Raw genomic sequence first — 114,366 nt, 5'->3', positions numbered from 1 at the left:
TCTACCGAACGGCGGCGCAGAGAAGAATTCTAAAGAGAGGGGAAGAATAGCCTTTCTTAAGGCTATTCCTACATGGGCTTACTTAAAAATGGGATTCTAATGATAGAATCCTTTTAAAGTGTTGCTTTACATTTTACAGGGATTCAAATTGCCAAATGTTAAATGTTCTTCAAAAGCAATGGGTTTACCTTTAAAGCATTGTGAAAACTCTACAATAGCATTATAAACTGTAGGAGTCAAGCAGGCATTGGGCAAAAAGTATTTCCTTTCGTTTTCTTCTGTTTTGAATTAGTTTCCAGATTTTTGAGAAATCTACTGTGTAAGGGCATTTACACCCAGTGTATAAACACTTTGTTAGGATACCCCTTAACATTACGACTGAAACCTCTAAGGCCGTAATAACATGACAGTAAAAAGAAGCCATGGAACAGATGTTTTTGTAAAGGCCATTTTGACAACACATTGATTTCAAAGTGTCTTTTCACTTGACTGTTTTTACAGCCATCAATAAAAGTGACATGTTCTATCTTTCTTGTTTTGGCACATTGACTCAATAGAAATCAATGGATCCTTTTATAATGGATATAAAACTGATTCATGTCCATGTTACATCATTAAAAAATCTTTACATCAGTGGGTTGAATCAGAAAAGAAAGACCAATGGAATTCATCGTTTTTTTTCACTGACACTAAAAACTGATGCAAAACAGATGAGGGAGGGTTCACACCAGTGCTCGATCTTTGTTTTGCAGGTTTCCGTTTTCTGTTGGCAAAAGACGGAAACCCAGCATTCATTGTCCGCCTGTGAGCACTTGTGAGTGTCTTCTGCTCTGTTTCCTGTCCAGTTTCTTGGGCAGGAAACGGAAACCTGCAAAACGGAGATCGGGCGCAGGTGTGAACCCGCCCTGACACTTGGCCATCAAAAATGGATAAGCAGAATTGAAAACATTTAAGGCTTTACTGTAGATTAATTCCTCAAATCACGACAACCCTTTTATATAGCCCAATGCCGTTGGACACCTTCATACAAAAAGTCACAGTTTCTATTTATGTTCATTTCTTACTTTTTGACTTATTGCCTTTAAGGCAACTTTTGGATGATTAATGTACATTATCTTCAATAACTGAGGAGATAATTTTCATTTAAATCCTTTGGTTCAAAGGCTGTCTTAAAAATAGACTTTGGATAAATTGCAGAGGTTACCAGCAATGTATTGTCTAGACTTTTTTATTATTATTATTATTGCTATGTACCTGTATTTTATTATCTTTTTTGTGCATGTCACTAAAATTTGTTTTTATGCGTTATGGATTATTTTTAATTTGTCTTGAAATCGAAAAATAACAGATTAGCTTTTTGTTGTCCGCAAATTATAGGCATTTTATTAAGTGCAAATGAAAAGTAACCAGTTTAGGGAAATAATTCCTGATTATCAAAGTAATTGATCTTTTGATGTAGCACTGGGTGCAGATGCTTTCTGTAAGTGACTTTGCACTGTTCCTTAGACAGGCAAATACATCTATAATTAAAGAACGTTAAAAAAATATAAAGGTGTGTTTTCATTCTTTTTCTACACTACAAAAAAATAAAGGGAACACTTAGAGGACCTTGGTTTGGGGCACAGGCAGTTCTATATACTGCTGGAATTCAGCACACTGTCGGCTTTCCCGATCTGTGCCCCGGGTAAAGAGCTTTCGGTCCCGGTACCGTAGCTCTTTACAGTCAGAAGGGCGTTTCTGACAGTCAGTCAGTTGTAACTTTTTTCAAAGCAGCGCCTATTGTGCTGTATAGTGTGAGCGGGGAGGAACGCCTCCTCCCCTCCTGATAATACTCGTCTATGGATGAGCACTGTGAGAAGAGGGAGGAGGCGTTCCTCCCCGCTCACACTGTACAGCGCGATAGGCGCTGCTTTGAAGAAGGACGTACCTGACTGACTGTCAGGAACGCCCTTCTGACTGTAAAGCGCTACGTTTTCTTCCAGGATTTTCCTGTATTTAGCTCCATCCATCTTCCCATCAACTCTGGCTAGCTTCCCTGTCCCTGTTCAAGAGCAGCATGATGCTGCCACCATTATGTTTCATAGTGGGGATGGTGTGCTCAGGGTGATGAGCAGTGTTACTTTTCTATCAAACAGTGTTTTGCATTTAGGCATATAACTCAAACACAAAAAAGAGTTAGTACCATACAAAATCAGAAAGATTTGTGGATCATGCAAATAAACCAAAAAATCATGACACCAAATCATAAAATAATAGAAAATAAATAAGATCAGACATATAAAGACAAAAAGGAAAAACAAGGGGGATATGGAGATACTACATAGAAGAATGGCCAGGTAGGAAATATGGATAAATATAGAGATGTATATATAACAATACAAACGGCAACTAAAGATGATGACTTAAACGTTATTATCTAAGCACAGTCCAGTTATACTTAGATGAAAACAACCCAAGGTACACATTAACACATAGAAAGAATAAGTGATACAACTCAGATAAAGATTAATCAATATATTCAAGCATAAAATTACAAAATATCCCAATATGCCTCAAGGCTTCATTTGGGGGAGTGTGGCATGGTTTGACTGTCAAAGTGAAATATCCCAAAAGAACCTATTCCAATATAATCCTATAACGCAATTGATCAAGTATGGCCGTGCTTATTAGGAGACCTTGAAACCTCATGAAATTCCAATTTAAGTCGAGCTCTTGTTGAGCCTGGCAGGGCGCAAAATAAGAATATTGACCGAGTATAATAGGCAGCGTCCACCGGCGACGACTCTTGGGTCGGAATACATAATTGAAAAATATAATGGGGAAAGAATTCCTCAATGTATAAACCAGCCACGCGCTCCCTCGGTGTAGACAAATATCGATACACGGATATGTAGACAAGAGAAGATTTATTTTAAAAAAACGCCTTTCGGGGTATTTTTGGTACTCTATGGGTGCCAGCCCTTCATCAGATCTTTTATTGAAGCTATATCAGCATGTACTACCCATGCTGATATAGCTTCAATAAGAGATCTGTTGAAGGGGTGGCACTCATAGACTACCAAAAATACTTCGAAACTATTCCAATATAACAATACCATCATATTTTCAAGAACGCACCTATAATGCATATAAAGACAGCTATAAAGAAAAAAACAACGGCACCACTCCCTATGAATTCATCGGGATCCAGAAACAGCAAAGCCAACAGTTGGTAGTACGACGCTCCTCTTCCCCCCATTAAGTATTATAGAGGGTAAAGGATAGGCATCAATTTAGCCCACAACAAACTGGTGTAATATGGTGCTCACTGTTAAAAATATACTGAAAGTCCAGAAATGCAAAGAAAATGTAGAAAAAATCAGGGCACTCACCGACCAGTAGTTGTAAAAAAACTTGCCAAACTTTATTTCATCCTTTTAAAACCAAGACAGCACTTATATACGGGAGTCGGGTCAGATGGAACAAGTTAATTATGAAGCGACGACCGTTTCTTGCATCAGGCACTTCATCAGGCTTCTCAGTAATCTCTGTGTGAACGAGCCCATGGATTGAAGGTTGGAGAATGTGGGTAAATGGGGTTCCGAATGTATGAACTCATATATGCCTCTCTCTGTCTCTACTGTCGCTTCTCCTCTGCCAGATTATATCTCAGACTATGCAGATGTTTTTGCTGAATCTGGAGCAGAGTTGATACCCCCTCACACATGTATGATTGTGCTATTGAGTTAATACCTGACTAAACTACCTAAAGGTCGCTTGTTTAACTTGTCTGAGCTGGAGAGATTGGCCATGATAGAGTACTGTATGTGAGAGATAGCGTATAGCGTCCTTCCACCTCTCCTGCAGAGGCATGGATTTGAGAGGGGCCTATAATCTTATCCAGGTTAAGGAGGGGGATGAGTGGAAGACAGCCTTTTACATACTTGAAGGGCATTATGAGTACTTGGTAATGCCCTTCGGGTTGAGTAATGCACCCACAGTATTTCAGTGTTTTATAAACAACGTTTTCTGGAGTTTTGCAGGCCATTTTGTCATTGTTTATTTAAACGATATTTAGCTTTTTTTCTCTTGAATGGGAGATGCATGAAAAACATGTTAGCTCTGTTCTGCAGGTCCTTAGGGAAAACAAGTTGTTTCCTAAGTGGGAAAAATGCTTTTTGGATTTAAGCAATTGTCCTTCCTAGGTTATATTCTGTCTTCCTCCACCATCAGCTTGAACCCAGCTAAGGTTCAGGCTGTGCTCAACTAGGCTCGACCAACTTCACTAAAGGCTTTGCAAAGATTTCTTGGCTTTGCAAATTATTATAGGAAGTTTATTGCTAATTTATCCACTATAGCTAAACCACTGACTGACCTGACTCGGAAAGGAGCAGATTTGATAAACTGGAACCGGGAGGCTATGGATGCATTTGATTTCTTAAAACAAGCTTTTACTAAAGCTTGTCCCTACGCTCCACCTCATTCACCAAACTTAGACCCTATGCCTTCTTTTCCAGGAAATTCTACTCTTCCGAGATGAATTATGACTTTGGCAACTGAGAATTCTTGGCCATAAAATGGGCTTTTGAAGAGTGGCACCATTTCCTGAAGGGGGCTAGGCACAAAATAAGGGTCTTAACTGACCATAAGAATTTGGTGTTTTTGGAATTTGCCAGGTGGGCATTGTTTATTACAAGGTTTGGCTACATTGTTACTTTTAGGCCAGGGTCCAAAAATGTTAGAGTAGATGCTTTATCTAGAAGTTTTTGTCCTTCTCAGCTTGATTGTTCCCAGCCTGAATTTATTCTCCTTGAGGGAATTGTAGTCTCTGTCTTCTCTGTGGGTTTAGCATCTGAGATCAGAGAGAATCAGCAGTAGACGTCTCCTGAGACACCTGAAGGGAAGCTGTTTGTTCCACCTCAGTTGAGACTTAAAGGTCTTGAGGGAACTCCATGACTCAGTTTTGTGTCCTCATCCAGGCATCTGGGGTCTAAGAAATTAGAATCTCAGTATTACTGGTGGCCTTTTAAGTTCTCGGGATATTATGGCTTATGTGTCTGCATGCTAGAGACAAGGTTCTGAGAACTAAACCCTCATGGAAATTACTCCCTTTACCGATGCCCGAGAGACCATGGTCTCATATATTTATGGACTTTATTACAGATTTACTTTTATCTGGGGGGGGGGGGACTGTTTTGTAGACTGTGGTAGACAATTTCAGCAAGATGTGTCATTTTGTTCCTCTTGCACAACTGCCCAATGTCAATATGTTGTCCCGTTTGTTTTTAGACCACGTGGTCAGGCTCCATGGTATTCCAGATAACATAACTGACAGGGGCAGTGGCGTAACTAGGAATGGCGGGGCCCCGTGGCGAACTTTTGACATGGCCCCCCCCCCATCCCAACTGACGCCGAAGACCTCGACCGACCCCCTCCTCCGCACTCTATTATGTCCCTTACTTGCCCCTGCACACACTATTAACCCCAATAGTGTCCCCTGCACATAGTATTAACCCCAATAGTGTCCCCTGCACACAGTATTAACCCCAATAGTGTCCCCTGCACACAGTATTAACCCCAATAGTGTCCCCTGCACACAGTATTAACCCCAATAGTGTCCCCTGCACACAGTATTAACCCCAATAGTGTCCCCTGCACACAGTATTAACCCCCAATAGTGTCCCCTGCACACAGTATTAACCCCAATAGTGGCCCCTGCACACAGTATTGACCCCAATAGTGTCCCCTGCACACAGTATTAACCCCAATAGTGGCCCCTGCACACGGTATTAACCCCAATAGTGTCCCTTGCACACAGTATTAACCCCAATAGTGGCCCTTGCACACAGTATTAACCCCAATAGTGGCCCCTGCACACACTATTAACCCCAATAGTGTCCCCTGCACACAGTATTAACCCCAATAGTGTCCCCTGCACACAGTATTAACCCCAATAGTGTCCCCTGCACACACTATTAACCCCAATAGTGTCCCCTGCACACAGTATTGACCCCAATAGTGGCCCCTGCACACACTATTAACCCCAATAGTGTCCCCTGCACACAGTATTAACCCCAATAGTGTCCCCTGCACACAGTATTAACCCCAATAGTGTCCCCTGCACACAGTATTAACCCCAATAGTGGCCCTTGCACACAGTATTAACCCCAATAGTGGCCCCTGCACACAGTATTATGTCTCTCTGTGGACACCCATAAACAATTATTATACTCTTTTCAGACCCCAGAGTATAATAATCGGAGACCCGGGGAATAAAAACATTAAAAAAAAAAAAACCACTGTTGCTTCTTACCTGTTCCCCGGCTCCTGTGCTGTGCTGTCCTCCTGTGCTGACCATCGCTCGCGTCCTTCGTTAATGACGTCGGACGTCACATGACCCGGGAAGCATGCCGGGTTCATGTGACGTCAGAGACGTCAGACAACAGTAGGACGGAGGCCTGGCAGGATCGCGGAGAGGTAAGTAACAGTGTTTGTTATGTTCCCTTACCTCTCCCGATCCGCCGGTCATTATACTCGGGGGTCTGCAAAGACCCCTGAGTATAATGATAGTCTTTGTGGGGCCCTCAGTGTCACTTGCCAATCCCGGCCCAGCCAGGATCGGCAAGTGAATAGGGCTCGTAACTGCCTATTGAAAAAAACCGCAGCGGTAGCGGCTGTCACCGGGCCCCCTAATGGCCCGGGCCCTGCGGAAGCTGCTACTGCTGCTACCACGGTGGTTACGCCACTGGACAGGGGCATTCAGTTTGTGTCTAGGTTTTGGAGAGCCTTTTGCAGCCTTCTGGGGATTAATTTTCCTTTGCTTACCACCGTGAAAGCAACGGACAAACTGAAATCTTCAACCAGGCTTTTGAGCAGTATTTGAGCTCCTATGTCTCTGCTAACCAGTCAGTTTGGGTTAGCAATTTGTCTATGGTAGAATTTGCCATGAACAATCACCACCGTGCTGCGTTAAACTTTTCTAATTTCTTCTGTAACTATAGTTTTCATCCTTGCTTTTCTTCTCTTTCTTCTACTACCGCCAGTCCAGATGTAAATGTGGAGGCTGGGAGGTTACGTACTGTCTGGTGTCAGGTCCAGCATAATTTAAGGTGTTAGGATCACATCCTCCATCTTGTATTTTGTCAGCCATCTTGTAATCTTTTATATATAAACTTTATAAGAATCTCTGTTTAGAGTCTAAGAGACCCCTTTAGGGGATAAGGCGTGTGGAATGTTAATGGATGGGTTATAACTCCTTATCTGTTTGTGGTAAGGGTCTCATCTTTGAAGGTGTGTGTAGAAACAGGTTCTATAACCTATTGATCGTTAGCTCCAGGCTGGAGTGGTCTGAGCAACATGTGATCATTATCTCTCTGGCTCTGATATATACATCTAGAATTAGTGTAAGATGTTGGTTTACACATAAATATTTTAAATTCTTCTTTATTTCATGAGAAAGGTCATCCCAGTTTGGAAAGTAATAATGAGATGCAGATTACATTAGGCCTTATCCAATAGTCATGTGCCACATCTTATGTTATAACTCTACAACCAATCATGTCATTAGAATAGTCCAACCTTCTTTTGTCTGTATTGTATTTAAACTACCTTTTTGCACCATTAAAATCAGAATCCATTTTGATACACCACCATCTGTGTCTTTGTGATTCTCCAGGCTTAAAGGATGGGTGTAGTCTATCCAGGCCTGTTATTTAATTTGAAACTACAGACTACATAAGCTCTGGGGGTCTTGTGCCCCCAACAAAGGAATGCTCATGTAGCTGCTAAGAGCACAGCCCTTTGTGCACCTGTTTAGCAGGTCCTACATTTTCCCTTGGAGAGAAGTTCTGGCTCTCTTCCAGAAACATGAGGTTAAAGGTTCCTTCATGCAAGTTGGGGCCTAAGTTTGTTGGTCCCTATAAGATCAAAGAAAATATTAGCCAGGCGTCTTTTCGTCTGGCTCTCCCTCCTTTTTTCAAAATTCACAATGTTTTCCATAAATCTCTGTTGAAGAAGTATCTTCCTCCTGTCCTCCCATCTGACAATCCTCCTCCACTTGTCTTAGTTTAGGGGAATCAGGAATTTGAGGTAGCCAGGAATTTGCACTCTCAAAGAATCAAGGGTGGCGTACAATATTTAATGTACTGTGAGCATTATGGTCCGGAGGATCGTTCCAGGGAGTCAGCCAGGTTGGTTCATGCGCAGACTTTAGTTAAAAATGTCTGCCGAAAATTTCCTTTCAAGCCTGATCCAGCTTTTCTTGGCTCAGAAGGCCCTCATAGAAGGGGGGTACTGTTAAAACAGAGCCTCTGCGACGGCGTGCAGAGGTTGCCGGTCCTATCGTCTTTACTGCTCCTGGCCCTCTTCTTCTGGATCTAAGGGGTCAGACCAGAACCTCTGAGGCAGTATGCAGGTAAGTTGCCGGTCCCCTCTTAAGCCGGACCACGGACTTCTGGGGCTTGGAGTCAGATTGCGAGCCGTAGACTATTTAAGATGAGCTCTGACTCTGGCTCGCTGCTGACTATTCAGTTTACCCTTAAGTTAGTTCTCTCTCTGCCAGGTGTGCCTCTGATTTAATCTCCTGCTTTGCCTTCTGACTCTACCTTTGCCTCCTGATTTTGTACTGTGTCTTCTCCCATTGAAGATCTGGCTCGCCTTTACATCTCTAACTCTGTGAGCCTGTTATTGCATCGCTCTGCTCACCTGTTACCAACCCGGCCTACTTGACCTCTTTTCTGGCTTATCCTCTGTACTGAGATAACCTGACATTGATGGCGCGGATTGGACAACTTTGGTGCTATGCTGCCATCTACTGGCTACCACCAACCACTGCCTTCTGGTTTTTCAGGGATCGAGTCCCGGCTTGTTTGCTTCCAAACAAAAAGAAGAATTCAAATACTGGAAAATTTTTCGAAAAGATATAGGTTACCTAAGGGTTTTCGTATGTGACAGTCATTAATGTTGATAGAAGAACTTATGATTCTCGGCCTCTGAAGGGGTATTGTATATGTTCAAGTTTCTGGTGCACTTATTGAAGTGAGTGTGGAATTATTAAAAGGGAAGATAAAGTATTTATTCATTTCAAAAGTATAATTCACAAACATTACTTTAGCTAAAGATATATTGTGGAGTAATGAGAAAGGTCAATAGCAGAAGTTATTGTCCTTGGTCTCAATATGAAAATGAGCTCGATGGAACACTGATGGTATTGCCAATTACCTCTTTGGACCAAAGACAATGCCTTCATTAATCCATAGGTAATGTCAATTAGAGAAGTTAATGTTTTGGTCTCAATATGGAAATGAGCTTTTGGAACAATGATGGCTTTTCCACTTACCTTTTTGGAACAATTGACAATGCCTTCATTTCTCTATAGGGTAATGTCAAAAGCAGAAGTCACTGTTCTTGGTCTCAATATGATAATAAGTTACTTGAAGCAATGTGGAGGGCATTGCCACTTACCTCTCTGGACCAACGTCAATGCCTTTGTCACTCCATAGAGCTCAATTTCAATTTGACAAACACAGTGATATCATGGCGACATGACTAGCTATTGAGGGGAGCACAGTTCCTTAGTGCCTGTGTGAATTTTTTTTGACAATAAAACCGTGTTTACTAACTATTGAGGGGAGCGCAGCTCCTTAGTGCCAAGTGTGAGGTTTTTTTTGCCAATAAAACCGTGTTTACTGACTATTGAGGGGAGCGCAGTTCCTTAGTGCCAGATTCATCACCGAATCTGAGTTGCTGGTCCTTCTACTTCACGTTCTATCTGTCAGACGGGATTCAGATGACATACTCTACAATGTAGATTAATGGACAATGTCTAATGGGTAATTTTTCATTCTGGCTCTCTCTAGGGTGTGTTTACTGTTTTTGTTTTGTTTTTTAGTAAGAAACTGGATTGTATTAATAAAAATGTGAAAAATTTTATCTGTCCTATTACTATTCTCTCTCTGTTTAATAGACAACTGTATGTATTTGGCTTGGAAAAATAAATCAGAGAGAGTGAACTTTTGGACACACTGTCACATTGTGTCTTGGAACAATCCAGAGATTTCCAAAAATCATACCAAAAGCACTAGTAGTGTAGGGGTATCATGCAAGATTCCCATTCCCCCTATTCCCAACAGCAGCACAAGATGGGGTATTCCTGCCCCTGTATGCTGTTAGGACAGGTGAAACTCTTAATTAAATAACTAACAAGACCCCTATAAGAGGCCGGAGAGACCACCCCCACCCTGTGGGGGGGAGGTATCTCTGCCTCCCTCCATGATTCCGTTTACAGAGCTTGTTTTTTACTTACTTTTCCTGGTTCTCTCCCTCTTTGGATCGGGGGGACTCTCCTGAGTCTTGCTGTCTTCTCCAGGTGCTGGCTGTGGTGTTTCTGCCGTGTGATCGGCTCTTGGTGGGGGGAACCATTCTTTCAGGTTCCTATGGGTAGGAACCTTTGTGGCCAGCAGTGTTTCCGGCCGGCGCGCTTTGCTGGTGCTGCACTTCTAAGTGCTGTTTGCCATCTTTAGAAGCAGTTTTTACTGTTTCTATGTGTTTAGAAGGCCAGGGTGGGCTCCTGGCCTTCTATAGTGTGTATAAATGGGCTGTGTTGTCTTTGCTTCTGCTGGCCTTTGCCGTGACCAGTGGAGGAGGCGGGGCAAGGATAAGCTCCACCCCTCCTTTTGTCTAGTCTCCTATTTAAACCTGGGCTGTGCCTAGGTAAGGTTGCTGGTGCATAGCTTGCTGTGGCTGGTCTCGCTCTCTCTGAGAGATCTCAATTTGCTCCTTGTTGCATAAGTTGTATTTTCTGTATCATGTTGCAAAGGTCAGAACTGCTTTATTCCCTTTCCTGGTTTGGCTTCTAGGTTTTAACCCTTTGTTTTTTTCTTATCACTAGATGTCGTCTTTATGTCCCTCCCAGGATAATCCCAGGAGAAAGACGCCTTCCAAACACAGGCATCTGGCCTGTAGGAAATATGACATCCCGCTACCAGATGGGTATGGCTACCAGATGGGTATGACTACCAGTGCTGCCGCAGGTGCTGTGGCCCCCCTACCGAGGATACCTCTGTCCGTGACGTAGTTGGATGGGTGAAGGACTTTGTAGAGGAACCATGAGAGAAGTGAAGCAGTCTATTTCTTAACTTTCTAAGAGACCTCATCTAGAGTCTCATCACCAATCCCTTCTTCCTCTGGAAGACCTCCGGATCATTGATGAAATGTCATCTGAGGAAGATACCGGAGAAATCGAAAGACCCATCTTCCCTGTAGAGAAAATGCCTAAGCTGTTAAAGACTATTCGGACCTCAGACCATGATGAAGATTTTGCTGAAGCTGGGCCTTCTAGAGGCCCTTTTACCTTCAGGGTCAGCACTAATTTAGCCTCTAAGATGGAGGCGGAGTGGAGGTGTCCGGAGAAGGCGTTTAATGTCTCTAGACGTTTTAGAGCATTGTTCCCCATACCAGAGTCCCAGCTGGGATCTTGGGGTGTTCGTGTGGATATGGCTGTATCCAATTTATCCAAACACACTGTGGTCCCTGCCGAGGACGGATCTAACCTCCAGGACGCTATGGACTGCCGCACGGAGATTTCTCTCAGGCGTATTTACTCCGCCTCATCTGCCCAAGCCTCTTTGGGCATTGCCTCCTCTGAAGTGGTGAAAAAGCTTCCGGCAGATCTTTCCTCTCTTGAGAGGGATATCGATTCTGGGATCCCTAGGCACGACCTATTGTCGGCCATGTCAAAGATCTCACTGGCGGTGGATTTCTTATCAGAAGCATCTTCCTATCAATTGAAACTAGCTTCCAGATCCATGGCCCTGTCTACAGTGGCCAGGCATCCCCTTTGGCTCAAGCCTTGGCGAGCGGATAATGCCTCCAAGTTTAACCATTGTTCCCTTTCATTTGAGCCAGATAGGTTGTTTGGCTCAGAATTAGACCGTATTATGGAGGGTCTGTCTGATTCCAAGGGGAAGAGTCTTCCCCAGTCCTCTAGAGGGAGACAGCATTCTTCCTTTCGTGGCCAAGGGTTTTCTAGAGCACCTAGAGGCCAATACCAACGGAGACCTGGGGGCCAGTCCAGAGGTGGTGGTCACGGATCCTCCCGCGACGCTGACAAGAAAAGACCCTTCTGACTCCTTCGCCCCTCCCCTTCGCGAATTTGCGGCAGTAGGAGATCAGCTTTCTATCCATTTTCCTGCCTGCCTCTGTCTAATTCAAGACCCTTGGGTTCTTCAACTGGTGCAAAACAGCTACAAAATTAGCTTTTTGTCTCCTCCTCCAGCAAGATATGTGGAAATCCGCCCTCTTCAGGGCATCAAGCAAATTCATCTGGAAAGATCAATACAGGAATACTTGGACAAAGACACACTGAAACCTGTTCTCCTGTCAGAACAGGGTCAAGGGGTATACTCTCCAGTGTTTCTCGTACCGAAGTCAACTGGAGGATGGCGCATGATCATCGATCTCCGGTATTTGAATCGATTCATCCACAAGGTACGGTTAGCATGGACACCTTCAGGTCAGTTCTTCCCTTCCTTCAACCAGGAGAGTTTTTTTGTCACTCTAGATCTAAGGGACGCGTATCTGCATGTGCCTATATTCCCTCCTCACAGGAGGTTCCAGAGAATCATTGTCTATCTCAATGGAAGTCTCTCTCACTTCCAGTTTACAGCTCTCCCATTCGGTATTTCCTTGACCCCCCACATCTCCACAAAGGTAGTGGCTACGGTCGTAGCCGCCCTGTGCCTTCAAGGGATTTTTGTAGTCACATACCTAGACGACTGGCTCTTGAAAGCTCAGTCAAAGGAGGTCCTTGCCACACATCTGAGAACTATGGTGGCTTTTCTGAAAGAGCTGGGCTGGCTAGTGAACTGGCAGGTCAGTAGTGGTTCCATATACCCGGATTCAATTCCTGGGGTTCATATTGGATTCTCTTAGCATGAAGATCTCCCTGCCCTCTCCTCGGAAGGAGAAGAACGGTCAAGCGGTTCACCACCTAGCCATAGCCCGTAAGGTCACAATCAAGAGTGCCATGAAGGTCCAAGGTCTGATGTCCACAGCTGTAGAGGCAGTTCCCTCAGCTTTATGGCATATGTGCCCACTACAGAGCGAGATTCTGAGAGAATGGAAGCACAGCCCCCTGGGGCTAAGGAAGTCTATCGAGCTGACCATCAGTACCCGTCGATCACTAGATTGGTGGTCTCAACTATAGGACGGGAGGTCCACGGTCCAGACATCCTGGACTCTGTTGATCACAGATGCCTCCCTCACACGCATCTGGGGGAGACCCCGGCAAGAGGGACTTGGAACCATCTGGAGAAAGTTCACTCTTCCAATTGGTGAGAGTTAACCACAGTACTTCGAGCACCCCGATTCTTTGCCCATCAGATACAGGGAAAGGATGTAAGAGTAAGAACAGACAACCTGACGGTGGTACGATACATCAACAAGCAGGGAGAAACTCAGTCTCGCTCCCTCCTTCAAGTTTCAGACCACATATTTTCCTGGACGGAGAAAAATTTATCCCAGCTATCGGCAGTGCATATAAGAGGTCGAATGAACATCTTAGCGGACTGGCCTATGTCTTCTCTCCCGTTCCAATGATCCCAAGGGTATTGGCGAAACTCGGGCAGGACCAGACTTCAGCAATCGATGATGGCTTTTCCACTTACCTTTTGGAACATCGACAATGCATTCATTTCTCTATAGGGTAATATCAATAGCAGATGTTATTGTTCTTGGTCTCAATATGATAATAAGCTATTTGAAGCAATAGCTTCAAATAGCTTACCTCTCAGGACCAACATCAATGCCTGTGTCACTCCATAGAGCTCAATTTCAATTTGACAAACACAGTGACATCATTGCAACGGAGGCCCCGATTCACATTCTCACGCAGCTTAGATTAAGGTGACCATAACCGTTCTATCTGACAGGCGGACTTCAGACGACATACTCTACGATGTAGATTAATGGGCAATGTCTAATGGGTAACTTTTCATTCTGGCTCTCCCTAGGGGGTGTTCACTGTTTTTGTTTTATTTATTAGTAAGAAACTGGAGTGTATTAATAAAAATGTGAAAACTTTTATCTGTCTTATTACTATTCTCTCTCTGTTTAATAGACAACTGTATGTATTTGGCTTGCAAAACTGAATCAGAGAGAGTGAACTTTCAGACACACTGTCTCATTGCTTCTTGGAACAATCCAGAGCGCTAGTACCCAAAGTGCTAGTGGTGTAGGGGTATCATGTGCGATTCCCATTCTTGTGACCTGGGTTTGAGTCCTGGCTAGTGCAATTTCAAGTAATTTTAAAGCAATTAATTCTTTGCTTCCAAACAAAAAGAAGAATTCAAATACTAGAGAAATATTCTAAAAGATATAGGGTACCTAAGGGTTCTCGTGTGGGACAGTGGTTAATGTTGATAGAAGGACTTATGATTCTTGGACACTGAAGGCGTATTGTATATGTTCAAGTTTCTGGTGCGCTTATTGAAGCAAGAGTGGAATTATTAAAGGGGCTCTATTAGCAAAATTATGCTGTATGAGCCCCACATATGCGTGAATAGCCTTTAAAAAGGCCATACAGGCACCGCTAATGTTTTTTTAACCCCCCATTTTAAAATAAAACCATAAAAACATATATGTAAATTATACTTATCGTGCACGCTGGGCAGTGATGCACGGTCCGACGCCATCTTCTGGCACGCCTTCCTCTTCTTTCTTCTTCTTTCAGCGACATCCTGCAGTCCTGGCTCTTCCCCAACTTTATTGTCCTCTTCTTCCGGCGGTTCAAATCTGACTGTTTCAAGTTTGGCGCGTGCGTGCTGCCATTGAGAAAAATTGCACCGTAGCGTGCCCAGTAGCTCTGGAAGGAGCGCTGCTGCGCACTCACCGGATTTAAACCAATCTCGTCGGAAGAAGAAGACGGTGAAGCCAGGGAAGAGCCAGGACCAGAGGGGGTCGCCAAAAGAAGAAGAATGAAGAGGAAGGCGTGCCAGAAGATGACGCTGGACCGTGCATCACCTCCCAGTGTGCACGATAAGTATAATTTACATATATGTTTTTATGGTTTTATTGTAAAACGGGGGGGTTAAAATAACATCAGCAGTGCCTTAAAAGCCTTTTTAAAGGCGTATATATCACGCATATGTGGGGCCTATACAGCATATTTTTGATGATAGAGCCCCGTTAAAAGAGGAGCTAAAGTATTTATGCCTTATTCCAAAATTGTAGTTCAAAAACATTACTTTAACTAGGGATATAGTGTGGAGCAATGAGTAAGGTGAATAGTAGAAGTCATTGTCCTTTGTCTCAATATGGAAATGAGCTTTTTGGAACACTGATGGTATTGCCACTTTCCTCTTTGGACCAAGGTCAATGCCTTCATTAATCCATAGGGTAAAGTCAATATTAGACGTTATTGTTCTTGGTTTCATAGGTAAATGAGCTTTTTGGAACGATGATGGCTTTTTCACTTACCTTTGTGGAACATCGACAATGCGTTCGTTTCTCTATAGGGTAATTTCAATAGCAGAAGTCATTGTTCTTGTTCTCAATATGATAATAAGCTACTAGAAACAATGTGGAGGGCATTGCCACATTGTAGCCGCACTGTGATGGAAAAACTCATCTGCAGAGGTCCTAACTGTCAGACTTCTGCAGATGTAATATTGATGGCCTATCCTAAGGACAGGCCATAAATATTAGAGACATAGATAAATCCTTTAAAGATGTTGTCCAAGAATTGGAGCAAACCGGAGGTTTAAAATAAAAAAGCATATTCGCCTGTTCTCGGCACCCGTTGTCCGCCGCTAGTATCCATTCAGTCTCATGCTGTCACCTTCTTGCTGAGATATAAAAAACAAAAAATCTTTGCAAGTCTTCAGTAGGTGATACCTTTTTTAATGGCTAACTCATAATGATGACAGAATATGACGTTTCGAAGCTTCCTCTGAGCTTCTTCTTCAGATATAACTAAAAAACACTGTGTAGAGGCTGCATATTTATGACTGGGCACAGGGGTAGGATTACAGGAGGGAGGGGGGAAGAGGCTTATTACTATATACTTATAACAACAAACAATCAATTGCCAGATCCCTGGTTCTTATCTTAATGGCTGTCTTAATGATTTGTATAAAAAGACATAAACCCACGTGAGATGTTTATCCCATTGTCCAACGTCTGGAATAGGGTCATGGCCTTGTACTCATAAATCAGTCGCTGTTTCCTTGATTTAAAGTTCCCTTTTAAGATCAAGATTTTCATGTCATTGATGATGTTGTGGTCTTCCTGGCAAAAATGATTTGGCACGGGAAGATCAGTTCTCTGTTGTTTGATTGTATGGCGATGTGAATTAATTCTCATTCGGAGTTTCTGACCAGTCTCTCCAACATACAGATTTTCAGTGGAACATTTGGTGCAAATGATCAAATACACCACATTAGGTGTGTTACAGGTGAACACACCTGGGATTTTATATTCCCTGTTAGAGTTTGGGATCTCTATCTTGTCAGTGGTCAGTATGTGCGGGCAGGTCTTGCACCTCTTCTGTCCACATGGAAATGTTCCTTTGTTAGTTGGAGGTGACAGTGAGCTGCTAATAATCATATTCCTGAGGTTTGGTGGCTGTCTGTAGCATAGGAGAGGGGGGTCAGAAAATATGGATTTTAGACGGTTGTCTTTTTGCAGTAGTGGATGTAATTTGCGTGTGACTCCTCTCAGCGTCTCCAGGTGGGGGTTATATGTGACGACCAGGGGCACGCGATTGTTCTCCTGTTTGGTATTGTATTTTAATAACTCCGATCTTGGTATCCTGGTGGCTCTGGTGATTGGATGGTAACCCTGCCTCAAGAATGTGTTTTTGAGGCCCCCAAGGTGTTCGTCCCTATCTGCAGGGTTTGAACATATGGTATCATACCAGCAAGCCCAAGGACAGGGACTTTTTATATGCTTCCAAAACTGCACAAACCTGGGAACCCAGGGAGACCGATCATCTCATGTGTTGGGACTCTCACTGAACAAATCTCTGGATGGGTGGAGGGTATCCTCAAACCTTTAGTGAAGGATACAGCCAGCTACCTACAGGATACTACAGACCTATTAAACAAACTATCCACTATAGGTCCCCTTCCAGATGGAACCATCCTGGCCACCATGGATGTAGAATCCCTGTACTCCAACATCCCACACCAGGACGGTATAAATGCCTGCCAGTTTTTCATGGAAAAGCGAGGTATGAATGCTGAATCGGTGGTGAAACTGACAAAATTCATCCTCCCTCACAATTATGTCTCCTTTGGTGACTGCATCTATTTACAACGGACCGGCACCGCAATGGGGAGCAAAATGGCGCCACAGTACGCTAATCTCTTCATGGCCAAGCTTGAGAGTGACTTCCTATCCACCTGCACCATTAGGCCTCGGGCCTACTATCGCTTCATTGATGATATCCTAATCATTTGGACCGGGTCTGAAGAACAGCTGAAAACCTTCCATGAACAGTTCAACCAGTTCCATCCCACCATCAACCTGACGCTCAATCACTCCTTCTCCGAAATAAACTTCCTGGATGCAGTCATCAAGATACAGGACAACAAAATTGAGACATCACTGTATCAGAAGCCGATTGACCGCCCTACCTACCTAAGATGGGATAGTTTTCATCCTAAACACATAAAGAACTCCATTGTATACAGCCAGGCCATCAGATACCATCGCATATGTTCAAACCCTGCAGATAGGGACGAACACCTTGGGGGCCTCAAAAACACATTCTTGAGGCAGGGTTACCATCCAAGAACAGTTGATAACCAAATCACCAGAGCCACCAGGATACCAAGACCGGAGTTATTAAAATACAATACCAAACAGGAGAACAATCGCGTGCCCCTGGTCGTCACATATAACCCCCACCTGGAGACGCTGAGAGGAATCACACGCGAATTACATCCACTACTGCAAAAAGACAACCGTCTAAAATCCATATTTTCTGACCCCCCTCTCCTATGCTACAGACAGCCACCAAACCTCAGGAATATGATTATTAGCAGCTCACTGTCACCTCCAACTAACAAAGGAACATTTCCATGTGGACAGAAGAGGTGCAAGAACTGTCCGCACATACTGACCACTGACAAGATAGAGATCCCAAACTCTAACAGGGAATATAAAATCCCAGGTGTGTTCACCTGTAACACACCTAATGTGGTGTATTTGATCATTTGCACCAAATGTTCCACTGAAAATCTGTATGTTGGAGAGACTGGTCAGAAACTCCGAATGAGAATTAATTCACATCGCCATACAATCAAACAACAGAGAACTGATCTTCCCGTGCCAAATCATTTTTGCCAGGAAGACCACAACATCATCAATGACATGAAAATCTTGATCTTAAAAGGGAACTTTAAATCAAGGAAACAGCGACTGATTTATGAGTACAAGGCCATGACCCTATTCCAGACGTTGGACAATGGGATGAACATCTCACGTGGGTTTATGTCTTTTTATACAAATCATTAAGACAGCCATTAAGATAAGAACTGGGGATCTGGCAATTGATTGTTTGTTGTTATAAGTATATAGTAATAAGCCTCTTCCCCCCTCCCTCCTGTAATCCTACCCCTGTGCCCAGTCATAAATATGCAGCCTCTACAGAGTGTTTTTTAGTTATATCTGAAGAAGAAGCTCAGAGGAAGCTTCGAAACGTCATATTCTGTCATCATTATGAGTTAGCCATTAAAAAAGGTATCACCTACTGAAGACTTGCAAAGTTTTTTTGTTTTTTATATTTTATAACCACTGGCTAACACGGTACCAAAACAAACATTTTCCTTTTACCTTCTTCAGAGTCCTGCATCTCATGTGACCACTAAGATGAATTGAGTACAGGATTTCCAGAAATGAGGTCTCGCCATGAGACCGAACAGACAAAGGCAGTGGACAATAGGGTGCTGGGGACAGCTGAGTATGTTGCAGCCATGGCAGGCACAGGGTTCTGCACTAATTGTTTTCAATGAGAGTCAGAATGAGGAAAGAATCAGCTGTTTGAGTGAACTGTGGTACGTGTGTAAGTGCCGTGACCCCTTCTCTGTTTACATATATTATACATCTCATAGCAGCCATGTCATGTAACTACAGGCTCGTCCTATACATGTCTGTGTGACAAGACTGTAATTACATTATACGATCATTATAAACAGACAACATGTGATATAAACAGGCGCCATGGCCCCTTCATACAACTGATCAGTGGGTCACTTATCTCTTATTGATGTTTTATTCTAAGGATAGATCATGAATATAAATGAGCTGGAAAACTCCTTAAGCTTAAGGCCCCACATGGCATCCTGCAGCAAAAAAGCGCTGCGGGAAAAACCGTGGCCATGACACATCACATTTCTTCCTGCAGTCCTTTGCACAGATAGGTTGGAGAACTTTCCTTTGCCTATTTTCTGTTTCAATTATATCTAAACCGCCAGAATTTCCGTAGGTATGCTGCAATTTCTAAAACCGAATTACACCGTGTATCTTATTTTACAGCAAAGTGGCGATAGGGCCTGATGTGACGAAAGCACCACGGGAAAACCCAACATTTTACAGGTCCTACAAAGTGAATGGTATTTTAGCAAATCCCATCCACACATTGTGGAAAAATATGTGCAGTGAACATGCTGCGATTTCTAAAACTGTTGGGGTTTTGGAAATTGCAGCATATCAATTATACCTACAAAAATACTGGTGGTTTCCCTATAGGTGTAATGGAAGCAGAAAGTGTTGCGGCTGCGGTTTTTCCTGCAGCGCTATTTTGTTGCAGTTTGCAACGTGAGGCTTTAGTCTTGATAAAGCCCAAGTGCCACTTTCGTTAAATTAATTGGCCCCTCATAGTATGCCCCTGATTCCCCCTGACAAATACTGCACTCTTAATGACCCCTTTTATCAATGAGACCCCCTTGTTCATAATGCCTCCTAATAAAAATAACTTCCCCCTTGTATTCATAATGTCCCCTAATAACCCTTATATAAATGACCCCCCTTATGTTCATAATGCGCCCTCCATTAAAGTTATAATTTTCCTCTCCAAACAACCCCTTGTACTATTAAAAAGTTAAAGTTAAAAAAAAAAAAGTTATACTCACCTAACCTGTGATCCTGATGAAAGGAACCGCCGCCTCCTTTACGTCCAAACGCAGGACATCTTTGTATCAGCGCAGGCGATCTAATTAAAAGTAAGATATATTAATAGCGGCGCCTGGGCCCAGGGCAGCCGCCATTGGCATAACTAAATTTTTGTGGGTCGGGTTGCAAACTGTTGTCCTAGGCCCCCTATCCTTTTTCTAGAGTGAATTCTTGATAGTGGTGGTCATGGGCGCTAAAGCAATATCTCACATACTTGAAAGAGATAAAGCTTTAGTACCCACAACTGCAGTTATCAAGAATGCGGTGAGTGAGCAGCGCAGCGCCTCATATGTAAGCAATACTGCGACAGTATAACGTGCTCCATAGTGGCCCTCAAACAGTATTACATGCTCCATAGTGACCCCCAAACAGTATTATGTGTTCCATAGTGACCTCCAAGCAGTATTACGTGCACCACAGTGGCCCCCAAACAGTATTAAGTGCACCACAGTGGCCCCCAAAAGTGTTACGTGCTCACCAGTGACACCCTACACAGTATTATATATTCACAGTGCCCATCCCCCAGAGCCTGAACCCCCCCATTCCCCCCTCTTGCTCACACAGCATGCACCCCCATGTCCCCCTCTTGCTCACACATGCTGTCTCTTCTCTTCTCCTACCAACATCACTCTGTTCTGTATGATCCCGTGTAACTCCGTCCACACATGATATCATCACAGGTGCTTAAAGGGGTATTCCCATGTACATAATCATATCTATATTTGTAGATAATTAAAAGGTAAACATTTTTGCAAATATAAGTAATTAAAAATTCTGCAAAGTTTTAAAGATTTTTTCTCACTCTCTTATTGGTGGCAGTCTGTTATCTTGATCGGTTGCCAATGGATAAGACCAATAATGCAGAAACTTTCTATGGTCTGGGACTTGTCAGGAGCCCAGCTATGATTTTCTTATTGTAGCTGAATTATCAGACAGGGACACTACATGTATCAGAAGATATCCCGGCCACAATAAGGAAATCATGGCTGATTTTCTGACCTTGGAAAGTTCCTGCATTCATGGTCATATCCACTGGCAACCGATCAAGACAACAGACTGTGACCACAAGATATTTAGAGAAAATCTTTAAAACTCTGCAAAATGTTTAATTACTTATATTTGCAAAAATGTTTCACTTTTAATTATCTACAAATTTAAAAATAATTATGTACATAACCCCAAGAGCATCTTCCTGCAGCATGGAGCCTTTCTCCCTTAGTAACTCACAGAGTCAGCACCTGGCGACCCAGTGAGCCCCCTAGGGAGGTTGGGGCCCCATCACTTGCCGGGTGCTGACACCAGCCCTGGGTAGAGGCCTTACCGAACCTCCACTGCCTATTAAAAAAAGGCAGTGGAGGTCCGGTAGGGCCCCATAAAGGCCCCCATAATGATGACTAATAGTCAAGGCCCGGGGCCCACCGGGGGATTCGACAGTTCCCCTCGTGGGCCAGTCCGACCCTGACCCTAACCGTTCTATCTGCCAGGCAGGGTTCAGACAACATACTCTATGATGTAGATTAATGGACAATGTCTAATGGGTAACTTTTCATTCTGGCTCTCTCTAGGGTGTGTTTACTGGTTCAGGTTTTTTTTTTTTTTTAGTAAGAAACTGGAGTGTATTAATAAAAATGTGAAAAATTTTATCTGTCCTATTACTATTCTCTCTCTGTTTAATAGACAACTGTATGAATTTGGCTTTGAAAATTAAATCAGAGAGAGTGAACTTTCAGACATGCTGTCACGGTATGTCTTGGAATAACCCAGAGTTTTCCAAAAACATACCAAAAGCGCTAGTAGTGTAGGGGTATCATGCAAGATTCCCATTCTTGCGACCTGGGTTCGAATCCCGGCTAGTGCAATTTTAAAGCAATCAATTCTTTGCTTTGAAACAAAAAGAAGAATTTAAATACTGGAGAATAATTCTAAAAGATATAGATTAATATTAAAAGAAGAACTTATGATTCTTGGCCTCTGAAGGGGTGTTGTATATGTTCAAGTTTCTAGTGCGCTTATTGAAGCAAGAGTGGTATTATTTAAAGGGGAGATAAAGTATTTATGCCTTATTCCAAAATTATAGTTCAAATACATTACTTTAACTAGAGATATAGGGTGGAGCAATGAGTAAGGTCAATAGTAGAAGTTATTGTCCTTGGTCTCAATATGGAAATGAGCTTTTTGGAACACTCATGGTATTGTCACTTGGACCAAAGAAAATGCTTTCATTAATCCATAGGGTAATGTCAATATCAGAAGTTAATGTTCTTGGTCTCAATAGGTAAATGAGCTTTTTGGAAAGATGATGGCTTTTCCAATTACCTTTTTGGAACCACGACAATGCCTTCATTTCTCTATAGGGTAATGTCAATAGCAGAAGTCATTGTTCTTGGTCTCAATATGATAATAAACTACTTGGAGCAATGTGGAGGGCATTGCCACTTACCGCTCTGGACCAACGTTAATGCCTGTGTCATTCCATAGAGCTCAATTTCAATTTGACAAACACATGACAACGGAGACTCCGATTCACAATCTCATGCAGCTTGGGTTCAGGTGACCATAACCGTTCTATCTGTCAGAATGGGTTCAGAGGACATACTCTATGATGTAGATTAATGGATAATGTCTAATGGATAACTTTCCATTCTGGCTCTCCTTAGGGTGTGTTTACTGTTATTGTTTTATTTTTTAGTAAGAAACTGGAGTGTATTAATAAAAATGTGAAAATTTTTATCTGTCCTATTACTATTTTCTCTCTGTTTAATAGACAACAGTATGTATTTGGCTTTGAAAAATAAATCAGAGAGAGTGAGTTTTCGGACACGTTTTCACATTGTATATTGGAATAATCCAAAGATTTTCAAAAATGTACCAAAAGCGCTAGTGGTGTAGGGGTATCATGCAAGATTCCCAATTACAAGTAATTTTAAAACAATCAATTCTTTGTTTCTAAAAAAAATTCAAATTATGGAGAAATATTCTAAGAGACATAGGTTACCTAACGGTTCTCGTGTGGGACAGTGGTTAATGTTGATAGAAGAACTTATGATTCTCGGCCTCTGAAGGGGTATTGTATATGTTCAAGTTTATGGTGCGCTTATTGAAGTAAGTGTGGAATTATAAAAAAGGGAGATAAAGTATTTATTCCTTATTCCAAAAGTATAATTCACAAAAATTACTTTAACTAGAGATATAGTGTGGAGCAATGAGTAAGGTCAATAGTAGAAGTTATTGTCCTTGGTCTCAATATGGAAATAAGCTTTTTGGAACACTGATGGCTTTGCCACTTACCTCTTTAGACCAAAGACAATACTTTCATTAATCCATAGGGTAATTTCAATATCAGAAGTTAATGTCCTTGGTCTCAATAGGTAAATGAGCTTTTTGGAACGGTGATGGCTTTTCCACTTACCTTTTCGGAACCACAACAATGCCTACATTTCTCTATAGGGTAATGTCAATATCAGAATTGAATGTTCTTGGCCTTAATATGGAAATGAGCTTTTTGGAACGATGATGGCTTCTCCATTTACCCTTCTGGAACATCAACAATGCCTTCATTTCTCCATAGGGTAATGTCAACAGCAGAAATCATTGTTCTTGGTCTGAATATGATAATAAGCTACTTGAAGCAATGTGGAGGCCACTTACCTCTCTGGACCAATGTCAATGCCTGTGTCACCCCATAGAGCTCAAATTCAATTTGACAAACACAGTGATATCACGGCAACGGAGGCCCCGATTCACAATTTCACGCAGTTTGGATTCAGGTGACCATAACCGTTCTATCTGTCAGGTGAAATTCAGACAACATACTCTATGATGTAGAATAAAGGTCAATGTCTAATGGATAACTTTCCATTCTGGCTCTCTCTAGGGTGTGTTTACTGTTTTTGTATTTTTTTTAGTAACAAACTGGAGTGTATTAATAAAAATGTGAAAATTTTTATCTGTCCTATTACTATTCTCTCTCTCTCTGTTTAATAGACAACAGTATGTATTTGGCCTTGAAAAATAAATCAGAGAGAGTGAACTTTCGGACACACTTTCAAATTGTATCTTGGAATAATCCAAAGATTTTCAAAACTGTACCAAAAGCGCAAGTGGTGTAGGGGTATCATGTAAGATTCCCATTCTTGTGCCCTGGGTTCGAGTCCTGGCTAGCGCAACGTCAAGAGATTTTGAAACAATCAATTCTTTTCTTCCAAACAAAAAGAAGAATTCAATTACTATTCTAAAAGATATAGGGTACCTAAGGGTTCTCGTGTGGGACAGTGATTAATGTTAATAGAATAACTTATGATTCTTGGCCTCTGAAGGGGTATAGAAAGCCCCACGTAGCGGACCCAAAGGGGTAGTGAAGGGGGGCACATGACATAAAAGGGAATGCAGAGCAGACAGGTCATATGGAGGGCAAGAGGAGGTCAGGCAAAGGACAATTGGTGGGGTTAGCATACTGTTTATAAAACATAAGATGCAGGCTGAGGTTCACTTACCTACAGGAGACTGTTCGAGCAAGTTGTTTTTTCACCATGTCACTGTCTTCTGACATCGAGGCCCTTCTGCATCAGGTCCGGCAGGCTGCGATGGTCCGGGGGTCCGAATGGCTGCAGGAGTGTCTGGGGACGGCATCATCTGATGTTCCTCCTGCGTCGGATGGTGCATTGAGGCCGCGCAGGAGACGCGCACAGCTTCCTGAAAGACTGAGGCCGGAGCTCTCCATGCTGCCCAGGAGACGCAGATGGAGCCCTGCAAGGGACCCTCTAGCGCTGGCTCCTGCCCGGCACCCTTCCGCGGCTGTGAGCAGCACTGAGAGGAATCCAGCACCCCGGCCTGGGCGATTTTTGGTCTCAATATGGAAATAAGCTACTTGAAGCAATGTGGAGGGCATTGCCACTTACCTCTCTGGACCAACGTCAATGCCTTTGTCACCCCATAGAGCTCAATTTCAATTTGACAAGCACAGTGATGTCATGGCAACCTAGTAACCGATTCACAATCTCACACAGCTTTGACTCAGGTGACCCTAACCGTTCTGTCAGGTGGGGTTCAGAGGACATACTCCATGATGTAGATTAATGGTCAATGTCTAATGGGTAACTTTTCATTCTGGCTCTCCCTTGGGTGTGTTTACTGTTTTTGTTTTATTTTTTAGTAAGAAACTGCAGTGTATTAATAAAAATGTGAAAAATTTTATCTGTCCTATTACTATTCTCTCTCTCTTTAATAGACAACTATATGTATTTGGCTTTGAAAATTAAATCAGAGAGAGTGAACTTTCAGACACGCTGTCACGGTATGTCTTGGAACAATCCAGAGTTTTCCAAAACCCTACCAAAAGCGCTAGTAGTGTAGGGGTATCATGCAAGATTCCCATTCTTGCAACCTGGGTTTGAATCCCGGCTAGTGTAATTTCAATGAATTTTAAAGCAATCAATTCTTTGCTTTGAAACAAAAAGAAGAATTTAAATACTAGAGAATAATTCTGAAAGATATAGGGTGGAGCAATGAGTAAGGTCAATAGTAGAAGTTATTGTCCTTGGTCTCAATATGGAAATGAGCTTTTTGGAACGATGATGGCTTTGCCACTTTCCTCTTTGGACCAAGGACAATGCTTTCATTAATCCATAGGGTAATTTCAATATCAGAAGTAAATGTTCTTGGTCTCAATAGGTAAATGAGCTTCCAAACAATCCAGAGTTTTCCAAAAACCTACTAAAGCGCTAGTAGTGTAGGGGTATCATGCAAGATTCCCATTCTTGTGACCCGGGTTCGAGTCCCGGCTAGCGCAACTTCAAGAGACTTTGAAACAATCAATTCTTTTCTTCCAAACAAAAAGAAGAATTCAATTACTGGAGAATTATTGTCACTCCTTAGGGAGAGACCACCATATAGGTGTGTGGAGACTTGTTAAGCCTTTAGCACTCCACTTTGCAAGGAACTATGGGAAGAATATGCAAATCCACCTTCCATGATGTAATTAGGAAGACAGTTGCTGCCTCATTGTTGCAAACCAATAGAGGGCGCTCACTGGAATGTGCAAGCCTGTCTTAAGACAGGATTCCAGTGAAATAACCCAATAATGGCTGCTCCCTTTAGCCTCATGCCAGACCTTCCAAGAGGCCTTTGTTTAGCAATGACGCTGGGATTAATACCAGGTATAGTCTCTCAATCGAGGACAGCTGTTTCGATCTGGTTGGATCTCATCAGCCCGATGTAGAGAGGACTATAACCTGGTAGAGGTGAGAGGCTTAGACAGGGTTCGGGGGATATTGTCACTCCTTAGGGAGAGACCACCATATAGGTGTGTGGAGACTTGTTAAGCCTTTAGCACTCCACTTTACAAGGAACTATGGGAAGAATATGCAAATCCGCCTTCCATGATGTAATTAGGAAGACAGTTGCTGCCTCATTGTTGCAAACCAATAGAGGGCGCTCACTGGAATGTGCAAGCCTGTCTTAAGACAGGATTCCAGTGAAATAACCCAATAACCCAACATCGGGCTGATGAGATCCAACCAGATCGAAACAGCTGTCCTCGATTGAGAGACTATACCTGGTATTAATCTCAGCGTCATTGCTAAACAAAGGCCTCTTGGAAGGTCGGGCATGAGGCTAAAGGGAGCAGCCATTATTGGGTTATTTCACTGGAATCCTGTCTTAAGACAGGCTTGCACATTCCAGTGAGCGCCCTCTATTGGTTTGCAACAATGAGGCAGCAACTGTCTTCCTAATTACATCATGGAAGGCGGATTTGCATATTCTTCCCATAGTTCCTTGCAAAGTGGAGCGCTAAAGGCTTAACAAGTCTCCACACACCTATATGGTGGTCTCTCCCTAAGGAGTGACAATATCCCCCGAACCCTGTCTAAGCCTCTCACCTCTACCAGGTTATAGTCCTCTCTACATTGGGCTGATGAGAGCCAACCAGATTGAAACAGCTGTCCTCGATTGAGAGACTATACCTGGTATTAATCCCAGCGTCATTGCTAAACAAAGGCCTCTTGGAAGGTCGGGCATGAGGCTAAAGGGAGCAGCCATTATTGGGTTATTTCACTGGAATCCTGTCTTAAGACAGGCTTGCACATTCCAGTGAGCGCCCTCTATTAGTTTGCAACAATGAGACAGCAACTGTCTTCCTAATTACATCATGGAAGGCGGATTTGCATATTCTTCCCTGGAGAATTATTCTAAAAGATATAGGGTACCTAAAGGTTCTCGTGTGGGACAGTGATTAATTTTAATAGAATAACTTATGATTCTTGGCCTCTGAAGGGGTATAGAAAGCCCCACTTAGCGGACCCAAAGGGGTAGTGAAGGGGGGCACATGACATAAAAGGGAATGCAGAGCAGACAGGTCATATGGAGGGCAAGAGGGGTTCAGGCAAAGGACAATTGGTGGGGTTAGCATACTGTTTACAAAACATAAGATGCAGGCTGAGGATCACTTACCTACAGGAGACTGTTCGAGCAAGTTGTTTTTTTTCACCATGTCATTGTCTTCTGACATCGAGGCCCTTCTGCGTCAGGTCCGGCAGGCTGCGATGGTCCGGGGGCCTGAATGACTGCAGGAGTACCTGGGGACGGCATCATCTGCTGTTCCTCCTGCGTCGGATGGTGCATTGAGGCCGCGCAGGAGACGCGCACAGCTTCCTGAAAGACTGAGCACAGAGCTCTCCACGCCGCCCAGGAGACGCAGATGGAGCCCCGCAAGGGACCCTCTAGCGCTGGCTACTGCCCGGCGCTCTTCCGCGGTTGTGGGCAGCGCTGAGAGGAATCCAGCACCCCGGCCTGGGCGATTCTTGGTCTTAATATGAAAATAAGCTACTTGAAACAATGTGGAGGGCATTGCCACTTACCTCTCTGGACCAACGTCAATGCCTTTGTCACCCCATAGAGCTCAATTTCAATTTGACAAACACAGTGATGTCATGGCAACCTTGTCACCGATTCACAATCTCACGCAGCTTTGATTCAGGTGACCCTAACCGTTCTGTCAGGCGGGGTTCAGAGGACATACTCCATGATGTAGATTAATGGTCAATGTCTAATGGGTAACTTTTCATTTTGGCTCTCCCTAGGGTGTGTTTACTGTTTTTGTTTTATTTTTTAGTAAGAAATGTTATGCTATGTTATGTTATCTATCTTATCCTCTCTGTATTTGGCTTTGAAAATTAAATCAGAGAAAATTAACTATCAGACACGCTGCCACGGTATGTCTTGGAACAATCCAGAGTTTTCCAAAATCCTACCAAAAGCACTAGTAGTGTAGGGGTATCATGCAAGATTCCCATTCTTGCAACCCGGGTTCGAATCCCGGCTAGTGCAATTTCAAAGAATTTTAAAGCAATCAATTCTTTGCTTTCAAACAAAAAGAATTTAAATACTGGAGAATAATTCTAAAAGATATAGTGTGGAGCAATGAGTAAGGTCAATAGTAGAAGTTATTTTCCTTGGTCTCAATATGGAAATGAGCTTTTTGGAACACTGATGGTATTGCCACTTTCTTCTTTGGACCAAGGTCAATCCCTTCATTAATCCATAGGGTAAAGTCAATATCAGACGTTATTGTTCTTGGTCTCAATATGGAAATAAGGTACTTGAAGCAATGTGGAGGGCATTGCCACTTACCTCTCTGGACTAACGCCTATGCCTTCGCCACTCCTTAGAGCTATTTTTCAAATTTACAAACACAGTGATATCTCGGCAATCGAGGTCCGGATTCACAAGGGCAAATCACACACAGTTTGGATTATGGTGACCCTATTAGTTCTATATGTTTGGTGGGATTCAGACAACATACTCTTTTCGACATACTGAGTAAGGTCAATAGCAGAAGTTATTGTCCTTGGTCTCAATATATAAATTAGCTTTTTTGAACATTGAGGGTATTGCCATTTATCCCTTTGCACCAATAATAATGCCTTTATTACTCCATAGAGTAATGTCAATAGCTGAAGTTATTGTTCTTGGTCTCAATATGGAAATGATCTTATTGGAACAATGATGGTATTTCCACTTACCTTTTTGGACCAATGATAATGCCTTCATTTCTTCATATGGTAATGTCAGTAGCAGAAGTTACTGTTCTTGGTCTCAATATGGAAATGAGCTTTTTGGAACACTCATGGTATTGCCACTTTCCTCTTTGAACCAAGGTCAATGGCTTCAATAGGCCATATGGTAATTTCAGTAGCAGATGTTATTGTTCTTGGTCTCAATATGGAAATAAGCATTATAAAGATATGAGAGCATTGCCATTTACTTCTTTGGACCAAGGACAATGCCTTCATTACTCCATGGAGCTCATTTTCAGCAAGGGAGTCTAACATTGAGAAGAGTAAAACACACACAGTTTGGATTCTGGTGACCCTAACCTGTGGAGTTCAGAAGACACTCTTTTTAAAAGGAGCTATGATTTACATTTATCTTCAGTACTAGCTGGTACCCGCGACTTCGTCTGCGGTGATTGTAGAAGTGGGTATATACAGGTGTGGGTAAGGTTTTTGTAGTGTGTATAAGGTATGGGATATGAAATGTAACTTTGTATCTTGTTTTTGCTATAATTCAGAGAATACGTGAGACTTTTGTGTTGCAGTTACTTTGTATTTGAGCTGCTATATATACGGTGTTGTGAAAAACTTTACATAGTGACTTTGGGACAGAAGTATTTGAAGTTAACCCTTTCCCGCCGATGGCATTTTTTGTTTTTCGTTTTTGACTCCCCTCCTTCTAAACCCCATAACTTTTTTATTTCTCCACTCCCAGAGCCATATGAGGTCTTAATTTTTGCGGGACAAATTTTTCTTCATGATGCCACCATTATTTATTCTATATAATGTACTGGGAAGCAGGGAAAAAATTCAGAATGGGGTGGTTTCGCAGAAAAAATGCATTTCTGCGACTTTCTTACGGGCTTTGGTTTTACTGCGTTCACTGTGCAACCAAAATGACATGTCCCCTGTATTTTGTGTTTTCTTACGATTCCAGGGATACCAAATTTATATGGTTTTATTTACATTTTGACCCCTTAAAAAAAATCCAAAACTGTGTTAAAAAATTATCTTTTGAAAAGTCGCCATATTCCGACAGCCGTAACTTTTTTATACGTGCGTGTACGGGGATGTATAGGGAGTCTTTTTTTTTTTGCGGGATCGGGTGTACTTTGTAGTTCTACCATTTTCGGGAAATGTTATTGCTTTGATCACTTTTTATTCAAATTTTTATCAGAATCAAAACAGTGAAAAAATGGCGGTTTGGCACTTTTGACCATTTTTCCCACTATGGCGTTTACCAAACAGGAAAATTTTTGTATAGCTTTGTAGAGCGGGCGATTTCGGACGCAGCGATACCTAACATGTATGGGTTTCACAGTTTTTAACTACTTTTATATGTGTTCTAGGGAAAGGGGTGAGATTTGAATTTTTAATCCTTTTTATTTATTTTTTTATATTTTTTTTTACTTTTTGTAAACTTTTTTTTTTGCATTTATTAGACTGCCTAGGGGTATTGACATGGGTGGGCGGTGTCGCGGATTGTCAGAGCGGTGGGGGTCAGCAAACATGGCTGCTCCGGAGCGTTAAAGAGAGCCTCCTGGAGTATCGTTGAGGTGAGGGGCAAAGTGGTAAAGTATATGTATATGTGATTGTGTGGGGTTAGGGGCGAGGCTGTAGAGGGCAATATGAATTTTGTGGCTTGCTATGGTCCAAAGTGTGTGAGATTGCAGAGATGGTGGTGTGAGTTTGGGTTTTGTGGGGGTCCTGGCACAAACGTATGTGCGCTATTGTGACGAAAAGTAGCCTATTGTTTAATCGGGTGTATTATCTATGTTTGTGGAAAATTTCAGCCAAATCGGTGGAGCGGTTTTTCCGTGATTGAGGAACAAACATCCGAACATGCAAACATCCAAACACACAAACCCACAAACTCACAAACTTTCACATTTATAATATTAATAGGATTACATGGATAACTGTTACTTTTGGCTCTTTCTAGGATTTGTGTGCTGTATTTTTTATGCTTTATTGGCACTTTTTGGTTGTTACTTTGATATTCTTTCTTTATAGCACTGTTTACCAGGATTAAACCCACCTGGTTAGACTGTAGTGGCATTGGTTCCCATGTCTCCCCACACTTCATGCATCGTGTGGTTCATCGTATTATCACTCTGGCATGTGCAGTAATAGTTCCTGACCTACTCCTGTATCAGAGGGTAGACCCCACCACCCCATCCCCTTGTCCTATATCATGCTTTTTTGCAGCATAAAGCATTACTCCCATGTGTAAGATCATCTGCATATAATGATAAAGGCTTTAACTCCCGGCAACAATGACATAAGGCCTTCTTACACTTCGACAAATTGCAACTAGACATAATTTGTATCCAGGAACCATATTTGTCTGCTACCTTCATCCCTAAATTCTTTCACTCTCACTACACTCTTCTAGGTCATGTAAGTCCGGGCCAGCAGGTAACAAGGATCCACGACTAGGAGACAAACGCACACTGGCAGGTATATAATACAATTTACTTATGGAAAATGGGAAGGAATCAACAAAATAAAACTAAGTTACATATAACAGTATGAGGATAACGCACGCTATAAACTGGCCCTAGCTGTCCCTGAGATACTTGTACGGTACCGGGTTTATACAGTCTCTCTCAGCTCTCTTTGGTGCTCCCTCGATGCAGGCCTGTCCAGGAACTCAGCAGACTCTGTCTTGCTTCTGTCTTGGGTGAAGGTCTGAACAAAGTCCAAGGCACAGTCCGGCTTTAGTCTCCAGAACAATCTCCACAACACTGCCGCTTTCTCCAGTCAGTCTCTGCAGTGTTTCAGGCCTTCTACTATGGCCTACAGCAGCAATGGCCTCTCACAGGTCCTCACAGCACACACTCTGGATCCACACCACGCTGCTCTGTGCTTCCTGCTCACGTCACTTCCTCTGGACCGCACCATTTACCAAACAGAACAGGGTGATTATTGTCTCACAGTAGTACAGTCCCAGGCTATATTTCTTCACACCAGTAGATGGCAGCAAAACACCACTGTTAAGACAATAGGGGCTACTACTGACTGCTACATACCCCCCCAGTCGAATGTTGGCAGTCCCTGACAACAATAGCCCCATCAACACATTTCTGTAATCGCAATGTTGTGATGTAACGATGGACCGCTGGCCAAACAAACTCATTCTGGGCATAGCGCACTGGCGGTACACCCGCTGTGGAGCGACTAGTCCGCCGCAAGCTTGTCATATCATCAGCAAGTGTAGAGGTCGGTCTCTCATTAGGACGGTCAGATATGGCAGTCGGGGGTGTCACTACTGTTGCAGGCCCAGTTACTGTCGGGGTGGTCACAGCTTCCACAACACCCCCGTTATCATCATCGTCATCCCACAACCAGGGCTCACTTGTGGAGGGGTGTGTCATAGTCACTTCCTCTCTGTCGTTCTGAACTGGTCCCTGAGACTGACATGGGCGTAACATGTCACGGTGTAGCGTCCGCGTCTGCTTGGTCAGGGTATTTTGGACTTGGTAAACGGGACTATCAACATGAGGGTGGGCCACAATGCAGTAAGGGTCAGGTTCCCACCTACTGTCCAATTTCCCTAGTGGCTTCTTTACTCGTACCAAGACTAAATCGCCCACTTTAAGAGGGGTGTCCTGCACCGGCCGATGATTAGGGTGAACTTGTTCTTGTAGTCTCTCACGTACTATCCGGTGGACAGTCTCTAATCTCTGACGGTGAGCCTGAATCCAAGTGGGCAGGCCTCGATAAGGAAATTCATCGGTGTCTTCGAGGTTGAGGTCTCCCACACCTTTTCCGGGTCGCCCAAAGAAGAGAACATATGGGGCGTACCCTGTGACAGAGTGGATTTGATTATTATAGGCCCATAGCAATTCAGGCAGGTACTGCGGCCATTGTCGCTTCTTGTCGGCTTCCAAGGTACGGATCATCTGAAGTAATGTGCGGTTAAATCGTTCACATGCCCCGTTCCCCTGTGGATGGTATGGGGTGGTGCGTGACTTTTTCATTCCATAAATACGTTGCACTTCTTGCATGACTCGCCCCTCAAAGCAGGCGCCTTGGTCAGAGTGAATGCGTTGAGGGCAGCCGTACACTCGTATGAAGTGGTGACACAGGGCCTCAGCAGCCGACTCAGCAGTCTGGTCCTTTGTTGCAACGGCTACAGCAAATTTGGTAAAGTGATCTACCATAACTAAGCAATACTGATGCCCACTTGCAGAATATCCCACGGCGAGATAGTCAGTCATCAATACTTCAAGTGGCTCTTTCGTCACTATGGTCTGTGTTGGAGCCCTCTGTTCAACTGCTTTGTTGATTTCGCATGCTCTGCAATCACGACATACTTCTTCAACAATGAAGCGGAGACTCGGACAGAAGATCAATCGTTGGAGCCACCTAAAGGTCTTCTCAGCTCCAAAGTGACCATTCCTACGATGTACCTCGGCGGCTAGTGGACGGGCCAGATCAGTAGTCACTACAATTTGATAACAGGCGTCAATTTCAGTTGGCAAGTATACACGCCGTCGTAGGATCCCGTCCCTCATCTCCAATCGGTTCCACTGCCCCAGTACCGCTAATACTTCGGGTGACAGCTGGTCTCTTTCATCAGTAGTAGGCTTGCACCCCTTTTTAACACAACGGCATAGCAGTGCCAGGCTTGGATCACGTTGCTGGAGCCCAATCCATTCTTGGTGGGATGGGCCCAGGAAGGGAGCTACTTGAGTTCCCAGTATTTCGCTCTGTCGAGCAGTCACCACCTTCTGGGAAAACTGGGTGAAATCAGGTACCTCTGTTGATTCTAATTCTTGATCTATGTCCCCGACCGGTGGTTGGGTGGTGACTCGGGACAATGCATCGGCATTCTGATTCTCATTTTTGGAGCGATATTTCACACTGTAGCGGTACTTAGAAAGTCGGGCCATCCACCGTTGCTCCAGGGCACCTAGCTTTGCATTATCCAAATGTGCCAGTGGATTGTTGTCTGTCAACACTTGTACTTCTGCCCCGGTGAGGTACCCCGCAAACTTCTCAGTCATTGCCCACACAAGGGCTAATAACTCCAAGCGGAAGGAGCTGTAATTAGCAGGGTTTCTTTCAGAGTCTCGTAATGACCGGCTGCCATATGCGATCACTCTTTCTTCTCCATTCTGGATTTGGGAGAGTACTGCCCCAAGACCATATTGGCTGGCGTCTGTATAAAGCTGAAAGGGTAGATGATAATCAGCATATGCCAGAATTGGAGGGTTGGTCAAAGCATCTTTCAGAGTTTGAAATGCTCTCTCTTGTTCGATACCCCAAGGCACGCATTGAGCCTTCGGACCCCTAGCGGTATTCCTCAATAGCGCATTCAGTGGTTCAGCTTTGTGTGCAAAGTCTTTCACAAACCGCCTGTAATATCCAGCAAGCCCTAAGAAGGCACGGACCTCTCGTAGGGTGGTAGGAGTGGGCCAGTCTCGCACAGCCGCAATCTTCTCACTGGATGGCTGCACTCCACGTCCTGATATTCGATGTCCCAAATATTCAATTTCTTCCTGTAACAGGCGACACTTACTGGGCTTCAACTTCAAACCGTGCTCTCTTAGTCTCCTAAAAACCTGCCCCAGCTTCTGAAGATGATCTTCGAATGTAGCGGAATAGACAATGATGTCATCAAGGTAAATCAGAGTGAATTCAAAATTGAAATCGCCCAGACATTTCTCCATGAGCCGTTGGAATGTACCCGGGGCATTGGTCAGACCAAAAGGCATACGGTTGAACTCATATAGACCCATTGGGAGGATGAAAGCCGTCTTCCCTTTGTCTTTCTCACTCATGGGGACCTGCCAGTAGCCACTTGCTAAATCCAGGGACGAGAAGTAACGGGCCTTGCCTAAGGCCGTAAGCGATTCTTCAATACGGGGGAGCGGGTAAGAGTCACGTACCGTGCAGGAGTTCAGTCTACGATAATCCACGCAGAACCTTAAAGATCCGTCCTTCTTTTTGACTAACACCACTGGTGCAGCCCAAGGGCTTTGACTCTCTCTAACAACTCCATTCTCCAGCATTGAATTCAGCAGATCTTTCACTTCTTGGTACTGTTGGGGTGGTATCTGCCGATATCTCTCTCGGATGGGAGCCGCATCTCCAGTGGGTATTTCGTGATAGATTCCCTGTGCACAGCCAAAGTCATTCTCATGTCGTGCAAATGAGGCCTTGTGTTCTCCTAGCAACTGGTCTATCTTTCTGACTTGATCAGTGGTGAATCGGGAAACATTTAACTTCATCCGTTCCCGCAGCAACCGCCCTTCTTCATGGGAGACAATGAGCCCTTCTGCTTCTGTGGACACGGTCACTGACCATTCCCCCTTCCCGGACGGGGTCAGTTCTAAAGGTGTCGCCTTTCGTATTTCAGCTGGGACAGCATAGACCTTGGCAAGGAGGCTACCTGGAGTCAGATCTAAACTCTGGTTATGGGTATTGACACACCGCACCAACACTCTCCCCTGGGTTACCACAGACAAGGAGTGAGCCACAAGCACATTAGTGCACCCGCTCTGGTTAGATAATGGGTCAATCATGACAGAGAGGCCTTCTAATTTCCGGGTGGTGCCCAGTGGGAGCGATATAATAGTCTCTCTTTCAGCTGGTAGTGTTATCTTGGTGTGATGAGGAACAGTAATACAGCCCACGGGCTGTTCTCCACCGGTGGCTCTCTGTAGTCCACACATCCTTATTAATCGCTGTAAGGCAGCCCGAGTGGGTTGGTGAGCAGTAGCTTCTCTCCAATAATTATGCCCATCTCTAGCAAACAGCAGGTGGTCCATGTCCTTCAGAATATTCATCCCTAAAATTACGGGGATCTGTTTATCATAGCCCTCCTGGACTACGATAATACCTCTTCTGCCTAAGTCTCGGCCGCATATGTTCACGTCCATCCAGACTACTCCGCATACCGGGACAGGTAGGTTATTGGCTGCCACCACACTCACAAACATCTCAGGGTCATACTGGGCAGACTGTTGGAAGTACCGTTCATAACATTCTCTTCCCATAGTGGTAACCTGTGATCCCATATCTATCATTCCAGTAACAAGAACATCATTCATCTTGACCTGCAATACTGGGCTTGCTGCAATCAGTGTATCATCAGGGCTCTTAACTTCCTTCACTCTTTTATTCCCTTCCAACGCATGCCCCGCTGCGCTGGAACCTTCTAGTTTAAAGGCGGCTGTCTTGGGAACTTGTCTGGGCATTTTGCAGCGACATGTCCCAGTCTTCCACACACCCAGCACTGGATCTCTCGCCGAGGTGGTCGTCTCTCTGGGCCCCCTCGGTAGACCCAACGTTCTCGGTCCTGTTCTGGGCCCCCTCGGTAGGCCCCTGACACTCCACTCTCAGGTACTTTATTCACTCTTCCTCCTTCATAGCCTCTCTTGGCCTGCTGTGCATAATCTTCGCAGCGTTTTGTTAGGTATTCTACTTGTACCTGTAGTTTCTGAATAATGGACTCCAGGTCTCTGGCTTTTCCTATAGCTGCTGCTTCAGCCCCTTGACTTAGTGTGACACTCTGTCTCACCTGTGGCTCTGTCACTTTACTATTCGCACGGTAAATTGCCTCCACCCATATGTCACTGAAGGTAGATTGTGGCCGTCTCCTTATCTCATCTTGCATTGCCTCTGCTATGATCTTGTCACGTATTCCTATGACAAACTGGTCTCGGAGAGTACGGTCATAGTCGGCTATAGCGTTGGTTCCCCCTTTTTCCCTAACGTCATTGAGTAGTTCTTGTAGGGCATTGGCATACTGAGGGAGAGTTTCAGTTTCTGACTGGGTTCGCTGAAAGAACCTGACCTTTAGGGAACCTAATGATGCTGTCTCTCCATAAATGGTCTCTAACAAAGTCACTACTTCATCAAATGTCTTTTTCTCATTAGCTGGTTGTAGCCTGACAGTCGTCTTGGCGTCCCCTGTCAGCGTCAGTGTGGCTAACTGTACTATCACATCTGGTGCAATGTCATATATCTGCTGTAAGCCTCGTTTCTGATCTGCCCATTCAGCTACCGTCATATTACATCCATTAAATTTTGTCACTTGGCTCATCACTGAGCCCGGCGGCACCATTCTCCTTCCTGGTAAAACAGCTACATTGGGACTATCAGCTGGGGCGCCTGAGCTTGACCCGGCAGAGGTTCCCTCTTCCCTGTCCGACATGTCTCCTGAGCTACGGATCCTGCCGACTACGCCAAAATGTAAGTCCGGGCCAGCAGGTAACGAGGATCCGCGACTAGGAGACAGACGCACACTGGCAGGTATATAACACAATTTACTTATGGAAAATGGGAAGGAATCAACAAAATAAAACTAAGTTACATATAACAGTATGAGGATAACGCACGCTATAAACTGGCCCTAGCTGTCCCTGAGATACTTGTACGGTACCGGGTTTATACAGTCTCTCTCAGCTCTCTGTGGTGCTCCCTCGATGCAGACCTGTCCAGGAACTCAGCAGACTCTGTCTTGCTTCTGTCTTGGGTGAAGGTCTGAACAAAGTCCAAGGCACAGTCCGGCTTTAGTCTCCAGAACAATCTCCACAACACTGCCGCTTTCTCCAGTCAGTCTCTGCAGTGTTTCAGGCCTTCTACTATGGCCTACAGCAGCAATGGCCTCTCACAGGTCCTCACAGCACACACTCTGTACCCACACCACGCTGCTCTGTGCTTCCTGCTCACGTCACTTCCTCTGGACCGCACCATTTACCAAACAGAACAGGGTGATTATTGTCTCACAGTAGTACAGTCCCAGGCTATATTTCTTCACACCAGTAGATGGCAGCAAAACACCACTGTTAAGACAATAGGGGCTACTACTGACTGCTACAGTCATATCCTATTAATATTATAAATGTGAAAGTTTGTGAGTTTGTGGGTTTGTGGGTTTGTGTGTTTGGATGTTTGCATGTTTGCATGTTTGCATGTTCGGATGTTTGTTCCTCAATCACGGAAAAACCGCTCCACCGATTTGGCTGAAATTTTCCACAAACATAGTTAATACACCCAATTAAACAATAGGCTACTTTTCGTCACAATAGTGCACATACGTTTGTGCCAGGACCCCCACAAAACCCAAACTCACGGCTTGCAGCGGCTTCTCACAGTTCTCTTCCTAGGTTCCGCTGAAGTTACTGGTCACATGACCACTGAGACCATTCAGCGGCCTCAGGAAAAGACCTGTCACAGGTAGTGACAGTACATGCCCTTTGCTTATTGGCCTCAGTGGTTACGTGACCTATGAAGCCAATCAGTTGCTTCAGTGGAACCCCAGAACCCGTTGAGCAGAAGGACTGGAATGTGCTGGAAGGACACCGGAGCATAGGGGACAGGTGAGAATGATTTTTTATATATATACTTTTCATTCCCCCTGACTGATTTAAAAGTTAAAGGCGTTGTCCATTTTGTCCATAATCCCTTACATTAATCCCATCTGTAGTATAAACTATAGTAACCCCTTACAGGACCATAAAAAATTGTTAATTTAGACATAGCCTAATTCTCTATTACTACAACAGCTGGATTTAAGACCCGCACTGGACCACTCATAAGTCAGAAATCTGGGGCTGATATAGTGGGACTTCAGCACTCTGCCTGTCACCTTCTCACAATCTATAGAGCTGGTAGAGCCCCATTTAGGGTTGAGCGATCGGGATCGGAAAAGATCAGATCCCAATCGGCGATTGAGTAAATTTCACGATCGCGATCAGCTTCCGATCTCACCTAAAACGACTTACTTGCACAGAACCACTGCCGCTCCCCAGAGCTCCAGGCCGTTGTTCTCTCCTGTCCTCTCTCTCTTTGTACGTTGGAAGAGCGCTGTGCACACCCCCGCCTCCCTAGGCTACTGTTACTGCTGGGAGTAGGCAGGGCTTTTTGTGGCTTAGGAGAGTGTGGGCAGGTGCAGGGAGGGGAGACATGAGTACCCGCCCACACTCTCCTAAGCCACAACAAGACCCACCTTCTCCCAGCATCAGTCACACAAGCCTGGGAGGCGGGGGCGCGGACAGCGCTCTGCCGGCGTGCGAAGAGAGAGAGGAGAGAACAATGACCCGGAGCTCCAGGGAGCGGCGTACACATCGGGAGAGGAGGCAGCAGCAGTTCTGTGCAGGTAAGTGGGGAAGACTAAGTGGCCGGCGGATTTTTTAATCACTACACAATGTGGAGGCTTCAATTTTTGGACTCCATGCTGTGTAGTGAACACGATCGTTTTTAAAATACGATTTTCAATCATTAAAAAATCTCATTGACTTACATTAGGATCGGAAATGGGATCGGGATTGGGTTTGAATGGAAAATGATTGGAAATCAGATTTTAAAATTGATCCTGAAATCTCAAGATCGCTCAACCTTTGCCCCATTATAAGTCACTGGTGGCATATTGCTCCGCTGGTTCTGTCATGTTATAGCTTCAGCATAGCGTTGCTTTTCCCATTATAAATGGAAACCTTAATGCACGGGTGAAAAGAGTCTCTTTAGTTACCCATTGATGCTGAAACTCCAAAACCACCTGAAAACTAACTGCTTTGGCTGTATATAAACAATATAGGGCTTTGTCAAGGGCAGACAACCCTGTAAGGAAGGATCTGTCCATAGCACAGTCCAGGGCATACCACACAACAGAACCACAGGCACCAACCAGACCCAACTGATTTACAATGGCTTCAGTCAGGTTCTGAGAACTTTAGCTTATAGAGATGAGCGAACAGTGTTCTATCCAACGTATTCGAATCGAACACCGCATGGTAAAGTGACTGAAAACTCGATTCCCCTCCCACCTTGACACCCACCTGGGACAAGAACTACGACAACAGGGACCTTGAAAAAAAATAGGAAAATGCCATTGGCTGCCGAAAACATGTGACCTCTGATTGATAAGAACAGCTCCGCCCAGCGTCGCGTCATTCTCAGCTTTCACTTGGTCACAGATGGAGGTCTGTGTCTATAGAGTTAGGAATTAGATTCGGCTAGGCAGGGATAGGATAGGATAGGAAGGAGAAGAAAACCAACAGCTCTTTTAAGAGCTAAATTCCAGGGAGAAGCTTGTCAGTGTCTATCTCACCAACGTGGCATTGACAGGCTGTATCTGCGCAACCCATCTTTCCGCAGTGTGGATGATCCTGAGTGGGATACACTGAAAGTGTATTCCCATATACCCTATATACCCCCAATCCACATTCCAACAGTGTGCACCCCCACCCCCACCCCTGAAACTAACTTGAATACACTGTGTGTAATCCCCCAAGAATAAAATTGGGGCTACATACACCCTTCATTTGTTGCTATTGGCATATAGTGCCAGTTTCTGAGTGTGAATTCCCCTAAGAAATTGGGGCCTTCATACCACCCTCATTTGTTGCTATTGGCATATAGTGCCAGTTTCTGAGTGTAAATTCCCCTGAAAAATTGGGGCCTTCATACCACCCTTCATTTGTTGCTATTGGCATATAGTGCCAGTTTCTGAGTGTAAATTCCCCTAAGAAATTGGGGCCTTCATACCACCCTTCATTCAGTCCGGGCTAGCGCAATTTCAGGTAATTTTAAAGCAATCAATTCTTTGTTTCTAAAAAAAAGAATTCAAATTATGGAGAAATATTCTAAAAGATATAGGTTACTTAGGTGCGGGACAGTGGTTAATGTTGATAGAAGAACTTATGATTCTTGGCCTCTGAAGAGGTATTGTATATGTTCAAGTTTCTGGTGCGATTATTGATTTAAGTGTGGAATTATAAAAAGGGAAGCTAAAGTATTTATGCCTTATTCCAAAAGTATAATTCACAAACATTACTTTAACTAGAGATATAGTGTGGAGCAATGAGTAAGGTCAATAGCAGAAGTCATTGTTCTTGGTCTCAATATGATAATAAGCTACTTGAAGCAATGTGGAGGGCATTGCCACTTACCTCTCTGGACCAACATCAATGCCTTTGTCACCCCATAGAGCTCAATTTCAATTTGACAAACACAGTGATATCACGGCAATGGAGGAATCAATTCACAATCTCACGCAGCTTGGATTCAGGTGACCCTAACCGTTCTATCTGTCAGATGGAGCTCAGACGACATACTCTATGATGTAGCATAATGGTCAATGGTTAATAGGTATATTTTCATTCTGGCTCTCCCTTGGGTGTGTTTACTGTTTTTTGTTTTGTTTTTTTTTAATAAGAAACTGGAGATTATTAATAAAAATGTGAAAAATTTTATCTGTCCTATTACTATTCTCTCTCTGTATTTGGCTTGGAAAACTAAATCAGAGAGAGTGAACTTTCAGACACGCTGTCTCATTGCTTCTTGGAACAATCCAGAGATTTCCAAAAATTCACCAAAAGTTCTAGTAGTGTAGCGGAATCATGCAAGTTTCCCATTCACGTGACCCTGGCTTTTGCAATTCAAAGTGTTTTTAAAACAATCAATCTTTGTTTCCAAACAAAAAGAATTCAAATTCTGGAGAAATATTCTAAAAGATATAGGGCACCTAGGGGTTCTCGTGTGTGACAGTCATTAATGTTAATAGAATAACTTATGATTCTTGGCCTCTGAAGGGGTATTGTATATGTTCAAGTTTCTGATGAGATTATTGAAGTGAGTGTGGAATTACTAAGAGGAGAGATAAAATATTTATGCCTCATTCCAAAAGTATAATTCAAGAACGCAATGAGTAAGGTCAATAGTAGAAGTTATTGTCCTTGGTCTCAATATGGAAATGAGCTTTTTGGAACGATGATGGTATTGCCACTCACCTCTTTGAACCAAGGACAATGCCTTCATTAATCTATAGGGTAATTTCAATATCAGAAGTAAATGTTCTTGGTCTCAATAAGTAAATGAGCTTTTTGGAACGATAATAGCTTTTCCACTTACCTTTGTGGAACATAGACAATGCCTTCATTTCTCCATAGGGTAATGTCAATAGCAGAAGTCATTGTTCTTGGTCTCAATATGGAAATAAGCTACTTGAAGCAATATGGAAGGTATCGCCACTTACCCTTCTGGACCAACATCAATGTCTTTGTCATTCCATAGAGCTCAATTTAAAATTTACAAACACAGTGATATCACGGCAACGGAGGCACCGATTTACAATTTCATGCAGCTTGGATTCAGGTTACCCTAACCGTTCTATCTGTCAGGCGGGGTTCAGACAGCATACTCTATGATTTACATTAATAGACAATGTCTAATGGGTAACTATATGTATTTGGCTTTGAAATTTAAATCAGAGAGAGTTAACCTTCAGACACTTGTCACGTATGTCACAGTATGTCTTGGAATAATTCAGAGTTTTCCAAAAGCCTACTAAAAGCGCTAGTAGTGTAGGGGTATCATGCAAGATTCCCATTCTTGTGACCCGGGTTCGAGTCCCGGCTAGCGCAATTACAAGTGATTTCGAAATAATCAATTCTTTTCTTCCAAACAAAAAGAAGAATTCTATTACAGGAGAATTATTCTAAAAGATATAGGGTACCTAAGGGTTCTCGTGTGAGACAGTGATTAATGTTAATAGAATAACTTATGATTCTTGGCCTCTGAAGGGGTATAGAAAGCCCCACGTAGCGGACCCAAAGGGGGGCACATGACATAAAAGGGAATGCAGACCAGACAGGTCATATGGAGGGCAGGAGGGGGTCAGGCAAAGGACAATCGGTGGGGTTAGCATACTGTTTACAAAACATAAGATGCAGGCTGAGGATCACTTACCCACAAGAGGCTGTACAAGCAAGTTTTTTTTTTTCATCATGTCACTGTCTTCTGAAATCGAGGCCCTCCTCCGTCAGGTCCAGCAGGCTGCGATGGTCCAAGGGTCCGAATGGCTGCAGGAGTGCCTGGGGACGGCATCATCTGATGTTCCTCCTGCGTCGGAATGTGCATTGAGGCCGTGCAGGAGACGTAAGACTGAGCCCGGAGCTCTCCATGCCACCCAGGAGACGCAGATGGAGCCCCACAAAGGACCCTCCAGCGCTGGCTCCTGCCCGGCGCCCTTCCGCGGCTGTGGGCAGCGCTGAAAGGGAACCGGCGCCGCGGCCTGGGTGATTCTTGGTCTCAATATGGAAATAAGCTATTTGAAGCAATGTGGAGGGCATTGCCACTTACCTCTCTGGACCAACATCAATGCCTTTGTCACCCCATAGAGCTCAATTTCAATTTGACAAGCACAGTGAAATCATGGCAACCTAGTCACCGATTCACAATTTCATGCAGCTTTGATTCAGGTGACCCTAACCGTTCTGTCAGGCGGGGTTCAGAGGACATACTCCATGATGTAGATTAATGGTCAATGTCTAATGGGTAACTTTCCATTCTGGCTCTCCCTTGGGTGTGTTCACTGTTTTTGTTTTATTTTTTAGTAAGAAACTGGAGTGTATTAATAAAAATGTGAAAAATTTTATCTATCCTATTACTATTCTCTCTCTGTTTAATAGACAACTGTATGTATTTGGCCTTGAAAACTAAATCAGAGAGAATGAACTTTCAGACACACTGTCACGGTATGTCTTGGAACAATCCAGAGTTTTCCAAACTCCTACCAAAAGCACTAGTAGTGTAGGGGTATCATGCAAGATTCCCATTCTTGCGACCTGGGTTCGAGTCCTGGCTAGTGCAATGTCAAAGAATTTTAAAGCAATCAATTCTTTGCTTTGAAACAAAAAGAAGAATTTAAATACTGGAGAATAATTCTAAAAAAATATAGGGTGGAGCAATGAGTAAGGTCAATAGTAGAAGCAGTGGCGTAACTAGGAATGGCGGGGCCCCGTGGCGAACTTTTGACATGGGGCCCCCCCGACACCAAAGATCTCGACCGAGTCCCTCCTACGCATTCCTGCACGCTCTATTATGACCAATAGTGGCCCCTGCACACAGTATTATACCCTATAGTGGCCCCTGTACACAGTATTATGTCCCATAGTGGCCCCTACACACAGTATTATGTCCCATAGTGGCCCCTAAAGGACTAAATACTGTCATGTCACCGCTATACCAGGACAATTGTGGATAAAAATTCTGGTCATGTGCATTACAATTTAGTAACTCCATGTGCCTCATATTAATAGCAGTTAACCCCATCATGTCCCTCACATTAACCCTTGTGTACCTCACATAAGAGTTACTGATATGTGAGAGACATGGAGGTAATAATAAAGTATCTTCATTATTATTACCCCCATATGTCTCACATATCAGTAACTCTTATGGTGAGGCACACAGGGGTTAATGTGAGGGATATGATAGGGTTAACTGCTATTAATGTAATGCACATTGAGTTACTAAAACAAAAGTAATCACCCCAAATGCCTGTTATTAATAACTATAGTAACCCCGGTATGTCCTGTGTACCTGATATTAATAAGTAACCCCAGCATGTACCTGTGTACCTGTTTTCTTTCTTTAGTTTCATTTTCCTTCTTCCTTTCTTCCTCTTCTCCTCTTGAGTGCAGGACGGCAGGAACTCGGGCAGGGATAAGCCCCGCTTCCTGGGCTCTCCTCAGCCCTCTCATTGGTGGGCAGAGGACAGGCAGAGAAAGGGAGGGGGAAGAGAGGGGGAACGTCCTGAAGCGCTGAGAGGAGCCAGACCTGCATCTCCTGTGTGTCAGCCGTTGCTGCAGCTTCGGGGCCCCCTGTTGGTGGAAAGTATTCCACCAACAGGGGGCCCCGATCATTATACTCGGGGGTTCGAAAAGACCTCTGAGAATAATGATAGCAGTGGTAGCAGCTGTCACCGGGCCCTTAATGTCCCGGTCCCTGTGGTAGCTGCCTCTGTTGCCTCCGTGGTAGTTACCCCACTGAGTAGAAGTTATTGTCCTTGGTCTCAATATGGAAATGAGCTTTTTGGAACACTCATGGTATTGCCACTTACCTCTTTGGACCAAGGTCAATCCCTTCATTAATCCTTAGGGTAAAGTCAATATCAGACGTTGTTGTTCTTGGTCTCAATATGGAAATAAGCTACTTGAAGCAATGTGGAGGGCATTGCCACTTACCTCTCTGGACCAACGCCTATGCCTTCACCACTCCTTAGAGCTATTTTTCAAATTGACAAGCACAGTGATATCTCGGCAATCGAGGTTCCGATTCACAAGGGCAAATCACACACAGTTTGGATTATGGTGACCCTATTAGTTCTATATGTTCGGTGGGATTCAGACAACATACTCTTTTTGACATACTGAGCAAGGTCAATAGCAGAAGTTATTGTTCTTGGTCTCAATATGCAAATGAGCTTTTTGTAACACTGATTTTGTTAACACTCACCTCCTTAGACCAATGACAATGGCTTCAATAGGCCATATGGTAATTTCAGTAGCAGATGTTATTGTTCTTGGTCTCAATATGGAAATAAGCATTATAAAGATATGAGAGCATTGCCGTTTACTTCTTTGGACCAAGGACAATGCCTTCATTACTCCATGGAGCTCATTTTCAGCAAGGGAGTCAAACATTCAGAAGGGTAAAACACACACAGTTTGGATTGTGGTGACCCTAACCTTTTTATCTGTCGAGTGGAGTTCAGACGACACACTCCTTTTAAAAGGAGCTATGATTTAGATTTATCTTCAACTAGCTGGTACCCGCGACTTCGTCTGCGGTGATTGTAGAAGTGGGTATATACAGGCGCGGGTAAGGTTTTCGTACTGTGTATAAGGTATGGGATATAAAATGTAACTGTGTATCTTGTTGTTGCTGTAATTCTGAGAGCACATGAGACTTTTGTGTTGAATGTAATTTGTATTTCAGCCGCTATACGGTGTTGGTATAAACTGTACATAGTGTCTTTGGGACAGAGGTATTTCAGGTTAATATACTTCGATATACGACATTGTATGATTTGTTATTTTCCGCCAGTACATGTAAGTTTTGGGCACAGGATACTCTTGAGTAAGCAACATAAAGTCTGGCCCTGTGCATGACAGTTTAGTAACTCCATGTGCCTCTTATTAATAGCAATTAACCCCATCATGTCCCTCACATTAACCCCAGTGTAAGAGTTACTGATAGAGATGAGCGAGTACTGTTGGGATCAGCCGATCCGAACAGCACGCTCGCATAGAAATGAATGGACGTAGCCGGCACGCGGGGGGTTAAGCGCGCTGGCTACGTCCAAGCGGAAGTACCAGGTGCATCCATTCATTTCTATAGAGCGTGCTGTTCAGATCGGCTGATCCCAACAGTACTCGCTCATCTGTAGTTACTGATATGTGAGAGACTTGGAGGTAATAATTAAATATCTTCATTACTGAGGTCTTTTATTAGTACCTCCATATGTCTCACATATTAGTAACCTTTATATGGGGCACACAGGGGTTAATATGAGGGACATGATGGGGGTTATTCCTATTAATGTGAGGTACATGGAGTTACTAACACTAAACTAATAACCCCATGCCTGACATTAATGAGAATAGGAAGTAAAGGAAGGGAGCTGTGTGTTTCTTACTTTCAGTTTGCTAGCAGCTTCCTCTTCTCCTCGGGGAACGTTTGCAGGGTGCAGATGGCAGGATCTATCACTATAGCAGGCAGGCAGAGACCTGAGCGATTAAGCTCCACCCCCTGGGTTTCCTGCACCCCCTCTCAAAGGGGAGTGTCCTTATGCCTCAGCTCTAGCAGAGACTTTATTTAACTCTTGCAGGTCCTGTGTTGCTGGCATGCCAGTGAAATATGGCAGGAGTGCCACTCTTGGCATGTGTGCCAGGGGTTGTTGACCTCTGCTGTAGGGGGTAATATGAATTTTGTGGCTTGCTATGGTCCAAAGTGTGTGAGATTGCAGAGATAGTGATGTGAGTTTGGGTTTTGTGGGGGTCCTGGGAAAAGCGTATGTGCGCTATTGTGATGAAAAGTAGCCTATTGCGCAATCGAGTGTAGGAACTATGTTTGTGGAAAATTTAAGCCAAATCGGTGGAGCGGTTTTTGCGTGATTGACCGCCAAAGATCCGAACATCCAAAGGGTCCTGGGAAAAACGTATGTGCGCTATTGTGACGAAAAGTAGCCTATTGCACAATCGAGTGTAGGGACTATGTTTGTGGAAAATTTCAGCCAAATCGGTGGAGCGGTTTTTGCGTGATTGACCGCCAAACATCCGAACATCCCAAGGGTCCTGGGAAAAACGTATGTGCGCTATTGTGACGAAAAGTAGCCTATTGTGCAATCGAGTGTAGGGACTATGTTTGTGGAAAATTTCAGCCAAATCGGGGTCCAAAGTGTGTGAGATTGCAGTGATAGTGATGTGAGTTTGGGGTTTGTGGGGGTCCTGGGAAAAACGTATGTGTGCTATTGTGACGAAAAGTAGCCTATTGCGCAATGGGGTGTATTAACTATGTTTGTGGAAAATTTCAGCCAAATCGGTCAAGCGGGTTTTGCGTGATTGACTAACAAACATCCGAACACACAAACGCACAAACATCCAAACTCACAAACTTTCACATTTATAATATTAATAGGATATTACATGGATAACTGTTACTTTTGGCTCTTTCTAGGATTTGTGTGCTGTACTTTTTATGCTTTATTGGCACTTTTTGGTTGTTACTTTGATATTCTTTCTTTATAGAGCTGTTTACTAGGATTAAACCCACCTGGTTAGACTGTAGTGGCATTGGTTCCCATGTCTCCCCACACTCCATGCATCTTGGGGTTCACTGCATTATCACTCTGGCATGTGCAGTAATAGTTCCTGACCTACTCCTGTATCAGCGGGTAGACCCCACCACCCCATCCCCTTGTCCTATATCATGCTTTTTTGCAGCACAAACCATTACTCCCATGTGTAAGATCATCTGCATATAATGATAGAGGCTTTAACTCCCCGCAATAATGATGTAAGTAGAGATGAGCGAGTAGTGTTTGATCGAGTAGGTGTTCGATCGAATACTACAGTATGTAGTATCCATTGATGCTGAAACTCCAAAACCACCTGAAAACTAACTGCTTTTGGCTGTATGTAAACAATATAGGGCTTTGTCAAGGGCAGACAACCTTGTAAAGAAGGATCTGTCCATAGCACAGTCCAGGGCATACCACACAACAGAACCACAGGCACCAACCAGACCCAACTGATTTACAATGGCTTCAGCCAGGTTCTGAGACCTTTAGCTTATAGAGATGAGCGAACAGTGTTCTATTGAACACATGGTTGATCAGATATCACGCTGTTCGCGGTGTTCGATTCGAATCGAACACCACATGGTAAAGTGACTGAAAACTCGATTCCCCTCCCAACTTTCCTGGTGCTTTTTTGGCTCCAATAACAGCGCAGGGAAGGTGGGACAGGAATTACGACAACAGGGACCTTGAAAAAAATAGGAAAATGCCACTGGCTGCCGAAAACATGTGGCCTCTGATTGATAAGAACAGTTCCGCCCAGCGTCGCGTCATTCTGAGCTTTCACTTGGTCACAGACGGAGGTCTGCGGCCGTAGAGTTAGGAATTAGATTCGGCTAGGCAGGGATAGGATAGGAAGGAGAAGAAAACCAACAGCTCTTTTAAGAGCTACATTCCAGGGAGAAGCTTGTCAGTGTCTATCTCACCAACGTGGCATTGACAGGCTGTATCTGCGCAACCCATCTTTCCACAGTGTGGATGATCCTGAGTGGGATACACTGAAAGTGTATTCCCATATACCCTATATACCCCCAATCCACGTTCCAACAGTGTGCACCCCCACCCCCACCCCTGAAACTAACTTGAATACACTGTGTGTAATCCCCCAAGAATAAAATTGGGGCTACATACACCCTTCATTTGTTGCTATTGGCATATAGTGCCAGTTTCTGAGTGTAAATTCCCCTAAGAAATTGGGGCCTTCATACCACCCTTCATTCAGTCCCGGCTAGCGCACTTTCAAGTAATTTTAAAGCAATCAATTCTTTGTTTCTAAAATAAAATTCAAATTATTTGAGAAATATTCTAAAAGATATACCGTAGGTTACCTAAGGGTTCTCATGTGAGACAGTGGTTAATGTTGATAGAAGAACTTATGATTCTCTGCCTCTAAAGGGGTATTGTATATGTTCAAGTTTCTGGTGCGCTTATTGATGTAAGTGTGGAATTATAAAAAGGGGAGATAAAGTATTTATTCCTTATTCCAAAAGTATAATTCACAAACATTACTTTAACTAGAGATATAGTGTGGAGCAATGAGTAAGGTCAATAGTAGAAGTTATTGTCCTTGGTCTCATTATGGAAATGAGCTTTTTGGAACACTGATGGTATTGCCACTCACCTCTTTGGACCAAGGACAATGCTTTCATTAATCTATAGGGTAAATTCAATATCAGAAGCTAATGTCCTTGGTCTCAATATGGAAATGAGCTTTTTGGAACGATGATGGCTTTTCCACTTACCTTTTTGGAACCACGACAATGACTACATTTCTCTATAGGGTAATATCAACAGCAGAAATCATTGTTCTTGGTCTCAATATGATAATAAGCTACTTGAAGCAATGTGGAGGGCATTGCCACTTACCTCTTTGGACGAATGTCAATGCCTGTGTCACTCCATAGAACTCAATTCCAATTTGACAAACACAGTGATATCATGGCAACGGAGGCCCCGATTCACAATTTCACGCAGCTTGGATTCAGGTGACCATAAACGTTCTACTGTATCTGTCAATTGAAATTCAGACAACATACTATATGATGTAGATTAATGGTCAATGTCTAATGGATAACTTTCCGTTCTGGCTCTCCTTAGGGTGTGTTTACTGTTTTTGTATTTTTTTTTAGTAACAAACTGGAGTGTATTAATAAAAATGTGAAAAATTGCATCTGTCCTATTACTATTCTCTCTGTTTAATAGACAACAGTATGTATTTGGCCTTGAAAAAATAAATCAGAGAGAGTGAACTTTCGGACACGCTTTCACATTGTATCTTGAAATAATCCAAAGATTTTCAAAACTGTACCAAAAGCGCTAGTGGTGTAGGGGTATCATGCAAGATTCCCATTCTTGCGACCCGGGTTCGAGTCCCGGCTAGTGCAATTTTATGTAATTTTAAAGCTATCAATTCTTTGTTTCTAAAAAAAATTCAAATTATGGAGAAATATTCTAAAAGATATAGGTTACCTAAGGGTTCTCGTCTGGGACAGTGGTTAATGTTGATAGAAGAACTTATGATTCTTGGCCTCTGAAGGGGTATTGTATATGTTCAAGTTTCTGGTGCGCTTATTGATGTAAGTGTGGAATTATTAAAAGTGGAGATAAAGTATTTATGCCTTATTCCAAAAGTATAATTCACAAACATTACTTTAACTAGAGATATAGTGTGGAGCAATGAGTAAGGTCAATAGTAGAAGTCATTGTTCTTGGTCTCAATATGGAAATGAGCTCGATGGAACACTGATGGTATTGCCACTTACCTCTTTGGACCAAGGTCAAAGCTTTCATTAATCCATAGGGTAATTTCAATATCAGAAGTTAATTTCCTTGGTCTCAATAGGTAAATGAGCATTTTGGAACGGTGATGGCTTTTCCACTTACCTTTTTGGGACCACGACAATGACTACATTTCTCTATAGGGTAATGTCAATATCAGAATTGAATGTTCTTGGCCTTAATATGGAAATGAGCTTTTTGGAACGATGATGGCTTCTCCATTTACCCTTCTGGAACATCAACAATGCCTTCATTTCTCCATAGGGTAATGTCAACAGCAGAAATCATTGTTCTTTGTCTCAATATGATAATAAGCTACTTGAAGCAATGTGGAGGACATTGCTACTTACCTCTCTGGACCAATTTCAATGCCTGTGTCACTCCATAGAGCTCAATTTCAATTTGACAAACACAGTGATATCACAGCTACGGAGGCCCCGATTCACAATTTCACGCATCTAGGGGGGCCACACGGTGGCTCAGTGGTTAGCACTGCAGCCTCACAGTGCGGGAGTCCTGGTGCTCAAATCCTGCCAAGGGCAAAAAACCATCTGCAAGGAGTTTGTATGCTCTCCCCGTGCCTGCATGGATTTCCATCCCATATTTCAAAGACATACTGATAGGGAAAAATGTACATTGTGAGCTCTATGTGGGGCTCACAATCTACTTAAAAAAAAAAAAAAAAAAAAAACAATTTCACACAGCTTGGATTCAGGTGACCATAACCGTTCTATCTGTCAGGTGAAATTCAGACAACATACTCTATGATGTAGATTAATGGTCAATGTCTAATGTATAACTTTCCATTCTGGCTCTCCCTAGCGTGTGTTTACTGTTTTTGTATTTTTTTTTTTTAGTAAGAAACTGGAGTGTATTAATAAAAATGTGAAAAATGTTATCTGTCCTATTACTATTTTGTCTCTGTTTAATAGACAACAGTATGTATTTGGCCTTGAAAAATAAATCAGAGCGAGTGAACTGTCGGACACGCTTTCACATTGTATATTGGAATAATTCAAAGATTTTTAAAACTGTGCTAGTGGTGTGGGAGTATCATGCAAGATTCCCATTCTTGCGACCCAAGTTCAAGTCCCGGCTAGCGCAATTTTAAGTAATTTTAAAACAATCAATTCTTTGTTTCTAAAAAAAATTCAAATTATGGAGAAATATTCTAAAAGATATAGGTTACCTAATGTTGATAGAAGAACTTATGATTCTTGGCCTCTGAAGGGGTATTGTATATGTTCAAGTTTATGGTGCGCTCATTGATGTAAGTGTAGGGGAGATAAAGTATTTATTCCTTATTCCAAAAGTATAATTCACAAACATTACTTTAACTAGAGATATAGTGTGGAGCAATGAGTAAGCTCAATAGCAGAAGTCATTGTTCTTGGTCTCAATATGATAATAAGCTACTTGAAGCAATGTGGAGGGCATTGCCACTTACCTCTCTGGACCAACATCAATGCCTTTGTCACCCCCATAGAGCTCAATTTCAATTTGACTCCTGACGAAGCCGAGTGTAGGCGAAACGCGCGTCAGGCATTTCTTATGGTCCTACCAGTCTCTGACTGAGTCCCCCCGTTGCTTTCTTCATAACTATATTCGTATTCACAGAAAATATGTCGGCACCTACGGGTATGTATTAAGGTGACCCCATTTGGGGCACTTCTTTACTTTATATCAAAAACTTCGGTCACAAAAACAGCTCACCTGTCCAAACTTTCTAGTGAGGTGCACGATCTGCTGCCTCCGGGACTCCAAGGCCACGATAATGTAAATCCCAATTCAAATGAAAGATGGATCCGCAACACTCCTCTTCATTAATAAAACTTCATCTTTAATTCCATTTCACAGGACAATACAAAAAACTCCATACAAAAGATAGAAAAAACACATACAAAAAAGACGCAATAAAAACCGCTGTCAGTATACCATAGCTGACGCGTTTCAAGACCGTCTTGGTCTCTTACTCATAGCTGTTTGTGGTCTGCTCCAATCACTGTGAGACAGTGATTAATATTAATAGAATAACTTATGATTCTTGGCCTCTGAAGGGGTATAGAAAGCCCCACGTAGCGGACCCAATGGGGTAGTGAAGGAGGCACATGACATAAAAGGGAATGCAGAGCAGACAGGTCATATGGAGGGCAAGAGGAGGTCAGGCAAAGGACGATTGGTGGGGTTAGCATACTGTTTACAAAACATAAGATGCAGGCTGAGGTTCACTTACCTACAGGAGACTGTTCGAGCAAGTTGTTTTTTTTCACCATGTCACTGTCTTCTGACATCGAGGCTCTTCTGCGTCAGGTCTGGCAGGCTGCGATGGTCCGGGGGTCCGAATGAATGCAGGAGTACCTGGGGACGGCATCATCTGATGTTCCTCCTGCGTCGGATGGTGCATTGAGGCCGCGCAGGAGACGCGCACAGCTTCCTGAAAGACTGAGGCCGGAGCTCTCCATGCTGCCCAGGAGACGCAGATGGAGCCCCGCAAGGGACCCTCTAGCGCTGGCTCCTTCCGCGGCTGTGAGCAGCACTGAGAGGAATCCAGCACCCCGGCCTGGGCGATTTTTGGTCTCAATATGGAAATAAGCTACTTGAAACAATGTGGAGGGCATTGCCACTTACCTCTCTCATTACCAACGTCAATGCCTTTGTCACCCCATAGAGCTCAATTTCAATTTGACAAGCACAGTGATGTCATGGCAACCTTGTCACCGATTCACAATCTCACGCAGCTTTGATTCAGGTGACCCTAACCGTTCTGTCAGGCGGGGTTCAGAGGACATACTCCATGATGTAGATTAATGGTCAATGTCTAATGGGTAACTTTTCTTTCTGGCTCTCCCTAGGGTGTGTTTACTGTTTTTGTTTTATTTTTTAGTAAGAAACTGGAGTGTATTAATAAAAATGTGAAAAATTTTATCTATCCTATTACTATTCTCTCTCTGTTTAATAGACAACTATATGTATTTGGCTTTGAAAACTAAATCAGAGAGAGTGAACTTTCAGACACGCTGTCACGGTATGTCTTGGAACAATCCAGAGTTTTCCAAAATCCTACCAAAAGCACTAGTAGTGTAGGGGTATCATGCAAGATTCCCATTCTTGCGACCTGGGTTCGAATCCCGGCTAGTGCAATTTCAAATAATTTTAAAGCAATCAATTCTTTGCTTTGAAACAAAAAGAATTTAAATACTGGAGAATAATTCTAAAAGATATAGTGTGGAGCAATGAGTAAGGTCAATAGTAGAAGTTATTGTCCTTGGTCTCAATATGGAAAGGAGCTTTTTGGAACACTGATGGTATTGCCACTTACCTCTTTGGACCAAGGTCAATGCCTTCATTAATCCTTAGGGTAAAGTCAATATCAGACATTATTGTTCTTGGTCTCAATATGGAAATAAGGTACTTGAAGCAATGTGGAGGGCATTGCCACTTACCTCTCTGGACTAACGCCTATGCTTTCGCCACTCCTTAGAGCTATTTTTCAAATTGACAAACACAGTGATATCTCGGCAATCGAGGTCCCAATTCACAAGACAATCACACACAGTTTGGATTATGGTGACCCTATTAGTTCTATATGTTTGGTGGGATTCAGACAACATACTCTTTTTGACGTACAGAGTAAGGTCAATAGCAGAAGTTATTGTCCTTGGTCTCAATATGCAAATGAGCTTTTTGTAACACTGATTTTATTAACACTCACCTCCTTAGACCAATGACAATGGCTTCAATAGGCCATATGGTAATTTCAGTAGCAGATGTTATTGTTCTTGGTCTCAATATGGAAATAAGCATTGTAAAGATATGAGAGAATTGACGTTTACTTCTTTGGACCAAGGACAATGCCTTCATTACTCCATGGAGCTCATTTTCAGCAAGGGAGTCAAACATTCAGAGGGGTAAAACACACACAGATTGGATTCTGGTGACCCTAACCTTTTTATCTGTTGAATGGAGTTCAGACAACACTCTTTTTTTTTTTTAATACTTTATTTTTGAACAAGGTTTTTCAATTCTCCATTTAAAGATGCTAATAACAGAGTACAAATATTACAGAATCACAAAATTGTGAAACAATGTAGGTGAAAAGCAAAGTAGGAAGTGGAGAAGAAAATCTAGCAAGTATTTACGGGTAATAATGTAAAGGAGTAAAGTGAAGAATACATCATAATACAGTCTGTAAATTATGAATTGTTATTCAGAGCAAGTAGAGTAGAGAAAAGAGGGGGGGGGGAGGGGAAAAGGAAGAGAAACAAAAAAGAAAAAACAAAGAGAAGAGAAGAAAAAGGAGGGGTAGAAGAGATGAAGTGGGTAAAGGGAGAGGAGAAAAGGTCAGTCAGCCAGTATCAGTTGTTGTAGGTAGTGGCGACTGTCAACAAAGGAGACCACATGGAGACCACAGTTCGAGGTAACGATCATGGGTTCTATTGGTCCTACTCACAATTTCTTCGAACTTAGAAATTTGGAACACTTTCTAGCCAGAGTTTGATCGAGGGGGCATGTTGTTGCATCCAGAAGAGAGGAATAAGTGTTTTTGCTGCTTCCAAGAGAATAGTTGGCAAGTCTCTCGAGGAGAGATAAAACTCGTTCTGCGGTAGGGACAGAAGCACCAGCTCTGGAGTCAGGGGAGGGCAGGACCCAACAATATGGGAAATATGTGATTCTACTTATTTCCAGAATGGCTGTATCTTTTCACAGGACCACCATATATGTAGATGAGAGCCAGGGAGCAGTTTACAACGCCAACATAAGTCCGAGTCTGTAAAATTGTGTCTGTGTAACCATAAAGGCGTTCTATGCCATCTCGTTAGGAGCTTATAATGGTTTCCTGGAGTCTGACGCACGTAGAGAAACCATGGGAATTGGAGAGGATAGACACAACCTCGGGTTCTTCGAAGGAATGGCCCAGTTCAGTCTCCCATGCCACCAGCCCTACTTCCGCTGCTTGAAGAAATCGTCGACAAGTAGAGATGGAGACAGGTACGGTGTCAGCTTTTTTAAGTGAAATTTCAAAAGGCGTAAGCCTCCTACAGGGAGATCATATCTTTAGAAGACCCAGAAGGGACGAACGTATTCTGGCGTGATGAAGAAAGTTCAGAGGTGTTTCGGGTATCAAAGCTTGAAAATCTTTGAGAGGAAGAGGTTTGCCGTCTAAAAATAAGTCAGAGACTCGAAAATCGTTGAGTTTATCCCAAATATCTAGTTCAATTCCTTCCTGCAACGGGGATCTGGACAATGTAAAGGGAATGAGGGGGGCAGGAAGTAGAGGAGACACTTGGGGAGAGAGGAGATCACGAGCTTTTTTCCAGGTATCGATGATTCCATCTAGGAGGAGGTCACGTTTAAGTATAGATATACTGTAGATGAGGGAGGAGAAGACAATACTCTTTTTAAAAGGAGCTATGATTTAGATTTATCTTCTATATTATATGGATACTGTTACTTTTGGCTCTTTCTAGGATTTGTGTGCTGTATTTTTTATGCTTTATTGGCACTTTTTGGTTGTTACTTTGATATTCTTTCTTTATAGTACTGTTTACTAGGATTAAACCCACCTGGTTAGACTGTAGTGGCATTGGTTCCCATGTCTCCCCACACTTCATGCATCTTGGGGTTCATCGTATTATCACTCTGGCATGTGCAGTAATAGTTCCTGACCTACTCCTGTATCAGAGGGTAGACCCCACCACCCCATCCCCTTGTCCTATATCATGCTTTTTTGCAGCACAAAGCATTACTCCCATGTGTAAGATCATCTGCATATAATGATAGAGGCTTTCACTCCCCGCAACAATGACGTAAGGCCTTCTTACACTTCGACAAATTGCAACTAGACATAATTTGTATCCAGGAACCATATTTGTCTGCTACCTTCATCCCTAAATTCTTTCACTCTCACTACACTCTTCTAGGTCATATACCTAATAAGACTAAAAGCAACTGGTAACTACGCAAGCTCATTCCTATACATGTTGTGGACCCCCAGGGACGATGCCCCCTATCACCTATGATACCTATGATAACCTGGATTTGTGTGCAGATTGTAATTTTTCATTTAACGCTCTGCTAGAATGCTCATCACAGACAGCGAACAAGGTTTCCTCTAAAGCCAAAAGTGAGGCCCGTGAGGCATTTCATTCCCTTCCTTTAGTAGACTGTTAGTGTGAATTTAATGGAAATAAACAATGTTACATCTATTTCTCCCCTGCTCACCAGCACTACACCAGGATTGATACTCACGTCCACATCGCTACTTCCATTTCTAGTTTATACTCGCCATGTTTCCTGAGTTTGGTCAGATTATGAACTCGTGCTGGTTGATATTAATTTTCAGAAGCCTGCTAAAATCCCTTATTCCTGGTGCCTAAACAAGTCCAGATTCCCAGCGAATCTCAGAGATACTAGCTGAATTTTTCCAATACAGCAAAGGCTCAATATTACTCAGGCCATTAACAGGGCTGCCCATAGGCCTCTATGCTTAAAGGGGTATTCCCATGTACATGATTATTTTTAAATTTGTAGATAATTGAAAGTTAAACATTTTTGCAAATATAAGTAATTAAACATTTTGCAGAGTTTTAAAGATTTTCTCTAAATATCTTGTGGTCACAGTCTGTTATCTTGATCGGTTGCCAGTGGATACGACCATGAATGCAGGAACTTTCTAAGCTCAGAAAATCAGCCATGATGTCCTTAATGTAGCTGAGATATCTTCTGATATATGTAGTGTCCCTGTCTGATAATTCAGCTACAATAAGAAAATCATAGCTGGGTTCCTGACAAGTCCCAGACCATAGAAAGTTTCTGCATTAGTGGTCGTAACCATTGGCAACCGATCAAGACAACAGACTGTCAGCACTAAGAAAGTTAGAGAAAATCTTTAAAACTTTGCAGAATTTTTAAGTACTTATATTTGCAAAAATGTTTAACTGTTAATTATCTACAAATATAGATATGATTATGTACATGGGAATACCCCATTAAGCCCCTATCAGGGGAACAATTGAAGCTGCCACACTGAAAATGCTGGCCGATATCTTGAACGCTTGCCAGTGGTTAAATGCTGTAGAACAATTATGCGAACCAGTGGGTGGGATGCAGGCCCCAGTCATGTGACGTCAGGGACCTTACAGTAGTAGGCTGAAGCCTGCCAGGAGCGTGGAAAGGTAAGTAACACAATTTTTTATGTTCGCTTACCTCTCTCGGGCCTCTGATCTGAAAAGACCCCCCGAGTATAATATTTTTTTTTTTTAAAAAATGCATATTCAGCTGTCCTCGATGCTCCCATGTCCCCCGATGCGTCTCATTTCTACTGCTGCAGCGGCTTCTCACAGGTCTCTTCCTAGGTTCCGCTGAAGTTACTGGTCACATGACCACTGAGACCATTCAGCGGCCTCAGGAAAAGACCTGTCACAGGTAGTGACAGTACATGCCCTTTACTTATTGGCCTCAGTGGTTACGTGACCAATGAAGCCAATCAGTTGCTTCAGTGGAACCCCAGAACCCGTTGAGCAGAAGGACTGGAACGTGCTGGGAGGACACCGGAGCATAGGGGACAGGTGAGTATGATTTTTTATATATATATTTTTCACTCCCCCTGGCTGATTTAAAAGTTAAAGGCGTTGTCCATTTTGTCCATAACCCCTTACATTAATCCCATCTATAGTATAAACTATAGTAACCCCTTACAGGACCATAAAAAATTGTTAATTTAGACATAGCCTAATTCTCTATTACTACAACAGCTGGAGCTGAGGTCTATTTCAGACCCGCCCTGGACCACTCATAAGTCAGAAATCTGGGGCTGATATAGTTGGACTTCAGCACTCTGCCTGTCACCTTCTCACAATCTATAGGGCTGGTAGAGTCCCATTTAGGGTTGAGCAATCGGGATCGGAAAAGATCGGATCCCGATCAAGTAAATTTCACGATCACAATCGGCTTCCGATCCCACCTAAAAAGATCGGGAATGGAATTCCGATCCCGATCGCTCAAACTACTTACTTGCACAGAACCGCTGCCACGCCCCAGAGCTCCAGGCCGTTGTTCTCTCCTGTCCTCTCTCTCTTTGTACATTGGCAGAGCGCTGTGCACACCTCCGCCTCCCTATGCTACTGTTACTGCTGGGAGTAGGCGGGGCTTTTTGTGGCTTAGGAGAGTGTGGGCGGGTACAGGGAGGGAAGACATGAGTACCCACCCACCCTCTCCTATGCCACAACAAGACCCGCCTTCTCCCAGCATCAGTCACACTAGCCTGGGAGGCGGGGGCGCGGACAGCGCTCTGCTGGCGTGCGAAGAGAGAGAGGAGAGAACAACGGCCCAGAGCTCCGGGGAGCGGCATACACATCAGGAGAGGAGACAGTAGCAGTTCTGTGCAGGTAAGTGGGGAAGACTAAGTGGCCGGCGTATTTTTTTAATCACTACACAGCGTGGAGGCTTCAATTTTTGGACTCCATGCTGTGTAGTGAACACGATCGTTTTTAAAATACGATTTTCAATCATTAAAAAAATCTCATTGACTTACATTAGGATCAGAAATGTGATAGGGATTGGGTTTGAATGGAAAATGATCAGAAATCAGATTTTAAAATCGATCCTGAAATCTCAAGATCGCTCAACCCTAGCCCCATTATAAGTCACTGGTGGCATATTGCTCCGCTGGTTCTGTCATGTTATAGCTTCAGCATAGCGTTGCTTTTCCCATTATAAATGGAAGCCTTAATGCACGGGTGAAAAGAGTCTTTTTAGTTATCCATTGATGCTGAAACTCCAAAACCACCTGAAAACTAACTGCCTTTGGCTGTATGTAAACAATATAGGGCTTTGTCAAGGGCAGACAACCCTGTAAGGAAGGATCTGTCCATAGCACAGTCCAGGGCATACCACACAACAGAACCACAGGCACCAACCAGACCCTACTGATTTACAATGGCTTCAGTCAGGTTCTGAGACCTTTAGCTTATAGAGACGAGCGAACAGTGTTCTATCCAACACATGTTCAATCGGATATCACGCTGTTCGCGGTGTTCGATTCGAATCGAACACCGCATGGTAAAGTGAGTGAAAACTCAATTCCCCTCCCACCTTCATTTGCGCAGATTTGGCTCCAATAACAGCGCAGGGGAGGTGGGACAGAACCTACGACAACAGTGACCTTGAAAAAAAAAATAGGAAAATGCCATTGGCTGCCGAAAACATGTGACCTCTGATTGATAAGAACTGCGCCACCCAGCTTCGCGTCATTCTGAGCTTTCACTTGGTCACGGACGGAGGTCTGTGGCCATAGAGTTAGGAATTAGATTCGGCTAGGCAGGGATAGGATAGGAGAGGAGAAGAAGAAAACCAACAGCTCTTTTAAGAGCTACAATCCAGGGAGAAGCTTGTCAGTGTCGATCACACCAACGTGGCATTGACAGGCTGTATCTGCGCAACCCATCTTTCCGCAGTGTGGATGATCCTGAGTGAAATACACTGAAAGTGTATTCCCATATACCCTATATACCCCCAATCCATGTTCCAACAGTGTGCACCACCACCCCTGAAACTAACTTGAATACACTGTGTGTAATCCCCCAAGAATAAAATTGGAGCTACATACACCCTTCATTTGTTGCTATTGGCATATAGTGCCAGTTTCTGAGTGTAAATTCCCCTAAGAAATTGGGGCCTTCATACCACCCTTCATTTGTTGTTATTGGCATATAGTGCCAGTTTCTGAGTGTGAATTCCCCTAAGAAATTGGGGCCTTCATACCACCCTTCATTCAGTCCCGGCTAGCGCAATTTCAAGTAATTCTAAAGCAATCAATTCTTTGTTTCTAAAAAAAAATTCAAATTATGGAGAAATATTCTAAAAGATATAGGTTACCTAAGGGTTCTCGTGCGGGACAGTGGTTAATGTTGATAGAAGAACTTATGATTCTCGGCCTCTGAAGGGGTATTGTATATGTTCAAGTTTCTGGTGCGCTTATTGAAGTAAGTGTGGAATTATTAAAAGGGGAGATAAAGTATTTATTCCTTATTCCAAAAGTATAATTCACAAACATTACTTTAACTAGAGATATAGTGAGGAGCAATGGGTAAGGTCAATAGCAGAAGTAATTGTCCTTGGCCTCAATATGGAAATGAGCTTTATGGAATACTGATGGTATTGCCACTTACCTCTTTGGACCAAGGTCAAAGCTTTCATTAATCCATAGGGTAATGTCAATATCAGAAGTGAATGTCCTTGGTCTCAATAGGTAAATGAGCTTTTTGGAACGGTGATGGCTTTTCCACTTACCTTTTTGGGACCACGACAATGACTACATTTCTCTATAGGGTAATGTCAACAGCAGAAATCATTGTTCTTGGTCTCAATATGATAATAAGCTACTTGAAGCAATGTGGAGGGCATTGCCACTTACCTCTCTGGACTAATGTCAATGCCTGTGTCACTCCATAGAGCTCAATTTCAATTTGACAAACACAGTGATATCACGGCAACAGAGGCCCCGATTCACAATTTCACGCAGCTTGGATTCAGGTGACCATAACCGTTCTATCTGTCAGGTGAAATTCAGACAACATACTCTATGATGTAGATTAATGGTCAATGTCTAATGGATAACTTTCCATTCTGGCTCTCCTTAGGGTGTGTTTACTGTTTTTGTATATTTTTTTTTTAGTAAGAAACTGTAATGTATTAATAAAAATGTGAAAAATGTTATCTGTCCTATTACTATTCTGTCTCTGTTTAATAGACAACAGTATGTATTTGGCCTTGAAAAATTAATCAGAGAGAATGAACTTTCGGACACGCTTTCATGTTGTATCTTGGAATAATCCAAAGATTTTCAAAACTGTACCAAAAGCGCTAGTGGTGTAGGGGTATCATGCAAGATTCCCATTCTTGCGACCCGGGTTCGAGTCCCGGCTAGCGCAATTACAAATAACTGTTCTATCTGTCAGGTGGAGTTCAGACGACATACTCTATGATGTAGAATAATGGTTAATAGGTATCTTTTCATTCTGGCTCTCCCTTGGGTGTGTTTACTGTTTTTGTTTTGTTTTGTTTTTAATAAGAAACTGGAGATTATTAAGAAAAATGTGAAAAATTTTATCTGTCCTATTACTATTCTCTCTCTGTATTTGGCTTGGAAAACTAAATCAGAGAGAGTGAACTTTCAGACACGCTGTCTCATTGCTTCTTGGAACAATCCAGAGATTTCCAAAAACGTACAAAAAGTGCTAGTAGTGTAGGGGTATCATGCAAGTTTTCCATACACGTGACCCTGGTTCGCATCCTGGCTTGTGCAATTGTGCGAATATTTTTAAAACAATCAATTCTTTGTTTCCAAACAAAAAGAATTCAAATTCTGGAGAAATATTCTAAAAGATATAGGGCACCTAAGGGTTCTCGTCTGGGACAGTCATTAATGTTAATAGAATAACTTATGATTCTCGGCCTCTGAAGGGGTATTGTATATGTTCAAGTTTCTGATGCGATTATTGAAGTGAGTGTGGAATTACTAAGAGGAGAGATAAAATATTTATGCCTCATTCCAAAAGTATAATTCAAGAACGCAATGAGTAAGGTCAATAGTAGAAGTTATTGTCCTTGGTCTCAATATGGAAATAAGCTTTTTGGAACGATAATGGCTTTGCCACATACCTCTTTGGACCAAGGACAATCCTTTATTAATCCATAGGGTAATTTCAATATCAGAAGTAAATGTTCTTGGTCTCAATAGGTAAATGAGTTTCCAAACAATCCAGAGTTTTCCAAAAACCAACTAAAGCGCTAGTAGTGTGGGGGTATCATGCAAGATTCCCACTCTTGTGACCCGGGTTCGAGTCCCGGCTAGCGCAACTTCAAGAGATTTTGAAACAATCAATTCTTTTCTACCAAACAAAAAGAAGAATTCAATTACTGGAGAATTATTCTAAAAGATATAGGGTACCTAAGGGTTCTCGTGTGGGACAGTGATTAATGTTAATAGAATAACTTATGATTCTTGGCCTCTGAAGGGGTATAGAAAGCCCCACGTAGCGGACCCAAAGGGGTAGTGAAGGGGGGCACATGACATAAAAGGGAATGCAGAGCAGACAGGTCATATGGAGGGCAAGAGGGGTTCAGGCAAAGGACAATTGGTGGGGTTAGCATACTGTTTACAAAACATAAGATGCAGGCTGAGGATCACTTACCTACAGGAGACTGTTCGAGCAAGTTGTTTTTTTTCACCATGTCACTGTCTTCTGACATCGAGGCTCTTCTGCGTCAGGTCCGGCAGGCTGCAATGGTCCGGGGGTCCGAATGAATGCAGGAGTACCTGGGGACGGCATCATCTGCTGTTCCTCCTGCGTCGGATGGTGCATTGAGGCCGCGCAGGAGACGCGCACAGCTTCCTTAAAGACTGAGCCCGGAGCTCTCCATGCCGCCCAGGAGACGCAGATGGAGCCCCGCAAGGGACCCTCTAGCGCTGGCTCCTGCCCGGCACCCTTCCGCGGCTGTGAGCAGCACTGAGAGGAATCCAGCACCGAGGCCTAGGCGATTTTTGGTCTCAATATGGAAATAAGCTCCTTGAAACAATGTGGAGGGCATTGCCACTTACCTCTCTCATTACCAACGTCAATGCCTTTGTCACCCCATAGAGCTCAATTTCAATTTGACAAGCACAGTGATATCATGGCAACGTAGTCACCGATTCACAATCTCACGCAGCTTTGATTCAGGTGACCCTAACCGTTCTGTCAGGCGGGGTTCAGAGGACATACTCCATGATGTAGATTAATGGTCAATGTCTAATGGGTAACTTTTCTTTCTGGCTCTCCCTAGGGTGTGTTTACTGTTTTTGTTTTATTTTTTAGTAAGAAACTGGGGTGTATTAATAAAAATGTGAATTTTTTTTTATCTATTCTATTACTATTCTCTCTCTGTTTAATTGACAACTGTATGTATTTGGCTTTGAAAATTAAATCAGAGAGAGTGAAATTTCAGACACGGTGCCATGGTATGTCTTGGAACAATCCAGAGTTTTCCAAAATCCTACCAAAAGCACTAGTAGTGTAGGGGTATCATGCAAGATTCCCATTCTTGCGACCTGGCTTCGAATCCCGGCTAGTGCAATTTCAAACAATTTTAAAGCAATCAATTCTTTGCTTTGAAACAAAAAGAAGAATTTAAATACTGGAGAATAATTCTAAAAGATATAGGGTGGAGCAATGAGTAAGGTCAATAGTAGAAGTTATTGTCCTTGGTCTCAATATGGAAATGAGCTTTTTGGAACACTCATGGTATTGCCACTTACCTCTTTAGACCAAGGTCAATGCCTTCATTAATCCTTAGGGTAAAGTCAATATCAGACGTTATTATTCTTGGTCTCAATATGGAAATAAGGTACTTGAAGCAATGTGGAGGGCATTGCCACTTACCTCTCTGGACCAACGCCTATGCTTTCGCCACTCCTTAGAGCTATTTTTCAAATTGACAAAAACAGTGATATCTCGGCAATCGAGGTCCCAATTCACAAGACAATCACACACAGTTTGGATTATGGTGACCCTATTAGTTCTATATGTTTGGTGGGATTCAGACAACATACTCTTTTTGACATACTGAGTAATGTCAGTAGCAGAAGTTATTGTTCTTGGTCTCAATATGCAAATGAGCTTTTTTGTAACACTGATTTTATTAACACTCACCTCCTTAGACCAATGACAATGGCTTCAATAGGCCATATGGTAATTTCAGTAGCAGATGTTATTGTTCTTGGTCTCAATATGGAAATAAGCATTATAAAGATATTAGAGCATTGACGTTTACTTCTTTGGACCAAGGACAATGCCTTCATTACTCCATGGAGCTCATTTTCAGCAAGGGAGTCGAACATTCAGAAGGGCAAAAAACGAGTGATTATGAAGATAATCTTGTTTCCCTTAGTCCTAACAGCGGCACAATGTGGGGTATTTCTGCCCCTGTGTGCTGGTAGGACAGGCGGATATTTAATTAGCCAATCAAATGCGTGGCAGGCCCTATAAGAGGGCACAAGAACCTCCCCTCTGCGTGTAAATACAAAAGTACCTCCATTACATTTATATACAGTTTTATACATAAGATATGATTCCCAGGGTGGGAAATCTTGTGCCGCTGTTAGGACTAAGGGAAACAAGATTATCTTCATAATCACTCGTTCCCTGTCGTCCTCAACAGCGGCACAATGTGGGGATATAGCAAGCAGGTCCCCAAGATGGGTGGGACAAACCCATGACCGAACTTAAACTGGTCTGGGCAAAGGCAGTGGAATCTGCCACTTGGTCCTTCAGGTGGTAATGCCGAATGAAGGTGGATTCAGATGCCCAAGAGGCAGCTGCATATATTTGGTCCACAGACAAAGCACTTCTTTCTGCCCGTGAAGTGGACACTGCCCTGGTTGAATGGGCATGAAGGAAAGATGGAGCCGACAGCCCTTGGGCGGTATAGGCGACTCTAATAGTCCCGGTAACCCACCGGGATATTGTAGCTTTGGCGGCTTTGGCGCCCTTGTTTTTCCCCGTGTAGCTGACCAACAGGTTTTCAGTCCACCTAAAGGGGCGAGTGCGCTGCAAGTAGATCTGCAGGCATCTAACCACATCCAGCTTGTGCCATCTTTCTTCTTCAGCAGAAGAAGGGAACGGAAAAAATACTGGAAGGGAAATCAGTTGGTTCCTGTTTACAGCAGATGGCACCTTGGGACGAAACCCAGGGAGGAACCTAAGCTGTACATGGTCAGAGAAAAAGGTGGTATATGGCTCCTCAGCGGACAAAGCTTGTAGTTCACTAACGCGTTTGGCAGGTGTGACTGCCAATAGCAGCGCCATTTTGCCGGTTAGCGACTTGAGGGAGACCTCTTCCAGAGGTTCAAATGGCTGGCCACATAGGGCGTTCAGGACCGGAATAAGGTCCCATTGGTGGACAGGGGTGTTTACCACCGTTCTCAGCCTAGTTGCCCCTTTAATAAAGGTGCTCACTAAAGGATCCTGAGACAAACGCCTCCCCAGATAGGCGGACAGGGCCGCTACGTGTACCTTGAGTGTGGCCGCAGCAAGACCTCTGTCTAGTCCGTCTTGAAGGAAGTCCAGGATCGCCTCCGTAGGGGGATCGGCAGAGTCCACTTGATGCTGCAGACACCAGGCATTAAATATGTTACCTATTCGACGGTAGTTCCTGTTAGTCGAATCTGCTCTGGCGCTGGATAGGGTCTTCAAGACGGCTTGTGACAGTCCTCTATTTCTCAATAGGGACTGGTCAACCTCCAGGCTGTCAGGTTGAGTCTCCTCAGATCCTGGCATCTCAGCTCTCCTTGGGTTACCAGGTCTGGGAGTGGGGGAAACCTCCAATATATGCCCTGACTCATTTGTATGAGCTGAGCAAACCAAGCCCTTTTTGGCCAGAACGGGATTATGGCTATTCCCGAGGCTTGGTCCTGTCTTATTTTTATCAATACCTTCGGTATGATTGGAATTGGAGGGAATATGTAAAACAGCCTGAACCTCCATGGGATGGACAGGGCATCCACCGCCAAGGGATTGTCCTCCTGGTACAGAGAGCAGAAGGTCCCCACCTTGGCGTTGAGTCGGGTAGCCATAAGATCGACCTCCGGGAGACCCCATCTCTGGACGATCTGTTGAAATACGTCTGGATTGAGAGACCATTCTCCTGATACGGTAATACCCTGACTCAGCTGATCCGCTACTATGTTCAGGGAGCCCTTTATGTGAACAGCGGATAACTGGACCAGATTCTTCTCCGCCTAGGCAAATATGAGATTCGTCTCTCTCAGCAAGGTTGGTGACCTGGTGCCCCTTTTTTTTTTCCTTGTTTGTTTATATAGACTACCACCGTCATATTGTCTGACCGGTTTTTGACAGACTTGCCTTTCAATTCTGGGGCAAAGTGTACTAGGGCCAGGTACACTGCTCTGAGTTCCTTGAGATTGGATGACCCCAGCTCCGGACATCTCCATCGTCCTTGTACAGTTTTGTCTTGACAATGGGCTCCCCATCCCCACTGGGATGCATCTGTTGTCAACAGGGTCCACACTGTCGGGACCGTGGACCTTCCGTCTTTCAGGTGTATCCACCATCTGAGGGAAAGACGGGTAGCGGGAGAAAGGCAGATCTTCTTGTGCAATCCCTGTGGAGAAATGTTCCAGGTTCTCAACACTTCCATCTGCAGGGGACGCAAATGCCATAAAGCCCAAGGCACCGCCCTGGCCGAGGATGACATCAGGCCCAGGACTCTCATGGCGGTCCGGATGGTCACCTGCCGAGTGCGCAATAGGAATCGTGCACTGGCTTGGATTCTTTCCTTCCTTGGACTGGAGAGGAAGATCTGCATCGCTTCTGAATCCACTATAAATCCGAGGAATTTTCTTCAGGTGGATGGAACGATTTCGGACTTCTCCCAATTGATAATCCTAACTCCTGTAGGAAGTTGATGGCAAGGTTGAGCTGCTGGAGGAGGGCAGCAGGAGACTGAGCTTTCAGTAGCCAGTCGTCTAGATAAGGGACGATGAAAAGACCCTGAAGTCTGAGGGCCGCGGCGACCGGAGAAATCACCTTGGTGAATACCAGTGGGGCGGATGTGATGCCGAATGGCAGAGCTGTGAATTGATAGTGCTCCCTGTGGCCGGCCATAGCGACGGCAATCCTGAGGAACTTCCTGTGGAAATGAGCAATGGGGACATGTAGATAGGCGTCCTTCAAATCGAGGGTAACCATCACCTCTCCTGGCTGAAGAAACACAGCCACGGAATCCACGGTTTCCATTCGAAATGACCTCTTCCTGATAAACCGATTGAGGTACCTCAGATCTATTATCATCCTCCAGCCCCCGGTGAACTTGGGGACCAGAAAGACGGGGGAGTAGACTCCCAGACCGAGGTCTGAGGCTGGTACCTTCTCCAGGGCACCCTTGGTAACATATTCGGCAACCAAGGCTTCTAGACTGGCCTGCTGAGAAGGTGGAAGAGTTTGGGTGGAAACGAACCGATCTGGAGGTGGAAGATGAAAGTCGATGTGATACCCGTGTTGTATGATCTTCAACACCCATGGGTCTTGGATATGGGTGAACCATGCTCTGGAAAAGGAGGAAAGACGTCCTCCCACAGGAAGGGGGGCCACAGGGAGCTGCCCCACGTCAAAACTCAGGCTTCCTCTTGGTGTCCTCCTTGGAAGCGCCACGACCAGCTCCCCTAGGGCGATATCTAAAACGCCGTTGTTGGGAAGGGCGTCTATAATTAGAGGAAGAACCTCTGCCTCTAGAGGGAGCACGTCTGCCCCTGGATGCTTGAGGTAGGGACCTTCCCCTACCTTCAGCTAATCCCTCCATAATGGCGTCTAAGCTTTGGCCAGACACCCTTCCCGGCTCAAAGGGGAGAGCACAGAGTGCTGCTTTAGATGCAAAATCTGCCCGCCAAGGCTTTAGCCAAAGGGGTCTACGGGCCGCAGTAGACAACGCCATAGATTTGGCGGAGATTTTTAATTGATGGCAGGAGGATTCCGCCAAATAATCTGCAGCCCTATGAACTCTTTTCATAGAGGCCAGAATCTCATCTCTGTCTACGCCCAAGTCTATATCCCGCTCCAAGGCGGCTAAGCGGTTGCGCAAAAAGTCACCAACCATAGAGGAGGCTATGGCCACAGAGGCTTGCACGGAGGAAGCTGAGTAGACCTTCTTCAGAACGGAGTCCACCCTACGATCCAGAGGGTCCTGAAGATTTGAACCATCTTCCAAGGGCACCAGGGTTCTGCGGGACAGCTTTGCTACGGCCAAATCCACCTTCGGGGGAGGCCCCCAGGAATCCCACTGGGTAGTGTTAACAGGAAACAAACTCTTGAAGATCCTGGAAAGCGAATGTCCTTTCTCTGGCTGTTTCCACTGCTGCGCCATAAGGTCGGTCAGCGTGGCGTCCGCATGGAAGGCAATATGTCCCCCAGAGGCAGACGTGGAGGCTTCCCCGTCAACATCTCGGCCCACTGTAGACCGGATGGACTTCAGCAGCCTGCCCGTTTGTTCATAATGGAACGCAGTTCTGCTGGAATAACTGAGTCGTCCTCGGAGGAATCATCCTCTGCCACCCGCAGGTGTTACAAGGGGGGGGGGAGAGACGAGGAACGGAGCTCAGAGCATGGTCTCCTGGTGAGCTGAGACAAGGTGCAATGGATCCCATTGAGGGAATCATACTGCAAAACAAAAAGGAGAGTACAAGCAAGGGAAAAACTATTTACCCAAGCGATGCCCAAACTCACCATCTCCTTGACCCATGCCATCATATCTCTGGGAGAGGGCTCCAAAGGTGGAGGACCTCTGCACCCGCGACAACGGCCCACTCATAGCCTGAAAATAGGCAAGTTATAGGACCAGTAGTACCCCGCAGGGCACAACCTTTCAAGCCGCTACCTACCATCAGGGAGCGGTGTGTCGCAATCGAAGCAGGAAAGATGTTTCCTCTTGGAAGAGGTTTTCCTCCTACCATCCCCAGGAGGGGTAGTAGAGGATGACATATCCTACAGAGAGAGATAATAGACGATGCAACACTGTCACCATGACATCATACCAGCTTTTAAAAAAAGGGTAAATCTTACCAGGTCCTGTAGACCGGACAGCGAGGTGACGGATCCCAATAAAGTTTGCAAACTGGAAAAGAGTTCAAGATCAATGAACACCACAATCGCACGCCTTCAGCAGATACTGCAGGAAGGTCTCTGACACCAGGCCAGCCAGCCTCTTAATTCTGGCCGGCTGGAAGTGGGCGGAGCCACAATCAAAGCAGGTGAGGCAACCTGCCCAGACAACTACCCCTGTAATCAGGGGTCTGCAAAGATATACATTCCCCCCCACCAAGAGGCCCTTAACACGGGCACTTACCCCCACATCTCCCCGTCTTTTCCGGCCTTTAATAAGGCCTGAATCTTCCCTGAGTGAGCGGCCGCCAGCGCCAGGCCGTTGCCATGGCGCTATGATACTTCCGGCGAAACCGGAAGTGCGCGCTTACAGCGGCCGGCGGGGAACAGGATACACAACAGTGTGGTTCCACCCGCCGGCAGTCCGCGCGGCCACCAGAGGCGGCATGCGGAGTCCCCGGACTCTCACCAAAATGTCAGGTAAGTCACAAGGAGCAGGGGAAGCGGAGGAGAGGGGGGGCAGGGGGGATAGAGGGGGGTAGCCACACATGGCTAACAAGCACCTTCTCCCCGCAGGGCACAGAAGGTGACAAGAAGAAAACAACCGCTCAGGAGGTGAGTGATCCTGCTGAGCTTCTCTAAGAGGACACAAGTCCTCCCACCTGTCCTCTGTCCACACAGGACAGAAAAAAACACGCAGAGGGGAGGTTCTTGTGCCCTCTTATAGGGCCTGCCACGCATTTGATTGGCTAATTAAATATCCGCCTGTCCTACCAGCACACAGGGGCAGAAATACCCCACATTGTGCCGCTGTTGAGGATGACAGGGAACACACAGTTTGGATTCTGGTGACCCTAACCTCTTTATCTGTCGAGTGGAGTTCAGATGACACTCTTTTTAAAAGGAGCTATGATTTAGATTTATCTTCAATATTACATGGATAACTGTTACTTTTGGCTCTTTCTAGGATTTGTGTGCTGTATTTTTTATGCTTTATTGGCACTTTTTGTTTGTTACTTTGATATTCTTTCTTTATAGCACTGTTTACCAGGATTAAACCCACCTGGTTAGACTGTAGTGGCATTGGTTCCCATGTCTCCCCACACTTCATGCATCTTGGGGTTCATCGTATTATCACTCTGGCATGTGCAGTAATAGTTCCTGACCTACTCCTGTATCAGAGGGTAGACCCCACCACCCCATCCCCTTGTCCTATATCATGCTTTTTTGCAGCACAAAGCATTACTCCCATGTGTAAGATCATCTGCATATAATGATAAAGGCTTTAACTCCCCGTAACAATGATGTAAGGCCTTCTTACACTTCGAAAAATTGCAACTAGACATAATTTGTATCCAGGAACCATATTTGTCGGCTACATTCATCCCTAAATTCTTTCACTCTCACTACACTCTTCTAGGTCATACACCTAATAAGACTAAAAGCAGAGTAGTAACTATTTTCTACGCAAGCTCATTCCTATACATGTTGTGGACCCCCAGGGACGATGCCCCCTATCACCTATGATAACCTGGATTTCTGTGCAGATTGTAATTTTTCATTTAACGCTCTATTAGAATGCTCATCACAGTCAGCGAACAAGGTTTCCTCTAAAGCCAAAAGTGAGGCCCATGAGGCATTTCATTCCCTTCCTTTAGTAGACTGTTAGCGTGAATTTAATGGAAATAAACAGTGTTACATCTATTTCTCCCCTGCTCACCAGCACTACATCTGGATTGATACTCACGTCCACATCACTACTTCCATTTCTAGTTTATGCTCGCCATGTTCCCTGAGTTTGGTCAGATTATGAACTCGTGCTGGTTGATATTAACTTTCAGAAGCCTGCTAAAATCCCTTATTCCTGGTGCCTAAACAAGTCCAGATTCCCAGCGAATCTCAGAGATACTAGCTGAATTTTTTCAATACAGCAAAGGCTCAATATTACTCAGGCCATTAACAGGGCTGCCCATAGGCCTCTATGCTTAAGCCCCTATCAGGGGAACAATTGAAGCTGCCACACTGAAAATGCTGGCCGATATCTTGAACGCTTGCCAGTGGTTAAATGCTGTAGAACAATTATGTGAACCAGTGGGTGGGATGCAGGCCCCAGTCATGTGACGTCAGGGACCTCTCAGTAGTAGGCCGAAGCCTGCCAGGAGCGTGGAAAGGTAAGTAACACAATTTTTTATGTTCACTTACCTCTCTCGGGCCTCTGATCTGAAAAGACCCCCCGAGTATAATAATTTTTTTTAAAAATGCATATTCAGCTGTCCTCGATGCTCCCGTGTCCCCCGGTGTTTCCCGATTCTACTGCTGCAGCGGCTTCTCACGGTTCTCTTCCTAGGTTCCGCTGAAGTTACTGGTCACATGACCACTGAGACCATTCAGCGGCCTCAGGAAAAGACCTGTCACAGGTAGTGACAGTGCATGCCCTTTGCTTATTGGCCTCAGTGGTTACGTGACCTATGAAGCCAATCAGTTGCTTCAGTGGAACCCCAGAAGCCGTTGAGCAGAAGGACTGGAACATGCTGGGAGGACACCGGAGCATAGGGGACAGGTGAGTATGATTTTTTATATATATATTTTTCATTCCCCCTGGCTGATTTAAAAGTTAAAGGCGGTGTCCATTTTGTCCATAACCCCTTACATTAATCCCAACTATAGTATAAACTATAGTAACCCCTTACAGGACCATAAAAAAAATTGTTAATTTAGACATAGCCTAATTCTATTACTACAACAGCTGGGGCTGAGGCCTATTTCAGACCCACTCTGGACCACTGATAAGTCAGAAACCTGGGTCTGATATAGTGGGACTTCAGCATTCTGCCTGCCACCTTCTGAGAATCTATAGGGCTGGTAGAGCCCCATTTAGGGTTGCGCGATCGGGTTCTGATCCCGCCTAAAAAAGATCGGGAATGGAATTCCGATCCTGATCGCTCAACTGACTTACTTGCACAGAACCGCTGCCGCTCCCCAGAGCTCTGGGCCGTTGTTTTCTCCTCTCCTCTCTCTCTTCGCACGTCGGCAGAGCACTCCCTAGGCTACTGTTACTGCTGGGAGTAGGCGGGGCTTTTTGTGGCTTAGGAGAGTGTGGGGAGGTACAGGGAGGGGAGACATGAGTACCCGCCCACACTCTTTTAAGCCACAACAAGACCCGCCTTCTCCCAGGATCAGTCACACTAGCCTGGGAGGCGGGGGCGCGGACAGCGCTCTGCCGGCGTGCGAAGAGAAAGAGGAGAGAACAATGGCCCAGAGCTCCGGGGAGCGGTGTACACATTGGGAGAGAAGGCAGCAGCAGTTCTGTGCAGGTAAGTGGGGAAGACTAAGTGGCTGGTGGATTTTTTAATCACTACACAGCGTGGAGGCTTCAATTTTTGGACTCCATACTGTGTAGTGAACACGATCGTTTTTAAAATACGATTTTCAATCATTAAAAAATCTCATTGACTTACATTAGGATTGGAAATGGGATCGGGATTGGGTTTGAATGGAAAATGATCGGAAATCGGATTTTAAAATTGATCCTGAAATCTCAAGATCGCTCAACCCTAGCCCCATTATAAGTCACTGGTGGCATATTGCTCCACTGGTTCTGTCATGTTATAGCTTCAGCATAGCGTTTCTTTTCCCATTATAAATGGAAGCCTTAATGCACGGGTGAAAAGAGTCTTTTTAGTTATCCATTGATGCTGAAACTCCAAAACCACCTGAAAACTAACTGCCTTTGGCTGTATGTAAACAATATAGGGCTTTGTCAAGGGCAGACAACCCTGTAAGGAAGGATCTGTCCATAGCACAGTCCAGGGCATACCACACAACAGAACCACAGGCACCAACCAGACCCAACTGATTTACAATGGCTTCAGTCAGGTTCTGAGACCTTTAGCTTATAGAGATGAGCGAACAGTGTTCTATCGAACATATGTTCGATCAGATATTACGCTGTTCGCGGTGTTCGATTCGAATCGAACACCGCGTAATAAAGTGACTGAAAACTCAATTCCCCTCCCACCTTCCCTGGCGCTTTTTAGACTCCAATAACAGCGCAGGGAAGGTGGGACAGGAACTACGACAACAGGGACCTTGAAAAAAAAATAGGAAAATGCCATTGGCTGCCGAAAACATGTGACCTCTGAATGATAAGAACAGCGCCGCCCAGCTTCGCGTAATTCTGAGCTTTCACTTGGTCACAGATGGAGGTCTGCGGCCGTAGAGTTAGGAATTAGATTCTGGTAGGCAGGGATAGAATAGGATAGGAAGGAGAAGAAAACCAACAGGTCTTTTAAGAGCTACATTCCAGGGAGAAGCTTGTCAGTGTCGATCACACCAACGTGGCATTGACAGGCTGTATCTGCGCAACCCATCTTTCCGCAGTGTGGATGATCCTGAATGTTATACACTGAAAGTATATTCCCATATACCCTATATACCCCCAATCCATGTTCCAACAGTGTGCACCCCCACCCCTGAAACTAACTTGTAAACACATTGTGTCTAATCCCCCAAGAATAAAATTGAGGCTACATACACCCTTCATTTGTTGCTATTGGCATATAGTGCCAGGTTCTGAGTGTAAATTCCCCTAAGAAATTGGGGCCTTCATACCACCCTTCATTCAGTCCCGGCTAGCGCAATTTCAAGTAATTTTAAAGCAATCAATTCTTTGTTTCTAAAAAAAAATTCAAATTATGGTGAAATATTCTAAAAGATATAGGTTACCTAAGGGTTCTCGTGTGGGACAGTGGTTAATGTTGATAGAAGAACTTATGATTCTCGGCCTCTGAAGGGGTATTGTATATGTTCAAGTTTCTGGTGCGCTTATTGATGTAAGTGTGGAATTATTAAAAGGGGAGATAAAGTATTTATTCCTTTTTCCAAAAGTATAATTCACAAACATCACTTTAACTAGAGATATAGTGTGGAGCAATGAGTAAGGTCAATAGTAGAAGTTATTGTCCTTGGCCTCAATATGGAAATGAGCTTTTTGGAACACTGATGGCATTGCCACTGACCTCTTTGGACCAAGGTCAATGCTTTCATTAATCCATAGGGTAAAGTCAAAATCAGAAGTTAATGTCCTTGGTCTCAATAGGTAAATGAGCTTTTTGGAACGGTGATGGCTTTTCAACTTACCTTTTTGGGACCACGACAATGACTACATTTCTCTATACGGTAATGTCAATATCAGAATTAAATGTTCTTGGCCTTAATATGGAAATGAGCTTTTTGGAACGATGATGGCTTCTCCATTTACCCTTCTGGAACATCAACAATGCCTTCATTTCTCCATAGGGTAATGTCAACAGCAGAAATCATTGTTCTTGGTCTCAATATGATAATAAGGTACTTAAAGCAATGCAGAGGGCATTGCCACTTACCTCTCTGGACCAATGTCAATGCCTGTGTCACTCCATAGAGCTCAATTTCAATTTGACAAACACAGTGATATCACGGCAACGAAGGCCCCGATTCACAATCTCACGCAGCTTGGATTCAGGTGACCATAACCGTTCTATCTGTCAGGTGAAATTCAGACAACACACTCTATGATGTAGATTAATGGTCAATGTCTAATGGATAACTTTCCGTTCTGGCTCTCCTTAGGGTGTGTTTACTGTTTTTGTATTTTTTTTTTAGTAAGAAACTGGAGTGTATTAATAAAAATGTGAAAAATGGTATCTGTCCTATTACTATTCTCTCTCAATTTAATAGACAACTGTATGTATTTGGCCTTGAAAAATAAATCAGAGACAGTGAACTTTCGGACACACTTTCACATTGTATCTTGGGATAATCCAAAGATTTTCAAAAATGTACCAAAAGTGCTAGTGGTGTAGGGGTATCATGCAAGATTCCCATTCTTGCGACCCGGGTTCAAGTCCCGGCTAGTACAATTTCAAGTAATTTTAAAGCAATCAATTCTTTGTTTCTAAAAAATATTCAAATTATGGAGAAATATTCTAAAAGATATAGGTTACCTAAGGGTTCTCGTGTGGGACAGTGGTTAATGTTGATAGAAGAACTTATGATTCTCTGCCTCTAAAGGGGTATTGTATATGTTCAAGTTTATGGTGCGCTCATTGATGTAAGTGTAGGGGAGATAAAGTATTTATTCCTTATTCCAAAAGTATAATTCACAAACATTACTTTAACTAGAGATATAGTGTGGAGCAATGAGTAAGCTCAATAGCAGAAGTCATTGTTCTTGGTCTCAATATGATAATAAGCTCCTTGAAGCAATGTGGAGGGCATTGCCACTTACCTCTCTGGACCAACATCAATGCCTTTGTCACCCCATAGAGCTCAATTTTAATTTGACAAACACAGTGATATCACGGCAATGGAGGAATCAATTCACAATCTCACACAGCTTGGATTCAGGTGACCCTAACCGTTCTGTCAGGTGGAGTTCAGACGACATACTCTATGATGTAGAATAATGGTCAATGGTTAATAGGTAACTTTTCATTCTGGCTCTCCTTTGGGTGTGTTTACTGTTTTTTGTTTTGTTTTTAGTAAGAAACTGGAGTTTATTAATAAAAATGTGAAAAATTTTATCTGTCCTACTACTATTCTGTCTCTGTATTTGGCTTGGAAAACTAAATCAGAGAGAGTGAACTTTCAGACACGCTGTCACAATGCTTCTTAGAACAATCCAGAGATTTCTAAAAACTCACAAAAAGTTCTAGTAGTGTAGGGGTATCATGGAAGTTTCTCGTTCGCGTGACCCTGGTTCGAGTCCTGGCTTGTGCAATTTAAAGTGTTTTTAAAACAATCAATCTTTGTTTCCAAACAAAAAGAATTCAAATTATGGAGAAATATTCTAAAAGATATAGGTTACCTAAGGGTTCTCGTCTGGGACAGTCATTAATGTTAATAGAAGAACTTATGATTCTCGGCCTCTGAAGGGGTATTGTATATGTTCAAGTTTCTGCTGAGATTATTGAAGTGAGTGTGGAATTATTAAAAGGGGAGATAAAATATTTATGCCTTATTCCAAAAGTATACTTCAAGAACGCAATGAGTAAGGTCAATAGCAGAAGTTTTTGTCCTTGGTCTCAATATGCAAATGAGCTTTTTGGAACACTGATGGTATTGCCACTCACCTCTTTGGACCAAGGACAATGCCTTCATTTATCTATAGGGTAATTTCAATATCAGAAGTAAATGTTCTTGGTCTCAATAAGTAAATGAGCTTTTTGGAACGATGATGGCTTTTCCACTTACCTTTGTGGAACATAGACAATGCCTTCATTTCTCCATAGGGTAATGTCAATAGCAGAAGTCATTGTTCTTGGACTCAATATGGAAATAAGCTACTTGAAGTAATATGGAAGGTATCGCCACTTACCCTTCTGGACCAACATCAATGTCTTTGTCACTCCATAGAGCTCAATTTAAAATTTACAAACACAGTGATATCACGGCAACGGAGGCCCCGATTCACAATTTCATGCAGCTTGGATTCAGGTTACCCTAACCGTTCTATCCGTCAGGCGGGGTTCAGACAGCATACTCTATGATTTACATTAATAGACAATGTCTAATGGGTAACTATATGTATTTGGCTTTGAAATTTAAATCAGAGAGAGTTAACCTTCAGACACTTGTCACGTGACGCGTTACATGTATGTCACAATGATAAGGACATCATACTAGGCGTTTATTACAGACCACCAGGACAGACAGAAGACATGGATGAGATTTTTTCACAGCAAATGACCACGCTCTCAAAGAAACATGAAATAGTGATCATGGGAGACTTCAATTACCCTGACATTCATTGGGAAACCCACACAGCCAAGAGTAAAGGCTCCATCAAATTTTTATCCTCTCTAGCGGACAACTTCATTGCCCAGCTAGTAGAAGAAAATACGAGAGGAACATCCATTTTGGACCTAGTCCTAACCAACAAAGAGCACATGGTTAAGGGACTACGGGTAGCAGGGACACTGGGATTCAGCGATCATGCTATACTTGAGTTTGAGGTTGCAAGAAGAAGAAGACCTGAGAAGACACAGACTTCAATGCTCGACTTTAGCAGGGCAGACTTCAAGAGCCTGAAGGCAAGGGTTAGCAGAATTCCATGGTGCAAAATTCTTAAGCACAAAAATGCACATGAAGGGTGGGAAATCTTCCGTAGGGAAATCATTAAAGCACAGGAACTAACAATACCTAGAAGGAAGAAAAATGGGAAGCACCTAAAAATATCAGGATGGATGACCAAAAAATTACATAACCTGCTAAAAAGGAAAAAGGAAACATACAAAAAGTGGAAGATGGGAACTATATCTAAGTAAGAGTACACAACAGTCTGCAGACTCTGCAAGACAAGCATCAAAGGAGCTAAAGCTGAACACGAATTGAAGCTTGCAAAAGAGGCAAAGAGTAAGGTAAAAGGATTTTTGGGATATGTTAAAAGCAAAAGAAAAGTGAAGGAGACCATTGGAGTCCTGAAGAATGACAAAGGAGAAACAGTTAACATGGTGGAACAGCAGGTGGAGCTACTAAATTCATATTTTGTATCCGTCTTCTCCCAAGAAACTAATGGAAATATCGACATTAATGGTGATGGAGATGAGGGGAAGGAGGACTCCAAACTGACTATAAGCGAAAGTCTGGTAAGAGAGCACTTAGCCAAGTTACAGGAAACCAAGTCCCCAGGACCAGATGATTTACATCCTAGAGTCCTGAAAGAGATAGCAGAGGAAATAACAGAACCCCTTGCTATAATCTTCGGTAAGTCATGGGAAACAGGAGTGGGCCCTTTAGATTGGAAAAGGGCAAATGTTGTCCCCATCTACAAAAAGGGGAAAAAGGACGATCCAGGAAATTACAGGCCGGTAAGTCTGACCTCGATAGCAGGAAAAATCTTTGAGCAAATTGTCAAGGAACATTTACTTCGGTACCTGGATGGGAAGGCATTAATTAACCAGAGCCAGCACGGCTTTAGGACCAATAAATCTTGTCTGACTAACCTGATTTCCTTCTACAACAAAATCACTGAATGGTTGGACCAAGGGAATGCCGTGGACATAGTATATCTTGACTTCAGTAAGGCATTTGATAAAGTATCACATAACCTTCTTATTGAAAAAATGATTAAGTATGGCTTTGACAAAAAATCAGTTAGGTGGATTCATAACTGGCTTAATGATCGGGCACAACGAGTAATACTAAATGGCTACACATCCAACTGGAAGAAAGTCAAAAGCGGGGTGCCGCAGGGCTCTGTTCTGGGCCCAGTACTTTTTAATATCTTTATAAATGATCTGGACGATGGAATTATTGGGGAACTCATAAAATTTGCAGATGATACGAAGATAGGAGGAATAGCCAACACTAGAGAGGAGAGAGAGTGTATTCAAAAGGACTTAGACACACTGGAACAATGGGCTGAGGCCAACAAAATGGTATTTAACAGGGACAAATGCAAAGTTCTACATCTGGGTAACAGAAATGTAAAAAACATATATAGTATGGGAGGAATAGAACTAAGTGATAGCATAGGGGAAAAGGACTTGGGCATAATAGTAGATCACAAATTCAACATGAGCCAACAGTGCGGTGCTGCTTCAAAAAAGGCTAATAAAATTCTGGGATGTATTAAGACAAGCATTGAATCTAGATCAAGAGAGGTCATTATTCCGCTGTACTCTTCCCTGGTCAGACCACACCTGGAATACTGTGTACAGTTCTGGGCGCCTCAATTCAAGAAAGACATCGATATATTGGAGCAAGTCCAGAGAAGAGCAACCAAAATGGTGGAAGGTCTGCAAACCATGTCCTATGAGGAGCGGCTAAAAGAACTGGGATTGTTTAGTTTGCAGAAGAGAAGGCTGAGGGGAGATTTAATAGCAGTCTACAAATATCTGAAAGGTAGTCACAGTGCAGAGGGATCTCCCCTATTCTCATTAGCACAAGGAAGTACAAGAAGCAATGGGATGAAACTAAAGGGAAAGAGATACAGATTAGACATTAGGAAAAACTTTCTGACAGTGAGGGTAGTGAGAGAGTGGAATAGGCTGCCACGGGAGGTGGTGGGCGCTCCATCAATGGAAATCTTCAAGCGGAATCTGGATAAACATATAGCTGGGATGATTTAGGAAAACCTGCACTCGCAGGGGGTTGGACCCGATGGCCCTTGAGGTCCCTTCCAACTCTACCATAAGAAGAAAAAAAAAAGAAATGTCTTGGAATAATCCAGAGTTTTCCAAAAGCCTACTAAAAGCGCTAGTAGTGTAGGGGTATCATGCAAGATTCCCATTCTTGAGACCCAGGTTTGTGTCCCGGCTAACGTAAATTGCAAGTTATTTTGAAATAATCAATTCTTTTCTTCCAAACAAAAAGAAGAATTCTATTACAGGAGAATTATTCTAAAAGATATAGGGTACCTAAGGGTTCTCGTGTGGGACAGTGATTAATGTTAATAGAATAACTTATGATTCTTGGCCTCTGAAGGGGTATAGAAAGCCCCATGTAGCGGACCCAAAGGGGTAGTGAAGGGGGGCACATGACATAAAGGGGAATGCAGAGCAGACAGGTCCTATGGAGGGCAAGAGGGGGTCAGGCAAAGGACAATCGGTGGGGTTAGCATACTGTTTACAAAACATAAGATGCAGGCTGAGGATCACTTACCCACGAGGCTGTTTGAGCAACTTGTTTTTTTTCACCATGTCACTGTCTTCTGACATCGAGGCCCTTCTGCGTCAGGTCCGGCAGGCTGCGATGGTCTGCGGATCCGGAGCTCTCCACGCCGCCGAGGAGACGCAGATGGAGGCCCGCAAGGGACCCTCCAGTGCTGGCTCATGCCGGGCGACCTTCCGCGGTTGTGGAAATAAGCTAGTTGAAGCAATGTGGAGGGCATTGCCACTTACCTCTCTGGACCAACGTCAATGCCTTTGTCACCCCATAGAGCTCAATTTCAATTTGACAAACACATGACAACGGAGACTCCGATTCACAATCTCATGCAGATTGGGTTCAGGTGACCATAACCGTCCTATCTGTCAGAATGGGTTCAGATGACATACTCTTTGATATAGATTAATGGATAATGTCTAATGGGTAACTTTCCATTCTGGCTCTCCCTTGGGTGTGTTTACTGTTTTTGTTTTATTTTTTAGTAAGAAACTGGAGTGTATTAATAAAAATGTGAAAATTTTTATCTGTCCTATTACTATTCTCTCTCTGATTAATAGACAACTATATGAATTTGGCTTTGAAAAATAAATCAGAGAGAGTGAACTTTCGGACATGCTTTCACATTGTATATTGGAATAATCCAAAGATTTTCCAAAATGTACAAAAGCGCTAGTGGTGTAGGGGTATCATGCAAGATTCCCATTCTTGCGACCCGGGTTCGAGTCCCGGCTAGCGCAATTTCAAGTAATTTTAAAGCAATAAATTCTTTGTTTCTAAAAAAAAAATTCAAATTATGGAGAAATATTCTAAAAGATATAGGTTACCTAAGGGTTCTTGTGCGGGACAGTGGTTAATGTTGATAGAAAAACTTATGATTCTTGGCCTCTGAAGGGGTATTGTATATGTTCAAGTTTCTGGTGCGCTTATTGAAGTAAGTGTGGAATTATAAAAAGTGGATTATTAAGTATTTATTCCTTATTCCAAAAGTATAATTCACAAACATTACTTTAACTAGAGATATAGTGTGGAGCAATGAGTAAGGTCAATAGAAGTTATTGTCCTTGGTCTCAATATGGAAATGAACTTTTTGGAACACTGATGGTATTGCCACTTTCCTCTTTGGACCAAAGACAATGCTTTCATTAATCCATAGGGTAATTTCAATATCAGAAGTGAATGTCCTTGGTCTCAATAGGTAAATGAGCTTTTTGGAACGGTGATGGGTTTTCCACTTACCTTTTTGGAACCAGGACAATGCCTTCATTTCTCTATAGGGTAATGTCAATATCAGAATTGAATATTCTTGGCCTTAATATGGAAATGAGCTTTTTGGAACGATGATGGCTTCTCCATTTACCCTTCTGGAACATCAACAATGCCTTCATTTCTCCATAGGGTAATGTCAACAGCAGAAATCATTGTTCTTGGTCTCAATATGATAATAAGGTACTTGAAGCAATGTGGAGGGCATTGCCACTTACCTCTCTGGACCAACGTCAATGCCTGTGCCACTCCATAGAGCTCAATTTGAATTTGACAAACACAGTGATATCACGGCAACGGAGGCCCCGATACACAATTTCACGCAGCTTGGATTCAGGTGACCATAACCGTTCTATCTTTCAGGTGAAATTCAGACAACATACTCTATGATGTAGATTAATGGTCAATGTCTAATGGATAACTTTCCATTCTGGCTCTCTCTAGAGTGTGTTTAATGTTTTTGTATTTTTTTTAGTAACAAACTGGAGTGTATTAATAAAAATGTGAAAAATGTTATCTGTCCTATTACTATTCTGTCTCTGTTTAATAGACAACAGTATGTATTTGGCCTTGAAAAATAAATCAGAGCGAGTGAACTTTCGGACACGCTTTCACATTGTATATTGGAATAATCCAAAGATTTTTAAAACTGTACCAAAAGCGCTAGTGGTGTAGGGGTATCATGCAAGATTCCCATTCTTGCGACCCGGGTTCAAGTCCCGGCTAGCGCAATTTCAAGTTATTTTAAAACAATCAATTCTTTGTTTCTAAAAAAATTCAAATTATGGAGAAATATTCTAAAAGACATAGGTTACCTAAGGGTTCTCGTGTGGGACAGTGGTTAATGTTGATAGAAGAACTTATGATTCTTGGCCTTTGAAGGGGTATTGTATATGTTCAAGTTTCTGCTGTGCTTATTGTTGTAAGTGTGGAATTATTAAGAGGAGAGATAAAATATGTATTCCTTATTCCAAAAGTATAATTCACAAACATTACTTTAGATAGAGATATAGTGTGGAGCAATGAGTAAGGTCAATAGCAGAAGTCATTGTTCTTGGTCTCAATATGATAATAAGTTACTTGAAGCAATGCGGAGGGCATTGCCACTTACCTCTCTGGACCAACATCAATGCCTTTGTCACCCCATAGAGCTCAATTTCAATTTGACAAACACAGAGATATCATGGCAATGGAGGAATCAATTCACAATCTCACACAGCTTGGATTCAGGTGACCCTAACTGTTCTATCTGTCAGGTGGAGTTCAGACGACATACTATTTGATGTAGAATAATGGTCAATGGTTAATAGGTATCTTTTCATTCTGGCTCTCCCTTGGGTGTGTTTACTGTTTTTTTGTTTTTTGTTTTTTTAATAAGAAACTGGAGATTATTAATAAAAATGTGAAAAATTTTATCTGTCCTACTACTATTCTCTCTCTGTATTTGGCTTGGAAAACTAAATCAGAGAGAGTGAACTTTTAGACACGCTGTCTCATTGCTTCTTGGAACAATCCAGAGATTTCCAAAAACGTACAAAAAGTGCTAGTAGTGTAGGGTTTTGATGCAAGTTTCCCATACACGTGACCCTGGTTCGCGTCCTGGCTCGTGCAATTGTGCGAATATTTTTAAAACAATCAATTCTTTGTTTCAAAACAAAAAGAATTCAAATTCCGGAGAAATATTCTAAAAGATATAGGGCACCTAAGGGTTCTCGTCTGGGACAGTCATTAATGTTAATAGAATAACTTATGATTCTCGGCCTCTGAAGGGGTATTGTATATGTTCAAGTTTCTGATGAGATTATTGAAGTGAGTGTGGAATTACTGAGAGGAGAGATAAAATATTTATGCCTCATTCCAAAAGTATAATTCAAGAATGCAATGAGTAAGGTCAATAGTAGAAGTTATTGTCCTTGGTCTCAATATGGAAATTAGCTTTTTGGAACGATGATGGCTTTGCCACTTACCTCTTTGGACCAAGGACAATGCCTTCATTAATCCATAGGGTAATTTCAATATCAGAAGTAAATGTTCTTGGTCTCAATAGGTAAATGAGTTTCCAAACAATCTAGAGTTTTCCAAAAACCAACTAAAGCGCTAGTAGTGTGAGGGTATCATGCAAGATTCCCATTCTTGTGACCTGGGTTCGAGTCCCGGCTAGCGCAACTTCAAGAGATTTTGAAACAATCAATTATTTTCTTCCAAACAAAAAGAAGAATTCAATTACTGGAGAATTATTCTAAAAGATATAGGGTACCTAAGGGTTCTCGTGTGGGACAGTGATTAATGTTAATAGAATAACTTATGATTCTTGGCCTCTGAAGGGGTATAGAAAGCCCCACGTAGCGGACCCAAAGGGGTAGTGAAGGGGGGCACATGACATAAAAGGGAATGCGGAGCAGACAGGTCATATGGAGGGCAAGAGGGGTTCAGGCAAAGGACAATTGGTGGGGTTAGCATACTGTTTACAAAACATAAGATGCAGGCTGAGGATCACTTACCTACAGGAGACTGTTCGAGCAAGTTGTTTTTTTTTCACCATGTCACTGTCTTCTGACATGAGGCTCTTCTGCGTCAGGTCCGGAAGGCTGCAATGGTCCGGGGGTCCGAATGGCTGCAGGAGTACCTGGGGACGGCATCATCTGATGTTCCTCCTGCGTCGGATGGTGCATTGAGGCCGCGCAGGAGACGCGCACAGCTTCCTGAAAGACTTGACTTTGGATATGGGATGTCCCTCACTCCTACCTAAAACCACCCAAACTACGGTAAATAATGACTTTGGAATAAATGCACAAAACACTTTATTTTGGTTGTCAAAATGGCCACAGCTTTATTAAACTCACAGAAGTAAAATAATGACAGAAGGAGTCAGGTGAAGTGCTAGACCATTGGGATTCACGAATACTGTGAGATCCCCAGCTGTCTGACATACAGCACCCGGCCAGACAGCAATAAATAAATAAAGGGGGCGTCACGCTCCAGCTTGCAATTCTAGCAGAGCCAGAACACTTTAAGGGCACCAACGACCCTGTGCTTAACCACTGTGCCCGCCCCTGGATGACGTTACTATTACGACATCCTTCAGGCTGGCCATTTCTAAAGCTCAGCCTGTTCACCACCATGAGGTTTAACCTCCTCTATTAGTTAAAATAAGTCTACAATAACTTGCCTGCAACTTCCACCTGACTCCTCAACCACAAAAGTAAAGCTGTGACAGTTTATCAATGGACCATGTGACACGTAATACTTTATTACACACGACTGACTAAATAATGGCAAACCCCCGACTCACAAAGAGTCATCCTACAGCACTCAGGAGAGGAAAAAACCCCTGTGGAGGAAACCTCTAGGGAACCATGGCTGGAGGACTGCCCTTCCCTTGGGCTTAGAAGGATAATGCCCAACAATAACTCATCAGTCATCTCATCATTGAATATATAGAGCCAAATACACAATTACAGTAACAAAGCAATGATATAATAATACATTAGATAGGAAAATGTGAAAAAATAAAAATAAAAAACAAGTATAACATAGTGATGCAAAGAGGGCGGGAGGGCGGGAAATGCTTCATCCAGGTCTTGTGATGAGAAAGAGGATGAAGATGGGTGAGACAGGAAGTGACATCTATTCCTAACTCCTCCCTCCCTACAGTAACACACTAAGCACCATATACTAAAGCAGAACATACACAGATATATACTCCTACAACATATATATACTCCTACAGCAGAGCATACAGATATACACTCCTACAGCAGAACATACACAGATATATACTCCTACAGCAGAATATACAGATATATAGTCCTAAAGCAGAACATACAGATATATACCCCTAAAGCTGAATATACACAGATGTATATTCCTAAAACAGAACATACACAGATATATACTCCTAAAGCTGTATATACACTAAAGCTGAATACACACCGATATATTCTTAAAGCTGACCCAGTCTGTATAAATCTACTCAACTACTGCACAAAGAAGAAACTGCAGGAGTTATTGGTTCCCCCATCCCAAAGTCATGTCCCCCTTTGCTGATGGCTCCGGGGGTGTCTTGACTTTGGATATGGGATGTCCCTCACTCCTACCTAAAACCACCCAAACTACGGTAAATAATGACTTTGGAATAAATGCACAAAACACTTTATTTTGGTTGTCAAAATGGCCACAGCTTTATTAAACTCACAGAAGTAAAATAATGACAGAAGGAGTCAGGTGAAGTGCTAGACCATTGGGATTCACGAATACTGTGAGATCCCCAGCTGTCTGACATACAGCACCCGGCCAGACAGCAATAAATATATAAAGGGGGCGTCATGCTCCAGCTTGCAATTCTAGCAGAGCCAGTACACTTTAAGGGCACCAATGACCCTGTGCTTAACCACTGTGCCCGCCCCTGGATGACGTTACTATTACGACATCCTTCAGGCTGGCCATTTCTAAAGCTCAGCCTGTTCACCACCATGAGGTTTAACCTCCTCTATTAGTTAAAATAAGTCTACAATAACTTGCCTGCAACTTCCACCTGACTCCTCAACCGCCACAGAAGAGGCCATTTGACACCTTAAATGGACTCGACCGCCACCAAACTGAGTAGGAATGCACTAGCCTCTAGAAACCTTACATACTACAAGTCCCCATACTACCTAGCCAACAATACCAAGCTACGAATGTGGCTGAAAATGCAACAAAAGTGATCTGGCTGTAGTCAGAAACTAGTAAAGAGAAATAGACTATAACACTGAAATTGCCATAAACCAGTATACATGGGGATACCGCCATACCACAAACATGTAATTGCCAACCATATATGCACAGAAGTACCTACTTCCCACTTATGAGGTGTGAGGTTCCACTTATGGTGGTAACTGTATACACATGATACAGATGTATATACCATGTACAAGATAACACCTCTTCAAGGAATACCTCTTCCACTAAAAACTAGAACTGTCGATTTACATACATTGGCAACCCTATACCCACTGATACTGCAAGGAAAGACATAGAGAGTATAAAGAAGGGAAGAGAGAAGTACTTGTGGCGCTGCGGCTTCTCCAGATACTACAGCAACCCCAGGGCACTTACTGGAGTGAAATAACCCTCCATTATTGTTTGATGGGTCACAACCACATTAACAGCAAAACAAGCCATTGACTGATGCTTAGCATGATGAGAAGAAGCCCATGATCCTCTTGAGATACCGTAGTCTCTGAAGGCAGTGAGAAAGCTGTAATGTCATCTCTCAATCATTTTCAGAGCACTTGATGACCTTTACCCTTAGCCGCATGCACTGGCCCAAGGGCACCAAGACTGAAAGTAGAAGCTGAAATTTTCGTCTTTGCTGGACATGGAACAGCACCATGCTGATGCTGCCCGTTCCGCAAGGAAGGGGGGGGCATAGGCCTATATAACTCCTGCACACAGAGCATGGGGTTATCATGGTAAGCAGTGCTGGGCTCCATTCACTAGCTGGCTGCGATAGACACTGTACGGCACTGGCCGTATCACACTGTCAGCAACATGAATAGAAACATGAGTTGGTCAATATAAGCGGTCATATATCTTCACTAAGAAAAGTACAAATCGTCAGAAAAGGTCCTTGAAGCCATTAGATTTTTATTAAAACATGTTTTTTTTTGTTTGTTTGTTTTTAAACATTTTAAATAAAATGTTTTTCTCTCCCTCCAGCCGCAACCAGCTCCAGCTCGGAGGGCTCAATTTAGTGCACAGGCATGTGAAAAATGACAGCCATGACCCTAGGGACTTACCCTAACAGGGTCTTCTTAAATTTAATTAGTTTGGCGTAACCAGGGGGTCTGTTACTCTGACGGTTATCCCTCCACACCCAGGGGGCCATACCTCCGATGGTCACCCCTCTACACCAGGGGGCCATACCTCCGATGGTTACCCTTCCACACTAGGGGGCCATACCTCCGATGGTCACCCCTCCCCACCAGGGGGTCATACCTCCGATGGTTACCCCTGCACTGGGCTACACCCAAGGTGATTGCCAATTACTAGCCAAATTAAAAGTAACTTCAAGGACCCAGTAAAAAAAAAACTTATTTAATGTCAATAGTACGAATTATGATGCACAACAATAGCTATAGTTTAGGATTACATTTAGTATTAAGAAAACCCATTAGTAAATAACTATATTACATTCTGTTATACACGTTTGAAGAAGTGGCAACCTACCCCCCCCCCGCCAAAAAAAAACAAAAAAAAAACAACTTGTTAGTGTATCGCAAACCACCTGTTACATAGTGGCTTGGAAGCACTTGTATGCGTCCCACTCCTAAGCAATCATGTCATTTAGGGTTACATAATAAGGCAAGGCCAGTGACAATAACAAAGTACAACACTGGCCTAAAAATTGGAGCCCCAGACACACAAGGTCCTCTCTTCTACTCATACCAGATCACTCAGCTAGTTAGACATGTATGTACAGTATTGTACTTATGTTGGGACTATGCATGAAAATCCCTTTATATATATGTATACAGCAGCATGAAATTAAAGGTGCTCTAAAAGAAACAATAACTTACACGGCTCACCCTAAATACTGTACAAGCAATAATACTAAGTCATACCAGCTCCAGAATAATCCAGAGTCGGTAATAAGGAAAGACCTAGCAGCTGAATTATACTGTTATAGGACCCCACTGAGAAATATCCCATCATATAGTATATACCATAGTAATGGGACCGACTGCAGTGTATGATGTAACATAACATAATGGTGATCCATATACTTATCTGGATACAGACTGTAAATGCTCTTAAGACACCGGCTACATGAAGACTAAGAAATACAATAATCCGGTGCAGTATTTGTCTGATATCCATTGTCTAAGTGTGTTGGGCCCTAATACAGAGGTCATAAATAGAGCAGTAGGAATAACAACACAAGCAAAAATCTGTCTGCCAATCTGTTCCATCACACCAAATTACCCCCAGCCGCAAGCACTGGCTCAGGGGAAACTAACCACCATGTTCCCCACTGTTTACAATTTCAACCAGCTCCAAGAACCCCCCACCAATTATAAATGACCTGTATACAGTATGGCCAGTATATACAGTATGACCTGTATATAGGCCTGAGAAAGTACATAGAAATGATCAACTTTAACTTATCCCCAGCATGGTCAGTATTAGCAGAGCTGGAGACATATACAGGGAGTATCAGTGCGGCCTCCATTACCCTCACTACACTGTACCAGGCTGTCTCTCTCTCACCACAGGACCTCCATTACATGTGTCCTCTCAGCTCCACCATAGACAGACCCTCAGTCCCCAGCACTCATGAACATCCTGTATTATATAGTAGTATATATGAGATATCAGCTATGTCTGCAGTGTCTATGGTAAATACATGTGTGGACATGTGTGACTGTATATATCCTGAGGTAATATTGCAGTATATATATATATATATATATATATATATATATATATATATATATATATATATATATATATATCAGCAGTGTCTATGGTAAATACATGTGTGGACATGTGTGACTGTATATATCCTGAGGTAATATTGCAGTACATATACATATATACACACATATATACATATATATATATATATATATATATATATATATACACATACACACATCAGCAGTGTGTAGTAAATACATGAGGGGACTCTGTAGCTGTATATATCCTGAGAAATATAGTAGTATATATATGATATATCAGCCATGTCTCCAGTGTGTGGTAACTACAGGAGGGGACTCAGGCATGTCTCCAGTGTGGTAAATACTGTACATGAGAGGACTCTGTGACTGCAGACATCTTGTGGTAATACTGCATCATATACAGTATAGTTGGTGATACTACACTAGTAGTGCTGTGTAATGTGGTGACACCAGCGCTGTGTGAGGTGATAAATCTCAGTCTTATACTCCCTGATACAGCAGACATGCTTCATCCAGGTCTTGTGATGAGAAAGAGGATGAAGATGGGTGAGACAGGAAGTGACATCTATTCCTAACTCCTCCCTCCCTACAGTAACACACTAAGCACCATATACTAAAGCAGAACATACACAGATATATACTCCTACAGCAGAATATACAGATATATAGTCCTAAAGCAGAACATACAGATATATACCCCTAAAGCTGAATATACACAGATGTATATTCCTAAAACAGAACATACACAGATATATACTCCTAAAGCTGTATATACACTAAAGCTGAATATACACCAATATATTCTTAAAGCTGACCCAGTCTGTATAAATCTACTCAACTACTGCACAAAGAAGAAACTGCAGGAGTTATTGGTTCCCCCATCCCAAAGTCATGTCCCCCTTTGCTGATGGCTCCGGGGGTGTCTGAGCCCGGAGCTCTCCATGCCGCCCAGGAGACGCAGATGGAGCCCCGCAAGGGACCCTCTAGCGTTGGCTCCTGCCCGGCGCCCTTCCGCGGCTGTGAGCAGTACTGAGAGGAATCCAGCACCCCGGCCTGGGCGATTTTTGGTCTCAATATGGAAATAAGCTACTTGAAACAATGTGGAGGGCATTGCCACTTACCTCTCTGGACCAACGTCAATGCCTTTGTCACCCCATAGAGCTCAATTTCAATTTGACAAGCACAGTGATATCATGGCAACCTAGTAACCGATTCACAATCTCACGCAGCTTTGATTCAGGTGACCCTAACCGTTCTGTCAGGCGGGGTTCAGAGGACATACTCCATGATGTAGATTAATGGTCAATGTCTAATGGGTAACTTTTCATTCTGGCTCTCTCTAGGGTGTGTTTACTGTTTTTGTTTTATTTTTTAGTAAGAAACTGGAGTGTATTAATAAAAATTTGAAAAATTTTATCTATCCTATTACTATTATCTCTCTGTTTAATAGACAACTATATGTATTTGGCTTTGAAAACTAAATCAGAGAGAGTGAACTTTCAGACAAGCTGTCACGGTATGTCTTGGAACAATCCAGAGTTTTCCAAAATCCTACCAAAAGCACTAGTGGTGTAGGGGTATCATGCAAGATTCCCATTCTTGCGACCTGGCTTCGAATCCCGACTAGTCAATTTCAAACAATTTTAAAGCAATCAATTCTTTGCTTTGAAACAAAAAGAAGAATTTAAATACTGGAGAATAATTCTAAAAGATATAGGGTGGAGCAATGAGTAAGGTCAATAGTAGAAGTTATTGTCCTTGGTCTCAATATGGAAATGAGCTTTTTGGAACACTCATGGTATTGCCACTTACCTCTTTGGACCAAGGTCAATGCCTTCATTAATCCTTAGGGTAAAGTCAATATCAGACATTATTGTTCTTGGTCTCAATATGGAAATAAGGTACTTGAAGCAATGTGGAGGGCATTGCCACTTACCTCTCTGGACCAACGCCTATGCTTTCGCCACTCCTTAAAGCTATTTTTCAAATTGACAAACACAGTGATATCTCGGCAATCGAGGTCCCAATTCACAAGACAATCACACACAGTTTGGATTATGGTGACCCTATTAGTTCTATATGTTTGGTGGGATTCAGACAACATACTCTTTTTGACATACTGAGTAAAGTCAATAGCATAAGTTATTGTCCTTGGTCTCAATATGCAAATGAGCTTTTTGTAACACTGATTTTATTAACACTCACCTCCTTAGACCAATGACAATGGCTTCAATAGGCCATATGGTAATTTCAGTAGCAGATGTTATTGTTCTTGGTCTCAATTAGAGCTTTGACGTTTACTTCTTTGGACCAAGGACAATGCCTTCATTACTCCATGGAGCTCATTTTCAGCAAGGGAGTCGAACATTCAGAAGGGCAAAAAACACACAGTTTGGATTCTGGTGACCCTAACCTCTTTATCTGTCGAGTGGAGTTCAGATGACACTCTTTTTAACTGTTACTTTTGGCTCTTTCTAGGATTTGTGTGCTGTATTTTTTATGCTTTATTGGCACTTTTTGGTTGTTACTTTGATATTCTTTCTTTATAGCACTTTTTACTAGGATTAAACCCACCTGGTTAGACTGTAGTGGCATTGGTTCCCATGTCTCCCCACACTTCATGCATCTTGGGGTTCACTGCATTATCACTCTGGCATGTGCAGTATAGTTCCTGACCTACTCCTGTATCAGAGGGTAGACCCCACCACCCCATCCCCTTGTCCTATATCATGCTTTTTTGCAGCACAAAGCATTATTCCCATGTGTAAGATCATCTGCATATAATGATAAAGGCTTTAACTCCCCTCAACAATGACGTAAGGCCTTCTTACACTTCGACAAATTGCAACTAGACATAATTTGTATCCAGGAACCATATTTGTCTGCTACCTTCATCCCTAAATTCTTTCACTCTCACTACACTCTTCTAGGTCATACACCTAATAAGACTAAAAGCAGAGTGGTAACTATTTTCTACGCAAGCTCATTCCTATACATGTTGTGGACCCCCAGGGACGATGCCCCCTATCACCTATGATAACCTGGATTTGTGTGCAGATTGTAATTTTTCATTTAACGCTCTGCTAGAATGCTCATCACAGACAGCGAACAAGGTTTCCTCTAAAGCCAAAAGTGAGGCCCGTGAGGCATTTCATTCCCTTCCTTTAGTAGACTGTTAGCGTGAATTTAATGGAAATAAACAATGTTACATCTATTTCTCCCCTGCTCACCAGCACTACACCTGGATTGATACTCACGTCCACATCGCTACTTCTATTTCTAGTTTATGCTCGCCATGTTTCCTGAGCTTGGTCAGATCATGAACTCGTGCTGGTTGATATTAATTTTCAGAAGCCTGCTAAAATCCCTTATTCCTGGTGCCTAAACAAGTCCAGATTCCCAGCGAATCTCAGAGATACTAGCTGAATTTTTCCAGTACAGCAAAGGCTCAATATTACTCAGGCCATTAACAGGGCTGCCCATAGGCCTCTATGCTTAAGCCCCTATCAGGGGAACAATTGAAGCTGCCACACTGAAAATGCTGGCCGATATCTTGAACGCTTGCCAGTGGTTAAATGCTGTAGAACAATTATGCGAACCAGTGAGTGGGATGCAGGCCCCAGTCATGTGACGTCAGGGACCTCTCAGTAGTAGGCTGAAGCCTGCCAGGAGCGTGGAAAGGTAAGTAACACAATTTTTTATGTTCACTTACCTCTCTCGGGCCTCTGATCTGAAAAGACCCCTGAGTATAATAATTTTTTAAAAAAATGCATATTCAGCTGTCCTCGATGCTCCCGTGTCCCCCGGTGTTTCCCGGTTCTACTGCTGCAGCGGCTTCTCACGGTTCTCTTCCTAGGTTCCGCTGAAGTTACTGGTCACATGACCACTGAGACCATTCAGCGGCCTCAGGAAAAGACCTGTCACAGGTAGTGACAGTACATGCCCTTTGCTTATTGGCCTCAGTGGTTACGTGACCAATGAAGCCAATCAGTTGCTTCAGTGGAACCCCAGAACCCGTTGAGCAGAAGGACTGGAACATGCTGGAGGACACCGGAGCATAGGGGACAGGTGAGTATGATTTTTTATATATATATTTTTCACTCCCCCTGGCTGATTTAAAAGTTAAAGGCGTTGTCCATTTTGTCCATAACCCCTTACATTAATCCCATCTATAGTATAAACTATAGTAACCCCTTACAGGACCATAAAAAATTGTTAATTTAGACATAGCCTAATTCTCTATTACTACAACAGCTGGAGCTGAGGCCTATTTCAGACCCGCCCTGGACCACTCATAAGTCAGAATTCTGGGGCTGATATAGTGGGACTTCAGCACTCTGCCTGTCACCTTCTCAAAATCTATAGGGCTGGTAGAGTCCCATTTAGGGTTGAGCGATCGGGATCGGAAAAGATCGGATCCCAATCGGCGATCAAGTAAATTTCACGATCGCAATCGGCTTCCGATCCCGCCTAAAAAAGATTGGGAATGGAATTCCGATCCCGATCGCTCAAACGACTTACTTGCACAGAACCGCTGCCACTCCCCAGAGCTCCAGGTCGTTGTTCTCTCCTGTCCTCTCTCTCTTTGTACATTGGCAGAGCGCTGTGCACACACTTTTTGTGGCTTAGGAGAGTGTGGGCGAGTACAGGGAGGGAAGACATGAGTACCCACCCACACTCTCCTATGCCACAACAAGACCCGCCTTCTCCCAGCATCAGTCACACTAGCCTGGGAGGCGGGGGCGCAGACAGCGCTCTGCTGGCGTGCGAAGAGAGAGAGGAGAGAACAATGGCCCGGAGCTCCGGGGAGCGGCGTACACATTGGGAGAGGAGGCAGCAGCAGTTCTGTGCAGGTAAGTGGGGAAGACTAAATGGCTGGCAGATTTTTTAATCACTACACAGAGTGAAGGCTTCAATTTTTGGACTCCATGCTGTGTAGTGAACACGATCGTTTTTAAAATACGATTTTCAATCATTAAAAAATCTCATTGACTTACATTAGGATCAGAAATGGGATCGGGATTGGGTTTGAATGGAAAATGATCAGAAATCAGATTTTAAAATCGATCCTGAAATCTCACGATTGCTCAACCCTAGCCCTATTATAAGTCACTGGTGGCATATTGCTCCGCTGGTTCTGTCATGTTATAGCTTCAGCAATGGCTTCAGTCAGGTTCTGAGACCTTTAGCTTATAGAGATGAGCGAACAGTGTTCTATCCAACACATGTTCGATCGGATATCACGCTGTTCGCGGTGTTCGATTCGAATCGAACACCGCATGGTAAAGTGAGTGAAAACTCAATTCCCCTCCCACCTTCATTTGCGCAGATTTGGCTCCAATAACAGCGCAGGGGAGGTGGGACAGGGACTACGACAACAGGGACCTTGAAAAAAAATAGAAAAATGCCATTGGCTGCCGAAAACATGTGACCTCTGATTGATAAGAACAGAGCCGCCCAGCTTCGCTTCATTCTGAGCTTTCACTTGGTCACAGACGGAGGAATTAGATTTGGCTAGGCAGGGATAGGATAGGAGAGGAGAAGAAGAAAACCAACAGCTCTTTTAAGAGCTAAATTCCAGGGAGAAGCTTGTCAGTGTAACGTGGCATTGACAGGCTGTATCTGCGCAACCCAGCTTTCCGCAGTGTGGATGATCCTGAATGAGATACACTGAAAGTGTATTCCCATATACCCTATATACCCCCAATCCATGTTCCAACAGTGTGCACCCCCACCCCCACCCCTGAAACTAACTTGAATACACTGTGTGTAATCCCCCAAGAATAAAATTGGGGCTACATACACCCTTCCTTTGTTGCTATTGGCATATAGTGCCAGGTTCTGAGTGTAAATTCCCCTAAGAAATTGGGCCCTTCATACCACCCTTCTTTTGTTGCTATTGGCATATAGTGCCAGGTTCTGAGTGTAAATTCCCCTAAGAAATTGGGGCCTTCCTACCACCCTTCATTTGTTGCTATTGGCATGTAGTGCCATTTTCTGAGTGTAAATTCCCCTAAGAAATTGGGGCCTTCATACTACCCTTCTTTTGTTGCTATTGGCATATAGTGCCAGGTTCTGAGTGTAAATTCCCCTAAGAAATTGGGGCCTTCATACCACCCTTCATTCAGTCCCGGCTAGCGCAATTTCAAGTAATTTTAAAACAATCAATTCTTTGTTTCTAAAAAAAAATTCAAATTATGGTGAAATATTCTAAAAGATATAGGTTACCTAAGGGTTCTCGTGCGGGACAGTGATTAATGTTGATAGAAGAATTTATGATTCTCTGCCTCTGAAGGGGTATTGTATATGTTCAAGTTTCTGGTGCGCTTATTGATGTAAGTGTGGAATTATAAAAACTGGAGATAAAGTATTTATTCCTTATTCCAAAAGTATAATTCACAAACATTACTTTAACTAGAGACATAGTGTGGAGCAATGAGTAAGGTCAATAGCAGAAGTAATTGTCCTTGGTCTCAATATGGAAATGAGCTTTATGGAACACTGATGGCATTGCCACTTACCTCTTTGGACCAAAGACAATGCTTTCATTAATCTATAGGGTAATTTCAATATCAGAAGTTAATGTCCTTGGTCTCAATAGGTAAATGAGCTTTTTGGAACGATGATGGCTTTTCCACTTACCTTTTTGGAACCACGACAATGCCTTCATTTCTCCATAGGGTAACGTCAACAGCAGAAATCATTGTTCTTGGTCTCAATATGATAATAAGCTACTTGAAGCAATGCGGAGGGCATTGCCACTTACCTCTCTGGACCAATGTCAATGCCTGTGTCACTCCATAGAGCTCAATTTCAATTTGTATTTACTGTTTTGTATTTTTTTTTTTTAGTAAGAAACTGGAGTGTATTAATAAAAATGTGAAAAATGTTATCTGTCCTATTACTATTCTCTCTCAATTTAATAGACAACAGTATGTATTTCGCCTTGAAAAACAAATCAGAGAGAGTGAACTTTCGGACACGCTTTCACATTGTATCTTGGAATAATCCAAAGATTTTCAAAAAGGTACCAAAAGCGCTAGTGGTGTAGGGGTATCATGCAAGATTCCCATTCTTGCGACCCGGGTTCGAGTCCCGGCTAGCGCAATTTCAAGTAATTTTAAAACAATCAATTCTTTGTTTCTAAAAAATTTTTATTGTATTGTATATGTTCAAGTTTATGGTGCGCGTATTGATGTAAGTGTAGGGTACATAAAGTATTTATGCCTTATTCCAAAAGTATAATTCACAAACATTACTTTAACTAGAGATATAGTGTGGAGCAATGAGTAAGGTCAATAGCAGAAGTCATTGTTCTTGGTCTCAATATGATAATAAGTTACTTGAAGCAATGTGGAGGGCATTGCCACTTACCTCTCTGGACCAACATCAATGTCTTTGTCACCCTAAAGAGCTCAATTTCAATTTGACAAACACAGTGATATCATGGCAATGGAAGAATCAATTCACAATCTCACGCAGCTTGGATTCAGGTGACCATAACCGTTCTATCTGTCAGGTGGAGTTCAGACGACATACTCTATGATGTAGAATAATGGTCAATGGTTAATAGGTATCTTTTCATTCTGGCTCTCCCTAGGGTCTGTTTACTGTTTTTTGTTTAGTTTTTTTTTTAGTAAGAAACTGGAGTTTATTAATAAAAATGTGAAAAATTTTATATGTCCTATTACTATTCTCTCTCTGTATTTGGCTTGGAAAACTAAATCAGAGAGAGTGAACTTTCAGACACGCTGTCTCATTGCTTCTTGGAACAATACAGAGATTTTCAAAAATGCACCAAAAGTGCTAGTAGTGTAGGGGAATCATGCAAGTTTCCCATTCACCTGACCCTGGTTCGAGTCCTGGCTTGTGCAATTTAAAGTGTTTCTAAAACAATCAATTCTTTGTTTAAAAACAAAAAGAATTCAAATTCTGGAGAAATATTCTAAAAGATATAGGGTAACTAAGGGTTCTCGTCTGGGACAGTCATTAATGTTAATAGAATATCTTATGATTCTTGGCCTCTGAAGGGGTATTGTATATGTTCAGTTTTCTGATGCGATTATTGAAGTGAGTGTGGAATTACTAAGAGGAGATATAAAATATTTATGCCTTATTCCAAAAGTATAGTTCAAGAACGCAATGAGTAAGGTCAATAGTAGAAGTTATTGTCCTTGGTGTCAATATGGAAATAAGCTTTTTGGAACACTGATGGCTTTGCCATTTACCTCTTTGGACCAAGGACAATCCTTTATTAATGCATAGGGTAATTTCAATATCAGAAGTAAATGTTCTTGGTCTCAATAGGTAAATGAGCTTCCAAACAATCCAGAGTTTTCTAACAACCAACTGAAGTGCTTGTAGTGTAGGGGTATCATGCAAGATTCCCATTCTTGTGACCCGGGTTCGAGTCCTGGCTAGTGCAACGTCAAGAGATTTTGAAACAATCAATTCTTTTCTTCCAAACAAAAAGAAGAATTCAATTACTATTCTAAAAGATATAGGGTACCTAAGGGTTCTCGTGTGGGACAGTAATTAATGTTAATAGAATAACTTATGATTCTTGGCCTCTGAAGGGGTATAGAAAGCCCCACGTAGCGGACCCAAAGGGGTAGTGAAGGAGGCACATGACATAAAAGGGAATGCAGAGCAGACAGGTCATATGGAGGGCAAGAGGGGTTCAGGCAAAGGACAATTGGTGGGGTTAGCATACTGTTTACAAAACATAAGATGCAGGCTGAGGATCACTTACCTACAGGAGACTGTTCGAGCAAGTTGTTTTTTTCACCATGTCATTGTCTTCTGACATCGAGGCCCTTCTGCGTCAGGTCCGGCAGGCTGCGATGGTCCGGGGGCCTGAATGACTGCAGGTGTACCTGGGGACGGCATCATCTGATGTTCCTCCTGCGTCGGATGGTGCATTGAGGGCGTGCAGGAGACGCGCACAGCCTCCTGAAAGACTGAGCCTGGAGCTCTCCACGCCGCCCAGGAGACTCAGATGGAGCCCCGCAAGGGACCCTCTAGCGCTGGCTCCTTCCACAGCTGCAAGCAGCACTGAGAGGAATCCGGCGCCGCGGCCTAAGCGATTTTTGGTCTCCATTTGGAAATAAGCTACTTGAAACAATGTGGAGGACATTGCCACTTACCTCTCTGGACCAACGTCAATGCCTTTGTCACCCCATAGAGCTCAATTTCAATTTGACAAGCACAGTGATATCATGGCAACCTAGTAACCGATTCACAATCTCACGCAGCTTTGATTCAGGTGACCCTAACCGTTCTGTCAGGCGGGGTTCAGAAGACATACTCCATGATGTAGATTAATGGTCAATGTCTAATGGGTAACTTTTCATTCTGGCTCTCTCTAGGGTGTGTTTACTGTTTTTGTTCTATTTTTTAGTAAGAAACTGCAGTGTATTAATAAAAATGTGAAAAATTTTATCTATCCTATTACTATTATCTCTCTGTTTAATAGACAACTATATGTATTTGGCTTTGAAAACTAAATCGGAGAGAGTGAAATTTCAGACACGCTGTCACGGTATGTCTTGGAACAATCCAGAGTTTTCCAAAATCCTACCAAAAGCACTAGTGGTGTAGGGGTATCATGCAAGATTCCCATTCTTGCGACTCTGTTTCGAATCCCGGCTAGTGCAATGTTAAAAATATTACTGTAAAACTAGAGATATAGTGTGGCGCAACGAGTAAGGTCAATAGCAGAAGTTATTGTCCTTTGTCTCATTATGGAAATGAGATTTTTGGAACACTCATGGTATTGCCACTTTCCTCTTTGGACCAAGGTCAATGGCTTCAATAGGCCATATGGTAATTTCAGTAGCAGATGTTATTGTTCTTGGTCTCAATATGGAAATAAGCATTATAAAGATATGAGAGCATTGCCGTTTACTTCTTTGGACCAAGGACAATGCCTTCATTACTCCATGGAGCTCATTTTCAGCAAGGGAGTTGAACATTCAGAAGGGCAAAACACACACAGTTTGGATTCTGGTGACCCTAACCTTCTTATCTGTCGAGTGGAGTTCAGACGACACACTCCTTTTAAAAGGAGCTATGATTTAGATTTATCTTCAGTATTATATGGATACCTGTTACTTTTGGCTCTTTCTAGGATTTGTGTGCTGTATTTTTTATGCTTTATTTCATGTTCCCCCATCTCTGCCCAGAGCTTCATGTCCCTCCATCTCTGCCCCCAGTGTCATGCCGTACCCCCCTTCATCTGCCCACAGTTTCATGTCCCTCCATCTCTGCCCCCAGTGTCATGCCGTCTCCCCCTTCATCTGCCCAGTTTCATGTCCCTCCATCTCTGCCCCAGTGTCATGCCGTCCCCCCTTCATCTGCCCATAGTGTCATGTCCCTCCATCTCTGCCCCCCAGTGTCATGCCGTCCCCCCTTCATCTGCCCATAGTTTCATGTCCCTCCATCTCTTCCCCCAGTGTCATGCCGTCCCCCCTTCATTGGCCACAGTTTCATGTCCCTCCATGTCTGCCCCAGTGTCATGCCGTCCCCCCTTCATCTGCCCATAGTGTCATGTCCCTCCATCTCTGCCCCCAGTGTCATGCCGTCCCCCCTTCATCTGCCCATAGTTTCATGTCCCTCCATCTCTGCCCCCAGTGTCATGCCGTCCCCCCCTTCATTGGCCACAGTTTCCTGTCCCTCCATCTCTGCCCCCAGTGTCATGCCGTTCCCCCCCCTTCATCTGCCCACAGATTCATGTCCCTCCATCTCTGCCCCCAGTGTCATGCCGTTCCCCCTTTATCTGCCCCTTCATTATGTTCCACCTTAATGTTTAAAAAAAAAAAAACTCTTATACTCACCTTCCAACACTCCCTTGCCGCCCGCTCAGTCTCGCTCACTCATATAGATGTAGCCGCACAGGTTGACCCACACAAGTTGAGAACCGCTGACGTAAGGCCTTCTTACACTTCGACAAATTGCAACTAGACATAATTTGTATCCAGGAACCATATTTGTCTGCTACCTTCATCCCTAAATTCTTTCACTCTCACTACACTCTTCTAGGTCATATACCTAATAAGACTAAAAGCAACTGGTAACTATGCAAGCTCATTCCTATACATGTTGTGGACCCCCAGGGACGATGCCCCCTATCACCTATGATAACCTGGATTTGTGTGCAGATTGTAATTTTTCATTTAACGCTCTGCTAGAATGCTCATCACAGACAGCGAACAAGGTTTCCTCTAAAGCCAAAAGTGAGGCCCGTGAGGCATTTCATTCCCTTCCTTTAGTAGACTGTTAGTGTGAATTTAATGGAAATAAACAGTGTTACATCTATTTCTCCCCTGCTCACCAGCACTACACCAGGATTGATACTCACGTCCACATCGCTACTTCCATTTCTAGTTTATGCTCGCCATGTTTCCTGAGCTTGGTCAGATCATGAACTTGTGCTGGTTGATATTAATTTTCAGAAGCCTGCTAAAATCTCTTATTCCTGGTGCCTAAACAAGTCCAGATTCCCAGCGAATCTCAGAGATACTAGCTGAATTTTTCCAATACAGCAAAGGCTCAATATTACTCAGGCCATTAACAGGGCTGCCCATAGGCCTCTATGCTTAAGCCCCTATCAGGGGAACAATTGAAGCTGCCACACTGAAAATGCTGGACGACATCTTGAACGCTTGCCAGTGGTTAAATGCTGTAGAACAATTATGCGAACCAGTGGGTGGGATGCAGGCCCCAGTCATGTGACGTCAGGGACCTCTCAGTAGTAGGCTGAAGCCTGCCAGGAGCGTGGAAAGGTAAGTAACACAATTTTTTATGTTCGCTTACCTCTCCCGGGCCCCCCCCCCTGAGTATAATCATTTTTTTAAAAAAATGCATATTCAGCTGTCCTCGATGCTCCCATGTCCCCCGATGCGTCTCATTTCTACTGCTGCAGCGGCTTCTCACAGGTCTCTTCCTAGGTTCTGCTGAAGTTACTGGTCACATGACCACTGAGACCATTCAGCGGCCTCAGGAAAAGACCTGTCACAGGTATTGACAGTGCATGCCCTTTACTTATTGGCCTCAGTGGTTACGTGACCAATGAAGCCAATCAGTTGCTTCAGTGGAACCCCAGAACCCGTTGAGCAGAAGGACTGGAACATGCTGGAAGGACACCGGAGCATAGGGGACAGGTGAGTATGATTTTTTATATATATATTTTTCACTCCCCCTGACTGATTTAAAAGTTAAAGGCGTTGTCCATTTTGTCCATAACCCCTTACATTAATCCCATCTATAGTATAAACTATAGTAACCCCTTACAGGACCATAAAAAATTGTTAATTTAGACATAGCCTAATTCTCTATTACTACAACAGCTGGAGCTGAGGCCTATTTCAGATCCGCCCTGGACCACTCATAAGTCAGAAATCTGGGGCTGATATAGTTGGACTTCAGCACTCTGCCTGTCACCTTCTCACAATCTATAGGGCTGGTAGAGCCCCATTTAGGGTTGAGCGATCGGGATCGGAAAAGATCGGATCCCAATCGGTGATCGAGTAAATTTCACGATCGCGATCGGGTTCTGATCCCGCCTAAAAAAGATCGGGAATGGAATTCCGATCACGATCCCTCAAACGATTTACTTGCACAGAACCGCTGCCACTCCCCATAGCTCCAGGCTGTTGTTCTCTCCTGTCCTCTCTCTCTTTGTACGTCGGCAGAGCGCTGTTTTCCCCCACCTTTTTGTGGCTTAGGAGAGTGTGGGCGGGTACAGGGAGGGGAGACATGAGTACCCACCCACACTCTCCTAAGCCACAACAAGACCCACCTTCTCCCAGCATCAGTCACACTAGCCTGGGAGGCGGGGGCAAGGACAGTGCTCTGCCGGCGTGCGAAGAGAGAGAGGAGAGAACAATGGCCGGGAGCTCCGGGGAGCGGCGTACACATCGAGAGAGGAGGCAGCAGCAGTTCTGTGCAGGTAAGTGGGGAAGACTAAGTGGCCGGCGGATTTTTTAATCACTACACAGCGTAGAGGCTTCAATTTTTGGACTCCATGCTGTGTAGTGAACACAATTGTTTTTAAAATAAGTCTCATTGACTTACATTAGGATCGGAAATGGGATCGGGGTTGGGTTTGAATGGAAAATGATCGGAAATCGAATTTTAAAATCGATCCTGAAATCTCAAGATCGCTCAACCCTAGCCCCATTATAAGTCACTGGTGGCATATTGCTCCGCTGGTTCTGTCATGTTATAGCTTCAGCATAGCGTTGCTTTTCCCATTATAAATGGAAGCCTTAATGCACGGGTGAAAAGAGTCTTTTTAGTTATCCATTGATGCTGAAACTCCAAAACCACCTGAAAACTAACTGCCTTTGGCTGTATGTAAACAATATAGGGCTTTGTCAAGGGCAGACAACCCTGTAAGGAAGGATCTGTCCATAGCACAGTCCAGGGCATAACACACAACAGAACCACAGGCACCAACCAGACCCAACTGATTTACAATGGCTTCAGTCAGGTTCTGAGACCTTTAGCTTATAGAGATGAGTGAACAGTGTTCTATCGAACACATGTTCGATCGGATATCACGCTGTTCGCGGTGTTTGATTCGAATGGTAAAGTGACTGAAAACTCGATTCCCCTCCCACCTTACCTGGCGCATTTTTGGCTTCAATAACAGCTCAGGGGTGGTGGGACAGGAACTACGACAACAGGGACCTTGATAAAAAATAGGTAAATGCCATTGGATGCCGAAAACATGTGACCTCTGATTGATAAGAACAGCGCCACCCAGCTTCGCGTCATTCTGAGCTTTCACTTGGTCACAGACGGAGGTCTGTGGCCGTAGAGTTAGGAATTAGATTCTGGTAGGCAGGGATAGAATAGGATAGGAAGGAGAAGAAAACCAACAGGTCTCTAAGAGCTACATTCCAGGGAGAAGCTTGTCAGTGTCTACCACACTAACGTGGCATTGACAGGCTGTATCTGCGCAACCCATCTTTCCGCAGTGTGGATGATCCTGAGTGAGATACACTGAAAGTGTATTCCCATATATCATATATACCGCCAATCCATGTTCCAATAGTGTGCACCCCCACCCCCACCCCTGAAACTAACTTGAATACACTGTGTGTAATCCCCCAAGAATAAAATTGGGGCTACATACACCCTTCATTTGTTGCTATTGGCATGTAGTGCCAGTTTCTGAGTGTAAATTCCCCTAAGAAATTGGGACCTTCATACCACCCTTCTTTTGTTGCTATTGGCATATAGTGCCAGTTTCTGAGTGTGAATTCCCCTAAGAAATTGGGGCCTTCATACCACCCTTCATTCAGTCCCGGCTAGCGCAATTTCAAGTAATTCTAAAGCAATCAATTCTTTGTTTCTAAAAAAAAATTCAAATTATGGAGAAATATTCTAAAAGATATAGGTTACCTAAGGGTTCTCGTGCGGGACAGTGGTTAATGTTGATAGAAGAACTTATGATTCTCGGCCTCTGAAGGGGTATTGTATATGTTCAAGTTTCTGGTGCGCTTATTGATGTAAGTGTGGAATTATTAAAAGGGGAGATAAAGTATTTATTCCTTTTTCCAAAAGTATAATTCACAAAAATCACTTTAACTAGAGATATATTGTGGAGCAATGAGTAAGGTCAATAGCAGAAGTTATTGTCCTTGGTCTCAATATGGAAATGAGCTCGATGGAACACTGATGGTATTGCCACTTACCTCTTTGGACCAAAGACAATGCCTTCATTAATCTATAGGGTAATTTCAATATCAGAAGTGAATGTCCTTGGTCTCAATAGGTAAATGAGCTTTTTGGAACGGTGATGGCTTTTCCACTTACCTTTTTGGAACCAGGACAATGCCTACATTTCTCTATAGGGTAATGTCAATATCAGAATTGAATGTTCTTGGCCTTAATATGGAAATGAGCTTTTTGGAATGATGATGGATTCTCTATTTACCCTTCTGGAACATCAACAATGCCTTCATTTCTCCATAGGGTAATGTCAACAGCAGAAATCATTGTTCTTGGTCTCAATATGAAAATAAGCTACTTGAAGCAATGCGGAGGGCATTGCCACTTACCTCTCTGGACCAATGTCAATGCCTGTGTCACTCCATACAGCTCAATTTCAATTTGACAAACACAGTGATATCACGGCAACGGAGGCCCCGATTCACAATTTCACGCAGCTTGGATTCAGGTGACCCTAACTATCTATCTTTCAGGTGAAATTCAGACAACATACTCTATGATGTAGATTAATGGTCAATGTCTAATGGATAACTTTCCGTTCTGGCTCTCCCTAGGGTGTGTTTACTGTTTTTGTATTTTTTTTTAGTAGACAACAGTATGTATTTGGCCTTGAAAAATAAATCAGAGCGAGTGAACTTTCGGACACGCTTTCACATTGTATATTGGAATAATCCAAAGATTTTTAAAACTGTACCAAAAGCGCTAGTGGTGTAGGGGTATCATGCAAGATTCCCATTCTTGCGACCCGGGTTCGAGTCCCGGCTAGCGCAATTTCAAGTAATTTTAAAACAATCAATTCTTTGTTTCTAAAAAAAAATATCAAATTATGGGGAAATATTATAAAAGATATAGGTTACCTAAGGGTTCTCGTGTGGGACAGTGGTTAATGTTGATAGAAGAACTTATGATTCTTGGCCTCTGAAGGGGTATTGTATATGTTCAAGTTTATGGTGCGCGTATTGATGTAAGTGTGGAATTATTAAAAGGGGAGATAAAGTATTTATGGCTTATTCCAAAAGTATAATTCAAGAACGCAAAGAGTAAGGTCAATAGCAGAAGTTATTGTCCTTGGTCTCAATATGGAAATGAGCTTTTTGGAACACTGATGGTATTGCCACTCACCTCTTTGGACCAAGAACGATGACTTCATTAATCCATAGGGTAATTTCAATATCAGAAGTAAATGTTCTTGGTCTCAATAAGAAAATGAGCTTTTTGGAACAATGATGGCTTTTCCACTTACCTTTGTGGAACATAGACAATGCCTTCATTTCTCCATAGGGTAATGTAAATAGCAGAAGTCATTGTTCTTGGACTCAATATGGAAATAACCTACTTGAAGCAATATGGAAGGTATTGACACTTACCTCTCTGAACCAACATCAATGTCTTTGTCACTCCATAGAGCTCAATTTAAAATTTACAAACACAGTGATATCACGGCAACGGAGGCCCCGATTCACAATCTCACGCAGCTTGGATTCAGGTGACCCTAACCGTTCTATCTGTCACATGGGTTCAGACGACATACTATATGATGTACATTAATAGACAATGTCTAATGGGTAACTTTTCATTCTGGCTCTCTCTATAGTGTGTTTACTGTTTTTATTTAGTTTTTTAGTAAGAAACTGCAGTGTATTAATAAAAATGTGAAAAATTTTATCTGTCCTATTACTATTCTCTCTCTGTTTAACAAACAACTATATGTATTTGGCTTTGAAAACTAAATCAGAGAGAGTTAACTTTCAGACACTTGTCACGTGACGCGTGTCATTCATGTCACAGTATGTCTTGGAACAATCCAGAGTTTTCCAAAAACCAACTAAAGCGCTAGTAGTGTGGGGGTATCATGCAAGAGTCCTATTCTTGTGACCTGGGTTCGAGTCCCAGCTAGCGCAATTTCAAGTGATTTTGAAACAATCAATTCTTTTCTTCCAAACAAAAAGAAGAATTCAATTACTGGAGAATTATCCTAAAAGATATAGGGTACCTAAGGGTTCTCGTGTGGGACAGTGATTAATGTTAATAGAATAACTTATGATTCATGGTCTCTGAAGGGGTATAGAAAGCCCCACGTAGCGGACCCAAAGGGGTAGTGAAGGGGGGCACATGACATAAAAGGGAATGCAGAGCAGACAGGTCATATGGAGGGCAAGAGGAGGTCAGACAAAGGACAATTGGTGAGGTTAGCATACTGTTTACAAAACATAAGATGCAGGCTGAGGATCACTTACCCACAGGAGACTGTTCGAGCAAGTTTGTTTTTTTTCACCATGTCACTGTCTTCTGACATCGAGGCCCTTCTGCGTCAGGTCAGGCCCAGGCTGCGATGGTCCGGGGGTCCGAATGACTGCAGGTGTACCTGGGGACGGCATCATCTGATGTTCCCCTTGCGTCGGATGGTGCATTGAGGCCGCGCAGGAGACGCGCACAGCCTCCTGAAAGACTGAGCCCGGAGCTCTCCATGCTGCCCAGGAGACGCAGATGGAGCCCCACAAGGGACCCACTAGCGCTGGCTCCTGCCCGGCACCCTTCCGCGGCTGTGGGCAGCGCTGAGAGGAATCCAGCGCCGAGGCCTGGGCGATTCTTGGTCTCAATATGGAAATAAGCTACTTGAAACAATGTGGAGGGCATTGCCACTTACCTCTCTCATTACCAACGTCAATGCCTTTGTCACCCCATAGAGCTCAATTTCAATTTGACAAGCACAGTGATATCATGGCAACGTAGTCACCGATTCACAATCTCACACAGCTTTGACTCAGGTGACCCTAACCGTTCTATCTGTCAGGTGGGGTTCAGAGGACATACTCCATGATGTAGATTAATGGTCAATGTCTAATGGGTAACTTTTCATTCTGGCTCTCTCTAGGGTGTGTTCACTGTTTTTGTTTTATTTTTTAGTAAGAAACTGGAGTGTATTAATAAAAATGTGAAAAATTTTATCTGTCCTATTACTATTCTCTCTCTGTTTAATAGACAACTATATGTATTTGGCTTTGAAAATTAAGTCAGAGAGAGTGAACTTTCAGACACGCTGTCACATTGTGTCTTGGAACAATCCAGAGTTTTCGAAAATTCTACTGAAAGCACTAGTAGTGTAGGGGTATCATGCAAGATTCCCATTCTTGCGACCTGGGTTCGAATCCCGGCTAGTGCAATTTCAAACGATTTCAAAGCAATCAATTCTTTGCTTTGAAACAAAAAGAAGAATTTAAATACTGGAGAATAATTCTAAGGGCTAGTTCACACGTGAAGAGACGCGGTGAGCCACGTCTCTCTCTTGTCAAAACCCGCCTGTCGCGGCTTAACCCTCTGCTGTCGGCTCAAATGAATGAGCCGACATAGGAGGGAGCTGCCGGGGGCGGAAGCCACGCGGCTGAGCCTGCGCGGTTTTCGTCTGAAGAAAGGACATGTCCTTTCTTTTTTCCGCTAGTGGCAGCCCGCCGCTAGCGGAGAAAAGAAGCCCGGCGGAGCCTGCGCGGTTTTCGTCTGAAGAAAGGACATGTCCTTTCTTTTCTCCGCTAGTGGCAGCCCGCCGCTAGCGGAGAAAAGAAGCCCGGCGGTCTCCATAGACCACCATTATAAGGGGAGGTTTTGGACGCGAAATCCGCTGTCAAAAACCTCCCCTTATACTCACGTGTGAACTAGCCCTAAAAGATATAGGGTGGAGCAAATTGACAAGCACAGTGATATCTCGGCAATCGAGGTCCCGATTCACAAGGGCAAATCACACACAGTTTGGATTTTGGTGACCTTATTAGTTCTATATGTTTGGTGGAATTTAGACAACATATTCTTTTCGACATACTGAGTAAGGTCAATAGCAGAAGTTATTGTCCTTGGTCTCAATATGCAAATGAGCTTTTTTGAACATTGAGGGTATTGCCATTTATCCCTTTGGACCAATAATAATGCCTTTATTACTCCACAGAGTATGTCAATAGCTGAAGTTATTGTTCTTGGTCTCAATATGCAAATGAGCTTTTTGTAACACTGATTTTATTAACACGCACCTCCTTAGACCAATGACAATGGCTTCAATAGGCCATATGGTAATTTCAGTAGCAGATGTTAATGTTCTTGGTCTCAGTATGGAAATAAGCATTACAAAGATATGAGAGCATTGCCATTTACTTCTTTGGACAAAGGACAATGCCTTCATTACTCCATGGCAGTGCCGCACCTCCCATGAGGCGACCTGAAGCGACCGCTTCGGGCGGCGCTGTGCTAGGGCCCCAGGGAGGGCGGCATTTTTGCTGACCTAAGTCAGTCCAGGACAAGCTGTTACCCATTAGTTACCCATTAGACATTGACCATTAATCTACATCATGGAGTATGTCCTCTGAACCCCACCTGACAGAACGGTTAGGGTCACCTGAGTCAAAGCTGCGTGAGATTGTGAATCGGTGACTACGTTGCCATGATATCACTGTGCTTGTCAAATTGAAATTGAGCTCGGGGGGGAAGGCGGCTTTCTGACGTCTGCATCAGGCGTCAGAAACAAATGGTTCACCCCTGCTCCGTGGAACTCATTTTCAGCAAGGGAGTCGAACATTCAGAAGGGGAAAACACACACAGTTTGGATTGTGGTGACCCTAACCTTTTTATCGGTCGAGTGGAGTTCAGACGACACACTCCTTTTAAAAGGAGCTATGATTTAGATTTATCTTCAAAATTACATGGATACCTGTTACTTTTGGCTCTTTCTAGGATTTGTGTGCTGTATTTTTTATGCTTTATTGGCACTTTTTGGTTGTTAATTTGATATTCTTTCTTTATAGCACTGTTTACCAGGATTAAACCCACCTGGTTAGACTGTAGTGGCATTGGTTCCCATGTCTCCCCACACTTCATGCATCTTGGGGTTCATCGTATTATCACTCTGGCATGTGCAGTAATAGTTCCTGACCTACTCCTGTATCAGAGGGTAGACCCCACCACCCCATCCCCTTGTCCTATATCATGCTTTTTTGCAGCATAAAGCATTACTCCCATGTGTAAGATCATTTGCATATAATGATAGAGGCTTTAACTCCCCGCAACAATGACGTAAGGCCTTCTTACACTTCGACAAATTGCAACTAGACATAAATAGTATCCAGGAACCATATTTGTCTGCTACCTTCATCCCTAAATTCTTTCGCTCTCACTACACTCTTCTAGGTCATACACCTAATAAGTCTAAAAGCAGAGTGGTAACTATTTTCTACGCAAGCTCATTCTTATACATGTTGACTCTATCTCTGTGGACCCCCAGGAATCATGCCACCTATCACCTATGATAACCTGGATTTCTGTGCAGATTGTAATTTTTCATTTAACTGAATTTTTCCAATACAGCAAAGGCTCAATATTACTCAGGCCATTAACAGGGCTGCCCATAGGCCTCTATGCTTAAGCCCCTATCAGGGGAACAATTGAAGCTGCCACATTTAAAATGCTGGCCAATATATTGAACGCTTGCCAGTGGTTAAATACTGTAGAACAATTATGCGAACCAGTGGGTGGGATGCAGGCCCCAGTCATGTGACGTCAGGGACCTCACAGTAGTAGGCTGAAGCCTGCCAGGAGCGTGGAAAGGAAAGTAACACAATTTTTTATGTTCGCTTACCTCTCCCAGGCCTCTGATCATTATACTCGGGGGTCTGAAAAGACACGAGTATAATAATAGCGTTTGTGGGGCCCATGGCGTTACTTACAGGATCGGTAAGTAAATAGGGCCCATTACAGCCTATTAAGAAAAAAAAAACGTAGCGGTCTATGACTGGTCCACACAGTCATACACCTTAACGCTCCCCTCTGTCACCAAAATGAGATTCCAGTATAACCTGCAGAACCAAATAACACCCTCCAGCTATTTTTATTCCCCTGTTTTCACCTGGTTTATCTCTGGAGGATTTTACTCCATGAAGATGTGACAAATTTAGGATTCTTAACAATTTTCTCCATGATAAACATGTCAGAATATTTAATTTGCATTTTCTACAGTTTCAAGCGCAAACTAAAGACGCATCTTTTCAGACAGGCCTATCACAATTTCTAACGTAAACCCTTCCGTACTATAATTAGAATCCCCAAAATTTAATCCTCCTCTATCCCCGCTCCCACATTACCCCACATGATATGATGCCACTTCAGGCTAACTTTATAGGTCCAAACTCCATCCACATGTTAAAGGACACCACTAGTGACGGCTCATAAAGTTTTATGTTTGTGTAATGACAGTCACCTCTATTACAAAAGTGTCTGACCACTGTATAAGCAATACCACCCCTGCTACCTCTTGTGTCACCCCTTCTACCTCATAGGGTGCATTCACACTACGGAACGCCGGCGTGTATCACAGCCGTACACGCCGGCGTTACAGCAGGGCTGCCGGACACTTCCCATTCATTTCTATGGGAGCCGGCATGCAAGCGCTCCCCATAGAAATGAATGGACTGCTTTTTTCCATTCATTTCTATGGGGAGTGCTCGCATGCCGGCTCCCATAGAAATGAATGGGAAGTGTCCGGCAGCCCTGCTGTAACGCCGGCGTGTACGGCTGTGATACACGCCGGCGTTCCGTAGTGTGAATGCACCCATAGATTGTAAGCTCTTGTGAGCAGGGCCCTCAGTCCCATTGTGTGAAATGACTTTCTTTGTAATGCATCTTTCTGTCTTTATTTGAATCCTACAAATTGTACAGCGCTGCGGAATATGTTGGCGCTATATAAATAAAATGTATTATTATTATTTGCACCAACTTACCTCTTCGAGGTGAGACCTTCCAATCCTATCAGATTTTTCACTTTTTCCAAGCATTTACACCCACCTGGATTATCAGACCACTAATTTTGAAAGATTTTGTTTATATAGGGCCACGGATAGAGGTGCACTTTCTTTTATTTACAATCAGCTGAACTCTCCGCCATCTAAGCTTAAATTAGAACTTTCTTGACTGCTTGGAAGAGTGATTTGGAGACAACGATAACAATGTTGTTACATATTTATTAGCAAAGGAAGCTTGTAGATCACCTTAATGGAACCCTCTCTAGAAATACTAGACAGGCCTTATCTGGTTCCATCTAGACTACACCTCATCTACTCGGAGGTCTCTGCTCTATCCTTCCATGGCTGCCAGGTAGTGAGGTGGCTAGCATGGTGGCAATCTACTTCAGGCCTGCAGTTTACAAAACACTGAAACCACAGACAGATGTCTGCTTGTCGGCACAGGTGGGCATGTCACAGCATCACGCCGCCTGCGTGAAGACATAGACATCCTGTGCATGGACACAGATACGACGATGGCTCCATTCATCAAAGGATCGCAGGTAGGAGAGTATAACTTTTTGTTTTATATACCACAGTTGTTATTTTAACAGGGGTCGTAATTATAACTATAAAGGAGGATTTATTAGGGGCATTATGACGATGGAAGGGTCATTTATATAAGGGCTATTAAGGGCATTATGAATACAAGAGGGAGAGGTTATTTATATAAGGGGCCATTGGGGGCATCATTTTTACAAGGGGTCATAAGGGGACATTATGAACATAAGGGGTTGGTTATTTATATAAGGGGTGCAGTATGTATGTCAGGAGGAATCAGGAACATAATATGTGGGTTCAATTAACTTACTTTAGGTGGCACTTTGGATTTATTAAGGCTACAGCCCCACTTGGAGGGCCGCAGAAAAAAAGTGCTATATCTATGAGGAAGATATATATATATATATATATATATATATATATATATATATATATATATATATATATATAGGTATAATTGATGTGCTGCAATTTCCAAAACTGCAATAGTTTTGGATATCACAGAATATCCACTGTGCAAATTCTTCTGCGTTATGTGGAAAAGAAGTGTGGCAAAAATTTGTGACAAGAACTGTAGGAACTGTAAAACGACAATTTTTTTTTTCGTGGCGTTTCCCCGACTTTTGGTCGGGCCTTAAATGGGTAGTACTAGCAAAATTGGACAAACCCTTTCATTTTTAAATTAGCTGGGGGCAGTGAAAACTTTTTAAAAAAATGCATATTCAGCTGTCCTCGATGCTCCCGTGTCCCCCGGCGTGTCCCGGTTCTACTGCTTCAGCGGCTCCTCACTGTTCTCTTCCTAGGTTCCGCTGAAGTTACTGGTCACATGACCACTGAAACCATTCAGTGGCCTCAGGAAAAGACCTGTCACAGGTAGTGACAGTACATGCCCTTTGCTTATTGGCCTCAGTGGTTACGTGACCAATGAAGCCAATCAGTTGCTTCAGTGGAACCCCAGAACCCGTTGAGCAGAAGGACTGGAACATGCTGGAAGGACACCGGAGCATAGGGGACATGTGAGTATGATTTTTTATATATATATTTTTCACTCCCCCTGGCTGATTTAAAAGTTAAAGGCATTGTCCATTTTGTCCATAACCCCTTACATTAATTCCATCTATAGTATAAACTATAGTAACCCCTTACAGGACCATAAAAAATTGTTAATTTAGACATAGCCTAATTCTCTATTACTACAACAGCTGTAGCTGAGGCCTATTTCAGACCCACTCTGGACCACTTTGAGAAATGACGACAATGAATGACAAATGATCTGAAAACAAAGATTGTTCAACATAGTTGTTCAGGGGAAGGATACAAAAAGTTGTCTCAGAGATTTAACCTGTCAGTTTCCACTGTGAGGAACATAGTAAGGAAATGGAAGACCACAGGGACAGTTCTTGTTAAGCCCAGAAGTGGCAGGCCAAGAAAAATATCAGAAAGGCAGAGAAGAAGAATGGTGAGAACAGTCAAGGACAATCCACAGACCACCTCCAAAGAGCTGCAGCATCATCTTGCTACAGATGGTGTCACTGTGCATCGGTCAACTATACAGCGCACTTTGCACAAATAGAAGCTGTATGGGAGAGTGATGAGAAAGAAGCCGTTTCTGCACGTACGCCACAAATAGAGTTGCCTGAGGTATGAAAAAGCACATTTGGACAAGGCAGCTTCATTTTGGAAACAAAAATTGAGTTGTTTGGTTATAAAAAAAGGCGTTATGCATGGCGTCCAAAAAGAAACAGCATTCCAAGAAAAACACATGCTACCCACTGTAAAATTTGGTGGAGGTTCCATCATGCTTTGGGGCTGTGTGGCCAATGCCGGCATCGGGAATCTTGTTAAAGTTGAGGGTCGCATGGATTCCACTCAGTATCAGCAGATTCTTGAGAATAATGTTCAAGAATCAGTGACGAAGTTGAAGTTACGCCGGGGATGGATATTTCAGCAAGACAATGATCCAAAACACCGCTCCAAATCCTCAGGCATTCATGCAGAGGAACAATTACAATGTTCTGGAATGGCCATCCCAGTCCCCAGACCTGAATATCATTGAACATCTGTGGGATGATTTGAAGCGGGCTGTCCATGCTCGGCGACCATCTAACTTAACTGAACTTGAATTGTTTGTCCAAAATACCTTTATCCAGGATCCAGGAACTGATTAAAAGCTACAGGAAGCGACTAGAGGCTGTTATCTTTGCAAAAGGAGGATGTACTAAATATTAATGTCACTTTTCTGTTGAGGTGCCCATACTTTTGCACCGGTCAAATTTTGGTTTAATGCATATTGCGCATTTTCTGTTAGTACAATAAACCTCATTTCAATCCTGAAATATTACTGTGTCCATCAGTTATTAGATATATCAAACTGAAATGGCTGTTGCAAATACCAAAATATTTAGAACTAAAAATGATTAAGATTAATAGGGGTGCCCAAACTTTTTCATAGGACTGTATATATATATATATATATATATATATATATATATACATCTATTATGCCCCACAGCGGCCCTTGCAGCCTATATTATGCCCCACAATGGCACAATAGACTATGGGGCATAATAGAGGTTGCAGGGGGGCCGCTGTGGGGCATAATAGAGGTTACAGGGGCCACATTGGACCCTTCAAGCTCTATTATTATACTCAGGGGTCTTTTCAGACACCCGAGTATAATATTCGGAGCCCCAGGGGAGATGAGAGAACATAATAAACACTGTTACTCACGTCTCGGGGATCCAATGTTAAAGAAGATCTTTCATGAGTTTGGGAAAAGGCAGTTCTATATCCCGCTGGAAAGCTGACATTGCACTGAATTCAGCGCACTGTCGGCTTTGCAGCGGTATATAGAACTGCCTTTGCCCAAACCCATGAAAGGTCCTCTTTAATCCTAGCAGGCTTCGGGCCTATATGGTACTGCTAGCACAGGCTTTGGGCCTATATGGTAATATACCAGACCATGTGACGTCTGGGCATTACCATATAGGCCCAAAGCCAGCTAGGATTAACATAGGATCCCGGAGAGGTAAGTAACATTGTTTATTATGTTCCCTCACCTCCCCTGGGGCTCCGATTATTATACTCGGGGGTCTGAAAAGACCCCTGAGTATAATAATAGCGGCAGTGGGATCGCGGCCTGGCCCGGGCCTATTCACTGCCGGCCTCCGTGGCCTATAGTACAAGGGGAAGCGGGGGCAGCAGTGATCAGGTCTGGGGAGGTTGGTAAATAGGCCGTAGGGGCCTATTATAAAACAAAATTTTTTTTTATTATACTTACCGATCACGCTGCTGCTGCTCCTGCTGCCTCCGTGATCCTCTTCTCTCAGCAGACGTCTACATATCAGTGTAGGCGGCGTGATGACGCCGTCTACGACGATACGTAGACGTCTGAACCAGCGCACGGAGAGCAGCAGCTCTCCTGTGGTAGCGCAAAGAAAAAAAAATTAAAAATCACCCGGGCTGCTTCCCCCATTAGAGGTGCGGCACTGGGACCAGCTCGCCCGGCCCTGGATCCGCCCCGATTAACTCTTTATATGGCCTGTGATCCCCGTGGCTGGCTTCAGTGGCATTTTCCCATTGACTGCAAAACAAGTGTGTTGGTGGATGTGGTGCAAGCAATCTAAGTCCTTAAGAGTCCATTCACATGGAGGAAAATGGTGTGGAATTTCAGCGCTGAAAAAAAGCCTCCCATTGACTTCAATGGTTTCTGCTAGCTTTTTATTC

General features: G+C 43.3%; 19 non-coding genes across 19 annotated transcripts; all 19 read left to right on the top strand.

Annotated features, from left to right (window-relative positions):
- The first annotated feature begins 21,938 nt into the window (after positions 1-21,938).
- Positions 21,939-22,009, top strand: TRNAG-CCC (transfer RNA glycine (anticodon CCC)). Its single transcript has one exon. It is a non-coding gene; the product is annotated as a tRNA-Gly (tRNA).
- Positions 22,010-25,868: 3,859 nt separating this feature from the next.
- On the top strand, positions 25,869-25,939 carry TRNAG-CCC (transfer RNA glycine (anticodon CCC)). The gene has a single exon. It is a non-coding gene; the product is annotated as a tRNA-Gly (tRNA).
- Positions 25,940-28,405: 2,466 nt separating this feature from the next.
- Positions 28,406-28,476, top strand: TRNAG-CCC (transfer RNA glycine (anticodon CCC)). Its single transcript has one exon. It is a non-coding gene; the product is annotated as a tRNA-Gly (tRNA).
- Positions 28,477-42,509: 14,033 nt separating this feature from the next.
- TRNAG-CCC (transfer RNA glycine (anticodon CCC)) lies at positions 42,510-42,580 on the top strand. Its single transcript has one exon. It is a non-coding gene; the product is annotated as a tRNA-Gly (tRNA).
- A 1,157-nt stretch (positions 42,581-43,737) lies between these two features.
- Positions 43,738-43,808, top strand: TRNAG-CCC (transfer RNA glycine (anticodon CCC)). Its single transcript has one exon. It is a non-coding gene; the product is annotated as a tRNA-Gly (tRNA).
- A 6,304-nt stretch (positions 43,809-50,112) lies between these two features.
- Positions 50,113-50,183, top strand: TRNAG-CCC (transfer RNA glycine (anticodon CCC)). The gene has a single exon. It is a non-coding gene; the product is annotated as a tRNA-Gly (tRNA).
- A 3,463-nt stretch (positions 50,184-53,646) lies between these two features.
- TRNAG-CCC (transfer RNA glycine (anticodon CCC)) lies at positions 53,647-53,717 on the top strand. Its single transcript has one exon. It is a non-coding gene; the product is annotated as a tRNA-Gly (tRNA).
- A 7,720-nt stretch (positions 53,718-61,437) lies between these two features.
- Positions 61,438-61,508, top strand: TRNAG-CCC (transfer RNA glycine (anticodon CCC)). Its single transcript has one exon. It is a non-coding gene; the product is annotated as a tRNA-Gly (tRNA).
- Positions 61,509-62,364: 856 nt separating this feature from the next.
- TRNAG-CCC (transfer RNA glycine (anticodon CCC)) lies at positions 62,365-62,435 on the top strand. Its single transcript has one exon. It is a non-coding gene; the product is annotated as a tRNA-Gly (tRNA).
- A 1,186-nt stretch (positions 62,436-63,621) lies between these two features.
- On the top strand, positions 63,622-63,692 carry TRNAG-CCC (transfer RNA glycine (anticodon CCC)). Its single transcript has one exon. It is a non-coding gene; the product is annotated as a tRNA-Gly (tRNA).
- An 11,366-nt stretch (positions 63,693-75,058) lies between these two features.
- On the top strand, positions 75,059-75,129 carry TRNAG-CCC (transfer RNA glycine (anticodon CCC)). The gene has a single exon. It is a non-coding gene; the product is annotated as a tRNA-Gly (tRNA).
- Positions 75,130-80,546: 5,417 nt separating this feature from the next.
- Positions 80,547-80,617, top strand: TRNAG-CCC (transfer RNA glycine (anticodon CCC)). Its single transcript has one exon. It is a non-coding gene; the product is annotated as a tRNA-Gly (tRNA).
- A 1,186-nt stretch (positions 80,618-81,803) lies between these two features.
- On the top strand, positions 81,804-81,874 carry TRNAG-CCC (transfer RNA glycine (anticodon CCC)). The gene has a single exon. It is a non-coding gene; the product is annotated as a tRNA-Gly (tRNA).
- A 1,363-nt stretch (positions 81,875-83,237) lies between these two features.
- Positions 83,238-83,308, top strand: TRNAG-CCC (transfer RNA glycine (anticodon CCC)). The gene has a single exon. It is a non-coding gene; the product is annotated as a tRNA-Gly (tRNA).
- Positions 83,309-95,621: 12,313 nt separating this feature from the next.
- Positions 95,622-95,692, top strand: TRNAG-CCC (transfer RNA glycine (anticodon CCC)). The gene has a single exon. It is a non-coding gene; the product is annotated as a tRNA-Gly (tRNA).
- A 1,247-nt stretch (positions 95,693-96,939) lies between these two features.
- TRNAG-CCC (transfer RNA glycine (anticodon CCC)) lies at positions 96,940-97,010 on the top strand. Its single transcript has one exon. It is a non-coding gene; the product is annotated as a tRNA-Gly (tRNA).
- Positions 97,011-104,023: 7,013 nt separating this feature from the next.
- TRNAG-CCC (transfer RNA glycine (anticodon CCC)) lies at positions 104,024-104,094 on the top strand. The gene has a single exon. It is a non-coding gene; the product is annotated as a tRNA-Gly (tRNA).
- A 1,060-nt stretch (positions 104,095-105,154) lies between these two features.
- TRNAR-CCU (transfer RNA arginine (anticodon CCU)) lies at positions 105,155-105,225 on the top strand. Its single transcript has one exon. It is a non-coding gene; the product is annotated as a tRNA-Arg (tRNA).
- A 1,191-nt stretch (positions 105,226-106,416) lies between these two features.
- Positions 106,417-106,487, top strand: TRNAG-CCC (transfer RNA glycine (anticodon CCC)). The gene has a single exon. It is a non-coding gene; the product is annotated as a tRNA-Gly (tRNA).
- Positions 106,488-114,366: the final 7,879 nt, after the last annotated feature.

Source organism: Leptodactylus fuscus, chromosome 10 (genome assembly GCF_031893055.1).
Source record: "Leptodactylus fuscus isolate aLepFus1 chromosome 10, aLepFus1.hap2, whole genome shotgun sequence".
Classification (NCBI taxonomy): Eukaryota; Metazoa; Chordata; class Amphibia; order Anura; family Leptodactylidae; genus Leptodactylus; species Leptodactylus fuscus.
Note: the sequence above shows the minus strand (reverse complement) of the source record. Positions and strands in the feature narration are given on the sequence as shown.